Raw genomic sequence first — 121,896 nt, 5'->3', positions numbered from 1 at the left:
TTGGACAGGCCAGGTTTCCACCTCAGGGCTCACCAGCCAAACAGGCCACAGCGAGGACCAGATCACATAAAGCTCGGTGTGGGTTTGCTCCACCAGCGGCAGGCTGTATCCATGGGAACACCTGTCCCCAGGGACCCTCCTGAGTGCCCTGCTCCCCAAGTTCCCAGTGGGACAGATGCTGGGGATGAAGGCGTGGGGGACTGCACTGCTGGGGCTCTGCCTGCTTCTCCTTCCTGCAAGACCAGACTTCGGGCAAAGTTTTTTGGGGCCCCCACCCATCTCTCATTGGCCAAGCCTTATTCCTCTTCAACTTGTTTCCTGTAGAAACACAACTGCGGCCGGCACGCAGTTTTAGACAAAAAGCACTTTATTTAACCAAAAAATGGGGGTGGGGGGGGTGGGGGGGAGGTGAGAGTTAGGAGAGCACAATGCGCCTGCAGAAAACTATCGTCTCTTAGAATTGTTCTTTTTTTAAAATAAAAAAAAAATAAAGGAAAAAACCCAATACAACACAAAGCTTATAATTTCCAATCACCATTATCAGGCTTTTACAACATCTATAAAGAACAAACATCTGCTTCAAAACTCTATGGGGCGGGGGGGGCGGGGGGGGAGGTGGAGAGAGAGAGAGACAGAGAGAGAGAGAGACGGCACCCGGCAGACTTGGGGAGGTTTTGTTACCATTTATTTGTGAAGTTAAAAACGAGCGATAAAAAGTAAAAACTGCCATACAATTTTTTGTTTTGTTCTCAATTGTTTTCAGTTTCCATGTCCTCTTGAACAGATGAAACACAACAGACCAGTCCTGGGGGCAGGGGGCAGGGGGCAGCGCAGCGGGGGGGAGGGGAGGAGAGCGGAGCTGGGTGAAGAGGAGCGAGAGGAGGAGCAGACAGGCTGAGGGAGGGGCTGCCTGGCACGGGGTGAGGATGGGCTTTCCTAAACATTAATACCTGGTCCAAGGAATGTTCCAGCTCTAACTAAAAAGAAATAGCAAGAGTGACTTTGTTTCCTTTTTTAAAAGTTTATTTTAAAAACATGAAGAGGGCCAAGGGTGGTCGCAGGGAGTGAATTGCTTTCTCCTGAAAGAGGCAGTTTCAGGAAGGCTGGGGCGGGGTGGGGGACGATAGAGATTTTTTTATATATATATATATAATTTTATAAGTTTTGTTTTGCTTTTTAGTTTTTAACTTTTTTTTTGCAGAGATTTAGTTCTCGCTATCTTCTCTGGCTGGCTCAAGATGAGGGATCCCAATTTTGAAAGAAAAAAAGCGCATGAGACACACAGAATGAGCAAGAGAGCGAGAGCCTGGCACTGCCTGTGCCACGACCCCCAAGCCACTCACAGGGAGGGCTCCCCCAGCACCCCCCTTGGCAGCCATCGCTCTCTCGACAAACAAACGGAAAAAAACAAACGAAAAAAAGCCCCCAAACAGAACAAAATGGAAAAAAAATAATAAAAGATTTTCACAGATGAAGAAGTTCACATTCATTCGATTCATTGAGCCTGCGGAGAGGGAAGAGATAGGAATTGGTCACTACGGGGCGGGGAGGGGGACGGGGCGGGAGACTGGGGGGAAAGTGGCGAGGAGGGGGCCAGGAAGCCCCTCTCCCGAGCCTGTGGCAAGCGCAGGCTGGAAGGATGTGTTTGTAGCTGTCTAGTCAGTGCTCTGGGACTGGCTGCAGTCAGACTGGCTCTGAGATGGAGAAGAGTGACACAGGAAGGAGAAGGAGGGGCCGCACAGAGAGAGCGAGAGAGCAAGAGAGAAGCGCTCAGGGCTGGGGGGGGCGGGGGGCGGGCGGGAGAGGGGTGCCCTGCGTCTTCAGGAAGGCAGGCGGGCGGGCAGCTCCCGGCGCATCACGACATGACAACCAGAGATCACGGTGTCCCCACAACACCCCTGTGAGGTAGGTTGGAAGGTGGCAGCGATCGTCATGCCCACTTCACAGACAAGACCGGGACACGAGGCGGGCGCAGGCGCGAGAGCAGAGGCCGAGCCTGGGCGTGGCGGGCGGGCCCAGCGTGCGGGCCCAGCAGCTGGGCCCCTTGGCGCCGCCCCCGGCCCCCAGAGCTGTGGCCGGGCCCCACGGGGCAGCTGGCAGCACACACAGTCACTTGGACACGCGGGGAGAGATCGTGGGTTTAAAAATAAAATAATCAAAAGAACAAAAACCATGAGAGTAATGCAGAGAGGGGCAAAAATATCCGTTTTCTTCCCAAGTGGCCAGATTGTGAGTGAGCGAGTCAGCAGCCGGGACGGCGACCTCCGGCTGAGCGGATGGCCTGCCCCCCACCCCCAGGACTACCCACCAGTTCAACAGTTCCTCCTTTTATCTGCTGCGCGCTCTCCCCCAGCATCACGACAGCGTTACACAGGAACAAGCAGGCCGGCGGAGAGGCCTCTTCTTTAACCTCTGGACCCAGCGCACACTTCCCCCAGCTCGTGGGGGCTCCCGGAGACCTCTGGCCACACGGCCCCCGCTGCAGGCATCAAGGACACACCCCGCAGGGGAAGGGGTTTCCGGCGCTACCCACTAAGGCAGGATGGACGGTGGCCGGGGGTTGGAAGGAGAAAGGAGGAGGAGGAGGGTGGCAATTCCCACTTGCCTGCTGCTGTCCCTGCTGTGTGGGTGGAGGCTGGGGGCCGCCGGGACCTGGAGTCTGTCCGTAGTAAGCGGCTTGCTGTCTGTAATATTCAGCCCAGGCAGCACTGTAGTCTGGCTGGGAACCCGGGGGTGCTCCTGGACCCCCTCCGGTGGCCACTTGAGCTGTGGGGGAGCAGAGGGTGGGTGAGCGGACCAGGAGGCCAGCACACCTGGTCCCACCCCTGTGGCCCGCCGGCTCACCCTGCTTCTTGTAGTACTCTTCCCAGGCCTTCGTGTAGTCCTGCTGCGGGGGCGCTCCAGGCTGCTGGGGCTGCTGGCCTGTGGGGGCAGGCCCCGAGGTCAGAGGACAGGCGGGGATGTGGCCACCTACTCGCCCACCCCTCCCTGGCTGACTGGAGCTCCTGCGGTGGCTCACGCACTCACCGATCTTTTTGTAATACTCTTCCCAGGCCTTAGTGTAGTCCGACTGACCAGCAGGTGGAGGCTGAGGGGGCTCACCCTGGGTGGGTGGGGCCGCGGGGGCTGGTGCCGGGCCGGGCACAGGGCCTGGGGGCTGCTGGTAGTAGTGTGAGTAGTAGGCGGCCCAGGCGGCGTTGGGGTCGGCTGCGGCGGCTGCGGCTTTATCTGTAGGCAGAGGGTGTGCAGGCTAAGCATTGACCAAGAAATCGGCCCCTCCCCTCTGCCCTGCTCAGATCCTTATACTCACTCGGGTCATGAGGAGCAGGCGGCTGCCACTGAGGGTAGGTGTTGCCCCAGCCCTGGGGTGGGTACTGGTGAGGAGGGGGGCCTCCAGCACTGAGGGCGAAAACGAGGGACACATGAGCCAGGTTACCCCAAGGTCCTTGCAGAGGACGGCCATAGCCTGGAAGGGGGCCCAGAGCACCGCTTACGTGGAACTGCTGATTTCTGGCCCAGGGAAAGGCGTCAGACAACTGACGCAAGGGACACAAGCCATGTGGACTCAAGGATGTGCCAACCCCCCACTACACCACAGGATTACAGGATCTACATGTGGAGTGGAGACCAAGGGCAACACCCACAGCATCTTTTAAAAATGGTGTCTCTAAAACAAGGGTTGGCCAGAGTTGTGTTTGGCACCTCTGCAAGGTGGAATGGCCTTCTCGGAGGTGAGGACCATGGACACAGGGCCTGCGGGCTGGGCCTCCTTGCCAAAACTGTGACCCCCACATCCCAGGAGTCCGCAGGAATACTCACTGAGGGGGAGCCCCAGGTGGGCCCTGATTGAAGGGCCCGGGGTTGAAGGGCCCCATGGGGCCGGCAGGGCCTGGTCCCCCCGGGCCTGGTCCGACTGGGCAGAGGGGACCCTGGAGGAATGAAAAGTGGACGAGATCAGTGGAACAGGAGGAAGAACTGGGCCCAGGTACCCAGAACCCCTCTTGAGCTGAGCCCACCTCGATCTTCTCTTCAATGAGCTGCTTGGCATGGTCGATCTGCTGGGGCGAGCCCCGGATGATGAACAGCTTGAAGTTGGGGTCTCCATTGGGTGGCAGCTGCCGAGATATCTCTACAAAAGCGCCTGTCTGCTGGTTTATGGCTTTCACGTTCTCGCCGCCTGCAGAAGCCATGGGCAGTGAGCAGAGGGCAGGAGGAAAGTGGGGGGACGGGTGGGGCCTGTGGAGAAGCCACTTACCTCGGCCAATGACCAGCCCACACTTGTGGGTGGGGATGGAGAAGGTCATCTCCCCACCTGGAGGGCCCCAGTTGCCTTGGCCCCGGCCTCGACCTCGGCCTCCTGGGGGCATGCCAGGACCCCCTGGAGGACCTGGGGGACCGCTCTGCAGGGCAGGGAAGAGATGGGACAGTTAATGCAGGCAGCCAGCCTGCCCTCCCACTCGAGCCCACCCACTCAGCACACCTGACATCACCCACCCTGAGGCTCTGGAGGAGATCGTTGATAATCCGCGCGGCGTGCTCACACCGGTCTGGGGGTCCCATGATGTGTGCTATCTTCTCAGGACCCGTCCCATCGTCTGAGGCAGCACAGGAGAGCAAAAAACAGTTACAAGAGACGCACAACTCCGAACCCCCAACATTGCTGCTTCATGGCGGTCGCCAGCCCGAGCCATGTTTGGAACATGTCAAAGTGCCACTGGCCGCCTTTCACGTGTTCAGGAGCAGATGAGGATCCCTCCTGCACTTGGTGCCCCCAGAACTAGCAGATGCACTTGGCAGAACCAAGAACTGACAACAAATCTCTCAAAAAGCACGGGGGAGTCTGTCCTCCCCCCAAAACCACTGGGACTGGACAGAAGCCCATGGCTGGGGCCTCAAGAGCTAACCTCACCCAGGGGCCCAGGTGGCCTGTCAGGAGAGCCCATGAGAGGACAGCTTGACAAGAGAGGAACACACACCTCTCTTCAACCAGGGAAGCCTGCCTGTCATTCACTTTCTTACAGGGCTGCTCCAGAGCAGGGAACAGGCATGTTCTGCAGGTCTAGGAGTAATGAGGCACTGCAGATGCTAACTCCATTGCCAAGCTGCCCACCTTGGACCCCAACAGTGCGTCTCAGCAGATCCCAGCTAGCCCCTGACCTTGTTTAAACTGTATCCGAACACCAGCGTCATTCTGGATCTTCTTGATCATCTCCCCACTCCGGCCGATGACCACACCCACAGAATGCCTGGGCACTGGCACCTGAGGGCGGACAGGACAAAGGAGGATCAGCTGGGTTTTGTCACTGTCTGCAGTCCCCCTGCTGCCCACAAGCCAGCCACCACCCCTGCCACTCCATCCACCCAAGAGGCCTGCACTCACGTCGATGCCCCCGCCGATCCGGGACCCATACTCGTTCCGGTCTCCAAAGCCACCCTGGTCACGCTCCCGCAGGATGTCCATCACCATTTCGCAGGCTTGCTGCGAACATACAAAGTGTGGTGCTCGCACGAACACTGCTGCCCCACTGCATGCCCCACGGTCACAGGCCAGAGCTAAGGACCAACGCAAGGCTGCCCGGATCTTTACCCGCTGCCCTAAGAGGTGGACATGGTGAGCACCCCAGCTTTCTGGACTGAGGCCAGTTGAGGCCACCTGCTCATGTACAGACGGCTGGGAGGGAACTCAACAGAGAATGAGTCCAGGGCTGACCTCAGAGCCAGTGCTCTAAAAAATCTCTCCACTTACATCCAAATCTCCAGCCTACCCGCTGCCCTCTCTATACTCCCCAGAACCACCCCCTCGGCCCTGGGGCACCCACCTGCACTTTGTAAGGGTCTCCGATGATCCGCAGCGGTTTGTCCACATTCGTGTTCTGGGAGCCATCCTGGATTAAAATCATCTTCACTCCAGCCCGTTCCTGTACAACCAAGGTGGCGTTAGAGCTGACCCCTCCAAGAACTTCCTGGGGCATGGGGGGACGGGTCACTCCTGGTCCAAAAGGACGAAGGGCTCTGGCTCGGTGGCGGGGGGCAGTGGCGTGCACAGGCACAGCCGCGGGAAGGAGGCTGTCCCGGGACAGGAGGAGCCTGCACCCTCACCTGCAGCTGCTTGATGGTCTCCCCGCCCTTGCCAATGACCAGGCCAGCCTTGCCCGCGGGGATCATGATCTCCTGCACTGTGCCGTTCTGGCCCCCGTTGGCGTTGTCGTGGAACTGGCCCGGGGGCCCCCCACGGCCCCGGGAGACAATGTCGTCCAGCATCATCTTCGCTTTCCTGGAAAGGGAAAAAACAGGTACTCTCTGAATGCTTGCCTGGAGGCTCAGCCCTGCTCCCAGGAAAGGGGGTTCCAACCCCCTTTCTGGGTCTGACAGAGGGCCCATCCCCAGAGCTGGGGCTATTCTGGGCCAGGTTCCCCAGATCTCAGGAGATTCACTGTGTCAGGCAGCCCCCCAGTGCAGGCACGGCATGAGAAACATGGTGTGGGAGTCACTCTAAACTTCAAAGGGATCCAGAGGGCTTCGCCCACCCACTTTGTCATGACAGGCCCAGCCAGAGACTTACTGCACAGATTCCGGGGCTCCTGTCAAGGACACACTGCGTTCAGGTAGGCCACCGCTGTCTGGAGAGAGGAGTGGAGAGAGGATCAGCGCTTTTTTGAGTCAATGCCTTGGGCAGACAACCAGGAGGACCTTCCATGGAGATGAGATTTCTAGGAACAATCGACAGCTACTTCTGCCACTGTACAGCACCCTGACAAATCAATTTACTTCCCCAAACACTTGAGAGGGTGCTTTATGCACAGCCAAGATTAAGAAGCCTGAAGTCTAGCAAAGGAAGCAAAACTTTTAGTGAAAAGATAATATGGAAGGAGAGGCAGATTCCAGAAGATCCCAACTGGGCCCCTTCCATCACCACCCATGTGAACACCTTCCAGTCAATGTACTGCGTGTCAGGCAGGGCGAGCACTCAGAAACCCCTGCAAATCAGGTACCTGCCAAGGCGCAGGCAGGACTGGACTTAAGCCCAGGCCTGACCTCAAGCCTGTCCTTCCTAAGGAGCTCCCCTGCCTTACACTTTCCAACAAGGTGTTGTAGCTCAGGTGGCAACACAGTCAGAGCGGGATCTGGGGTGCGGCTCCCTATACTGGATTCTAGCCCTCTGCGCTCATGGAGAGCAGAGGGAGACAAGAGTTGCAGCTACACCTTAACGCACTGTGCAAAGGCGGCACACAGAACAAGCGCAGTAACACCAGCCCGCTTCACCTCCATCCCATCAGGGCGGCCAGGGGTCATGAGAGAACGCGCCAAGAGCCCCAGCAGAGGCACCCATCCCCATCCAGCTCTAGCGCTCCTACCTGGAGAGATTTGGACTTTGCAGCCTGAGTCCTGCTGGATTTTGTTAATCTGTTCACCTCCTCTGCCGATGACTGGGTGGAGAAAAAGAAGAAGAGCAGAGATGGATGGGAGGAGGCTGGCGCTGAGCCCCCCTGCCCAGAGAATGAATGAGAGAGTAAGCACAAAACAGCTCCTTCAAAATAAAAGAAAAAAATAACAAAAACGAAAAACAAACAAAAATTGCAAAACACATCAGGCTCCTTCAGTGCTCCTGTGGCCTCTATGTTTCTGCACAGCCCCTTCTGGTGCCCCTCACCAGATCTCTGAGCTGGGTTGGGGGGCTGTCCAGGCAATCACTCCCCATTCCACTCACCCTTTCCTGCACCTGCCCCAGAGCCTGGGCCTGGGTCAGAGGGGCAGCGGGGGGGAGGAGGCATCAGCAGGAAAAAAAAATATGAACAGACTCATCTTTGGGATTTCCAACCACAAAAGAAACTACATACATAAATATGTATTTCCACCATATGTAATGAGGGGAAAAAATAATCTGGCTCCTTCAGACCACAGGTCCCAGGGTTGGCAGGCGCTCTCCTGAGAGACTGCCCTGGGGGCACGGGGCAGGGGTTAATGGGCACCACAGGACCACAGTGGTTCACACTCACTTAGTCCCACCATGCCGTCTGGAACTCGGTACTCTTCTGTCATTGAAGTCCTACAAAGAGAAACAATGAGAGTCAGCCTCAAGTCAGGAAGCAGCAGAGGGGATGGAAGAGCCAGAGGGCCTCCTGGAAAAAAGACCCTCAAAACAGAAGTCCTGCCTCCTGCAACATGGGGACCAAGCTCCCACAGGCCTAAGCAGAGTCTGACAAGGGCATGGGGGTTCCCTCACCCCACAGCAGACCACCCAACCTCTCGGGGCCCCCGTTTCCCACTCTGGGCCACAAGAGGCTTAGCCTGCTGGACCAGTGCTGCCCACCGACTCAGGGCAAGAGTGAGAACCTGGGACACTTTCACAGCAATCTGAAAGCGTCATCCTATACCTATAGATTCTAACTTAAAAATTGGTTTTGTATCTTTTTCACTTCATTCTTCTAGTGAGTTGCTTTTACTGCATTTCACAAAATTTTAGCTAATAGTGAAAAAAAAAAAAAAAAGAACGTGGTCCTTCAGAAAGAATGCTCTAGAGTAAAAAGGTAGGAAAGGAACACACCCCCACCCCAGCTCTCAGGGAACAAGAATCCGCAGAAGCAGGTGAGAAGTCAGGGCCAGTCCCCAGCCTTTTCCAGGAGGAAGGATGGCAGGGCTTCTAAGTATCCCCATCCAACAAAGGAAGCAAAGGGGCGCAAAGAACCCCTTCCCGATTACAGCTAACAGCCACAGCCCTATGCTCCATATGGTCCCACAGACAATAAGTATGGACAAACGAAGCTCCTTCTGCCTTTCTGTCTTCTCCCTGGTTGACAGAAAGTAAGACAAAGTCCTGTACAACCAGGCTCCCAGACAGAGTGCTCCCTCCAGTCAGCAAGAAAGGCCAGAGACAACGAGGAAACAACCTGCTCTCCAACCCACCACTTACCTGGGGGGAGGATGAATGGGTCCGAGTTGAGAACTCATGGCTGCAAAGAGAAAACCCAAAGGACAGATTGGCCCAGCTCCTCTCTGGGACCCCAAACACCATGCCCTGGGCACACCTGCCATGCAAGGGGCCACAAGCTATATCCCAGTGCCTCTGAGCCTCCCTGAGTGAGCACAACAGGGCCACCTAACAACAGCCATGCTTGGAGGTGGCTGCTTCACAATCCAGGCTCTGGGGTCTCATGGGCCCTGGAGGGACACCAAGAGCCTCCATAAAGGAGAGGTGCTGTCTGCTCAGTACTTCCAGCTCCTGTCTGGAGAGTACTTCCTGCTAAAACCTCTTAAGATCCTGAAGCAGCCTCTGCCAGTGTCACCCAATGGACTTACAGTCTCCCTGGGAAGCCAGCTTCTTGCTCTCTGGTTGGTCTGTGAAAAGAAAGAGGATGTCAGATGCAATGCCTACCCACCCACAGCTGCCTCAAATCTGATGCTGGTGCCACATGTCCTGGCAAACAAGCCTCCTGCCCCCAACTCTCAACATCAGATGCAAGACAAGAGAATAAGAGACCTAATCTCACCACCAGCACTCAGGGATAAAGAGCTCTTTATAACAGGGGGAAAATGATGGTGACCCTAGTCCTTCCAGCTTAGGCCCAAATCTGCCTTGGGGAAGTTGGGCTGATCAGTGAGTTGATAGTTTAGGCTGTGTGCCTCTGGGTCAGCCACACTGCACTGACATGGGGCCTTAAGAGAACCCTAGCTTAGCAGAGGAGGAGGAACAATCTTGAAAACTTACGACCTGGACCTGGTCACAGTCAATCTGCTCTCCTCAGCCACCTGATACTTCAGGACGGCAGCCCAGACAAAAAGAACGAACAAAGCTGGGATTGCTAAGGTTTTAAAACACCAAATGGCAGTGGGCTCCCCCCACTCTGAACCACATTCCAACAAAAGCACTTCACTCTCTACCCCCAGCCCTTCCAGCAAGGCAGGTAGTTACCTCCATCTTCTAACTGCCTCTTTTGGCCCCCAAAACCAAAATCAGGAGTGCTGTTATTCACTGTGGTAGCTGCGTCGCCTCCAATCTTGGCTGCGATCTAGAAGTGAAGTTGCGAGCAGAGAAGAATTACCACCCAAAGCCAGCCTCTGTGGTGCTCAGGTCAACCTTTCACCTCTTTGGTTCATGAATACCCAACAGGTCTTGCTGTCTGGCCTGGGAGTGGCATTCCCTGGATTTAGGGACGAGCCTGTTGGTTAAGGCTTCACTGATGGCTCAGGTGGTAAAGAATCCATCTGCAATGTGGGAGACCTGGGTTCGATCTCGGGGTTGGGAAGATCCCCTGGAGAAGGGAACGGCTACCCACTCCAGTATCCTGGCCTGGAGAATTCCACGGACTCTACAGTCCATGGGGTTGCAAAGAGTCGGACACGACTGGGCGACTTTCACTGTTGGTTAAAACATTTCTAGGAATTCCAAAGTTATTCAGGAATTTCAAAGAAGCTCCCTTTCTCTATCAAATTTGTGCCTAAACTGTTCATGGCCAGAGGATAACCCGCACTGACTTTTCTAGGGATGAAAGGAGGAAAAGTTCAGGTGCCCTCCACCAGGGAGAACTTCCAGACACTTCCTTGCCCAAGCACCTGGGCCTCTGGGATGCTCAAGAGCACACCCTCAAAATCTTTCCATTTGTTGAACAGATCTTAGGGAAGTCTGCCTCTGAAACCCTCATCTAGACCAAAACAAAAGGCCCTTTTCCGAACACGTGTTACATTTCAGACACAAAAACAACGTTGAATAAACCCCAACCCAATAAATTTAAAACCAGAGTATGCTGATAGGATTACTACAAGTTTTCCAAAGAGACACAAACCATGAGCTGAGAATCTATATTTTAACCTCTCTAAAACTTACATAAAAAAACAAAACAAAACAAAACAAAACTTGAAGCCTAAACTCTTGGGATGCCCAGTTGGGGTCTTATCCCAAGCAAACAGAAAGCACCACCTCCCCTTGTTTTAGCTGCCTCTCAATTAAGCCAGTAAGGGTCGGGGAGTGAGGGTCAATCATATCAACTGCACCAAAGAACTCTATCGCATGCCAAGGGTGAAAGCCACAGACCACATTGGGAGGGCAACAGGGCGTTCCCCTAATGGGACCTCCCTGTGCTGGAGGATTTGGGGGCAATTCTGACTGAGAAAGCACTCAATGGCCTGAGCCCGGTCAGTTTCCTTTTGAAAGGGCGGCAAAGTCCTCGCTTTCTGTGGGCCTCTTCCCCTCAGGCCGTGGAGTGCCGGGGAGGTCACACATCAGAATGTGAAACCTCCATGTAGTCATCACGCCCCAGAACACAGCGGTGGGACCCTTCCCTTCTTTCCCCAAAAGAGAAACAGGGTGCTTGCAAATGACCTGAAGCATCACAGTCAGTCCCTAGGCCTACCCTCCCCATTTCAACGAAACGCTTGGCCACTGCCTGGCAGCCACAGGGTCCCCTTTCTACTTTGCAGGTTCAAGAGGAAGAACTTTTCTAATCCCCTAAAGTCCCTCCTTCCTGGGGACCAGGCAGAAAAGGGACCAAGTTAGTGGGAGCAGAGAAAGACCTTCCCAGGAAGGCGGAACCCCTGCTTCTACGAGTAGAGAGTGTCCTAAAGGGTGGAAACCCCAAAGTGAGTCCCCGCGCTGCAGGGGACCCTGCACACTCTGGGGCCGCTTTTGGGTCACCCCTCCCAGACGACCCTTCCCCCTTGTAGGGGGTCACCCCCGGGGGGAGTGCCCCACTCCAGGCTCCTGGGGAGGCCCAGGCCCCCGCCTACCGCCCCACGTGACCCCGTGGCGGCCCCGGCCCCGGCCCCCCCCTTTGCGACCCCGCGCGCGCGCACGTGACCCCGCCCCCTCCCCCGCCCGCCCGCGCGCCCCTCGGGCCCGCGGCCTCCTCACCTGGCGGGCCCGCTGCACGGCGTCTGCGAAGGCGTCCTTGCGGATTCCCGGGCCGCCCCCGCCGGGTGGCTGCGAGGGGCCACCGGCCGACCCTCCGCCCGGGCCGCCGCCGCCGGGACCGCCGCCGCCCCGGTCCCCCGCGCCCGGCGGGCCCGGTGGCGGGCCTCCCCCGGCGCCCCCGGCTCCTCCGGACCCCCCGCCCCCGCCGGCGGGTGGCGGCGGCCCGGGCGGGGGTCCTCCCGTGCTGTAGTCCGACATGGCGCGGCGGGGCCGGGCCTGACGCGGAGGCTGAAGCTGAGGAGGAGGCGGCGGCAGCGGCGGCTCAACGCGGGAACAAGGCCTCGCTCCACACGGCCGCGGAGCACTCTGGGAAGCCAGCGGCTGGGAAGACGATGCCGGGGGCGGGGGTTGGGGGGCGGAGAGGGACGCCCCCTCCGGTCGCCGGCTTGACGGACGGCGCCGCCGCGCCAATGGGAGGTGGTCGCCCCTCCCGGGACACCAATCACAGGCTCTGGAGGCGAGCGGCCAATCGGAGTGCCGCGAGAGGCAGTGGGCGGGAGGTACCGCGAGATCGACAGCTCTGGGAAGCAATGGGCTGCGGGCTGACGGCTTTGGGCGGGCAAATTGAGGCGATCGGAGGAGGCCGAAGGCCCAATGAAGCAGGAGTTCCAGAATCGCGGGGCGGCTTCTGAACCGGATTGACGGCTCCTAAGAGTCAAGCGGACAGGAAGGAGGAGTCTGGCGAAAGACTTCTCTGAACGGGCTGGGTGGGCGTCCAGTGAGATCGTCGTGTACGCAAGCCAATGGGTACACATGGAAGGCGGTCTTTACAGAGATTGGCAATTAATTTAAGCCAATCTGGCGAGGTCAGTGTGATACGCTTGCGTTTGGACTGAGTTACTTTAGCGTTAACCAGAATCCTTTTCTAGTCCCGTCGTCTAAGCCAATGGCTGAGTGGCGGGGGAGGGTGTAAGGTGACTGACCTCACCCTAGGCAAATGACAATGAAGGAAATGGAGGTGCCCCGTTTTGGTGGGAGCTAGTGGAAGCGCCGCTGCATTGGGGCGGAGCCAGCCACCAGAAGCCGGGAGGCGATTAGCCGGAACCGGATTGAATGGCAGCCGACGTGGGCATTGGCCACCGGCTGCAGGAATTCAAGCCTGACGTCTGGGTTAGAGTCCCCGGAGGCCGGCCGGGTAAGCCAGGCACGTGGCCTGCTTGAGGCCTTGGAGACGGGTGCTTCCGGGGGTGGGTTGGCCCCAAAGCAAGAGGAAACTCAGGGATCCTCTCATACCCTCTCCTCTTTCCATCCAGGGATCTAGAGTCCTTACTTCTCTTCCAGAAATGGAACCAGCTCTCCTACCAACTCAAGGGTCTAGATTTCCTCCCAGGACCGAGGGATCCTAGACTCTTAATTCGAAACCCTACACCAGCTTCACATAAGGTCCCTGGATCCGAGCTCTAAGCTCTGATCTAGGCCCTCAGTTTATCTTCTGGACCCAGGCATCTTCCAGGCTTCCAATTCCTGTTCAAGACTAAGAGGCCCAAGGTACTCCCGCCCGCCCTCCCCCCCGCTCCCCGCCCCCCCCCCCCCGCCCCTCACAGGACCCAGGTATCCAGATCCCCAGCTGCCCTCCTGAACCCAGATATTCCAGACATGGCCAGCAGAAACCATCTGTTTATTCCTCGTTGTCTCCATGTTCACCCTTTTGCTCTGGAATCAGGACAAGTCGCAGCAAACCAAACTGGAGTCCAGACTCCACTGGGGAGGAGGCACCAGGAATCTTCTGACCCAGGCAACCAGTCTGCTTCTCTTGACAAGTCTGCCCTTGGTCCCGAGGCTGGAAGGCCCTTTGGGGCCAGGAGACACTGGATCTTCCCCTCCATTTCTGCCCAGGGTATGTCACCTAGTTCACTACTTATACTCCCAGGGTCTTCTTCATGGCTTCATACACCACGTAGCTGATGCCGCCTGCAGGCAGCACCTTCAGTAATGTGGGGGTCATGCCTCGGTACAGCCCTGGCCAGCCCTGCTGGGCCAGGATCCTCCGGAAGACTCCACACATGGTGGGGTTTGAACCCTCCACAGTGTCTGTGGGGACAGAGGCAAGCTCAGGGCCTGGGCCAGAGATGACTTGGCATCAAGGGGCGTGGGTGGAGAGTGGGGAGCTGGAATGTTGGGAGATGGGGACTGAAGTGAGGAGCACAGGGTCTGGGGTGTTACCTGAAAAGAAGCTTGGAAGCCTTTTAGAGGAAGTTGGTCAGTTTATGGAGAGTGAGAAATTTTCAGGATTTGTTTTAGGGAACATCTTAGAAAACATTGCAACTTCAATATTCATTGGAAGGACTGATGCTAAAGCTGAAGCTCCAGTACTTTGACCAACTCGTTGGAAAAAACGCTGATGCTGGGAAAGATTGAGGGCGGGAGGAGGAGGAGGCAACAGAGGCTGAGATGGTTGGATGGCATCACCAACTCAACAGACATGAGTTTGAGCAAACTCCAGGAGATAGTGAAGGACAGGGAATCCTGGCAGGCTGCAGTCCATGGGGTCACAAAGAGTCGGACACAACTTACCGACTGAACAACAACAAAGATCTGCTAGAGCTTTGCAGTGTGCTAAGGGGGAGTTTGGGGACATTTTCAAGATTAAGGTGGTGAGCTAAAAACCTATTTGGGTATTTGAGGATTTGTTTAGGGGTTTGAGAGCCCATTTGTGGGAGGCACATTTGGGGAGTTCCCAGGATGTTGGGGAGGTGGTTATGAGTTTGGGAATGTCTAGGTGTCAGTTTTCGAAAATTTAGGAACCATTTGCCTTTTGGCACCAGGTGAGGCCTGAGTCTGATTTGGACAAGTTGGGGGGTCATTGGGGACTATATGTCTTGAGATCAATATGGAGGCCTGAGTCACATTCAAGGAGGTTTGTGGGAGTCCTTTGGGAGCTGGGTGTTCATTTTAGTGATATGTAGGGTTAATTGAAGGGACTGGGATCAGGTTTGGGGGTGAGTGTAAATTTGGGTGGGTTCAGGAGTCAGCAGAAATGGGCAAGATCAGATATGGAGAGTCTGGGAGTCAGTTTGTGTGTGTTTCGGGGGGTCATGAGAAAGTTCAGAGAGTAGAGGCAAGGGATCATGGTATGCGAGGTTGCTAAAAGGGCCAAGCTGACCTTGGGCTTGCATCCTGGTGCGCACCAAAGTCAGCGGGTAACTGGCCATCTGTCCACAGGTGGTGGACAGTGTCACAGACGACAGACTGACCAAGCCACTAGGGTCCTTCATGTCCCTGCCTGATTTCAGCCAGAGACAGTTGAGCATCTAGGAGAGAAGAAGGCCAGGAGGAAGCTCTCCACGGGCCTGGGTTCACACCGCCCCTGCCAACCCCTCTGTGAGACCCCCACCTCATAGACGGCCAGGTCGGTGCAGGCATACGGGATGATGCCAAGCATGTTGGGGAGGTACCCACGGTAAAGGGCGCGGGTGCCCTCCTGCTCCAGGATCTGCCTGGCGCAGTCCAGCAGCCCCTTGTACTGGCCGGTCCGCCGCAGGGTCAGCCGCGTCTTCAGCACCTGGGGAGGATGAGGAGTAAGGCAGCTTATTTGAGCTAATCGCCTCAATGACCCTCCAGCACAGGAGGCAGCTGCTCAAGAATGCACATAGCTGGGTTTCAAACCCAGCTGCCTTGGCCTGTAAGTGCTCTCAACCCAAAGGGTGAGGGAGGGACTTCCTCGGCAGTTCAGTGGTTAAGAGTCCATGCTTCCACTGCAGGGGGCACAGGTTTGACTTCTGGTTGGGGAACTAAGGGGGCTTCCCAGGTGGCGCTAGTGGTAAAGAACCTGGCTGCCAACACAGGAGACATAAGAGATGCAGGTTCAATCCCTGGGTCAGGAAGATCTCCTGGAGAAGGAAATGGCAACCTGCTTCAGTATTCTTGCCTGGAGAATCCCATGGACATAAGAGCCGGGTAGACTACAATCCATGGGGTCGAATAGAGTCAGATACAACTGAAGCGACTTAACATGCACACACGGGGAACTAAGATCCTGCGTGATGTAAGATACAGCCAAGAAAATAAAACTAAAAAAAAAAAAAAAAGGATGAGAGAAGTGATGTGAGCTGGGTGGGGACTGCAGCAGCCCTAACCCAGCCAAACTCGCCCTACCTGGACCCCAGGTAGGCAGATCTGCCAGTTTTCCCAAAGAAGCCAGAAACTGAAGTTTTTATGAAATGCCCAACATCAAAATGTTGGCAACTCAACAGCTGTGCAAAAGACAGCACACCGTTTGTGGTAGGCAAAATTCTCAGGTGGTCCCCATGATTCCTGTCCCCATTATACACTTGCTCTGTTTAATGGCCTCCTTTGCCCTTGAAAATGGTCTACACCTGTGAGCATGATGGACTGTGACTCTCTTGGATCAGGGTACACAAAGGACAAAGGCAGAGAGATTCTGCAGATATAATAAAGCCCCTAACCAGTTAACTTTATTTATTTTTTAGATTTTTTTAATTGGCATGTAATTGCTTTACAATGTTGCCTTAGTTTCTGCTGTACAGTGAAGTGAATCAGCTTTACATGTACATATATTCCCTCCCTCTTGGATCTCCCTCCCACCTGCCCCCCATCCCATCCATCTCGGTCATCACAGAGGTGAGCTTCCTGTGTCACCAGTTGACTTAAGTTAATCAAGAGAAATCATCCTGAGTGGGTCTGACTCAATCAGGTGAGCCCTTTAAAAGAGTCTGAAAGAAGAGATAGAAGGATCAGAAACACTCCTGGATTGGTTTTTTATATCTTGGCCATACTTCTCGGCTCACAGGATCTTAGTTCCCCAACCAGAGACTGAACTCAGGTCCATGGCAGTGAAAAAAGTGTGGAATCCTAACCATTACACCGCCAGGGAGTTCCCTAGGGTTGGTCTCAAACAAACTGTTACGGAGAGGACCGCAGGGCAGGGAACAGTGGGTGGCCTCCAGGAGTTGAGGACTCAGTCTACAGCCGTAAGAAGCTGAATGCTGGTAACAACCAGGGAGTTTGGCAGAGGACACCCACGCCTCAGATGGGTCCATTGGTAGCCCCACCGACTGACACCTTGATTTCCATCTGATCAAATCCTGAACTGAGGACCCGACTAGTCAGTGCCCAGACATGACCCACGGAAACAATGAGATAATAAATCTGTATCATTTTAAAAGCTCTTGAGTGTGGTGATTTGTTATGTAACCATCAAAATAAAAATACTTCACAGGTGCAAACTAATATATAGAAAGGTAAAGAAGGTTCTACTTCTACTGTATAGCACAAGGAACTATATTCAATATCCTTTAATAAATCTTAATGGAAAAGGTATATTTTTTTCATTAATATATTTATTAAAGATTGTATATGTATGACTGAATCACCTTGCCATACAGGAGAAATTAACACAACACTATAAATCAGCTATATTTCAGAAGTAAAAATATGAAGAAACTCAACCAGACAAGGGCAAGAATTATATGAAGAAAGCTTTAAAAGACCGTTTAGGGGATGAAAAAGGAGACTTGACCAAATAAATGGATGTATTCTTGGATATGTAGACCCAATATTGTATAGAAAGTGAAAATGAAAATGTTAGTCGCTCAGTCATGTCTGACTCTTTGCAACCCCATGGACTGTAGTCCGCCAGGCTCTTCTGTCCATGAAATTCTCCAGGCAAGAATACTGAAGTGGGTTGCCATTGCTTCCTCCAGGGGATCTTCCCAACCCAGGGATCAAACTTGGATCTCCCGTACTGCAGGCAGATTCTTTACTATCTGAGCCACCAGATGGCAATAATATCTAAACTCATTTGAGTTTAGAGTCAGTGAGTAAAAAACAAATACCAGTGTGTGATTTTGTTTTCTGAACAAGGCAGATTACTTCTAACATTTTAAAAGGAAAAAGAAATCAATGGAGAATAGCCTGAAAAACCAGTAAGAGAAGGAATGGGGAATAATAAGACATAATATCAAGCCTCAAAAATGAAAGACTGGGCTGGGACTTCCCTGGGCGTCCAGTGGTTAAGACCCTAAGCCAATGCAGGGGGCAAGGGTTTAATACCTTGTTGAACATATGCCAACGGGGTGCCGCCAAAAGAAAAAAAAGGGGCAAAACTACATAGACAGTAACGTGATCAGTGGTTGTTAGGGACTGGAGGAAAGAGGGAGAGGTGAATACGTGTAGTACAATGACTTATTAGGGCAGTGGAATTTTTCTGTGTGACGCTATTATGGTGGCTGCGTGTCATACGTTTGTCAAAACCCATAGCAAGTCACAACGCCAAGAGTGAACCCTGATGTCAACCATGGGCTTTAGTTAATAACAATGTATCAATATTGGTTCATCAGTTGTAACCAATGTACCACCCAAATTCAAGTTGTTAATGATAGTGGAAACTTCGTATGTAAGCCAAGATATATATGGGAATGCTCTTGCCCTTTTTACCTAATTTTCCTGTAAACTTAAAACTGTGCTACAAAATAAAGTCTACTCATTAAAAAAAAATTAGAAGATCATTTAAAATTAAAAAAAAAATTAGAAGTGCATGAAGAGAACCCAAGTGACAAGAAGAGAAAAAGTGAAAGTGTTAGTTGCTCAGTCATGTCCAACTCTTTGCGACCTAATGGGCTGTAGCCCACCAGGTTTCTCTGTCCAGGGGGATTCTCCAGGCAAGAATACTGGAGTGGGTTTTCATTCCCTTCTCCAGGGGAACTTCCTGACTTAGGGATTGAACCCAAGAAGAGAAAGGTCAGAAGTAAACCCAGGGACGTCCCTGGCGGTCCAGTGGTCCAGCTTCCACTGCAGGGGGCACAGGTTCCATCTCTGGTGAGGAAACTAAAGATCCCTTGTGTCCAGTGATATGGCAACAAAACAAACGAACCCCACCAAAACAAACATACCAACACATATAGGAATTTGGGGCTTCCCCAGTGGCTCAGCAGCAGAGAATCCGCCTGCAGTGCAGAAGCTGCAGGTTCAATCCCTGGGTCGGGAAGATCCCTTGGAGGGGGATCTACCCCTGCGAAGTATTCCTGCCTGGAGAATCCCCACGGACAGAGGATCCTGGCAGGCTACAGTCCTCGGGGTCGAAAGGAGTCGGACACGACTGAAGCAACTGAGCATGCGTGCATATAGGAATTTAGTAAATTATAGTGGTGGCATCTTGGGTCATTGGTGATGGAGAGGAGAGGACCCATTCAGTAAATAGTGTTGAGATGACTGGGTAAGCCATCTGGAATACAACTTTGATATGTCTTACATAAAGAGGAGGAGGGGGCAGGGAAGGAGGAAGCCATAGCAGCTGCCACCCAATCATCTTGTTTCATCTTCTATGGGGCAGATACTCTTACCTCCATAGGGTTGATGAGCGTCTGGGAAGTGGCCACAGCCAGAGAGCCAGCAAGGAGACGTTCCTGAAAGGGTGGGGACTCGTGCACTCCACAGAAGTAGTTTTTACACTGGAATGGGAAAGAGGAATGTGAGAATTAGCCTCCTTTCCTTCCTGAAACTCACCCAGGGGAAGAGGTGTGGGACCTGGAGTATTAAAATATGTCTTGGGGGCTTCTCTGGTGGCTCAGTGGTAAAGAATTTGCCTGCCAGTGCAGGAGATGGCGGTTGATCCCTGATGCGGGAAGATCCCACATGCCTCGGGGCAACTAAGCCCAGGCACCACAACTACTGAGCCTGTGCTCACGAGCCCCGAGGAGCCTGGGAGCCGCAACTACTGAGGCCCCATGCCCTAGATGGGGCTTACTCTGCAACAAGAGCCCCAGAGCCCTTACTCTGCGATAAGAGAAGCCACCAAAATGAGCAGTCTGCTCACCACAACTAGAGAAGGCAAAGAGGAGCCTCCACTCACCGCTACTAGAGAAAGCCCATGCACAGCAATGAAGACCCAGCCCAACCAAAAATACGTAAAATTTTTTTTTACGTATGTTTTGGATAAAAATCTGGGCTTTAGGGGGCCGTGGGTACCAGAGAGGTGACGGCTTGAGGGTGGGGCTGGGGAAGTAGATATCCCCTCACCCCCACCTGTTCGAAGACAGAGAACTTGATGGCGTACTCCGGGGCAATTTTGAGCACATTGATACCGTTGCCCCTCCAGAGTGAACGGATGCCCCCTTCCTGGATCAGGCTCCGGAGACCTCCCAGCAGATTCATGAAATTCTTCTTGGAGGAGTAGACCTGGAAATATGGAGCCCCTGTCAGCCCTCTGAGGAGCCCTTCACCTCATCTCCGCTCAGCCCCATCTTTTTTTTTTTTTTTGGTATATGGGACCTTCATTCCCTGCTAAGTCGCTTCAGTCGTGTCTGACTCTTTACAACCCTGTGGCTTATAGCCCGCCAGCTGTCCATGGGATTCTCCAGGCAAGAATACTGAAGCAGGTTGCCACTTCCTTCTCCTAGGGATCTTCCCAACCCAGGGACTGAACCACTTCTCTTATGTCTCCTGCATTGGCAGGTGGGTACTTTACCACTAGCGCCAGCTGGGAAGCCCTGACCAGGGATCAAACCTGTGCCTCCTGCAGTGGGAGCACGGAGTCCTAACCACTGTCAGACTAGGGGAAGTCCTGCCCCCTTCTAACTCCAACTCTGCTCCCAACCCCACCCTTGTCCCTCTTTCTGATTTACATACTCACCCCCCCCCTGAACTCCATCAGCTCCACTTCCATCCATCCCCACCCCAATGGCCCCAGCGCCATGGTCCCCACACACCTGCATGTACACCTTGGCACGGTCCAGAGGGGCCGTGCCTGTGCGAGACACTGCCCCAGCCATGGCTCCCGAGAGGAGGAACTTCCACAAGGCTCCCTCATTATCCACTTCCAGGACATCCACGGGGACCATCAGCTGCTCCCCTGTGTCCAGCACCTGCAGGACAGACCCAGCTCCCACCCACACTCATCCAGGCTGGAGGTCTTTTTCCTGACACATCTCTAGAACCTCCCCTCCCCCTCGGCTCCAGTCCAAGGCTTGCCCTGGTCCCCACAGCTTCCAGGTGGCAGTCCACCCAGGCTGGCCTGGAGGGGAGCGGGGCATACAGAGTGGGCGGGCAGGGTGACCTTCTCCCTCTGCAGTTCCAGCTGCAGGTTCTTCAGGGCCTGTGGTTTGCCAAACTCACCTGCTGCGATGGGGAATGCTCCGGTTCTCTTTCCCCCAGGTGCCCAAACACGTACCCATACACGTGGGTACAGCCCAGATTCCGGGAGGGGGCTGGGGGTGGGGGTGGGGGACCAGTTTTGGTGAAGAAGGCCTTGACCCTCTTAAACAGGGTCTGGACCCGCGAGCTGGGCTTCTGAGTTTGCTCTGGTTGGGCTCCCATCATAGCTGGAGGGTCAGGACACTCGGGTTCAAATCTCTGGCCAGAGGTTGGCCCATCCAGCAACTGTGTGGGAGGGGTGCTTTGTAAATTTGGGCCCCAGGGGATGATGAGGTCACAGTGGTCCTTGTGACCTCACTGCATATGGTAGACAGAGTGAGTGTCTCCTCCCCACCCCTACCAGAGGTCCAGATCCCAATCGCTGTAAACCCACGAACATGTTATGTCACGTGGCAATATAAGGGAGAGGGAGTGGATTAAATTTGCAGATAGAATTCAGATTATTAATCAGTTGATGAGGAGATGGAAAGATGACTCTGGATTCACCACAGGGGCTCAATGTAATCTCGCAAGTTCTTCAACAGGGAAAAGGGAGGCAGAAGGGTCAGCGTTAGAGGGATTGGAGGTGAGAAAGACTCCACAGGCTGTTGCTGACTTTGAGGATGGAGGAAGAAGGCCACGAGCCATGGAATGCAGGTGGTCTTTTTAGAAGCTGGAAAAGGCCAGTCAGCAGATTCTCCCCTGGAGCTTCCAGAAGAGGCCAGCCTTGCTGACAGCTTAATTTTAGCCCAGTGAGCTCCATGTCAGGCTTCTGACCTCCACAACAATGTATTGTTTTAAGCCACTAAGTTCGTGGTCTTTTGTTACAGCAGCCACAGGAAACTGACACACTGCCTTTCATCCTCACGTCAACAGGAGATGGAAGTGGGGGAGAAGGGGAAGTCTTTAGAGTTCCAAGAGAGAGGCACACCGTCAGTCCCTGAAGTGACACTGGCACAGGTTTGGAGTCAGATGGCCCCGAGTTTGGATTCCATCTCAGACTCTTCTTGCTGTGTGACCTTGGGGTACCTGCTTTACTTCTCTGAGCTGCAGTTTCCCCATCTGGAGATTGGAATTCATGATTGACTCTACCACACAGCGTTGTCAATAGGATCCAGTGAGAGTCTCTGTTGGGAGCATCTCCATTGTCCAAATTGATCAAAACCCCCAATATCATCCTTGATTCCTCCTTTTCTCTCTTGCGCCGTCTGTCACTACATCCTGTGGGCTTAATCTCCAAAGTATATCGAGAATCCGACTGCTTCTTATCATGTACATGGCTACCACCTTGGTCCAGCCCATTGTCACTTACCTGGACTAGGGCAGTGGCCTGCACCCCTGTTCCCCCAGCTCCAGACCTAACGGTTTAAAGTCTGTCCTCCCTGCAGCAGCCACCAGAGGGCGCGCACCCTTCCTCTGCGCATAGCCCTCCAGGGCTTCCACCTACCCGCCCAAGTCCTCCCCACAGCCCACAAAGTCCTGCTCTACTTGCCCCATCCCCTCCCAGCCCTCCCCTTCTCCCTCTCTCCCACTTGCTCACTCTGCTGCAAACAGGTCTCCTCGCTGTTCCTCCAACACACCAGGCATGATGCTGCCCAGGGACCTTTGCACCTGCTGTGCCCTCTGCCTGGGATGCTGTTTCCCTAGGCATCCCCATGGCTCCCTTCCTCACCATTTAAAACTCTTTATTCAAACATTACCATCTTCTCGACTACGCTTGCTGTTGTCATTGTTTAATCGCTAAGTGGTGCCCTACACTTTTGCGACCCCATGGACTGTAGCCGGCCAGGCTCCTCTGTCCGTGGGATTTCCCAGGCAACAATACTAGAGTGGGTTGCCATCTCCTTCTTCAGGGGATCTTCCTGACCCAGGGATAGAACCTGCGTCTCCTGCATTGGCAGGTGGATTCTTTACCACTGAGCCACTAGGGAAGCCCTAAAATAGAATATTACTCAGCCTTAAGAAGGAAGGAGATTCTAACACCTGCTACAACACGGATGAACCTTGAGGACATGATGCCCAGTGAAATAAACCAGACAGAAAAGGGCAAATAATTGCATGATTCCAGTTCTAGGAGGTCCCAGAGGAGTCAAATCTGGAGACAGGAAGTAGATGGTGGGCCCAGGGGCTGGGGGAGGGGATGGGGAGTGAGTGTTTAATGGGGACAGAGTTTCAGTTTGGGAAGATGAGAAAGTCCTCGAGACGGATGGTGGGGATGGTTGCGTGACAATATAATGTACTTAATGTCATAAAACTGTACACTTAAAATTGGTTAAAAGGGTAAATTTTATGTAACATGTATTGTACCACAATAGAAAAATATTTAATTTTCTTGTTGTTTTAAGCCCCTTGTTTTTGATAACTTTTTACAGCAGCCCAAGGAAAAGGACACACTTGTGTAATTAGAAAAACATACAGGACAAATTAGGAGGGCTCTTGAATGTGGACTTGCCCCTGCACCCACTTTACAGATGTGGAAACTGAGGCTCATAGAGTCATTTCCTGGTCTCCGTGAATGATGGATGACAACCCATGTGTCTTCCCTGTGAGTAGTTAGAGGTGCTCCCACATGCACCCACCCCCTTTCAGTAAAAACCACAATGAAAGAGCTTAGAAAATGTATTCCTTTGTTCTTTTCCTTTGAAATCACACACACAGGCAGGGCACAGGCAGGGAGGTGGGGCGCAGTGTAGCTGGAGGAGGTGGAAGCGTTGGGGGAGCGGGTCCTCCCATCCCCCAAACATCCCAGTTCCTCTTTCACAGTCCTTGAATGGGGTTCCCCAAGGACTTGGAAGGAATGGAGAGAGGGGGTTCCCCAATGATACTAAGCTCAGCATCCAAATATAAAGTGCAGAATGTACAGGGTGGGGGGCTGGGGTAAGTAGGGGGGATGGGTTGTCAACTCCTCTCTGGTACAAAAATAGACCTGGAGTGAATTTGGGGGCTTAGGGGGTTGGGGCTTTGTTTTGCATCCTTGGTTTGTTGCTCCTGGTTTCCAACTCTGAAGCCCGGGGAGGGGCCGGCAGTGCTGGGGTGTGTGTGCATATGGGGTCCCCTTCATGTGTTCCCAGCTTCAGATTGCCTGCTTGCCGGCCCTAAGAGAGAGGGAGCCAGGCTCTGGGGGTTGTGATCAGCCTATAGGTGGGAAGAGGGTGTGAGACCAACAGAGTGCTGGAGGAGCATTTGAGCGCACCTTTCGCCCAACCCTGCCCCTGCCCCAGGCCTAGGGGCATGTCCATGCTAGGGGGCTGGGGGTCCAGCATCTGTGCAGGGCCTGGGAGGGATATCTCCTCCCCTTGCCAGCATCAGCTGTGTCAGGACTGTGGGCACATCCTGTAGGTTGTCAAGCCGGGAGCCTGGAACCTGGGCTTCCTGCAGGCTCCATAGACTGTGGGGTTTGTGCCATGGGGGAAGGGCTCTGGTGTGTGTCTGGAACAGGGGCGTGTGGGATCCAGGGTGCTGACTGGCCTAGTGGGAGCTAGCTGGGGGCTCTGAGCTTTCAAGGTCCAGTGCCTGGGAGGGTTCAGGTCAGAGGTCAGGGGTTAAGGGGTTGGCATCCAGTGCCTAGAGGTGGCAGGGTCTGCCTCTTATGGGTGGAGTTTCAATGTCCAGTGCCTGCGGTCTGGGGTCCTACAGTCGTAGTCACCTGGAACCGCTCCTCTGCCATTGGGTTCTCGAGGTTGTGGTTTGAGGAGTGAGGATCTGGCAGATCAGGGCTTGGGAATCTGGTGTCCATGGTTGGGGGTGTCGAGGGAATGATGCTTGAAATGTGGGGATCGGGGAGTTGAAGCAGCGGGATCTGGGACCCTGTGTTGAGGTAAAGGGATTCAGGAATCCAGTGGTTGGAGGGAGAGGATTCAGGATCCAGTGGATGGGGTCCCAGGATCTAGGCCTCGCATTGTCAGGATACCGTGGCTGAGGTTTCTTGAGATCCAGAGTCCAGTGGTTGAGCTTGGAGATCCAGGACTCGAAGCAGAGGATCTAGGATCCACCAGTTTAGGGCTGGGGATCTAGGATCCAGCAATGCCTGAGGACACTGGATCCGGTGCCTGAGGCAGCTGGTTGGGGGGTGCGGTTAGATACTGGGTCGGTGCTGCTGTGGTTGGGGTGTCAGGATCCATTAGCTGGCTTGTGGGGGATCCAGTGGTTAAGACATGAAGGTCCAGCACTCAGGACGGGGGTGAGAGGACAGGGAAACGTGGGATCCAGTGGCTGGAGTGTGGGGACGCAGGACCCAGTGGATGAAGTACGGGGATCCTGTGGTTTGAATGGTAGGGTGGGGGGAGGACCTGGGATCCACTGGCTGGCTTGTCGGTCTCCAGTGGCCCAGGTGTGGGGGGACATCATGATTGAGGTGAGGGATCTGGGGGTGGAGGGTGGGTTCTGGGTCCCTCACCTGGACGTGACCCCCAGGGCCTGCTTCATGTTCTCGTAGACCACATAGGAGATGCTCACAGCAGGGATAACCTTCATGAAGTTGGGGGCAATGCCCCGGTAAAGGCCCCGCACGCCCTCCTGGGATAGGATGTGACGGAGGAGACCCAGCATGGAGAGCTGGGGGGCTCCCTCAATGGAGGCTGGGGAGGGGTGGGGAGGTCAGGTAAGGCCAGAGGTCCCCCTCTCACTTCCCCCTCTTTCCCCACCACCCCCACCAGGGCTGGGCCAGGTAGTCATTGCAGTAAGAGGGACTAACAGTGGAACCTACGACTCCAAGTTGGGGCTTCTACTGGCCTTGGACTTGGCTGCTCAACGTTTCACCCCAATCTGGAGGGCCCCATTTGGGGATGATGAGAAGCAGAGCAGATATGTGTGGAGGGGGAGGTGGGAGAGGACACAGAAGTGTCCTCCTCCTGGAGCTCCATCCCTTCCTTCTTCTCTCAGCTAAACTCTGACTCATCCTTCCATTCTCCATCCCAAACCAGCTCTTCAGGGGAACCCTCCTTGGTGCCCCAAGTCCGAGTCTGACTTTTTCCCCTCCCCTTCATTCAACCCTAAATCCATACTTAATTTTGGGATGATTTATTCAGCACCTTCCTCTCCAGCCTGGAAGCCCTTTGAGGGTTGGGAGACTACATATGTGTTATGTGCGGATAACCCCTGGCAAAAATCCCAACACACAAATGCTAAAATCCCCGTAGAAATTCTCAAAAAAAAAAAAAAAAAAAAAAGATTGAGGGATAGTAGGGGGGAGAAAAAAGAAAAATAACCTCAAAAAAACAATCCAGAGAAACAGAATAGAACAACTGTAGCCTGTAGCCTGGCGCTGTTGCTCCCTGGCCTGGCTGTAACCCAGCCTTGCAAATTAGAACTCAAAGAACCAGCCCAGAAAGCTTGCCTCCCAACTGAGATCGCTGGGATGCTCACCCAGTACTGACCGTGTCTGTTCTCCTGCTTAGGATAAAGGGCTCCCGTTCCAGCGTCACAAAAGGGTAAACTGAGGCCCAGAGAAAAGTCAGGGCTTGAGTCAAGGCCAATCCAAATTCCAGGAGGATCCCAGCCTGGGACTCTGCCTTCTCAGGAGGAGGAGCTGGGGGATGGGGAGATGGGCCCGAGTTGTGAGACCTTTCATGTCTCCTTGTCCCACCCAGGCCTCACCTTGGGCCTGCATGCGGGTCCGGACCAGGGCCAGTGGGTAGCTGGCTATCTGGCCGCACGTGCTGGAGATGGTGCCACAGGCCAGGAGGACGAGGATGCCCGGGTCAGCTGAATCGTGGCTATACTGCTGGAGCCACCGGTTCTTCAGGGTCTGGGAGGAGTGGAGAAGGAAGGAGGGTGGGTTGGAGCTAGGTGAAACCAGAACCCTGCTGGCTGGCTTCTGTATCCTGTGACAGCTGGTCTTAGCCAAGCAGGCTCTTGCTTAGACTTCACCTAAAGGGGACTTCCCTGGTGGTCTGGTGGTTAAGACTGAGCACTTCTAATGTAGGGGGCCTGGATTCCATCCCTAGTGGGGGAACTAAGATCCCACATTCCTGCTGCACCATGGGGACAAAAAACAAACAAAAAACCTTACCTAGACTCTTTCTGGGCTTCCCTGATGACTCAGATGGTAAAGGATCTGCCTGCAATATGGGAGACCTGAGTTTGATCCCTGGGTGGGGAAGATTCCGGGGAGAAGGGAATGGCTACCCATTCCAGTACTCTTGCCTGGAAAATCCCATGGACAGAGGAGCCTGGTGGCCTACAGTCCATGGGGTCGCAAAGAGTCAGATGCAACTGTGCACACTCACACAGACCCTTTCTGGTATGTGGAATAATGGCCCCCTATTGTTCCTCCCCTAATCCCTGGAATCTGTGAATAGGATACCTTCCTTGGCAAGAGGGACTTTGCAAATAGGATTAAGTTAAAGATCTGGAGGTGGGAGATTATGCTAGAGCTTTCAAGTGGGCCTGATGTCATCACAAGTCTCCTTCTAAAAGTCAGAGAAGGAGAAGTGATGACAGAAACAGACATGAGAGAGAGACACGAGGTGGGGGAAGAGGCCATGTTGCTGACCTTCAATATGGAGAAGGGGCCATGAGCCAATGAACGTGGACCATCAGAAACTGGAAAATCTAAGAAAATGGATTCTCTCCTAGAGCCTCCTAAAGGAAAGAAGCCTTGCTGACACCTTGATTTTAGCCCAATTAGACCTATTTTATGGGTTTCTCTGGTGGCTCAGTAAAGAATCCCCCTGCCAATCAGGAAATGTGGGTTTGATCCCTGGGTCGGGAAGGTCCCCGGAAAAAGAAATGGCAATCCACTGCAGTATTCTTGCCTGGGAAATTCCATGGACAGAGAACCTGGCAGGCTACATCCGTAGAGTTGCAAAGAGTCAGACATGACTGATGACTAAATAACAATTACTATCCCCATTTCACTGATGAGAAACTGAGGCTCAAGGGAAGTTACTTGCCCAAAGCCACAAGATAAAGGTGACAATCAGCATTCAGAGTCACCCCCAAGTCCAGAGCTATGCTCTTGGCCAATCCTTTCTGAAGCCTTCTGTGAGGCCTCTGTAAGTCCAGGATCTTTTTTCTGACCTTGGGACTGGAAAGGCTCATAAATTGCATTTCCTGAGTCAGTCTTAATCCATTGCTAATGGCTTCCCAGAACTGTGTTGAGAGAGACTCAAGTGTGGTAATGGATTGGTGATGTCTGGTCTGGGTGTGGAAGGGGCAAATGAGAAGTGTTTACTATACTGACTTTGGGGCTAGAGCTGCATTAGCCAACTAGGTGTTTAATGAGTTTTTAAGAGCAGTTCTGTTAAAAAGAGGTTTTGATACCTGGATAAGAATGGCCAACACTGCACTTAAAAAAGAGTAAATCTAACTAAGGAAAATGAGATAAAATAATTAAAAATTTTAGATGTTAAAATCAGAGGCTTAGAATTTCAAAGATATATTAATAACTGTGAATAAAGTTAAAGTATAAAAAAGGAAATAAAACATGTTTTAAAGTGAAAAAAAAAAAAGTAAATCATGTTTCTACAGGACTTCTCAGAGTCTTTAAGAGACTAATTAAGATCTTGAAATGTCAAGAGGGCACAGGGCTTCTCAAACTACTTAGACCTCTGAAATCACTTTTGGGGTGAAGAATGAATGAAATAAGGTTGTGTCTTATTTCTGCTCAGGAGTCTTAATGGCTTCCTATCACCTTTGGGAGAAACCCAAACTCGTGATCTTTGAGTCCTTGCTGATGTCAGCTCCATCCGGCCACTCAGGACTGCCACTCTTCAACAGCAAAACAACCAACCAATCTAATCAAAAAATGGGCAGACCTAAAAAGACATTTCTCCAAAGAAGACATTTAGAAGGCCCATGGGAACGTGAAAAGATGCTCAATGTTGCTAATTATTGGAGAAATGTAAATCAAAACTACAGGGAGGTATCACCTCACACTGGTCAGACTGGCCATCATTAAAGAGTCTACAAATAATAAATGCTGGAGAGGGTGTGGAGAAAAGGGAACCCTCCTACACTTTTGGAGGGAATATAAATTGGTACAGCTACTGTGGAAAACAGTATGGAGGTTCCTTAAAAAATAGAGATGCCCTTTGATCCAGCAATCCCACTCCTGGGCATATATCTGGACACAACTAAGATATATGCACCACTATTCACAATAGTTGAGACAGGGCAACAACTTAAATGTCCATTGACCATATAAGTGCTTACTTAAATAAGTACCATATAAGATGTGGTACTTACATGCAATGGACTACTAGTCAGCCATAAAAAAGGATGCCATAATGCCATTTCCAGCATCATGGATGGACCTAGAGATGATCATACTAAGTGAAGTAAGTCAGGGAAAGACAAATACCATATGATATCACTTGTATGTGGAATCTAAAATACTATACAAATGAACTTATCTGTGAAACAGAAACAAGGCTCCAGACACAGAAAAAACACTCATGGTTACCAAAAGGGAAAAGTGAGGCGGGAGGGATAATTTTGGAGCTTGGAATTAGCATATACAAGCTGTTTGTGTGTGTCAGTAGCTCAGTTGTGTCTGACTTTTTGCAACCCCATGGACTGTAGCCCACCAGGCTCCTCTGTCTGTGGAATTCTCCAGGCAAGAATACTGGAGCGGGTTGCCATTTCCTTCTCCAAGGGATCTTCCTGATCCAGGGATCAAACGTAGGTCTCCTGCAATGCAGGCAGATTCTTTACCATCTGAGCTACAGGGAAGTCCCATAGACACAAACTACAGTATATAAAATAAACAAGTTTCTACTGTATAGCACAGGGAACTACATTCTATATATTGTAATAAGCTGTAATAGAAAAAAGAGAGACTTTCACTCCTCCAAGAGACCAAATTCATTCCTGTGTCTGGCCCTTGGCATTGCTGTGCCCTCTGCTTTGTTCACACTCTTTTGATATATATTCAGCCCATCACTCCATCACCACCTCTCAGAGGCATTCCCAGCAATGCCCCCCTCCTGCCCACAGCTACTTTTGATTACACATTCTCTTTGTTGTCTTCTGAGAACTTTTCAGGATCTGAAACTATTTATTTGCTGGTTTACTGCCTTCTTTGTTCACTGGAGGGGTGTCCCAGGAGGACAAGAATTATGTTGTACTCTTTGAATGCATGCATCGGAAGGACTGGTGCTGAAGCTCCAATACTTTGGTCACCTGATGCAAAGAGCTGATTCACTGGAAAAGACCCTGATGCTGGGAAAGATGGAGGGCAAGAGGAGAAGGGGGCGACAGAGGATGAGATGGTTGGATGGCATCACTGACTCAATGGACGTGAGTTTGAGCAAGCTCAGGGAGATAGTGAAGGACAGGGAAGCCTGGTGTGCTGCAGCCCATGGGGTCACAGAGAGTTGGACGCGATTTGGCAACTGAACAACCACCTCGGATGCAGCAGCCAGCACAGTGCCAGGCACTTATGGATGCTTAGGAGACAGTAGCTAAACCAACACATGAATGAGCGAATGAGTGAAGCTTTATCTCATTTGGCTATTTATGTAGATGCTGGGTGCTGGTCCGGCAGGTAGGGTTGGCATGTATGGGGGATCTCAGATCAGACCAGTTATGTCATTTGTGGGACCCAGTGTGAAATAAAAATAAGGGAGGACCCCTGTTCAAAGATTACTGAAAATTTTAAGATGGGACTTTCCTGGGGGTCCAGAGGTTAAGAGCCCACCTGCCAGTGCAAAGGACATGAGTTTGATCCCTGGTCCGGGAAGATCCCACCTGTCACAGGGCAACTAAGCCCGTGAGCCACAACTACTGAGCCTGAGATCTAGAGCCCAAGTGCCATAACCCCCGAAGCCCACGCCCCCTAGAGCCTGTGCTCTGCAACAAGAGAAGCCACGGCAGTGAGAAACCTGTACACCGCAACTAGAGAGTAGCCCTCGCATGCCACAACTAGAGAAGGCCTGAGTGCAGCGATGGAGACCCAGTGCAGCCAAAAACAAATAAGTAAATAAAAAGAAAAAAAAATTCAAGATGGCAACAGCAAAGCATTCAACCAAGCCCAGGGCCCTTTTGAGTTGGCAACTGGACAGGCTGCCCACCTAGGGAACTGGGCTGGATACAAACACTGGGGCAGGGATGCCTGGGGACTTCTGTGGTAATTGGGAGAACCTGGTGATCCTGCCAGGAGAAGGGAGAAGCAATGGATGAGGCCTCTGGAAGAGAAACAGCAAAAACTCCTGGCTCCTTCCTCTCCTGATAAAGGTCCCAAGATGCTGACCATGGGTGTGGATTTTATAGTGGCGATGGACACCGAAAGGGGCAGGCCTTAAAGAAAACATTGGCTTGGAGGTAGAGGCGTGTTAGTTCATCTTTGCCTGCTCCCTTGATTCTCTGAGCTGGAGTGGTCCCCAACTTTCACATGTCCTGAGACCTGGGAAGACCAAACTACAGATGGAAGGTTCTTATCGTAGGAAGTGGAAGAGTGGCAGGCGATGGGGGTGCAATGCCTGGAAAGGTTCCCCAGGATCCCATGGCCCATGGTGCTTTGCTTCTCCACCTGTAGCTATGGAGGTCAACTGATTCAGACCCCCAGGGAGAGCAGACCCCAGAGAAGGGAGTGCCACAGACCTCGTAGACGGCCAGATCGATGCCCGCGTAGGGGATGATGCCCAGAACGTTGGGCAGGTAGCCACGGTAGAAGGCACGGGGCCCTTCTCTCTCCAGGATCTGCCACGCGCAGTCCAGCAGTCCCTTGTACTGGCCCGTCCGGCGAAGGGTCAGCCGTGTCTTCAGCACCTAGGGAGAACCCGGTTATCCCTGGAAAAGCTGCCTTTGGAATCACAACATCCAGGAATGAAGACAGCTGGGTGGAGACACCCTGAGAATAACTGAATTAAAAGAATCATTTCCTCTAGAATCTATCTTCTGCCTCCAAACTCTATACCCACAAACTGTTACATCTATCAGGGTTGCATGTGGCACCCACTGCTAACTGTCTCCCAATATCTTGTTATCTTCTCTCTTAGCAATAGAATCTGTTATTTTCAGCAAGTACACAGCTTCTAGAAATATAGACTACATTTCTCAGCTTCCCTAGGTGTGTGGCCATGTGACTGAGTCCTAGCTGATGAAGGTGAAGAAGGATGCCAGGCTGTCAGAAAGCATCCTTAAGGTCACGGAGGTGTTCCTTCCTTTGTTTTTCCTTCTTGGCTGGAATGTGGTTGCTGTAACTGGAGCACAAGCAGCCATTTTGGTCCATAAGGAGGATGCTACATGCTGCGGTGGTAGAACAAGATAGAGTCTTGTTCTCCAACACTCTGAAGCCACTATACCATCCCTGAACTGCTCACCTCTGGACTTCATTTATGTGATTTAGGTTTTCTATCACTCACAATCCTAACTGATGCCTGGTACAACCTGAAACTTGAAATGATTTCTCCAAAAACGGTTTCACTTGGAAATGATTCCCTTGGGGACAAGCATCCTGGAAACCAGGATCCTTAGAGGAGGCATAGCCATCAATGGCTGCCCCCTACAACTGTTATCTAAACAGTTAAACTAACACTGATCAAACCAGCCAATCCTGAAGGAAATCAACCCTGATTATTCATTGGAAGGACTGATGCTGAAGCTCCAGTACTTTGGCCACCTGATGTGAAGAATCAACTCACTGGAAAAGACCCTGATGCTGGGAATGACTGAGCGCAGGAGGAGAAGGGGGCCCTTCTCATCCAGAGGATGACATGGTTGGATGGCATCATTGACTCAATGTACATGAGTTTGAGCAAACTGGAGATAGTGAAGGACAGGGCAGCCTGGTGTGCTTCAGTCCATGGGGTTGCAGTGTCAGATATGACTGAGCTGAGCGACTGAACAACAACAAACCAACAAACCACTACTGTCTCCAGAAATCACATGTCAAACTGTGATATGCAGACCAGCTACACAAGAAACAGCATTGCTGTACTGAGTCTGAATCAGGAAGAGACAAAGTGATCACCCAATGCTTAGTGGATCAGTGTGAAGTGGATCATCCCAACTCCCACAGTGCAACAAGGTCTCTGCCAGGGCTCCTCCTCACCTCCATGGGGTAGATGATGGTTTGGGCTGTGGCACCAGCCAGGGAGCCAGCCACAAAGCGCTCCTGCACATGCAGTGTCTCCTGTTGCCCCCGGATGGCCCGCTTGATCTGAGAAGGAGACACAGAGGTGGCGGGACCTCAGGGCTTAGCCTTCCGTGGGCTTGAAGTTCCCCTCTGCTGTCCTGCTGGGGGCATCCCATAGGGGAACCGATGCCCACTCCCAGGGGCCCGAAGACATTCCCCCACTCCCAGGCCAATCCTGCAGACCCCATGTCTACAGTCCATGCCTCCCCACACCTGCCCCCACCTGCTCATAGGCCATGAACTTGATTGCCGACTCAGGTGCAATCTTGAGCACATTAATCCCGTTGCCACGCCACAGGGAGTGCACGCCCCCCTCTTGGATCATGCTCCGGAGGCCCCCCAGGATGTTCAGCCGGTTGGTCTTAGAGGCGTGGACCTGGGTGGGGGGAGACAAGGTGGCTTTGGGGTCCCTTCCAGGGGTCCAGGCCTGGGAAAGGAGGGGGTGGGTCTCTCCAGGGCCTCTCACCTGCATGAAGACCTTGAGGCGGTCCAGAGGGGCTGTGCCTGTTCGGGACACAGCCCCCGCCACCGCACCCGCCACCAGCTGCTTCCACCACATGCCAGTCAGCTTCTCCTGCTCCGAGAACTCATCCGGGACAGTCAGGCACTCACCAATATCCAGGACCTGGGGATGCAGAGGCTGGGGGTGTCATGACCCACTGGGGCTGGGGAGAGGTGACTCTGCTCTAAACTGGGGTGTCTCCCCCATGAATTCCAGGATACCCAGAGAGTCCACCAATCCAAGAGATCTCTCTCGGATCCCTACCCGACCTAGCCCCACAGTCTCCATGAAAGGTAACGTCCTTCCTGGGGACCTCCACCAAATCCCATCAAAGCCTCCTATTCAAGCCTCTGCTCCATAAAGATCCCTCCAGAGCCAATGAAATCCCTCTGCAGGATTCTACCCAAGGGTCTCTTACATAAGGATTCCAGAAGATTCCTGCAGGGCCACACAAGATCCTACCAGGGGCTTCCCATATCAGGAGCCTAGTGGCTCTCTCCTGGGGTCTCCCCCTGATCCCCAGGGGTGTCCCCCACAAAGATCATCTGTCCTCTAGCATCTCCACTTGTGGACTTCTTAACCAAACCCCTCATAGGTCTCCCAGGGTGGGAATCTCTGGATCTCTCAAGAGATTCTCAGCAGATCCCAAGGATGGATCCCCTCCAGATGCCATCAGATCCTATCAGAAGCATCACTCAGGGATTCCGACCCCAGAAATGACAATCCAGAGCACTTCTTCCCTCAATTTCTAATGGATCTCATCAGACCCTCCAAAAACAGTGGCTTCCTAACTTGTCTTTTCAGCAGCAGAATTCTTTATTGGGCAGAACTAGAAACCAGCAGAAGGAGAGCTGCGTGGGTAGAGGGTGGGAGACCAGATGCCCCATCTGGTGAGCCCTCTCTTGCCTACCTCCCCAAAGCCCAGCAGTAAGTCTGAAGGGCTCCCATCAGTCCCCAGAGTCCCAGATGAAGGAAGCAGAGAGCAGAACCTCACCCTCAGGCTGCTCCCAGTGGTTCCTCCCACTAGAGTGCTGATCCAGCCCCAGCCCCTATGCCCTGGGAAAGAGAGGTCCCAACCACCAGGCTGGGATCGTCACCCCCACCTCACCGTGGAATGCTTCCAGAAATACAGCACATCTTCCACGTTCTCCAGCGAATGCAACAGGAAGTGGTCACGCCACTCCTGCCAGTCAATGGTCATGGTGCCATCACGGTCCATGCTGGTGGGGGGAGGGGCACAGGTGGGACAGAATCAGTGCCTGGGGCTGGGAGGTGAGTTGAGGGAGGTGAGAGATTCTGGTTGGTTTGGGGAGGAGACTGAGCTCCTTGGCACTGCGAGGCCCCCCGTTTTACAGAGGGGCACACTGAGGCTCCGAGCAGGAAAGCAACTAGCCCAAGATCTCAGATTCACTCCCTCCCTGGTATTGGGTCCAGGGTTCAGAGGCTTGAGGTGGCTGAGGGGGTCTCTGGGATCTGAGTTACCTGGGATTGTGGACCCAACCACTCACCTGTGCAGGATTTTCTCTGCCTGTTCCAGTGAGATGGAAATACCTAGGGCTCGGAAACTCTGCTGGATCTCAGAGACGTCAATCTGACCTGGGGAGGGGGGCCGAGGGGGGGACCCTGAGTCAGAGGACCATAATAGCTTGGACTGGGGATGTCTAACAAGACTAGGGCATGCAGAAACCCAAGGTGAGGTGTGTGGCAAGGTTGCAGGGAGGGGCCCTTGACCCACTGGGATCAGAGAGGTGGAATTGGTTCATATTGGGAGGGACTTGCATTTGCTGAATGAAGGATTAAGTCCAGGAGTAATTATTGGGGTCCCCATGCCACAGGGAGTTGAGGCCACACTGGACATCCAGAAAATGTGATGGGGGTGGCTCTGTCTCACAGGGAATCCAGGAGCAATGTGGGGAGGGGAATCTTTGCATCACAAATAATAACACTAATAAATAATAGGGTCCCACCCCATTAGGAAAAGGAGGTGGGATAGGCCAGCTGGGCCCAGAAGCACCTAGCTGAGGGTGAGGAAAGCTCCCGAAATAGCCTGTGAGTCATCAGGGAGAAGCGGCCCTCCCCCCTTCCTCCTGGCACTGCCAGTTCTAACCCCATTGGGGTCTCCAGGGCCCCCACAGCCCCATCCCTGGGCCTTACCATCCTGATTCCGGTCCAGACTGTGGAACAGAAGTAGAAGGCGCTGTTCCCGCTCCTGCAGGTAGAGGATAAACTCCTCCAGGTCAAGGCCGCCATCTGGGTCAGTGTCACCCTCAGGGGAGATGCCCTGGCAGGGGAGAAAGGTCAGAGAGAGCTCCTCTAAACTACTCCCACAATGTGGGGCATGACAAGCTTATGTCCCAGGAGCCTGAGCCCATCACTCTGCCATCAGCTCTCCCCTCAACAAGATGCCCAAGGCCATGGTAGGTCTGTACAGTGGACAGCAGTTGTCCAACTTTCTTGGCGAGCAAAATGAGGCTCGTCAAGGTCAAGTAACTTGTCCAAGGTTACAGAGCTGGGAAGTAGATAGGTGGACCTGGGCTCTTTGTTTCTGCAAGCCTGTCCTTCCAGCTGTCTCTTATAAGAACTTGTCCGCATGGCAGTTTCAAGAGCTCTCACTGGAGACGGCGCTGGGCAACGTGGTAGCAAGGACACAACCACACTGAGCGTCCGCTGGGCCTCTGTTTACCCATCTGTAAAGTGGGAGGGTGATTGGAGGTTTCAGGGTGCTATGGACACAGTCCAGTGGCATCTGGGTCTTCAGGTGTAGAGGGATTGGGGTCAAGTTCCTGCTTGGATAGGAGCATCCCCAGCTGAGGGCAGCCTCAGATAGGATTGGGTCCTTGGCTGGGACAACTTGGGGCATTGAGCCAAGTCCTAGAAAGGACAGGGAAGGGAATGTAAACATAGAGTCTGGGGCAGCTGCCTGGGAGAGTAGTGGGTGCCCAGAGCCGGGTAGGAGGGAAGGGAGGGCATGTTTCCTGTAGGTGGGTGCAGGCCATGTCTCTGGGTTGTGCAAAGAGTTCAGAGGAGGGTGTGTCCTGGGCAGTGGGCAGAAAAGCGCACGTGGCCCCATTCCCGGGCAGACATCCTCCACCCAGAGGGAGGAGGGGGACGGGTTTGGCAGCCTGAACTGCAGGCCTGGGGCCTCGGTTGTCCTGTCTTGAGAGATCCCGTCAGGCCCGGACACGAGCGGGCACAGGCAAAGAGACAGGGACGCTCAAGGTAGGCACGGATCCTGGAGTCCAGCACAGGCTGTCACGGGCGACTCCCGGCGCTCCATTCAGGGGCTCAGATAACCCGGCGCCAGCTGGGCCCAGCGCAGCGCACCAGGAGGAGTATCCCAGCGGGGGTACCTGTTGGGCGCCGCGGTCCGGATCGCCCCCGCCCAGCCGGGCCAGTCCCTGGCGCAACTCGCGGATGTCCACGCGACCATCCTTGTTACTGTCCAGCTCTTCGAAGAGGCGACCCCAGCGCTGACGCCGCTCGGCCTCGCCCGGGCCCCCCCGCATGGCGCCAGCCCGGGGGGGAGGGGAGGCCCGGCAGCGGCGGCCTCAACGGGGGCTTGACGGCTCCCCCTCCCCCCCCGGGGCCCCGCAGGGCCAGCTCCGCGGCCACTGCCACTGCAGCCTGCGCGCTGCCTGCCGTGCTCCGGCACTTGTAGGAGGCGGTGACTGCTAGCCGTCGCCGCCCGCCCCAGAACTTGCTTCTCCTCCCCCGACCTACTTTGGGGGGAGGGGGCTGAGGGCGGAGCTGGAGGGGGGAGGGTCAGGGACGCCCGGGTATTAGCACAACCGAGGATGCACCACCGGAGAAGGCAATGGCACCCCACTCCAGTACTCTTGCCTGGAAAATCCATGCACGGAGGAGCCTGGTAGGCTGCAGTCCATGGGGTCGCTAAGAGTCGGACACGACTTTCACTTTTTACTTTCATGAATTGGAGAAGGAAATGGCAAACCACTCCAGTGTTCTTGCCTGGAGAATCCCAGGGACGGGGAAGCCTGGTGGGCTGCCGTCTATGGGGTCGCACAGAGTCGGACACGACTGAAGCGACTTAGCAGCAGCAGCAGCAACAGCAGGGAACACCACATTCATTCTGGAAATGGAGTGGCCGGAGAGAGCAATATCTCACGTCTGGTTTCGTAGCTCCTTTTCTACGTGCCTCACTTTACCCTCTGCCCAAGGAGGCGAGGTAAGGAGATCTCGAGGACTGGGTTACGTAATCCCTTTCCACTTGACCTCCTGCCTCTACTAATTTTCATCAGGAACTAAAGTTCTCTTTTTTCCTAGACGTTCTCAAGGACCAACTCCGCGCCATCTAGGCCTGCAACAGCCCGCCCGCTCCAATCACATTCCCTACGCGGCCACTGAAGCACAATATCTAGCCGTGCTGTCATCCCGCCCGTGCGCCTCCTTTCTCGGTTCCACTCAGCCTGGGAAACGGAAGATCAACGCGCCGGGCGGCTTCAAAGTCGGTTTCCTATTGGCCAGAGCCGCAAAAGCTGCGCCCGCCCGTCCCGCCTCTCCCACCCACCTAGGCGGGGCCTCCCCACTGACCCAGGGCAGCCTTCGGCCCCGCGGCTCCTGGCTCTCCAGGAAGTCTTAAAGTGGCCCGGACCTGTTCCGGACACCGAGAAAATTGCTCTCTCTGGACCTGCCTGGGGAGGAGTCCCAGGCGCGATTGGGGATAAGGACGCGTAATTGGAGGCGGGGCCCCAGTCTGTCGCTCTCTGTGCACCTGCCGAAGGTCCCTCCCACTAGTTTCGGGCGCAGTTTCTCGATTCACCATTAGGGGGAGGGGCGCCCAGGCCTTTTGACAGCGAATAATAATAATAGCTAACGTTGATTCATTGCGTTGTACAAGCCTGGTCTTTTACTCACTTCTCGCGTCGTCTTCTCTAAAACCCTAAAACGTAGGTGGGACTGGCTTTCGCACTTCACGGATGAGGAAATAGGAGGTTAAGCCGCTCACCCCAGTCCATATGCCCAGGAAGGGGCAAAGCAGAGATTTAACTAGACCTGGGATTCTTACCCATCGTTGATCTATGACCTGGAAGGGATTAATTTTCCCTTAACCATAACTCTTCACTGTAGAGTCCGCAGGATGAGGTCGTCTTATCACCATCGTCCTTTATCCAAAGATACAGCCGAGAGGGCAATATGGCTCCCTGGCAATATGCCCAGATAGGTGTGCTCTAACAGGTGTGTTCCAGACAAAGCCTCTTATAGAGGGTCTCTTCACAGACGTTTTCATTCACAGATGGCCCTTGCAGGTGCCCTGCAACATAGGGGGATACAGATATTTTCCCACGGAGATGTCCCAAACAAACGGTTTCTCACAGGTGCATCCTTGACAGATGGACCTCAGTACACACGAGCCCCCCTCAGATGTGCTTCTGTTAGAGTGCCCCACGCAGGCGTGCTCAGATCTCCCTCTCACATGAGCTCAGTTCTACGCAGCTGTCCCTCCTGCAAGGTTGTTTCCTCCACCTCATAGGTATGTGTCTCAACAGGTATTCCTCCACCCAGGAATGCGTTACACAGCCTCCGCCACCACAGGTGTATTCCATTTAAATATCCATCCATATGAGGCTTTTTCATATAACGGGGTCCCCTACAGGCGCACTTCAATGCAGGTGTGTCTTGTACAGGTGTTTCTAATGTCTTTCCACACGGCAATTCCTCCTGCAAATCTTGTTCATTTCATAGGTGAGCCATGCAGATGCATTCCCAGAACAGATGTGCCCCGCGCCACAGTGCCTCAGCCAGGTGTTTAACATGCAGGTGTGTTCTCTACAGCTGTTTTCCCCACAGGCAGGCTTCCATTCAGCTATACTCCAAATAGATGTGTTTCAAGGCAGATGTGTCCCTCGGCGTTCTTACAGATCCGTGCAGATGTCTTCTTTAAACCTAAGCTCTCATGCAGGTGTGTGCCACATAGGTGTTTTTTCCTTAGAGGCTCCCCATCCCGGTCTGCCCAAGACAGGAGTGCTTCACACACCGATGTTTCCATGCCCTGTGTTTCCACACCTGGACAATTCTACAGGTGTACCTGCAGTGCAGGTGAGAGGCCCCTTTTACACCTGCGCGCTTACACTTCTTTTTATGCCTTCGGATTGTAGGATTGGGTTCCCGTTACAGGTGCGTCCGCGGCGCGGCCCCGCCCCCTCTAGGCCCCGCCCTCTCATCTAGGCTCAGGTGCAGAAGCCGGAAGTGCGCTCCCCTCCCAGGTGAGTGACTAAACTTTCCGGGTCACGTGAGCGGGCGGAGCTGGAACTGTGCGACCCAGCCACTGACCGACGTACCGAGGGTTCGAGCGAAGGACCGGCATCCAGACCCAGAGCGAGGTCGAAGGTGCCCGGACCAGGTAAGGAGGCAGGTCGTGCGGCTGAGCCTGCCGCCCCCTCCCTTCTTCCCTCCTCTTCCCCTTTCCCTAGCCCAGGAACGCGCCGCCCCGAGTTAAGCTTTAATCTCTGACCTCTGGCGGCGGGGCGGGGCGGGACTTGCGGGTGGCCAGCACGGGTCGCCCCTCCCAGGGGCCTGTGCCTGGATCCGGCCCCCTCCCCCACGCCCTGGCCTTTCTCCTTCAGCTCCCAGGTGCGGGGTCGAAGGTACCCCCAGCCGGAGATGCGGTAGGAGCGGCCCCCGCGACAAGCCCCTTCCCTGTGCCACCAGCCTGTCACCCGGCCCATGGCGAGCCCGAGCCTGGAGCCGCTTCTGGCGCTCGGCCTGCCACTGCTGCTGGCCCGCTGGGGCCGGGTCGGGGGGCAAGGTAGGTACCGGTCCGGGACGCTGGGGGTCTGGGCTCTGAAGAGCTATGTCCCTGGAACACGGAGAGGTCAAGAACCCAGGTGCGGGCATGTGATGCCTTGGGAGCCGGAGTCGATAGAGTCAGAGCTGGAGGGTTAGAATTTCTGTGTCCTTCCGAATTGGAAGGTTGGAGTTGGTCTAGGAGAATTCCTGAGTTGGGTGGAATTGTGAGCTGCTGGGAGAGGAGGCCTGCGGGCCGGAGTCTCAGTAAGGTTGAGGACTCTGGGAAATGCGAATCAGGAGGAAGCCTGCCTGGGGCTTCAGGCCCAGGTTGAGCAGACTGGCCTGAGGTCTGGACCCTGCCTTTTTGCCCTCTATTCTAGTTTCGGGTGCCTGGGGGGAGGTGTGTGAGTCAGACACTCCGGGGAAATACGGGATCCGCCCAGCTCCTTAAGGGCTGAGGGAGGGCGGGGGAGGTGGGTTGTCGAGGTGGGGAAGGGTTGGGTTTCCAGACACTATCCATTATAATAGCCCCCAACTCAGTGCAAACTGCAAACTGCTGTTGGTTGATTACTCGCTGCTGGGCTACCAGGGGTGGGGGTCCCCAGAGAAGCAAAATCAGTGAGGCCATCCCCTTCATGGAGGGTACCCACAGAATGAAAGACTCAGAAGGGCAGAGTTCTAGTGAGGGGAAATGCCCAAGGATGATGAAGATGTTTCCAGATGGAAAGGAATAGATGGGGGTTCATTTATCTTCTCTGGAGCTTCCCAGATGGCTCAGCAGGTAAAGAATCCACCTGCCATGAAGGAGCTGTAGGTTCGATCCCTGGGTTCGGGAAGGTCCCATGGAGGAGGAAATGGCAACCCACTCTAGTATTCTTGCCTGAAAAATCCGGTGGACAGAGGAGCCTGGCAGGCTATACAGTCCATGGGGTTGCAAAGAGTTGAACATGACTGAGCAACTTAGCATTGTCTTCTCTACAGATTCCCCAGCAGTTTCTACGACCTGGTCCACAAGTGTGAACACCACCACTACGCCCTCTGGCCCCAGCCCTGGTTCCAATGGAGGCCTGGTGAGTTGAGTGGGGAGGGTGGTGTATAGGGGAGGAGGGCGGAAGGGATTTTATTGAGGAGTCCCTCAGGTAGCAGATGGGAGGGCCTAGACTTTCAGGGATGACTGGTTGGGTTTGGTGGGGGGAGGCATTGGAGAACCCTATGGGAGAGATCAGAAGGCCAACTTGGCAAATGGGGAGACCAAGAATGCCTGGAAGGGAGTGAGCAAGAATACCCTGCCTGGCAAGGTCAGGAGCCCCCTGTGCCTCTCAGGCAGGGGGAAGGGGGAGCTAGAAGCTTAGGTGTGGCAGGCACTTGGAAGGAGGACCCCAGACACAGCAGGTGGAAGAGCCCAGGAGCCCAGGTATGATAGATGGGGATCAGGAACCCTGGGGGAAGGAACCCAGTCACCCAAGGTGGCAGATGTTGGGGGAGGGGATTACCATCCCTAGAGGCTTCTCCGGGTCAGGGGGTGGACAGGATGTCCAGATTCAGGGGTAACTCACACCCATCCCCCCTCCCCCACAGTCACAGGAGGCCACCACCGCCATCATCGTGGTTTTCTCTCTCCTGGCTGCCGTGCTCCTGGCTGTGGGTCTGGCCCTGCTGGTGCGGAAGCTACGGGAGAAGAGGCAAACGGAGGGCACCTACCGGCCCAGCAGTGAGGAGCAGGTGGGTGCCCGAGCTCCACCGCCCCCCAATCTCAAGCTGCCGCCTGAGGAGCGGCTCATCTGAAGGCTGGGGCTGGCCGCAGCCACCAACACTGCTCAGGACTGCCCGGCACTCGCTCTCTCACAGCCACCGAGACACCGGCCTCTGATGGTTCCGGAGGACTTGGGGGGCCGCGGGGCACCTGCCGGGCGGGCTCTGCGAAGCATGCCGCCTCTGCTTGACTCTGCCTGCAGTTGGGGTGCCAGGGCTGGGGACCCACCTCCTCGCTTGCTGCACCATCGGTTATCTGTCCCGCTGCCGCACAGGCCCGACACTCCCCCCCTCTCCTTTCCTTTCAGTTCTCCCACGCAGCTGAGGCCCGGGCTCCCCAGGACTCCAAGGAGACGGTGCGGGGCTGCCTGCCCATCTAGGTCCCCTTCCTCTACCCATCACCCTTCCTGGTTGTGTGACCTTGGGGGAAGGCAGAGCCCTCTCTGGGCAATCAAACCCACCCAGTGCTTAACAATAGACGGGAAGAAGGTGCTTCTAAGACTGTGCCTTTGATGGCAGGGGACACTGAGGCTGCTCATTTTACACATATATCTATATAGTGGTGGTGAGATATTATAAGACCTTCCTGTGGGCTGGTAGGAGTAGGAATTAGCCTAGATGAAGGAGACTCCTACAGGGCACATAGGCTGTTGGAGGGCCCTAGGGGCTGGGAGGGCTTCCTGGAAGGGAGGGGCTTTTAGCTTCACCTAAGAGCCAGCCTGAGGTTGCCTCTGGAGGGGAGGTGGTGAGTGGTGTGGGTTTCTGAGCAAAAGAGGGCTCCCAGATAAACTCGTCAGGAAAATCCAGCTTTGGGCTCTTGAGGCTTTATTAACAAGGGGCCAGAGTCTCTCCCAGATCCTTGGTCCTTAACCTTCAAAACACTTTTTAAGCTCAGCGACTCTGGGCCCGCTCCTGGCCTGGGGCTCCTGCCAGTTGCTTGCAGGTGCAGCTGGGGACCTGGGGGCTTCTGGCTCCTCGAGGGGCTGGAGGTGAACTGCGAGCAGGCCCTCTGAAGGTGAGGCTCCGGGGTTCTCTGAGGAACCCGGATCCGAGACAGAATCAAGGGCTTGGGATGTCCAGGTAACACCCAAGTTGGGCTCAGGTCGGGGGCTTTCTGGAGGGCTGGGCTGGCTGGGTGCTGCCAAGAGCTGGGAGCAGGGGTCCTCCTGGGCTGTGGGATCTTCAGTTGCTTCATGGGGAGGGGAGAAGTGGGGAGGCTGGGGCTCTGTGGGAGAGGATCCAGGGTCCCCTTTGCTGCTGGGGTCTGCAGAAGCTGTCAAAGACTGGGATGGAGACTCAATTTCTGGGCCAGTCTCTGAGGGCAGTTGGCAAGTGGGGTGCTTCCTGGAGCTTGTGGCACCCAAAGGCTGAGGGGTGTGCAGAGGCAGCAAGGACAGGTGCTGGGGCTCTGGCGGTTTGTCATCATCCGCTTGCCAACTCGATCTTCCCGGTATGTCAGGCTGGGTAGGGGTGGGAGATGGGCAGGTTGCTGGCCTTTGGATGAAGCAGGTGCTGGCAGGTTGGATGGACAAATGGGGAAGGACTGGGGGGCCGGGGAGTGGGGCTCTCACCAGGCTGAGGCAGCTGTCCAAGTCCTCTCTGTGGCAGCAGTCTAAACTCTGGCTGGGCCGCAGGCTACCAGTCCGCGTGGCTCTCGTGCTCAGGCTATCCAATATCTCACTTAGCAAATCCAGTTCTTCTCCAGACCCCAGGAAGCTGCCATCCAGCGCTTCCTCTGCCCACGGGTCCTGAGCATCCTCTGGGCTCAGGGAGGGTGTCCTGGGTGAGGATGGACAGCCTCAGGTTCCTGCCCCAGACCAGCTGCCCTGAAGTGTCTGGAGTCTGGGGACCCACTTTCCCATCAGTCTTGGCCCCCACTTCCAACACTACCCACCCCCCCGCCAACCCCCTGCCTTGGAGTCTTACCTCTCTTCCAGGGACTCAGAAGGTTTCTCTTCCAGCCTAAGTCTCCTGCTGGGGCGACTCCTAGGGCGAAGGGGCCGATTCTGCAAAGGACACATTTGGGGGCTGGGGGCAGGGCCTCAGGAGCTACAGAATTGGGGGGCTCTGTGAATGGGGGATGGTGTGGGCACCCCATTTTGGGGTAGTTGAGATGTCTGGTTGGAGGCAGGGAAGGAGAGAAGGATGTGGTGATAATTCCAGGTGTGTGCATTGGCACTAGGTGGGACGGGGCTTACCTGTCCAAAGTGCTGGGTGATAGGCAGGCGCTGCTGCAGGCGATCTGAGCGGCTGGTGAGGGAAGGGGCCCTCAAGGAGCCCCCCCTCTGCAGGCCAGAGTCCCCTTCCTAGGAAGAGGGTGGGTAAGCCAGGAACTGCTTCCCCCCACTGTCCCCTGGCATTGGCCACTGACTTTACCTTGTACATGAGAAGACTCTGCATACCCTTCAAGCCGCTCTTTGCCTATGGAGGAACCGAAAGAGTGATTTGACACCGGCATTTGAGAACCAGGCCCTCCACCCCTGAGGCCAGATTCATCTCCCCATCTGCTCATGGGTGACTCAAAATACATTCAGAATCCCCCTGTACCAGCTAAGGCGTCAATACAAACATGCCTCTTTGACTAATACAAAAGGAATATTCCCTGAGGAGATAACCCCCAAATGAAACAGGCAGCAGCAAAGCCGGAACGCCGTAAAAAGTCCGTGTTCAAAAGCCGAGCAAAGAATAAAAATTCAACAGACGGTTCCAAGCTGCGGGAGCCGGTCCCAGGAAACTTTTGGATTTGGGAGAAAAACAAAACACTAAGCGTGGAAGCAGAAATGTTAGTGTCTAAGAAGGAATACCCCAAGATGTTTGCCAAAGAGTCCTGGTGATCATTTTTAAATAGGAAAGACGATCTGACAACCGTGAAAGAACACAGTCAATGGAAAATAAAAGTAGGAAACATTGCAACTGGTTTAACTGCTGGTTCAGTTCTGATAAATTGTCCTCTAAACGGAAGGTTAAAACATCCTCTGGCTTGGTCACCCTGGTAACTGGTCTGTCCACCCCAGCCTCACCGAGCGGTACATGTTCCTGACAGCTGGTTGGGTCTTGGCCTTGACGGAGTGCAGAAGGGCACCACCACCTTTCTGTGGAGAGAAAGCCAAGGCAGAGAGGCATAGGCATATCCTAGACCCCACCTGCCCACCTGGGCTGTGTGTTGCTGGAAAAACCCTTTTTCCTCTCTGAATCTTCTTTTTTATTAAATTAAAAAACTGAGTTATAATTTACATACCATACAAGTCACTTGCCTTACTTGCGCAACTCAATGATTTTTGGTAGGTTTACAGTAGTTGCATAACTATCACCATAGGCATAGAGGTTTTTTGTTTGTTGTGTGTATTTTGTGTGTGTGTGTGGTATGTCGGATTTTAGTTCTCTGACCAGGGATCAAACTCCCCTGCCCTCTGCATTGGAAGTGCGGAGTCCTAACTGCTGGACTGCCGGGAAAGTCCCTCTCCCTGAGTCTTGATTTTTTTCACCTCTTTCTATAAATGGGCATAGTGAGGATGGCTATGGGTTTAATTTAATCCTGTGATAAACACTAAAAGTGGTATTACTACCTTCAGGTTGTCTGCCCAAAGCTGGTAGGAGCGGAGTGTCCCTGCAGAGAAGAGAGCAGAGAGCATAGCATCTTCAGGGTGGTTGGGCTTAGGTGGGGGTGCTGGTGGGGTGGAGGCTCTGAGGCCAGGTGCAGAGCTTACCTGAGGAAGCCCCACTACAAGTGATCTCCTGTTCGAAGAGGTCTGAGAAGCCTTCACCCGTGTTCAGCTTCTCCAGTCGGCCTTCGATGAACTGGGGGTGTGGGAGAAACAGGAAATCAGGGTGCCCCAAACATTAGAATGCAAGTTCTAGGGATCTACTCCTATCAAGACAAGACATCCTTGGCCCCACCCTTCCCCAACATGAGGCCCCAGGAGTCTGGAGCCCATCTCAGCAAGTCAGAGGTCCACCCCTCCCCACCCCAAGTCAGGATCTGTCTTCAGGGACCAGACTTTGTCGCTCACAGGGTCGGAGAAGTAAGATTGCCACTCCACACATGCCTGCCTCCTCTCAGTGACCCTGGGAAGAGGTCGACTCCACCTCCAGGGACCCTAGAAGCCAGTTCGCCCTGAAGGACACTAAAGTTCATCCAACTTTCTTCCCAGAACCCAAAAGTCCGGTTCCACCTCCCCCTCCCCTCATCCCTGGGGTCCAAAAGGCCGGCCTGCCTCCCCTCCCCGCAAAGGGAGTCTGACATGAACCTCCATCCTCGATCCAGGAGGCCCCCGCGTTAGGACTCAATAATTTGGTTCCAGCCCAATCTCCTCAGGGACCCAGAAGTAAAGCTTATCCCTAGGAACTCAGATCAGGGGGCTTCCATTTTTAGAGACCCAAGAATTCATGTCTCTCCCACCCCGGAGACCCTGGAGTGGGGGATCCGGCAGGGCCAACTCTCTCCCCGCCGGGTGAACCCAGGCGTCCATCCCTCCAGCCCCGGCTCCGCCCTCTGGGATGCGCGCACCAGCGCCCCTAACCCCGCCCCTCCGGCCTCAGCCCCGCCCCCAAGGCTCTGGCCCACCTGTTTGAACAGCTGCAGGTGCACAGCCCGCCGGTGGAAGGCCTGCAGCGGCGCCCCGGGTTTCTGGGCCAAGAAGGCTTCTTCACTGAAGGTGACAGGCTGGCCCTGGAAGAAGGACTCGAATTCTAAGCTCCTCGCGGCTCTCCTGGATCCCTTATTCTGCCTTCCTTATTCTACTGTCCATCTGTGTAGCTAACATTGATGGAGTGCCTCTGTGTGCTTGAACTCCATCAGGACTTCATGGGCAGCAGGGAGGACCTGGGCTTTTACCCGGAGGAGGGTGGCAGATGGGACCTGACTCATGCTCCTAAGTGACCTCTGGCGGTTGCGAGGAGGTCAGACTATGGAGCGCGGGGGTGAGAACCCGGAGAGGGGACTTACAGTGACTCGATGAGAGCGCTGATTCAGGCAACAAACAAACAAGAGGGGCCAGAATGGAGTGGAGACAGAGGAGGAGGAGAAATGGACAGTGTCCGGCTGAGTTCAGGGGCAGAGCTGACTGGAACATCAGATTCTCAAATGATGGAACTCTCTGACAACCTTTTTATAGAACAGTTGTGAGAAACTGTGGGTAGGGGTGAGGAGGGTGTCAGGGTTGAAAGTCAGCAGATCAAAGCCCTGGCTTCAACACCCACCTGCTGTGGGTTTTCTCCAAGCCTTGTTTTTTTCACATGTAAACTGGGACCATAATAGTATCCCTCTCATTGTATTGTTATGAGCATTGAGATAATGACAGCAACTGTAAACCTCGCGTTTATCTATTGCGATGTGCCAAGCACTGTCCGAGCATTTCAGACACACATGACCTTTTTGGGTGGGTACTGTTGTGGTCCCATTTTACAGATGAGCAAACAGAAGCGCTAGAGAAGGAAATGGCAACCCACTCCAGTACTCTTGCCTGGAGAATCCCATGGACAGAAAAGCCTGGAGGGCTATAGTCCATGGAGTGGCAGATAGTCGGACACGACTGAAGCGACTTAGCACGCAAATGGAAGCTCAAAGTAAGCACTCCATAAAAACTGGGTATTATTATCCTGCAGGCACGGGGCTGCTCCCTTCTCATTCCTGCTACTCACCGGGCTGCAGACGAGAGCATCGCGGTACCCTCCGAAGAGCAGGGCCTGGGCTTTGAGGAAGAGACGGGACACCCCTTCCCCAGGGGCCAGAGCGACCTTCCTTAGCCGCAGCCTCAGTAGAGACACCTGGGGGACAAGGGGGCAGCGCTGAGCGGGCAGGTGCTGAGCCTCGCCTACCGGATGTGGCAGGAGGCTGGGGAGCGGGTGACACTGACCACGTCTGGGGGCAGCGCCTGCACATCGTCGAAGGGTGTCTCCAAGGTATTGGAGTCGACGTTCAAAATCACGACGTCCTCCAGGGCTTTCTCCCGCACTCTCTGCATTGGGGAGTCGGAGGGGGTGGCCGTTCAGGGCCCGAGGATCTCGGGCGGGGAAGGGTACACACTCCGCCCGCCCGTGCCTTCCAGGCCCGCTCCCGCTTACCTCAGCGAGACTGGCGTGCACTCCGATGAGGTAGGGCATAGGCGCGCTGTGGACGACCGAGGGGGCCCGGTCACGCAGGCGCCGTCCCCGGGTCCCCAGGACCCCAGGCTTCTTCCCCAAGCCCTGCTCCCTCCCCAGGCCCCGACCCTCACCAGCAGTAGTCCAGTAAATGCGGCGGCAGCGTGGGGATCAGCACGTGCTCCCAGTGCATGGGATACAGGAGAGCGCAGGACGCGTGGACACAGGAGGTCAGCTGGGGACGGGTGGAGGGGACCTTGGAGTCAGAGCCTGGACTCCCAGCTTCAAGGATTCCTCGCTGGGACGGTGGCTCCCCCGACTTCATTTCTCACGTCCTCTGTCTCCTGTCTCCCTCCACCCCTTTCCTCAGCGAATACTGGATAAGAAGTGAAAACTGAAATACTTTCACGTGAAGGCCAATAATTCTGCAAATTACAGTGTTGGGGGCTGGTGGTGCCAGGACTCGGCACGTGCTAGTCTCTTTCTCTCTAGGGGGCGAAGCTAATATTCAGCTCTCCGGATCACTCTCTTTAGGGGTAGGACAGCGACCCAGCCCACCAACCCCATCCTGAAAGAATTAGAACTAGGATTGAGCTGGACCTGGTCTCGCCTCTAGGGGTGGAGCAACGGTTAGCCTCACTGACCCCACCCCTAAAGAGGTGGAGCTAGAATTCAGTCCCTCCCTGGTCCCGCCCCTAGCGGTGGGGCCAGCATGCAGCCTCCATTTCCCCTGTCCTTCCTCTCTAGGGGCGGAGCTAGAATTTAGGCCTCCCTGCGCTCACCCTTTGGGGGGCGGAACCAGTCTTGTTCCGGCCCGTAGTGGGTGGAGCCTGGACTCAGCGCACCAAAGCCAGACTATACAGCATCCCCCTCGGATTTCCCCCAAGAAGGTGGAACCAGGGTTCAACGCAACCATGACCTTCAAAGGCGCAGAGCCAGGACTTTGTCCTCGGGTCTCGCCTAGTGGGGTTAGAGCTAGGAATCCGCCCCGGTTGTCCCGCCCCGAGAGGCCAAGCGAAGCCTCTGTCCCTCCCTGGCCCGGCGACCCCCGCCTCACTGTGCTCAGTTTGCTAGACGTGAGCAGGACCCTTCGCTCTGCTAGGAGGGCGGCGAACAGTCCCACGATGTTCTCGTCGGTCACCGCCACCACCAGCTCCGTTAGGTTCCTCTGAAGAACAGAGAGAGACGCTGGACACGAGGGACCACAGGATCTCACAGCCCCCTCCTGGTTTCTGGACCTCTACCCTCCCCCAGAGCTCCCTCCCGGGGTCTCCACTCACGTTCTCAGGAATGGATGGCAGGCGGCTGGAGTCGGGAGCCACGAAGCAGGAAAGCTGGCGGGGGATTGGGGGAATGGGGAGAGGGAGAGGACCGATCAGTCAGTGGATTGTCCTCACGGGGATCCCAACCTTCCAGGGTTCCCCATCTCTGCTCACCGACATGTTCTTCCCAGGGACAGGGGACTGCAGGCCTTCTGCACTGGCAATCCTCACTCCACTGCCCTGGGGGAGAGATGTACGGTGTACTCCTCAGGGCCTGGGTGCAGCCTATCCTGCCACCGGAGGTCCGCCGCCTCCGAGGGTACTCACCAACTCCAGACCTACTGAGGCCTGGGTCCCAGGAAGGGGCTGCTGCAGCAGATTTAGAAGAAGTTCGTCCACCTCTGAGACCTGAGTGGGGGTGGGATATCTGAGCCAGGACGTGGGTTGGGGACTCTGAGGGTCTTGACTCAGGCTGGATGGTCTGAGAGGAGTCAAGGGGCCCAGGTCAGGCTTGGGAGGCTAAGGGCTTGGGTGGTGGTGGGGCAGGGGGCTGGGACTCCTGCAGAAATGACGGAGGGTTGGTCTCACTTGGTCTTGAGCCAGGAGGTCCCCCACTGTGTTCAGCAGCTTGTAGAACACCTCAAACCAAGGCAGGTGGCTATGGAGAGTGGACACAATTTCCATGGAGTGCCCCTGGGCAGAGTCCCCAACCCCCACCCCCAGACCCCCAGCTCCCACACCTGAGGATACAGAGACAGCTGAGAGCACCAGCCCGCAGGCGGCAGAAACCAAACCTGCGGGTGCCGGTCAGATCTGTGAGCACGAAGGTGAAATGCTGTACAGCGGTGCTGGGGGTCTCCCTGGGAGCAGGAAAGGCTCTCAGAGACCTGGGCATCCCACCCCTGTGAACCCCCCTCCCCTCCATGCCCCTGGCAACGCTCCTCATACTGTGTCCATCAGTCTGGAGCCCTGGGCATATAGGTCCCTAGTTGACAGGGTCCTTGATTCTCTGAGTCCCTGGGTTCCTCTGTCCCTGGTTCTCTGAGTCCCTGGATCCCTCAAGTTCCTGGTTCTCTGAGTCCCTGGATCCCAAAGCCCCTGAATCTCCAAGCCTCTGGGTCCCTGAGCCCCTGGGTCCCTCAGTCCCTGGATCCCCTCAGTCCTTGGATCCCTAAGGCCCTGGGTCCCTGAGCTCCTGGGTCTCTGAATCCCTGAGTCCGTGGTTCCCTGAGTCCCTGGATCCCTGAGCCCCTGGGTCCCCGTGTCCCTGGATCTCTCAGCCCGAGGCCCTGGGTCCCTGAGGCCCTGGGTTCCTGGACCCTTGGATCCCTGGGCCCCTGGATCCCTGGGCCCCTGAATCCCTGGGCCTTTGGAACCCTGAGTCCCTGGGTAAATGAGTCCCTTTGTGTATAGGTCACTATTTGTCAAATTCCCTGGGTGTCTGAGTCCCTAGGCCCCTGAATCTCAGACCCCTGGGCATATGAGCTCTGCTATCTGAGTCTCTGGGTGTTTGAGTACTGAGGGTCCATGAGAGGTCTGGATCCCTGGGTCCTCGGGTGTCTGCTTCCTTCCATACCTTTCCACATCAAAAGGGAAGCAGAATTTAGGCACCATCTGCATAGACTCCTGGGGATGGAGAGAAGCACACACTGCTTGGCCACTCAGCTTGGGCCCCACCACAGAGCTCCCGGCGGTGGTCTGTGGTCCCAGACATTGGGGCCCCTCCCCCAGGGGAACAGGCCCTGGCCCCGGGAGAAGAAAGGAGCCAGCCTGCATACCTGGTCCTGGAAGTCTGGGGGGAACTGCCGCAGGATGGGGGGATCTGCACGGAAAATGAGCCACTAAGTTCAGGGTCCCAGGCCCACCCTCCGTCTCCCTTCCCCCAGCAATGGCCCCTGACTCACCTTCCTGCAGGGAGGCAGGGTAGGCTGCTTCGAAGAACCAATCAAACAGGGCAGGGGGACCCCCTCTGTGGGACAGAAAAGGGTTTAGTGGGTCCAGGGACTTGCTTGTGTGTGTGCCTGCACATGTGCGTGACTGTGTGTGTGTGTGTGTGTATGTGTGTGTGTGCGCGATTCTATACTGTGTCTGCCTGAAAAGATCTGACTCTCCAGGTAAGACTGTGTGTGTGTGTGGCCGAGCCAGTATACCCCCCTCTTCTTGCATAGCCAGTCGGGTCACTGGGCATATGTGCGAGGCCCTGCCCCAAGACTTCATGGGGCCCTGGGGACTGATCCCAGGTTTCCTATCCAAGGAAAGAGGGCAGTGTGCCCTGATCCTCCTGGGAAGCCTGCAGTCTCTGCCTTCCTCCCCTGGCCCTCTCCCCACACCCACCGTGCAGAGGCTTAGGGGACAGAGAAAGAGGATGGGAGGGAGTGCAGACACACTGTCCCAAACATGGGGACCTCCTCACGCTGAGCTTCATCCTCACACTGACATAAATCCCACACAATTAGTCACACACACACATGGACACACAGAGTCCCCCTTCCCCCACTGCTGGCCGCGGAAGCCAGACTCCCCATCACTGAGATGTAGCAAAAGGCACACGCTCAGAGCAACAAACTTAATCATACAGAGGGAGAGGGAGAGAGAGACAGGGGAAAGTCCCAGATTGGCCTGAGTGTGCCTGAGAGCAGAGTCCATACTGTAGGCCAGCTGAGTCCTACTCTGATTCCAGCCACCTGCCCCTGTGACTCACGGTCCCTCCCCGGCTTGCCCCAGCCTTGCTCCCCTCAGCCCCAGCCCAGGCCTGGTCTGGGAATCTTGGTCCAGAGGATGGGAGAGGGGGCAGCTCTTACTCGGCTGTGGATCCCATGGTCCCTGGAGGGCTGGCCCAGCAGGACCCTTTCCCCAGGGGTCCTGGGGGCCTGTGCTTTCTTGGGGCTGGGCCCTGAGCCGCCTCAGCTTCCTGTGTGGCTGAGAGAGGAAGTTTAACGGGTGACGTCCCCAGAGGAAGGCTCCTGCCCCCACCCACTGTGAGAGACCCAGGCGTCTTGCCTTCTAGCCTTCCGCAGGATGGGTGGGCAAGAGGTCTGTAGGCTCAGTGGCCAGATCCCCTGCCAGGCCTGCCAGGATGGGCCACGTGTGGACCCCACCATTACATCCAAGCCTTCCCTTCTCTGTAGCAGCCCAGGACTCACAGTTTGCCTAAAATGCTTCCTCTTCTCTTAACTCTTTTCCCTTTGGTCCATCTGCACTGGCCATTCCTCATGGGACCGCCAGAGGGAGCCAGGATGGAGAGTGGACACGGGGGTGGGGGGCACAAGGAAGGTGGATGGACAGCAGACAGAACACAGGCACCAACAGGCAACACACAATGGCCAGGAAGTGACCAACACAAACAGGCCAGAACAGTCCTAGACCGCAGGCAGACACAGAGATACCCAGTTGTAAAGGCAGCACATAGTCACAGACACAAAGTGACAAGCACAGAGGGACAACACATACATAAAGAAGTCCTTGTCCATCCAGACGACAGGCGCAGGGGGATAACACACAGGTTGCACCCAGCAAACAGTTCCAGACAGAGACAGCAGACACACACACAGAGACCACAGTTGTCAAGACAAATGGAATATCAGAGAAACAGAGCCAGACAAGAGACCGAAATGCACAGGGCACAGATGCAGAGCAGTAACAAAGGGACAGACACGGTCAGGGCTCAACCTCAAGTCAGATTCATAGCCGGACATAGTCACACACACAGAGAGACACACAGCAGTGTTGTGTGTCAGAGACACACCCAAGCAGTGTTGCAGACTGAAAAACAGACAGACACCTGGGACAGTTGTCATGTTGAAAAACAAAAATCAGTAGACACACTTGAAAGCACCAAGGCAGGAGACATTTATGGTCATGCACATACATGCAAAATCCCACAGACAGGGACTTCCCTGGTGGTCCAGTGGCTAAGAATCCACCCTCCCAAATGCAGAAGGCTTGGGTTCAATCCCTGGTCAAGGAACTAGATCCCACATACCGCAACTAAGAGTTTGCATGCCACAATGAAATGCAGTGCAGCCAAATGAAATGAATATAAATATTTTTTAAAAAATTCCACAGAGTCAAAATGCTGCAGAGTTTTCAAGACTCCTCGGCTCCCTGCAAGATGTTGAGAATGTCTGTGTGGATGGAGGCGTGCATTTCCACGAGTCCACATGTGACCTGGTGTGGCTTGGGGTATCTGGGGTTGAACACGGTGTCCGTGTGCCTGTAGAATTTGTGTCTACTCCATCAGGCTGCGTGAGAATGTGGATGACTGGGGATTTTCCTTCTGTGCCTGTCCACATGACTGTGGGTACAAGGGTATTTCCACTCTGGGTGGTGGGGGATAAGTTAGTGCATAAGCGTATGAACACACACAGAGATATATACATACAGACACAGCCCTCCAAGGCTTCCAGCCAAGATGTATATGGATGAGGCTGATCACAGCTCGGTCCCCTCTTTCTCTCCAAGGGGAGCTGGGTCCCAGCCAGGGCTGGGGATCAGGGGTACAAAATACTCGGGCCATCCCTCTCTGCTTCACCCTTTGGGGCCTTGCTATAGATTGCATATTTATGGGGCTCCTTGAATTTATATTGTGAATCTCTCTTTTTTTTTTTTTTTTGGTGTGAGGAACCAGGCTTGATGGATCCTAGTTCCCTGACCGGGCACTGAACCCAGGGCCATGGCAGTGAAAGCTTGGAGTCCTGACCACTGGACAACCAGGGAACTCTCAATGCTAAATCTTAACCCCTAGGGTGGTGGTATTAGGAGGTGGGGAGTGGGTCTTTCTTTGGAAAAATAATTACATCATGAGGGTGAATCCCATGAATTGGATTAGTCTCCTCTTAACCCTGAATATTCATTAGAAAGACTGAAGCTGAAAGCTCCAATATTTTGGCCACCAGATGTGAAAAGCCGACTCTCCGGAAAAGACCCTGATGCAGGGAAAGGTTGAGGGCAGGAAGAGAAGGGGGCAACAGAAGATGAGTTGGTTAGATAGCATCACTGACTTGATGGACATGAATTTGCCCAAACTCTGGGAGATAGTGAAGGACAGAGAAACCTGGTGCACTGTAGTTCACGGGGTCACAAAGAATCAGAAACGACTTAGCAGCTGAACATCACCACCACCAACAAACTCATAAAGGAGATGCCAGAGAGATCCATTACCCCTGCCACCATGTCAGGACATGGCAAGAAGACTGCCATCAGCGAACCAGGAAGCAGGCTCTCATCATAACTTCTGGCACCTTGATCTTGGACTTCCAGTTTCCAGAACCATGAGAAAGAAATGTTTGTTATTGATAAGCCACCCAGTCCATGGTGTTCTGTTAACAGCTGGAATGAACTAAGGCATAGCCTTTGCAGAGATATTTCAAATCCTTCTTCATTTCTGGAATTCAGTCCCATGGGCAGATCCATTGGGAGTGGGAATGAGAGAGGAGCGCATGCTCCTTTGCGAAAGTGGGACCCCATCTGTCCTTGTTTCTGCATCTTTTTTTGGCTGTGCTGTGCAGCATGCATGATCTTAGTTCCCCGACCAGGGACTGAATCCGTGCCCTGTGCAGTGGAAGCATGGAGTTTTAACTTCTGAACCACCAGAGAATTCCCCTGTTTCTGCATTTGTATCATAAGCAAACATGGTGCTTGTTTCAGAGATCCCACGAAGGTTCAGTGAGAGATTTCACGTGATATATTTAGTACAAAGTCACGCCTGAATCAAGCTTTTGGTGTGTTCTGTCCATGATTAGGGGAGATGGGTCAGGGAATTGGTTAAGAGAATAATTTTGGAGTTAGAGATACTTGGGTTCTCTAACATCTAACATCTCTGTGACCTTAGGCCAGTCATTTGACCTCTCTGTATTAGTTTTGTCTGGCTATGTAATCTATCACCCTATAGTTTGTGGCTTAAAAGAACACACATTTAGGGACTTCCCTGGTGGTCCAGTGGCTAAGACTCTGCACTCACAGTGCAGGGGGCCCGGGTTCAATCCCTGGTCGGGGAACTGGATCCTACATACCGCAACTAAGCAGTCCCATGCCACTGCTGAAGACCCCATGTGCCGCAGGGAATGTGCTACAAAGATCCTGACCTGACACAGCCAAATAAATAATAAATATTAAAAAAGCACACATTTATTATCTGAAAATTTCTATGGGGGCCAGGGCTCTGGACACAGCTGAGTTGGGTCCTGTACTGCGGGGTCTCTCTGCTGTAATAAGGTATCAGTTGGGCTGTGGTCCCTTCTGATGCCTCAACCGAAAAAGGATCTGCCTCCAAACTCACGGTGGCTGTTGGCAGGAGTCAGTTTATTGTGGACGGAGAACCCCAGTTCCTTGCTTGGCTGTTGACCAGAGGTTACCCTCAGGTTTTGTTTTGTTTTTTTGCCATGGGGACCTTCCCAACCTGCTTCTTGCTTCCCCACAACAAGCAAGTTGAAAAGGCAATAGAGAACTCATCAAGGCAGAAGTCACAGGCTTTCGTAAACCAGTCTCAGAAGGAGCATCCCATCGCCTTTGTCATATCCTGTTGAGCAGAAGAAATCTCCGGGTCCAGCCTGTGCTCAGTGGGAGGGGAGAACACAAGGGCGTGAACAGGGAGACAGGCATCATCGAGGGTCATCTTAGAAGCCACCTTCCACCTTCCCTGTGTCTTTGTTTTCTTGCTTTATCTTTAAAATAATTAAAAAAAAAAAAAAATTAGGGACTTCCCTGGTGGTCCAGTGGTTAAGAATCCATCTTGCAATGCAGGGGATGAAGGTTCCATCCTTGGTCAGGGAACTAAGATCCCACCTGCCTCAGAGCAACTAAATCCCCACACCACAACTACTGAGCCTGAGAGCCACATCTAGAGAGTCTATGCACCGCAGTGAAAATCCCATGTGCCACAGCTAGGATTCAACACAGCCAAATAAATATTTTAAAAATTAAAAAAAAAATTTTTTTTTGGTCACCACGTGGTTGGTGGGATTTTAGTTCCCCGCTCAGGGATTGAATTTCTGCCCAGGAGGCAAAGTTCAGGTCCAGGGACTGAACCTCACCCCTGCCGTAAAATCAGAGTCCCAGTGACTGGACCACCAGGGACATCCCTGTCTCCTTTCTTTGAAAGTGAGAAAACATGGGAATTCTCTGGCATTCCAGTGGTTAGAGCTCTGTGCTTTCACTGTGGAGGGCCGGGGTTCAAACCCTGGTCAGGGACTAAGATCCCACAAGCCACGTGGTGCAGCCAATAAATAAAGGAATACACTTTATTTATCATACATCTTTATTATTTATTTTTCGCTATGCCGGGTCTTCGTTGCTGTTTCTCGAGTTGTGGTGAGCAGGAGCCACTGTCTAGTTGCCATAGTTGTGGCTCCCGGGCTCTAGAGCACAGGCTCAGTAGTTATGGCTTATGGGCTTAGGTGCTCTGTGGCATGTGGGATCGTCTTGGACCAGGGATCGAACCCATGTCTCCTGCATTGGCAAGCAGATTCTTTACCACTAAGCCACCAGCGAAGCCCCATACATCTTTAATTTTTTTTTAAAGGAAGAAAAGAATACACCTCATAGTGTTGTTGTGGTCTCATTGATTCGCTTGCTCCTTCGTTCAGCTAATAATTACTGAATGTCTGTGTTGCATAAGCTGGTCTATACATGTGGTGAGCAATGTAGACAAGGTTCCTTGAAGCTTACCTTTCAGTGGGGTGGGAAGGGGACAGACAAAAGAAACTAGAAATAGACAAGATAATTTGCGTTAGTGATAGGTGCTATCAGGGAAACACCTGAAAGGAGAAAATGGAGGGAGAGTGACTAGGTATAATTTAGAGTCGCCAGGGCGAGGCTGCTCTAAGCAGGTGTCCTTTGACCTGAAACCGGCGGAGAAGGAGGAGCCAGCCATGTGCACACCTTGGGGAAGAAGGAGCAGGAACTGCATGTGAAAAGGCGCTGAAGCTGCGCTGAGCTGAGCACATAGAGGCCACTGTAGTTTCATCTTTAGGAGGGAGGGGGAAGGTGATGAAGTTGTCATCATCAGAGTAGAGACCAAGGTGAGAAGTCTAGGTTTCAGTCTGAGTAAGAGGGGAGTCGTGGGTGGGAGGGTTATTATTTGCATACAAAGGCTCCTATGAGTCCTGTGGGAGGAGGTCTTTGCACACTGGGGGAGGGGGAGGGGGAGGGGGCGGAGGTGGGGGTGGGGGTGGGGTGGCAGGCAGCGGAGAGCCCAGGGAAGTGATGAAGGGGATTGACTGGGTGAACAACAATGACGGCTTAGACCGGAGTGTAGATGGGAGGAGTGAACTCGCTCAGTCATGTCTGACTTTTTGTGACCGCATGGAGCCTGTCAGGCTCCTCCATCCATGGGATTCTCCAGGCAAGAATACTGGAGTGGGTTGGGGAGGAGAGGAGGGGTCAAATTCAGGACACATTTTGGAGACAGAGACAACTGGATTCAGCAAAAGATCTGAAGAATGTTTTGGGTCTAGAAAACAATGAATCAAGGCTGACTTCTTTTTTTAATCTTTTACTTTAAAAAAATTTATTTTTAATTGGAAGATAATTGCTTTACAAGAGCTTCCCTGGTGGCTCAGTGGTAACGAATCCACCTGCAATGAGGGAGACTTGGGAGATGTGGGTTTGATCCATGGCTCGGGAAGATCCCCTGGAGGAGGGCATGACAACCCACTCCAGTATTCTTGCCTGGGAAATGCCATGGACAGAGGAGCCTGGTGAGCTACAGTCCACAAGGATGCAAAGAGTTGGACATGACTTGGTGCCTAGACAACAATAATAGGGAGTTTTTCTGTGGCCATGTTATATCTAGGATAATAAAGACAGTCAAGCTTGCTGCCTAGTTCATCAGCTTTCTGGTCCACCATCCAGTGATGTGCTGAGCCTGCTGAGATGGGGGTGGCTGCAGGCTGGATTTCCCAGGCTGTCTTCCTCCTGGCTGTAGTGGGACGCAGGGAGGGGGCTGGGGCCCCATCCGGAGCTGGTGGTCCAGTGGAAGAGCTGGGTGGGAAAAGTTGGTTGGCTTTCAGCATCCCTCGCTTTCTCTCTGTCTCTCTCCCTCCTAGTTTGCCTTCGGGTGTACCAGAAGCTGGGGGGAAAACTACATTGCCCAGAGTTCTTTGCAGCTCTGGTTCTGGATGCTGATTAGGTTCTACCCTTGAGTAATGCTCCTGAGAGATCTGGAATGTAGAAGTGAGACAGAACAGTGTGTGTGTGTGTTTAATTATTTAAAAATAGTTTTAAGTTCATTTTAATTAATTTTGTTCAGTGTCCTAGTGGACCTATCTCTGTGGCTTTGTGAGTGTTGGGGTGGCGTTTTTTAACTCAGTTATTTCCGGTGGCAGCCCTCTGATTCTCCAGTCTGCAGAGGAAGCAGCTCCCAGGGTGGTGTTCCAACCTATTCTAGGGCTACACCAAAGAGGGCCTCATAGGCAGCAATATCAGCATCACTTGGGAGCTTGTTAAAAATGCAGTTTCTCCCCTTCCCCCTGCCCCTTACTGAATCAGAGATTATAAGGTGGAACTCAGGAAGCTGTGTTCATGCAAACCTTTCCTGCTGACTCTGTGCTGTGCTGTGCTGAGTCACTCATTGTCATGTCCGACTATGCGATCTTGTGGACTGTAGTCCATCAGGCTCCTCTGTCCATGGAATTCTCCAGGCAAGAATACTGGAGTGAGTTGCCATTGCCCTCCTCCAGAGGATCTTCCGGACCCTGGCATCAAACCCACTTCTTTTATGTCTCCTGCAGGTTCTTTACCACTAGCGCCACCTGGGAAGTCCCCTCGTGACTCTGCTGTACATCAAATTTAAGCAGCATTGGCTTACAACCCTCTCTCTCAGCCCCTCCAGAGATGCTGTAAGCCCCTAAATCCTCACTCTAAATGACTCCCACAGCTGCCAAGTGGATGCCTGGGGGCTCAGCAGGGCCCTCCTGCTGAGTATCCAATCCCTTTCTGCTTAATATGCCTAGAGTCTCCCACACTGAACACTGGCTGATAAAGTGCAATCAGAGTTCTTGACCTAAACTATTAGTTTGAATCCCAGGTCACCACTTCATAACCAAGGGATCATGGGCAAGAAACTTTGTGCTGCAAATTGGAATTTCTAAAGATGGTCATAGTTGTAGCTTCTGTTCCACATGCTCTTCTACAACCTATCCTCTGGAACCTGGACAGGCCTTTGTGAACACTTTAATTAGGAGTCCTCAGGACAGCAAGTGACCTCTAAAGCTGTTAGAAAAATGGGATGTTTGCTGTTGGAGGAACCCAGCCCAGGCAGATCATGGAGAAGTCCCAACACCCTCCTTCTACCCGCCCCTGCTGAGCCCCCAGAAATCTATTTGGTGGCTATGTGAGTGGGTCAGTCACCTTGAAAGGAGACCCCTCAGCCTCAAAGAAGATTCTGTAGCTGATGCCACAGGGAGCACCAATAAGCTACCTTTCCAAGCCCTGCCCAAATTGCAGATTTGGGAGCAAAATAAAAAATTGCTGTTGTTTTAAGCCCCTAAATTCTGGGGGGGTTAGTTTGTATGCAGCAAAGGCTAACTGATAACACTGTCTAAAAGCTCAGATCTTTTTTTTTTTTTTTTTTGGCCATGCCATGCAGCTTGTGGGATCTTAGTTCCCCAATCAGGGGAACCAGGTTCATTGTGCTATCTGTGCTTAGTCACTCAGTCATGTCTGACTCTTTGGGACCCCGTGGACTGTAGCCCACCAGGCTCTTTTGTCCATGGGGAGTTTCCAGGCAATACTGGAGTGGGTTGCCATGCCCTCCTCCAGGGGATCTTCCTGACCCAGGAATTGAACCGGGGTCTCCTGCACAGCAGGCAGATTTTTTTTACCAGCTGAGCTACCAGGGAAGCCTGACTAGGTTCATTGGTAGAAACTCCATCCAGAACCAGGGAATTTTCTAAAAGCTCAGATCTTACAGGGTTGGTGTGAGGGTTATAAGACATGTATCAGGCCCATCAAAGTGTTTCACAGTGTTAGTGACCATCTCCCTGGCAGGACTGCCCCTGAGGCACTACCCATGGCTGCCATTTCCCCGGCACCCTTTCCTAGAGGTTCCCCCTGCAATGTTCCATACTTGCAAGATGCCCCACAGAGAGTGGTGGCACCTCCATCACTCAGCACCCACCCAGTACCAGGTACTGTGCCCTGAGTCCTTACAAAAATCCTTGAGGTGTGGCATGGGGGGAAAACATGAGCCCATTTTACAGGTGAGGCAATCAAGGCTCAGAGTGGGCAAGCATCTTGCTCAACACTGTAGGGTGAGTTGGTAGCATAACCCGGTCTGACTCTGAAATCACTGTCCACCCTCAGATTAAAAGTCCCTTCAGCTCCCAACTCCATCCCACAGGGAGAGGAGGGGTGACGAAAAACACACTTGGCAGAAACATGGCAGGACAACAATTAATTTATTGAGAGTGAGGCAGTGGGGAAGGTCAGGGAACAGCCTCTCTTGTCCACATGCTCCAGGGCTTCTTTCTCCCCAGCAGCACCCTTGAAAAGCCAAGGTTTGCAGGAGCTGAGAGGAGTGAATTTAGAGAAGTGGGCTCAGGGGATCCAGAGAGAAGGAGGGATTAGAGGCTGGGTGGGGCTTGTGGGGTAAAAGATGAGACACATTGGGAGAAGAGGAGAGGCTCAGAGGGAGGGGGCAAATAAGTCAGGGTTTATAGGTCTGTGGGTGTAAAGGGGGGTGGAGGGGCTTAAGGGGAGGTCAAAGGTGGAGAGGTCAGGGGTGAAGGAGGGATCACGGAATTAAAGGTGGGACTTGTGGGGTCGGAAGTGAAAAGCAGGGCTCATGAGGGGGGGTGTGTTCAACGTGGGGAGCTCAAGGGCGGGGATAAAGTGGGGCTCAAAGGTCAACGGTTGGCCCAGGGAAGAGGTGCAAGGTTGTAGGGTCAGAGGTGAGTCAGGCTGGGAGGTGAAGCAGGGATTCTTGGTGGTCAAAGGTTAGCCTCCTAGTAGGGTGCGGAAGTGAAGTGATGGAGGCGCCCTAGGCCACCTCCTCCTCGGCCTCCTCCTCAAACTCGCCCTCCTCGGCTGTGGCGTCCTGGTACTGCTGGTACTCGGACACCAGGTCGTTCATGTTGCTCTCGGCCTCTGTGAACTCCATCTCGTCCATGCCCTCGCCCGTGTACCAGTGCAGGAAGGCCTTGCGCCGGAACATGGCTGTGAACTGCTCTGAGATGCGCTTGAACAGCTCCTGGATGGCCGTGCTGTTGCCGATGAAGGTGGCGGCCATCTTCAGGCCGCGGGGCGGGATGTCGCACACGGCCGTCTTCACGTTGTTGGGGATCCACTCCACGAAGTAGCTGCTGTTCTTGCTCTGCACGCTCAGCATCTGCTCATCCACCTCCTTCATGGACATGCGGCCCCGGAAGACGGCGGCCACGGTCAGATAGCGGCCGTGGCGTGGGTCGCACGCGGCCATCATGTTCTTGGCATCGAACATCTGCTGGGTCAGCTCAGGGACGGTCAGTGCCCTGTACTGCTGGCTGCCCCGGCTGGTCAGTGGGGCGAAGCCGGGCATGAAGAAGTGCAGGCGTGGGAAGGGCACCATGTTCACGGCCAGCTTGCGCAGGTCGGCATTGAGCTGGCCCGGGAAGCGCAGGCAGGTGGTGACCCCGCTCATGGTGGCCGACACCAGGTGGTTGAGGTCCCCGTAGGTGGGGGTGGTCAGTTTCAGGGTGCGGAAGCAGATGTCATACAGCGCTTCATTGTCGATGCAGTAGGTTTCGTCTGTGTTCTCCACCAGCTGGTGCACGGACAGGGTGGCGTTGTAGGGCTCCACGACCGTGTCTGACACCTTGGGTGAGGGCACCACACTGAAGGTGTTCATGATGCGGTCGGGGAACTCCTCGCGGATCTTGCTGATGAGGAGAGTCCCCATTCCAGACCCTGTACCCCCGCCCAGCGAGTGGGTCAGCTGGAAGCCCTGCAGGCAGTCACAGCTCTCAGCCTCTTTCCGAACCACATCCAGGACGGCGTCCACCAGTTCAGCGCCCTCTGTGTAGTGGCCTTTGGCCCAGTTGTTGCCGGCTCCAGACTGGCCTGAAGAAGCAAAGGGAGGGGACACCCAGGCTGATATGGGGAAATCCCACGCTCCACCCCACCCCCAGTCATCTAGTAGTTAAATCGTAATAAGAAAATTATTATTATTACTATCTATTATGAATTGTTCTTTTGAGTTCCATCCTTGCTTCCCTTCACCCAGCAGCTAGAAGGATATTTTTTCTGGAAAGAATTATTTTTATTTATTTGGCTGCACAGTCTGTTTCAGCATGTGGGATCTCAGTTTCCTGACCAGGGATTGAACTTGGGCCCTCTGCATTGGGAGCATGGAGTCTTAGCCATTGGACCACCAGGGAAATCCTGGCTAGAAGGATTCTGATGAAACTTAAATCATGTTCCACCTTAGCTCAAAACCACCCCCACTTCCTCTCTTTTTCAGTAAAAGCTCCAGTCCTCCCTGAGTCCCACAAGGTCCTGTATGACCTCTGTGGTCCACTGACCCTCCCAATACCCTCCCCTCCTCCCTCTCTCCCCCTCGCTCATTCCGCTCTAGACACAGGCTTCCTGGCTGTTCCTCCAACACACTGAGCCTGGTCCTGCCAAGGGCTTTGGCATGGGCTGTACACTCTGCCTGGAGTGCTGTTCCCTCAGATACATACATGGCTCCTCCCTCTTTCCCTCCTTTAGGACTTGGAGGCTCTGCCTGACCAATCTATACAACTGCAAATCCTCCCCATTTCTAATTCCTCTTCCATACTTGATTTTTCTCCATAGCACTGATAAAGTTGTTCTTTTTTTTTAATTATTAATTATGCTTATTGTCTGTAATCTTGCAGGGGAATGCAAGCTCCAGAGGACAAGGATTAGGATTAGACTGTCAGCTGTTATTTTTGTGAACCGGTAATATTTCTTCTTGCCCCCTTCTCTGCTTCCAACCTGGTCCAGTCCCCTTATCACCCATCTGGATCAGAACAGTGGCTTCTGCACTGGTTCAAGATCTTTCTGTGTTGTTGGGTGTTGTCATTATAGACATGCCTGAACGGGCTAAATCTGCTCCTGCCCCTAAAAAGGGCTCTAAAAAAGCTGTGACCAAGGCCCAGAAGAAGGATGGCAAGAAGCTCAAGCACAGCCGCAAGGAGAGCTACTCCGTGTACATGTACAAGGTGCTGAAGCAAGTCCATCCGGACACCGGCATCTCGTCCAAGGCCATGGGAATCATGAACTCCTTCGTCAACGACATTTTCGAGTGTACGGCTGGCGAGGCATCGCGCCTGGCGCATTACAACAAGCGCTTGACTATCACATCCAGGGAGATCCAGACCGCCGTGCACTTGCTGCTACCTGGGGAGCTGGCCAAGCATGCCGTGTCCGAGAGCACTAAGGCTGTCACCAAGTACACCAGCTCCAAGTAAATATAATATGCCTAGCCACTGTTAACGGAGAAGGCAATGGCACCCCACTCCAGTACTCTTGCCTGGAAAATCCCACGGACGGAGGGCCTGGTGGGCTGTAGTCCATGGGGTCGCTAACAGTCGGACACGACTGAGCGACTTCACTTTGACTTTCCCCCAGCAGCAGTTTACAACCTCTCCACAATCTGTTCTCCTTGATGCCACTAGAGGGCGCCTGTGAAAACCCACGTCAGGTGCCACGCCTCCTCCGCCCGCTGCCCCTCCAGGGCTCCCATCTCCCTGGGATAAAAACCAGTCTCCCCAGCAACGCACAAGGTCCTACACAACCTGCGCCATCCCCTCCCTGTCCTCCCCTCCTCCCTGCTCCAGTCACAGAGGCCTCCTCACTGTTCCTGCCCCAGGGCCATTGCACGTGCTGATGCTGTTGCCAATGCCTGGAATGCTCTCCTTCTCAGGTATTCCCATGACTGAAACTCTCTTCAGGTCTCTGTCCAATGTCACCTCCTCCAAAAGAAAAGGATTTGAAGAGGTGGTCTGGCTCCTGCGTCCACACTTTTACCACCACCTCCCCCTACCTTATCTCTCAGAGGCCACAGAATCTTTTGGCCCGACTGGAGCCACCCTTGATCATCCAAGAATCCCTCACATCCTTTGGCCAATCTCATGCAGTCTCTCCATAGCCATTTCCTGAGGACTTATTGTGAGCCCTACCCACACAGAATCATCTTTATCTTCCTGAATCTTTCTCAAATCAGAGAGGGGAAGTCACTTGTCCAAGGTCACACAGCTTGTCCTGTCAATCCCTAGACTCCAGATTAAACTACTGTGTACTAAGGAGGAGAGGTGCTGGGGGGAGGGAGAGCCTGGGCTCTGAAGTCATGTGGGCATGTGCATTTAGCTTGACCTAGTACATGTGCTAAATTGCCTCAGTCATGTCTGGCTCTTTGCAACCCTATGGACTGTAGCCTGCCAGGCTCCTCTGTCCATGGGATTCTCCAGGCAAGAATACTGGAGTGGGTTGCCATGCCCTCTTCCAGGGGATCTTCTCGACCCAGGGATTGAACCCAGGTCTCTCGTGTCTCCTGCATTGGCAGGTGGGTTCTTTACCCCTAGCGCCACCTGGGAAGTCCCTGGGAAGCTTGACTGAGAAGTATGAGGAAAGCTTTCCTAGAAGGTTGTTCAGTGTGTGCATGCCCTTGAACTTGAGGGCTGCAAATGTGTCCATTGTTTTTGCCTATGCTGTTCCCTCTGTCTTGCACACCTTTCCTCTTTTCATTGCCCTTTGGTCAGCCCAAGTCCCACTTATCTTTTAGGCTGAAGACATCATTAAGAGTGATACAGATAATAAAACCTACAACAAAACATCAAATGCTTATGTATTTTTTCCTCTGTGCTATGCATTGTTCTGAGTTCCTTATACATATTAGTGGCTTTAAGCCTCACAGTCTTGAAAAGTAAGTCTCTGTATTAACCCTGTTTTAAGGATCAAGAGACTGAGGCACAGGAAGATTGTAGGGCCTGTCCAAAATCACCCAGTGGATTCAATCAGTGATTGAGTTTGGCTTTTTTTTCCTTCTCTTCCCATTTATTTATCTTCCCAGCTCCCTTCAGTAGGATGTCAGCTGCAGGGGTGGACAGAGCTTTGTTTGTTTTGCTCTTGGCTATATTCCCAGGGTGGGTACAGTGGGGCCTGGGGTATGCAGTAGGTGCTTAATAAGTATTTGTCGACTGCATGAAGTGGCAGAGCTGGGATCTGAACGCTGCAGTCTGGCTCAGGTCCATCGGTTAAATTAAAATGCCACCTCCTCTGGGAAGCCTTCTCTACCCTGCACTTCGCCTGTTGTGTCAGAGGCCTCCCCTGGATTCCCACAGTGGCCTGTGTATCCACTTTCCCCACTGGCCTCTGAGTTCCTCAGTCCAGATGCTCGGTGGAAAATTTTCACCAAGCATGTGGAAGTGAAAGAATTGGGGGGAGGGGGACGCTTCCCTGCCTGTGCCTCATGGTGACTCACCAAACACAAAATTGTCAGGACGAAAGATCTGGCCGAAGGGGCCAGAGCGGACAGAGTCCATGGTGCCTGGCTCAAGGTCCACCAGGACAGCTCTGGGCACGTAATTTCCTCCTGCAGAGAAGCAGATGGACAGCAGCTTGGTCAACTCCAGGAACCAGCACCCAGTCCCCTCCCAGGCCCTCTCCACCCCCACTCTGGCCAGGTGCCTCTGCCCCCTTACCAGTGGCCTCATTGTAGTATACGTTGATTCTCTCCAGCTGGAGGTCACTGTCCCCGTGGTATGTGCCCGTGGGATCAATGCCATGCTCATCACTGATTACCTCCCAAAACTAGAAAGGGGGAGGTGGAAAGGACCAAGAAGGGGGAGTCAATGGCCAGGCCTTCCCCCACCTCCGTCTCCTGAGCTCAGGATCCCCAATCACCTCCCTGGCTGCCACCTGTCCCCCAGCAAGGTGAGTGGGGGACCGGGTCGCAGGGTGGGCAGGCGAGGATGAGGCAGCAAGTAGGGAGAGGTGGGGGCGGGGTGAAGCAGATTCAACACCCCAGCCAAGACGGCCGGTGGGGGCAGCTTTCCCTGGCTGCTGCCGTGGGCAGGGGCGGGGTCTCTTTGTGCCTGTGGAGGGGCCAGCGGGCCAGCTGTGAAGCCAGCTGTGGCGAGCGGACAGAAGGCCGGGCCCCACCCCCATCAGTTCTTTGTTTCCCAGCTTGGCCCTGCCCTTCGCGCCCCTCCCCCACCGACCCTGGGGTGCTGGCTTCCTGGGGGACCTGGCCCCCCACAGTGGAGGAGTGCTGCGGGGCTCAGTGGACTGCGCTCGGCGTCCTTCCAGGGCCCGGTCCCCCCGCGCACCTTGGCTCCGATCTGGTTGCCGCACTGGCCGGCCTGCAGGTGCACAATCTCCCGCATGGCTGTGGCGCTGATGCTGGACTCGGCGGCGCTGGCGCTGGTGCTGATGCTGCGAACTGCGGCGGCGAAGGCGGCGGCGAAGCACAGTCTCTGCGCCCCCGGGGCGCCTCTATATGAGCAGGCGGGGCTCGCGTCACGGCCCGGTCACTGGCCCGCTCCGCCCCCTGGTCCCGCCCCGGGACGGAGGGTGCAGGGAGGGAAGGATATCCCTCCCCTGCCTCCTAGAGACCTTCCGGGAGTGGGGATGCTCTGGACCCCCTTTTACCCCCAAATCCGGGCAGTGGGGGCGAGGCCTCTCAGGCGCCCTCAGTACCCTCTCCCTCCGTCCCACCCCTCCCGCCGCCAGCCCGGCCTGGCAATCTGGGATTTGCCGGGATTGGGTGGGGAGGTGGGTGGGGTGACCGAGAGGGAGGGAGAGAGCCCGGTAAACATGCAGCGGGGAGATTCAGCCTCTCCCCGCTCCCGCCCCCGCCGCGAAAGACCCTGCCTCAGTTTCTCCGGCCCAAGCCTCCCTTCCCATCCCGTTTCGTTGTCATTCTCCAGAAACGCTCGCCTTAACCACGAGGGCTCGTGGTGGGGGCCGAACTGGCCGCTCCAGAGGAGCCGGCTGTTTGGGGAGGTGGGAGGCGGTAGGTTCCTGCTGGACTTCTCTTGAAGCTGCGTAGTAAGTAAAACCACGATATGCCTTCCATATTCGACTGCGGATGCTTCTGGAAGCCGACGGAGGTATGTGTGTGTGTGTTGGGCGGGGGGTGGGGGGACTGTGCACTCCCCCTGGACACCTCTTTTGGGCTCTGAGTCTGTCGCAGGTGGGGTCATCCTCAGCGTCGCCTGGGGTCGAACATCAGTGATTAAGACGTATAGCTGGATTACAGATTGCAGGGGAATAGAGGGCCCCTCCGAGGTGGGGGGCTGCCTTGCTCCCCCCAGCTCGGCACCCTCCTGTTCCATTGTTACAAGTTATTACAAGTCATCGCCCTGCCTTTGCATTGGTAATTAGTACATGACCTTGCACAGGCCACTTGGCCTCCCCCTGCTGAATTTCCTCCAAGATGGAGCCGTCAGGAATGCCTGCCCACTAGGCAGTTGGGAGGGTCTGAAAGCCCACCCCCCGGCAGAGTGATCAATAAGTTGTAGCTATTGGTATTACAATTATTATTGTGACACTGGGCTAGACTTCCTGTGCTGCCCCTCTTGGGGTCGGCTTCTGCTGGCAGCCTCCCGCTCTGACATCCCAGGAAGCCTCCACGTCCTCTGTGGCTTCTGGCTACTTCAGGGTAGGGGTGGGTTTGGCCAGGCCCTTGGAAGGGCTGGGGCCTCACAGTTCTCACCAGTGGCTTCCGATTTTGTGGTTCTCCACAGGGCAGGGACACTTGGCAATGTCCTAGTTATGCCTAAATGTTGTGTGTGTGTGTGTGTGCTACTGACACCTGGTAAGTGGGTGTTGCTGAGCATTCTAAGGTGCACAGGCAGGACAGTCTCCCTTCACTATAAGAATTATCTGGTCCAAATATCAATAGGGCTCAAGGCCAGGGATCAATTCCCAACCCCCAGGGTCTAATGCCTGATGATCTGAGGTGGAGCTGATGTAATAGAAATAAAGTGGACAAGAAATGTAACGTGCTTGAATGGTCCCCAAACCTTCCCCCGACCCGCCCTGGTCCATGGAAAAATTGTCTTCTACGAAACCAGTCCCTGATGCCAAAAAGGTTGGGGACTGCTGTTCAAGGCTAAGAAATCCTGTGTTAATTATTTGAGAAAAAACAAAATTGAGTTGGATCTTTAGGTTCACACTAGACACCAGAGCACTGCAGGAGACCTGGGTTTGATCTCTGGTTAGGGAAGATCCCCTGGAGAAGGAAAGGACAAGCCACTCCAGTATTCTTGCCTGGAAAATTCCAGGCAAGGAATTTTCAAAGGAGCAGAGGAGCCTGGCAGGCTACAGTACATGGGGTCGCAAAGAATCGGTCGTGACTGAACGACTAACACGATAACAAGAAGACATCAAAATAAATTCCGGATGGATCAGATCATACAAATAAGGGTGACCCCTGCCCCCACCCCAGGATCAGTGAATTACTTCCTCTGTTATTTAAATGTGTGTAGCATCCTTCAGTAGGTCAGATAATTATGGAGCACAGTCTCTTGGGATGGCTCCACAGAATCCCCTAACCCAGAAATTCTCAGCTGGAGGTTACCCCCCTCCATTACAACCTGGGGTTGTGATTGGCACCCAGTGGGTGGAGTCTATGGAGGCTGCTCACTGGCCTCCAGTGCACTGAAATGGCCCCTGCAGCAAAGAATTATCTGGCCCTGAAAACCAACAGCAATAACCAAAGTCAAGAAACCTGACTGAGACTTTCGAGATTATCAGACGTTGTTATAATTGATCCCTGGGATGTGGTTCCCGGATTGATATACAAAGTCTATCAATCCATGTTAATGTCTCTCAAGAATTCATAAACCTGGTGTTGGCATTTCACTCTTTAATATAGCAAGAAAACATAAAAACATAAAGTGGAAGTGGCCCTGCTGGGAGGGGCTAATTTGGGGTTCAGCCCCAGGAAAATGGGACTTCCTGTGTCACCCCTCCAGGGCAGGGCTGATCTGGGGTCAGGACTGAGCTCCAAACAGATGGGGCTTCCTGGACTAGCCCACCTGGGGGAGGGACAGCCCCACTGGGGAGCACAGGCCCTGGAAAGCAGAGTGTGCCCTCTGTCTATCTCTGCATCAGGGCATGCCTTGGGTTCCCTGAGGGTCCTCAGGGGAGGAATACAGAGAGGGGAAGTGGGGAGGAATGTGGCACACAGAGCATAGGTGGCTCTGGGACTTGGCATTGCCTGCGATGTAGAAAACCTGCAGGGATGAAGCCAAGAGAGGTTGTGGTGGGCTGACATCACCTTCACTCCATGGCCATTCTCCCACTCCAGTCTGGCCTCTCCTGCACTCCCGTCCTGGGAGGTGAGGAGTGCCGGGCATACCCAAGGGCTCCCAGACAAGCAGACCCTCCCTGTACCCAGGTGTCCCACGGCATCACTTACCACCCAGAAAGCCGTCAAAGCTCCCTGCAAGAAGCCGAAGAAAGCATCGTAGGGGTGGTGCCAGTGGTCCAAGACCCGGATGTAGCCAGTCAGCAGAGCCAGGGACAAGAAAAGGAGCTGGATGGTGGGCCCTAAGAGCCAGATTTTCTGTCCCCAGGAACCGGCCTGTATGTAGAGCTGGAAGGCGGGTGGCAGTGCCTTGAAACCCTGGGAGAGGGTAATCAGAGGGACTACACCCCAGGGCTGCATTTTTGTGCCCACCCGTGTTTTCTATCTGAACCTGCCAGTTTTGTATGGAAATGTATTTCAGCTTCTCAAGAGGGTAGGGGCTGTGTCCATCACTGTAACAGAGCTATGTGCTCTTAGCTACATGCTAGCGTTGGGAGAGTTGTTAGTTGGTGAATGATTTCCTAAGAGTCAGGTGAGACCCTCCGGGTAGGCTCATGCTGTGAGTGGGCACTGCCACTTCCTGCATCAGGTCTCCAATCGGAGCAGGTTGGCCTCATTGGCAAACCTTCAAGGAGCCGAGTTTGGGTTCTTGATTTTGAAATGGAAAACAGAAAAAAAAAAAAAAAATCCCATCAGGTGAAATTTACTTCCTTGAGATGAGCAAGAACAGGACAGTGGTGCTTGTGTGTTTCAGGGAGAGATCAACTGTGGGCACTTGAGGGACGCTTAAGAGGTGGGGGAATTCCCCGAGATCCAGAATATTCTGTTCACAAAGTTGTCCACTCCATCCAAAAATCAGACCACGGCCGGCCTCTGAGTTGTGTGTGGTCTGCCTGTGCACGTTGGCATGTTGGCGTGTACCCAGTCCCCCAACCACCGCCCCATCCCGGGAACGAAGGCAGTCTGTTTTGCTTGTTATTAATGATTAATAGTGACCTTTAGGCCAGATCCTGTTCTGAGTCCTTTGAGGGTATCAGTTCATCTATGTGTTAACTCATGAAACCACAACCCTAGGAGGCAAGTGCTGTTTCCATACAGATGAGGAAACCGAGGTTCAAGGTCTCACGTAGTGTCACACAAAGTTGAGGCTGGAAACGGAGCGGGTACATTCCACCTCCAAAACCCTGCGCTTTTATCACTACAGGAAGCTGTAATTACTTTGTCTTAAAATACAAAGGGGCAGGGATGGTTTGGGGGAGGTGGCCGCTGAACCCACTGTCTTTCAGGGAGAAAACATTGGTGGTGTAAAGGCAGCTGTGTGACCGTCATGTGCCCCGGTGGCTGGAGCTTCTGTGTCGTTGTGTCTGCCCACCACCAAGCTTGGGTGCTTTGGGCTGGCTCTAATCTGCTTCTGCCATCCAAGCCTATGCCCCTGGGTTGTTGGCTCCTTCCCAGAGGCAACTCCCCCTGCCCCCCCCCACTTCCCTTCCTGCCATTTTATTACCTAAATCTTAGATCTTCACCTCAGCTGGGTCTTGGGTGATTTCCCTTCCTGCTGTCCTTGGTGGAGCCCAGTCCTGGGCACAGACCCAGCCTGGCATGAGCCCTCTCCAGCTGCAGGGGCAGGGGCCGGGGGGACAGAGGGTTCTGCAAGTTGCTATTCTGGGACCAGGACGCTGAATGAATCTTAAGAGGAGATGGGCCCACCCCACTCTTGCCCTCCTGACTCTGGGGGAACACACAAGCTCTGTGGGAGCTGTGCCTGGCACTGTGGGCACCAACCATGGGATGGTGGGGGTGGGGGGAACAATGGAGCATTTTCTGGCCTTGCTGTGTGTGCAGCTCACCTCCCACCAACACTCACCACCAGATACACCATGCAGTACATCCCCAAGGAGGCGTTCTCAGAATAGAAGGACATCCTGGGGGATGGGCAGGGGTAGCATGGATATCAGCTGGGGGTGGAGTGGGGTGGGGTGGGGTGGGGACACCTCCTGGGTTCCCCTCTCTGCCCACCCACTCGCCTGGCATCGAGGACATCTTCAGGATGCCCTGTGCAGCTGTAGTTGGTGATGTAGCCATTCTCACAGTTGAAGGAGGTTGGATCCGGCAGGCATGTGGCCAGGAAGTGGGGCCGCAGTTGACCTGTGGTCATCTTGGCGATACTGGTCAGGGAGAAGCTGGCCAGGCCGCCAAAGATGAAGGCACGCAGCTGCTTGTAGATCATGGCCATGTAAGCGCTGCTCATGAAGGCTGGCGAGCTTAGCTGCAGGCCCCTGACCCGAATCAGCTCTCCCAGGCTGATCTGTGGGGCCAAAGTGGATGGGTGAGGGGGTCACTGCTGAGGGCAGGGGGTGCAAGGAGGGAAGGAAATCCTCCACGCTTTATCGCATATGGAAGGGAGGCTGTTGTTTCCCACTAAACCAGCCGAAAGTGTGGGTCTTCTCATTCCATCACACACACACACACAAATGGGTGATTTCTCCCACCCCTGTGTCTGAAATGGGAAGACTCCTAAGCCAAGGAATATGGCTTCCCATTACCACCAGGGAAAGGGCGGGGGTCCCATATCTGAAAGGGGTAGGATTTCGATATATCAGGAAAAGAGGCAGGGCATGGCTCTAGCTTATGTCAGACATAGGTAGGATTTCCTGTCCTATAGCTAAAAGGAGTGGGACTTCCTGTTACACCAGGAGAAGAGGTGGGACATCTCCCTAGTTTATGTCAGACATAGGCAGGATTTTCTGTCCCATATCTAAAAAGGGCAGGACTTCCTGTTATACCAGGAAATGAGGATAGGCTTCCACCCAAATGCTGGAAAATTGTGGAACATCCCCTGTCACCAAGGAGGAAGAAGCAGGATGTTCCATGTTTGAGAGGAGGAGGTTTCCCACCTTCCCAGGGGGCAGGGCTGCTTCCTGCCTTCTGCATAAAGGGTTGGGGCTTCCCAGTCTACTGGGGGGAGGTGGGGCTGAACTTCCTGTTCCATGCCTAAGGCAGAGAGGGGGTTCTTTCCCCTATACTAAGTCAAAAGTGGGGGCTTACTTTGTCCTCAAGGAAAGGGGTTTTATGCCATTGAGCAGTGAAATGTCCCATTTCAGTAGGAAAAAGAGGTGGTATTTACTTCTGCTTTAGATCTATAATCCTGGGGGGTTCCCATTTTGCCAGAAAAAGGGGTGAACTCGCTCATAGCGTGTCACCACAGCCTGAGGTGAAGTGGCCAGCCTCTTACCGTGAAGATGGAGATGAAGAAGCCCATCTTTATGAGTGCCGAGTCTTCGATGATGTAATGGGCCATCCGGGGGTATTGGATGGTGGTGTCATTGCAAAAGAAGCCCTGGATGTGGGGTTCCAGCAAACCGGTCTCACTCAGCACAATGGGGAGGCTGACTGCAGGGGGTGGAGATGACCCCACTCATAGACGGGTCACCTGAGGTTGACTCTCCTTAGGCCTTCTGGCCAGTCTGTCCTCCCAGCATCTCCACAGCCTGGACATGGGGACATGGGTGGGGAGGACAGTCTGGCCAGGAGGCCAGAGCCCCAGGGACCCATTCACAGCTGGGGTCTTGGGAATGAGGTGGGTAAGGGGTAAGGATAATGATGGAAGGGCTCACTCTTTCCATATGTGTGTGTGTCCTCTTGTGTGCAGGTACACGTGTATGACTGTGGCTCCGCATGTGTTTGTGTACGAATGTGTATGTGTGCTGATGGATAGCTATGTCTATGTCATGTGTATGTGGTGTGAATAGGTGTTTGTGGTGCTCATGAGTACATGTCTGTGAGAGAGAGAAAAAAAAAAAGACATTATACATTGTATCCACGGATGTGTGGGTTGTCTTGGTGTGTGTGGTATCTATGTGTGTTTCATGCCTATGTGGATGGTTCTGTGGCTGATCGAGCTGGGAGAAAATGGTAGCAAAGTTGTGTGTGAGCAGCCTCTGGGGCCCCTCACCTGACACTACTATCCTGAAGGCAGGCAGACCAGGGGGCCTGTCTCCAGCCGGTGTAGGCCTGCTCATTCTACAAGCCTATACCAGGCCTCCCTCCCCGTCTTGACTCTCATCCGCTGAAGCCTAGTGGCAGCTGGAACCCAATCTCTCACCATCCCCAGCTCCCTCGCTGGGCTGGAAGGGCCAAGCTAGTGTCCCAGCCTGGCCTCCGCATCCCAGCAAAGGAGCTTTGGTCACTAGTTCTACCCACTGGGGAGTTGAGGGTATTGGTCTATGCCAGCCACACATCTGGACCCCAAGCAAGCTCAGGCCACATGGGTACCCACACACCCAGAATCTGACACACACAATTAGACAACCACACAGTCTGACCCAGACACCCAGATTCCGATGTACATACATAGACATATAACAGTATACCCACAATACACATAGGCCCATATAGACCCAGACACAAAGCTGGCTACACAAATACCATTGGATGGACCACCACCCCAGATGCATAGTCACGGGCTCCCATAGATGAAGTGCATGCAAAAAAGTCACCCACAATGAACCGCCCCCCGCCCACCAAGCCAATACAGCAGGCAACACAATACAATATGCAACTCGGGGACCCAAAGGGACACACGCATACACGCTCACATGTGCACACACACACAGAATTATACATTCACATGGATATGAGTGCAACACAGACCAGCCCCAGACATACAGATAGACCCAGGGGCTTGCACACAACATACCCCTAGTCAAAACGTACACAGAGATATATATAGTAAAACATACCTCCTACCACAGACACATAGACAGACCCAGATACACAACTCAAGGAGACTTACAGCACATAAAGTCATATGCAAGACTGAAACAAAAAGATGAGCAGCTGGACGCTGACCCCAGCATCCAGATCCAGGATGACAGGTAAGCACACAAAATCCATTCTTGTGGAGAGTCCCCTTCTGCTCCCTTCACGCAGAGTCTCATTGACCCAGACATCCCAGAAATATGCTGATGACACGCATGTCCCAAGTACACACATTAGGGCAGGCAGCCAGCCCCAGGCCTAGCAAACCTCAGATAAAGACACACAGGAAGACAAACTCCCTCCAAGGCTTCTTGGGTGTCCACGTAGGGCAGGGGCTCAAGGACGGTAGGGAGGGGGCTCACCCAGCATCAGACAGATTAAGTCCAAAGCCACCAACAGCTTGGCAGTCCAGGAGTGTGGCAGCGGATGGAACAGGGGTGTCCTGCGCGGGTCTCCAGGCCACAGGCACTGGTATCGGACCACCAACTCAGGCAAGGCCAAGATGGTATGTGGTAAGTTGATTGCCTGTGGGGAACGAAGGGGTTGGCATGCCCACCCGGACTGGAATTAGAGCTCAAGAGGCGATCTGGTCATAGTGGGGGAGAGGCTGGTTTGAATGGTGAAGATCAAGGTGGGCAGGGAGGGGTCCCATTGCAGGCCAGTAATTAGATGGCCAAGGAGGCGGGGCAACCCCCAGAATGGCCAAGGAGGTGGCACCTTCCTGAGGATGGCCTAAGGGTCGGAGGAAACTGAGGCCTCCCTGACTCCATTAGTTGGGAGCCCCATCCCATTCAGGGACTTGACTGATTTTGGGGTAAGGTCTTGAAATTTTGAGTGGGGTCTGGAAGAAGGTGGAGAGGAACAAAGTGGGTGGGGTTTAAGTGCTCAGACAAAATGCTCAGAGACCAGAGGACTCCAGGAAAGTTAGACTAGGACTGGGAATGGGGCAGAGAGTTCTGGAAAAGTGTTGCTGCTGCTGCTAAGTCGCTTCAGTCGTGTCCGACTCTGTGCGACCCTATAGACAGAAGCCCACCAGGCTCCCCCATCCTTGGGATTCTCCAGGCAAGAACACTGGAGTGGGTTGCCATTTCCTTCTCTAATGCATGAAAGTGAAAAGTGAAAGTGAAGTCGCTCAATCATGTCTGACTCTTAGCGACCCCATGGACTGCAGCCTACCAGGCTCCTCCATCCATGGGATTTTCCAGGTAAGAGTACTGGAGTGGGTGCCATTGCCCAGGACAAAATACTCAAGAGACTGGAGTCTCCAGGAAAGTCAGGCTAGGGAGACAATAAAAGGGCGGAGCCTGGGGAGAGGCAGTCCTAGCCCGAGAAAAGTAGAAAAGTGAATGGGCCAGGAGAGTGGGCAAGGCCTCAGAAGTTGGTCTGAAATGTGGGCGGAGCTTACGGGAAAGTGGGCAGACTGGAGGCTGGGCAGGGCTTGGGACAATAGTGGCTAGGAAGTGGGCGGGGCCTAGGGAGAATGACAGGGAAGTGGGAGGGGCTTATGAGTGGGCAGGGCTTGGGATACCGAGGGCGGGAGAGTGGGCGGGGCCTGGGAGAAAGGGAAGTGGAAAGGGCTTACGGAGTATGACGGGGTAGTGGTGGGGTTTGGGATTGGGCAGGGCTTGGGAGACTGGGGCAGCTCTGCGAGGGGCAAGCCCACCTTTCTCAGGGTCCCGCGGGTAAAAGGCATATCGGAGTTGACGAGAGTCCTCCTGGGAGAAACGTCTCCGTGCTGGCGATTGCAGACGTTGGGCGATTCCCTGGTGGTCATTCTCCGGCTGAGAGCCTGTTTGGGCAGGCAGGACCCTTCCATCTCTATCAACGGCTGCCCTGTCCCTCTTCGCCACGCCGGGAGTCCTCGCCGCTCCTCATTGGTCCGCCGCGGACCAATGGGAATTCGCCTCCGGGCTTACCCTGTCTTTACTGTCCCTGGAGCACCGTCCTCGCGGGGACCCGGGGTTGCACCGAGTGGGGATGGGTGAGGGTCTTCAGTCCCACTCCTGCTTCTTACGCCCTGTTCCCGCGTCCAAGACCCTGTCTGGTCCCGTTCCAGCCGGGCTCCGGTGTCTCCCTTTCCCTGTTGCCACGCTCCTTTCTCCGAGTGTTTCAGTAGACGCCGAAGCATCTTTTCATCCTTTCAGCCTAGACACCCTCCTCCCACCCGCCCATTCCGTGAAGCCCTGGACCGAGGCGCCGGGTCCACCAGGGGTCGCCCGCGGCCCACACTGCCAAGGAAAGGGACCCAGAGTTTCCTTAAGGGAGGGAGTGAGTGATACGCCCCCAGAAGGAGAGCCTGGGGGGTGGATCTTTGGTGGCTCAAAGACCCTGGATCTTCCCTGGGGGCGGGACCTGGGTTTCCTTGGTTGTTCTCCCTTGTATTTGTGTCTTTTCCAGTCTTTCCAGGTCAGCCTGTGTCAGTCAGTGTGTGACTTAAGTGCCTTTGGTGGTCTTTGGGCATCTGATACTGTGTGTCTTTGAATGCATATCTCAGAGCCTTCAAGACTCTTTCAGGCTGTATGTTAGTGGGTATGCGTGACTCTGGGCATGAATCTGTCCTTTTGTGCTCTTGTGGCTAGCTTGGGCAGCTGTGTGTCTAGTATTGTGTGTCTGGGCATGTCTTAGTGTGTGACTGTGTGTATGCCTGTATGGTGTATCCCCACCACTGTTTTGGTATGCATGTGATTGTGATATTGTGTGTTCTTATATTCTGGGGTGTTTATGCTCTGAATATGTATCCGTTGTGTGTCTCTGTGCGTCTGTGGCTAGCTTTGGGGGCTACTCTTGTGTATCTGTGATTACGTGTCTCAGTGTGTGTATGTGTGGTGTGTTTGTGTCTCTGCCTTTGTTTGTAATTGTGTACTGCCTGAATCGGGATGTCTTTTGTACACAAGTGTCTGTCTGGTGGCTGCCTTTCTGGGCCAGTTGGAGAGTCCCTTCCAGGTGTTAGCCGTGCTGGGGCCTCCTTCCTGAGACCAGGCTGGCTTGCTTCCCAGCAGAGTGAGCTGGCTTCTCAGGGACCGGGCCCTCTGAGGGGTACCCCGGGCCTGCCCTGGTATGCTTGGGTCTTCCCCATCCCTGTGTTCGTCCACTGCCATTAGCAGGGAAACACCATTTCCTACCTTTGATGTCACTGGTGTGAAAATTTTCCCTTCCTCCAAATAGCTCGGGTCTTTCTTTTTTATTTTTTCTCTTAAAATTTGTGTGTGTGTGGCCTGTGTGTGGCCACTGGTTTCTTTCTCTATGTACTCATACTTGACCACGATTCTGTATGTAACACACACACACAAACCAAGACAAAGCAAATGTGGAAAATGTAAGTGGGCAGAAGCTTATACAGTGGAAGGTTCATGATCTCTTTTTCAGATAATTCTCCTGAATACCTCCGCTTCCTTCCTTTTTTTTTTTTTTTTTTTTTTAATTTACTTATTTATTGGGCCACCCTGGGTATTAGTTGCAGCATGTGGGATCTAGTTTCCTGACCAGGGATCGAATCCAGGCCCCCTGCATTAGGAGTGCGGAGTCTTAACAGGGAAGCCCCCCACTGAGCTTCTTATAAACCTTCTAGATATGTGCTATGCAAATGTGTCTTTGCTCTGAAACCAAATCCGCATTCTTTGTTTTCTTAGCCCTTAGAGATCTCTATCGAGCCCCAAATAGATGACTCAACCTCCCCCATGGCTTATTACTGAACTGATTCTATGAGTGATAATCTGACCATTTCGATGACACTTTTGACTATTTCCATTCTGAATTCTTCCTGCCTCTCTTTTGGCCCAGACATCTGCACTCGTTTCTGGACTCTGCTGCTTCATCTACAGGATCAAATCCCCACCTACAAGTTACAGAGGCACCAGACCATCAGCCTCAATCGTGCCGGAGAGCACTTGCTGAATGCCAGGTGCCATTCTGGCTTCTGATTCGGGACAGTAATCCCAGGAGGTGGTCCCTGTATTAGCTATACTTCCCTGATGGGAACCTTGAGGCAGAGAGGTGAAGGCATTTGCTTTGAGACAGAACTGGGATTTAAAGCTAGCTATGCGTTGAGACCTTCTCTTATTCCCATTTCAGTTCAGTTCAGTTCAATCGCTCAGTCGTGTCCGACTCTTTGCGACACCATGGACTGCAGCACACCAGGCTCCCTGTCCATCACCAACTCCTGGAGCTGGTGTGAAAAGCAAGGCTCAGAGATGGGATCATGTGCCATTGTTGTTCCTCAACTAGAAACACACTTTTAGGTACATCCCCTCACTCCCACTTTCCTTATCCTGAACACTCATTACGTTGGAAACACAACACAGTTCAACAGTAGCTGGGTAAGGGCACCCCAACTCCACAAAGTCTAATGGCACCATCATGCCTTGTCATGTTTACACAATATGGCAAGTGCATTCACATGCCGGATCTGTGTTTCCCCGGCTTCCCCAGGGCCAAGGAGACTCGGACCCAGCTTTTCCAGAGACTTAATCTGGAGAACGTGATTCTTCTCTCAGTTTCAATTTCCTCCTTCAACACGTGTGGACACTCCCTCAGCTCAAAACCAATCTCACTCAATTATTTTCTTCTCATTTTTCTTCTTTTCTTGGTTTACAGCCCCCTACTGGGTCCCATGCTCTCTCACTGTGCACTTACCCAGTAATCACTAAAGATCTCTTTCAGGCTTTGCCTGTGGGGACACGAAGGATCCAGGCCAATGGACTTCATTCAGGGTGGCGGGCAGGCAGGAACTCATAAGGAGGTGAGTTTGGCTAGGAAAAATCAAGGCATACTTCCTGGAGGAGGTGCCTGTTTGCTGGGCCTCTGAGAGGGGAGAGGGGTTCTCCCCCCTCCAACTACTTCCTGCCCAGTCCCTCCCTTGAGCCCTGGAATGGCAATGGTGAGAGAATTCAGGTCCTTCCCCTAGAGGGGAGGGAAACCAGGGCCCACTCTCTCCTGGGGAGACAGTTGAGCACAGAGGTGTGACTACTGAACCATGTGGTGCTAGGCAACTGATGCTGAGAGCTCCATGGTGGGCGGGGCTGTTTATATCAGATGTGCCGACCACAACAATGCGTCATGGCGTTCCCTGGCTGCGGCCTGCGCCTTCCCCAGGCTGCCAGGCCTTGTTCCCCGACCCTGGAGGGGGTGTACAGAATTCTGCTAAGTCCCTTAATTCAGAAGTCACTGGAAGTCCTTGACTGTGACTTTGACTTTTGGAGTTTCAGTTTTTTTTTTACTCCAGCCATCGGAATTGTAGAAAACTCAGTGATCCAGCTCACCTGGAATGAGCCTTTGCCATGGGCCTGCCACTGCTCACAGCAAGTTCTCAGCTACCCTTTGAGATTTACTCTTATTCCCATTTAGCGGATGTGGAAAGTGAGGCTCAGAGAGCTGAAACAGCTTGCCCCAGACCACACAGCAAGAAACCGGAGGGCTGAAATGCAAGAATGTTAGAGCGGGGGCAGCAAATTTTCCACTGAGAGACCAGAGAGAGTAAACATTCGGGGCTTCATGGGCCAAACAATCTCTGTTGTAACTACCCCATTTGGCTGGAACATTGCAAAAGTCACCACAGACTGTATGGAAACGAATGAGCGTGGCTGTGTGCTGATACAATTTTATTTGTGGACACTGAAATTTGAATTTCACACGTGATTTGCACCTGTCAGGAGTCTTCTTTTGACTTTTCCCAGCTGCCTCAAAATGAAAACACACAAAATGTCAGTGGACTGAGGTTTTTCCACCTCTAGAATCCATGCTGGTAACTATTATACTTCATTCATTCCTTTATTCAATAAATACTATCAAGGCCTATAATTTTCTAGGTACTGGAGGTAGCATGGAAACCAGGCAGGTGAAGATATTCCTCTTTGGGACTTAACAGTTTCTTGGGGGGAAACAACCACGAGCAAGTAAACAAACGAACAAGAATATCTCACGTGGTGGAAACTGCTAGTAAGGAAATTTCAAGGGGTGATGTAACTGGGGCCCGAGAGAGAGACACTTTCGTTTGGGTTGTCCGAGATGGTGCCTGGGAGTTCTCTGAATTCCTCTTTTTCGTCAGCTCGGGCAAACCTTGTCTGTGAGCTGCCTTGGGGTGGGGTTTAATAATAAACAGAATGGCCAGTGGCCTGTGAGCTTCTTGGCAGAGCGATGGTATCTGGTGAAGCCTCTTTGTCCTCAGAATCTTTGTATCTATCTTCCTGGCTGGTCAGATTCCTCGGAGAAAAGATCCCACCATCCCCATCTTTCAGGTCCTGGCTGCTGGGTCGAGGGGGCGAGGGTCAAGGTGGGACAGTTTCAACTCTTGCATTCAAGTTCACACATTTGATTCACACATGATCCTAGCATGATTTTTCTATTATCAACTGCATTCCTCCCACCAGAAATGTTGAGATTTCCGTGGTCTAGAGGGGAAAAAAAAAAAAGCAACAAAAAAATGGCTGTGTTTCCACCCTACTGGGGAGCAGAGCTGGTATCTCTTTTGGGAATTTACTTTCAACCAATGCTTCTACTTTAGCTGCCACCCACCACATCTCTTTTGGAGTTGGCAGGAGGTCACCAATAACTGAGGCGTGAGACACGGTGGTTGATGGTGGTATTTTGCTAGGGAATGTGTATTTGGCATTCCACCCCATGGCTGACAAGTTTTGGTTTAGGTTTTAAAACAGTCCCTTAACTATGGCTGCAGTGAGATTTTGGGAGACAGTAAAAGTAGGCGCCGGACCTTAATTCTTCTGCTTTACTCAGAAGGACAGCTGACCTCAGATCTGGGGGAAAGAACATTCCAGGCATAGGGGACAGAAGGTGCGAAGGAACAATCTTGGTACAACGCAGTGGGTTCTTCAACTTGGGCAAGTGTCAGAATGTTCTTGAAGGCTCCTTCAGACACTGACTGCAGGGCTTCAGTTCCCAGAACGTCAATAGGTCTGGCTGAGGTGCTAGAATTTGCAGAGCTAGCAGGTCCCCCAGGTGATGCTGGTTTGGGCACAGAAATTTTTTATAAACCGCTAGTATTAAAACGGAAGCTTTTTACACCTAGGTGTCAACAAGAGCCAGTATCATTACTGTTTTCTCCTTTTAATTCCTCAGAGAGGCTTAATACAAGGTTGAATACAGGGTCGGTATCCGATCTTTGTTCAGTTGAACCAAAACACCCCTCCCCCCATTTCCTGGGCCGCTGGTGGACGGGTGAGATCAATTCCCGAGTCCATTCTCCCTTGCGCTATAGGGGAAGTGAGACCTGAAGAAGGATGGCGAGGTCCACCCTGCTGGTCTGGGGAGAGCCGGGCTTCTCTGGGAGCCCAGGGCTTTTCTAGGGCTGGCCATCTGTCAATCCACGATTGCTTCCTCTTTTGAGGCAGAGTTCTGGTCGCATCTCCGCTCCTCCTCCCGCCCCCGCGGACACCACCAGAGCGCGAACGGGAAATTTGAGTTTCCTCCGCCTCACTCAAGGTTGTCCCTTTCCTACAAGGGGAATTTCTCCACCTGGACTCTCCAGCCTTTTGCTTGTGGGGTCCAGGGAGCCCCAGACGGGAAGCGTCTAGGTGGGTGGGTGGGGGCAGGCCAGGGAAGGTCCGGGGTCCCGGGAAAAGAGAGGGAAGTAGAGAGAGGACTGAGCAGGGCACTCGGGGTTCCATTGGGAGGACTTATGCTCCAGAGGACAAGCGGGCTGAGGCCTGGCTGTTCTTTGATTCCTCCGAAGAAGTGCTGAGTTTAGGGGAGCCCTGGAGGAGCCCCAATGCTGGGGGGAGGAGCGCTAGGGAGGGATAAGAAATCCGGAAAAGAGACAAGAGAGAGAAGCAGAGAGGCTAAGAGATAACCAGGGAGATGCAAGAGAGAGAACTGGGGGTCAAGAGGATTTGATGGAGCAGAGCGTGGAGAGCTAGAGAGAAAAGGAGACGGAGATTCAGGGAAGAGAAAGTTGGGGAAAGTTTGGACCGAAGGTGGAGGGGGCGGGGCGGGGCCGAACGGGGCGGGGCGGGCGGGAACCAACCTACCCAGCGGGTCGCTGGGATCCCCACGGGCCACTCCCCGGAAAGCGGGACTTAGCTATAAAGGGCCGTGCGCTGGACCCGGCTCGCAGCCGCCCGCAGCCGGCCATGCACTCCAGCAACCTCGCCACCCCGGACCCCGAGGCCCAGCGGTCGCCCGCGCCCCCGGGTCGCGTCTGCAACCCGCTGCCCTGGGCTCTGAGCGCCGCGCTGCTGCTGCTTGCCGCTGCCTGCGCCACCTGCGTGGTGCGGGTCTGGGGCGTCCCCGGGACCCCTGCCTCGCCGGTTTCCAGTCCAGCGCCCAGCTCGATTCTCCCCGTGGGCCTGGAGCAGACTTCCGACCCCCACGCCCGCCTCCCCAACTCTCCGCAGGTGAGATACTGCCCGATCTGGACTCCGAGAGAGACCCGTACCCAGCCCCGGGACCCCTTCTCCATCCGCGTCCCCGCCTCCCGCAAGGTCTTTTCTGCGTCCCAGCCCGAGGGTGGAGAGACCCACCCCCCGTCCTTCTTGGATTTCTGAGGGCACCAATTCTTTATCCAGGTCTCCAAGGGGGCGCCATTCTAATCCTAACCCCCCGTGAGACCCCATCTGCACCCCGGGCTTCAGATGGGGACCGTTTCACCAACGCGCACCCCGAGGGACACTGCAATCGTCGTGGGGTTCCCCTTTTCTTTCGTAACTCGGGGAGAACCTCGGTTTTTTCCCGGACCCTTAGGGTACCCTCCTTTCCCTCTCAAGACTCTGCAGTGTCAAGCCCCCTGGAGGGACTGTCTCATTTCCCTCCTAAGTCCTCGGGGTCCTCTCCTTGCAGACAGCCAGGGCTGGGGCAGCGTGTGTGTGTGTGTGTGTGTGTGTGTGTGTGCGCGCGCGCGGAGTGGTTCTTTTGGAACGCGAAGGGAAGGGACCATAAAGACTGTAGGCTCAAGGCCTGCGCAGATCCCGGGGACCCCACTTTCCAGGGGGCTGCGAGTTGCGAGTAGGAGGACCTTTAATCACTTTGCGTTTGTCCTTTATCTCAGCAGGGCGTGTTCGCGCAGCTGGTGGTGGCCGATGGTGGTGAGTGACTCCCTAAAGACCCGGGGGAGCTGGGGGGGAGGGTGCACTAAGTGGGAGAGCTCCGGGAGAGGGAAGCCCCCTCCCCCCTCTGACCCAACCTGATCCTCTTTCCCTCCCTTCTCTGAAAAGCTTCCCCTACCCTCTTAGAACCTCGGCTGTCCCTCTCCGGGTCTCCTTCTCTGACCTCCATCTGTGTCCACCTCAGACCCCCGCCCCCTTAAGGCTGGGCCTGGATCCGCGCAAATCTCAGCCGGGTCGGCTCCCTCTACTGGACTCAGGGAGATCCGGACCCCTCCTCCGCAGCCGTTTCCCCTCCCTCACTTCTGGAAGCCCTATTTCCCACTCACTTCCCTTCCCCGCTTTCAGGGACCCTCCTCCTCCTCCTCCTCCTCTCTCTTAGGGAGACTCTTTCCCTGTTCCCTCTGCCCCTCCCTCTCCCAGACTCTCCTCCTCACCCTCCCTCAGTAGACCGTCCCCCTTTCCTCTCCCTCTTTTGGGGACTCTTCCCCCAAGCCCTTTCCCTCCCCCTTCCGGACTCTCCTGCAACCTCCTCGCATCTCTTTTAAGAAGACCTTCACCCCATCCTCTCTCTCTTTGAAATTCCCTCCTTCTTCACCCTCCACCCCTTTCTCTCTCCCGTTAGCTTTCCTCTAGGATCTTCGCTCCTTCCTGACAAGCTTCCCTTCCCCGCCCTCTCCCTCTCGTCCTGCCTCCTTCTCCGAGTCCCTCCATTCTATCTCGTCTCTGCCTGCCCCCTCTCTCTCCAAACCCCTTCCTCCCATCCCTAGGAGCTCCCTTTCCCCTCCATCATCCTTTCTGGCATTACATGTCCTCCTCCTCCCTGGTTTCTGGAAGTCTCTCTCCCTCCACCAACACCCCCTCTCTCCCCTCCGCTTCCTCAATCTCCACCTGAGTCTCTTCCCCCTCCCCCCGAATTTTCCTCCCTTCTTAGCCCCTCTTTCCCCTCCTCAAGCCCTACTTCCCTCCGAGACGCTTTTCCTTCCCTGAGCTCCCTTATCTTTCTCACACACTCCTCCCCACTTTTGCCTCTCCCTTAGAGCCGCTCCCCCCGTTTCCCAGGGCTATGCTCCCCGCCCACCAGCTATGCACACCTGCTCAGTGTACCCCACCTTCTCCTCCCACAGCACAGCTGACCGAAGGGCCGGTGCAGTGGCGTAGCGAGCAGGGGTTGACAGGTGTGACTCTGGCGCCAGGCGTGCACTACGACAAGCGCACCCAAGAGCTGGTGGTCCCCGAGGCCGGGGTCTACTATGTTTTCTTGCACTTGACCCTGAAGCGCGTGATGGCGGGCAACCGCAACGGCTCCGACTCCATCTCCGTGGCCCTGGACCTGCAGCCTTACCAAGCCGGGGCCGCCCTAACCCTGACCTTGGACTTGCCACCCCCACCCTTGGGGAACTCAGCAGCTGGTTTCCGGAGCAGCTTGCTGCACCTGGATGCGGGGCAGCGCTTGAGCGTCCACTTGCGCCCCAGGATCCGGGAGCCTCTCTCCTGGCAGCTCTCAGCCGAAGCCACGGTCTGGGGCCTCTTCCGCGTGGCCACCCAAGTTCCCAGTGGACTTCCCTTGTCAAAGCTCACGTGACCCCAGGCCTAGGTGTCACCTCCTGGAACAAGACTGCATCTTCCCTTCTTTCGTTGGGGCCCCAGGTGATGGGACCCAGCTCCTCTACCTCACTGGGCTGGCCAGGGGTCAGTGCTGCTGACCCCCTTCCTCTAGGATCCTCTGGGTCCCTCGGTATTTATTCTGAGCTGAGCTCAGACACTGTACATTATATTAATCCATTCAACTGATATTTATTGAGCTTCTGCTCCATGCCAGGCACTGTACAGGGCTAGAGAAATAGGAGCAAATAAAATAGACCCTCTCCCCATCCTTATTTATGTTAATATGTGTGAAATAGAGACTCATTTCCAATCCCTCTCCTTCCCACTCCATGGGATTCACGGGGCTAACTTGTGGGAGAGGGTCCAAGTATGTATGCTGCGTGAGCTTTATTCACTCATGCAAAATTTATCAGGCACTGTTTTAGGTGTTGGGGATCCAGCCAGGAACAAGATAAGACAAAACCTCCAGCTTTTGCCAAGCTGATGGTCTAATATGCTGGCTTTACAATATGACTGTGTGTGACCGTGTGTAACAGGGACATACGGGAGGGTGTGAGGTGGTACCTGATGCTGGATAATAAAATATTTTTATATATTATGACTGCTATGTACTGTACATTTACTAGACATTGTGAGTTATCTTGAGGCTTCAAACTGCCCTGTGCCTTAGGCATGGGATTTTTGTTATTTTCGTGATATTATTTCTATGCCCTTGAGATAGTTCACCTCTACTGTATCTGGCATTGGAAATATTGTGTAATTCCGTTTCTCAGGACATTGCTTGCCAGCTCTGTGTTCAGTGTCACCACACTAGTAACTTAAAATGGACCATGGTGATGGTATTTACACTAGGGGAAGCAGCAAAGCTTACAAGTCTGATTTGATGTATTGTTTGTTGATTGCCTACACTCAAAAGTGCTGGGAAAACATGTTCGCCATGTAGATGACATTTATGTGGGTTTTGCCTGTAACTGTTAATATTGTCACTAGCACACAAAAAAATCGAGGGCTGTTAAACCATTATCTGATTTAGCAAAGAAGTTCCAAGCATCATCAAAAAGCAAGTGAAGTGTGAACACACATCTTGATTGTTTCGTTCCATCTCCGTGTCTAGAGGAAAATATCAACCTCCATTTGCTTGTTTCTCACCTGCAAGCATAGATTGGCTTTGGGTTACAAAAGTGGAAAAAAAAAAAACCAAAAAACGAGAAAGGCAGTCTGTGACACTCAGTTTTGGCTGTATGGAATTTGCAGTGGGGAGTATCTTATTTTATTGCTGGAGGTTGCCTGCTAAACATTTATGCCAATAAAATTTATAATAAATACAGATTCAATTCTCTCCTTTTTAAAAATTTTAATTTTGTTTATTCATTTTGCTGCATTGGGACTTAGTTGCAGCACTTGAAGATCTTTTGATCTTTCTTTGAGCATGCGAGATCTTTGTGGCATGTGGAATCTAGTTTCTTGATGAGGGATTGAACCTGGGCCCGCTGCATTGGGAGCATGGAGTTTTAGCCACTGGACCACTAGGGAAGTTCCTCAACTTTCTACTTCATGAGAGCTGGTTGTTAAACATTTGCCAGCACACCACTGTCCTGACCAGTTCTCCCACCCCCCCCTAGTTTTCCCATCATGAAAATCTGCCCCTTGGCCCATTTAAACCAGATGGACCTTGGCTCCTGGGGCTGGGGTGGACAGGGAGGTTTCCATAGAGCAGATGACCTTGATGGGGACTTAAAAGGAGGGGTGGAGGTAAGGAGGAAGGGGAAGAGCTTTGCCTGTGCTAGACAGCCAGGAGGGTGTGTGATGGGCAGTGAAGATGAATTTCATTGCCTGACCCAGCTCTACACCTTCTCAAAGAGTTCCTTCCATTCCCCACATCCCTTCTGAGTGAGCAGAACTGACATTGAACTGACAACCATGAATACAGGCATGAAAGTGAAAATGTTAGTTGCTCAGTCATGCTTGACTCTCTGTGACCTCATGGACTGTAGCCTCTGTCCATAGAATTCTCCAGGCAAGAATTCTAGACTGGTTTTCCATTCCCTTCTCCAGATCTTCCCAACCCAGGAACTGAACCCAGGTCTCTCACATTGTAGGCAGATTCTTTACCTTCTGAGCCATCAAAGTGAAGTGAAGTCGCTCAATCGTGTCTGACTCTTTGCGACCCCATGGACTGTAGCCTACCACGCTCCTCCATCCATGGGATTTTCCAGGCAAGAGTACTGGAGTGGGAGGCCATTTCCTTCTCCAGAGGATATTCCCAACCCAGGGATTGAACCTGGGTCTCCCGCATTGTAGGCAGACGCTTTGCCATCTGAGCTATCAGGGAAGTCTCAAATATTTGTAGCTCAGTCAGTAAAGAATCTGCCTGCAGTGCAGGAGACCTGGATTCGATCCCTGGGTTGGGAATATCCCCTGGAGAAGGAAATGGCAACCCACTCCAGTATCCTTGCCTGGAAAATTTCATGCACAGAGGAGCCTGGTGGGCTGCAGTCCATGGAGTCACAAAGAGTTGGACAGGACTGAGTGACAAACACACACACACATCCTTAAATTATTAAACTAGCTCTATAGTGAAAGTGAAGCCGCTCAGTCGTGTCCGACTCTTCTCAACCCCATGGACTGTAGCCTACCAGGCTCCTCAGTCCATGGAATTTTCCAGGCAAGAGTACTGGAGTGGGTTGTCATTTCCTTCTCCAGGGGATCTTCCCAACCCAGGGATCGAACCCAGGTCTCCCGCACTGCAGGCAGACGCTTTACTTTCTGAGCCACCAGGGAAGCCTAGCTTTCTGGAAACTAGCTCTATGCTAATTGGCAAATATCTATTACTCCCCACCCCCTTTTGTTGGAAGCTTCCTCTGGACCCTAGGATGGCCCTGATAACCCAGGATCCAAAGTGTTAACACTGAGTTCGCCCCTGGGATTGGTGGGGGAAGGGTGTATAGTCCAGGGGCCAACTTCAAATCTGATTGGTCAATCTCTGGCTACACTGAAGTGAGTGAGTGAAGTCTCTAGTCGCGTCTGACTCTTTGGGGCCCCTTGGACTGTAGCCTATCAGGCTCCTCTGTCCATGGAATTTTCCAGGCAAGAGTACTGGAGTGGGTTGCCATTTCCTTCTGGCTACACCCGCTGTTTCCAATTTTAGTGATCACCCCTGGTGCCATGTGGTGCCACTTCTCTGGCACAGTTGATTGGTCAGTGTGGATACATGACTCAAGGTGGGCCAATCAGATCTCCTTGGAAGGAATGCAGTGTGCCTGGCCCCTTGCTGATCTTATTAGTCATGAATTGGAAGCTGTATGGGAGAGAGAGGCATGGAAGGGCAGAGCAAGATGGGTGGGGATGTGTGGATGAGAGCATAAAACCCTGGTGTCACAGAGGAGCCACCGAGGTTTCCAGTTTGTGCGTGCTCAGTCCGTCAGTCTTGTCCTACTCTTTTATGACCTCATGGACTATAGCCCACCAGGTTCCTCAGTCCTTGGAATCTTCTAGACAAGAATACTGGAGTGGGTAGCTATTCCCTTCTCCAGGGGATCTTCCCCATCCAGGGACTGAACCCATGTCTCCTGCATTGAAGGTGGATTTTTTACCAACTGAGCTTGATATCAGGGAAGGCATTGCGTCGGTGATGGCATCCAACAGAGAGAGTTAATTCTCAGGTAGGTTGATAAGAAGTCCGGGATCCCCGAGGAGGAGAAAGGGGTCTGGGGCTCTTGAGGAAGAGAAAAGGACAAATTTTTTTTTCCTACATTCCTTAGTCTGTCACATAAGATGTTATTTTCTTTAAGCCCAAAGCTGATGATTACACAAGAAACAACTCATCTTAAGCTCCATACTAAGGATTATATAACGACAATGTATCTTGCTCAAGGACATATTTCTCCTTTTTAACAAGAACCTTTTGGCTAATCTTGTTATTTTACATGGGAGTGGTTCTGGTAAGACCTTTCTATTGTTAATTCTAATCTTTTTAATTTAAGATGTATGTTGTGGGAGTTTGTCTGGTAAAAGTATATATTGATAAGACTAGCAAGGGGGCACTCTCCATCCCCCTTCTGATGTCAATGTCAGAAGCTTTCTCTGTCCTTTTTATACTTTAATAAAACTCTTCTACACAAAAGCTCTTGAGTGATCAAGCCTGGTCCCTGATCCCAAAGCTAAATCTTTTTCTTTGGAGATCACGAATCTAACATCGTTCACCATAAGCTATCACAGCCATCTCATCCTCTGTTGCCCTCTTCTCCTTTTGCCTTCTCCCAGCATCAGGGTCTTTTCCTTGCCTTTCAGCTTAGGCTGCTCACAGGAAGCACGTGAATTCTGGGGGGACACTATTCAATGTCTAGTGTGTTCTCTTGTGGGTGGGGCATGAGAAACTTGAGTGTGCTCCCAGGAATTTCCTTCTGGGGTGTGTTCTGTTCTGCCAAATGACCTTGAAGACAGCGTCTCCAAGGATGCAGTCCACCAAGGCTCTATCCTTCCTAGTGGCTTTGGGATTCCAGTGTTATATTGTTATGTTGAGGATGAGTCTGAGATCCCTAAGTAGAGACCCATAGCCCCTCCCACCAAAGCAGGAGGGAGGAGACATGTCCCACCAGGGCATGTCTCCAGTGATGGAGAAGGCAGAGTGGAGAAGCCCAATGCCTTGCATCAGCTTTGCGTGTTGAGTGTATGTGTTTTGGGAGAAGTACAGTGAGGCAGGAGCAGGGATGGGTCTGCAAAGCATGTTTTATTTTTATTATTTAAAAATTTTTTTGGCTGTGCCACTCAGCCTGTGGGATCTTATTTCCCCAACCAGGGGTTGAACTCATGGCTCCTGCAGTAGGAGGAGGATTCTTAACCACTGGAACCACCAGGGAAGCTCCGAGCATTCTTTCTTAAAAAAAAAAAGAAAGAAATTGTGTTAAGATTACAGCATAAGATCTACCCTCAACAAAAGTTTAAGTGCACAACAGAGTATTATTAACTATAGGTGTAATATTGTACAGCAGATCTCCAAAACAAATTCAATTTGAGTAACTGAAACTTAATACCCATTGAACAACAACACCCCATTTCCCCCTCTTGCTAGTCTCTGGCAAACATCATTCTACTTTCTGTTTCTATAAATTGACTGTTAGGTTTCTCATAGAAGTGGAATCATGCAGCACGTGTCCCCTCTTGGTCTGGCTTATTTCACTGAGCATAAGGTCCTTTGGGTTCAAACATGTTGTGACATACAGCGGAATTTCCTTTCTTTTTAAGGCTGAATTATCTGCCATTGTATGAATGGGCCTCATTTTCTTTATCCGTCTGACCATGAACACTTAGGTTGCTTCCTTTTTTTGGCTATTGTGAATAATGCTACAGTGAGACTGAAAGTACAAATTATTTCTTTGGGATTCTGATTTTAATCTTTTTGGATCTGTAGCCAGAAGTGGGATTGCTGGGTTCACACAGAACATGCATTTTAGTGTCACACAGAGCTGAGTTCAAGCAGTGCTAGCTAAGCTGTGCATCCTTGGGCAAGTTCCTTCACCTCTCTGGGCTCAGTGTCTTCATGGAAAAAGTTTTGTATCTCATGGGCTCCTAGGAGTATTAAGTCAGTTAATGGGTTTAATGGCATGATGCCTGGTATTTGACTCAATATGTAGAAGCTGTTGTGATTATCACATCAGTTGGGTCATGGAGAGATAAAGTGTCTCAGGTGAAGTGAATTCCTGGTAGGAAGAACAGCACGTATAAAAGGTCAAAAGTAGGAGATCGGCTAGAATGGTGTGAGATGGGGTTGAGGGGGTCAGATCATCCAAGCTTGTGGATGACAACAGCCCAAAGCTTTATCCTGTGGGCAAAGGATTATGAAGACAGAGGTCAGATCCTGGAAAAGACCCTGATATTGGATAAGATTGAGGGCAGGAGGAGGAGGAGGAAAGAGAGCACGAAATGGTTGGATGGCCTCACCCACTCAGTGGCCATGAATTTGAGCAAACTCCAGGAGACAGTGAAGGAAAGGGTAGCCTGTCGTGCTGCAGTCCACGGGATGGCAAAGAGTTGGACATGACTTAGCAACTGAACAACAGCAGCAATAGCTCGGATTAGCTGGTTAGATTCTGCAACCAAGCAGGACTCTGTGGGGCTCCTGGGCACAGAAGCCCTTCTGTGTCCCCCATTTCTTTCTTTTTTAATTAAAAATTTTTATTGATTTTTGACTGCACGGGACCTTTGTTGCTACGCACGGGCTTTCTCTAGTTGTGAGGAGTGAGGGCTATGCTTTGTTGTGGTGCACGGGCTTCTCATTGCAGTGGCTTCTCTTGTGGAAGAGCACGGGCTCTTTCAGAAAGAAAAGTAAAGACGTGGCAGGGAAGAAGATCTAAGATTGAAGGCTGAGACTTCCCTGGTGGTCCAGTAGTTAAGAATCTACCTTGCAATGCTGGAGATGTGGGTTTGATCCCCGGTTGGACTGCAAGGAGATCCAACCAGTCAATCCTAAAGGAAATCAGTCCTGAATATTCATTGGAAGGACTGATGCTGAAGCTGAAACTCCAATACTTTGGCCACCTGATGCGAGGAACTGACTCATTGGAAAAGACCTGATGCTGGGAAAGATTGAAGACAGGAGGAGAAGGGGACAACAGAGGATGAGATGGTTGGATGGCATCACCTACTTGATGGACATGAGTTTGAATAAGCTTCGGGAGTTGGTGACAGACAGGGAAGCCTGGTTTGCTGCAGTCCATGGGGTCGCAAAGAGTCGGCAAGACTGAGTGACTAAACTGAACTCAACTCAACTGGGGAACTAAGATCCCACATGGCCGCAAGACAACCGAGTCCACGTACCACAACTACTGAGCCCGCTCGTCGCAAGAAAAGATCCCTTATGACATAACTAAGGCACAGTGCAGCCAAATAAATAAGTAAACAAACAAATATTTACAGTCAAGGGCTGAGGAACCCTATTATCCAATAGATAATCTGGTTCAGTTGGAAGCCAGGTTGCACAGAAACCTGAAAAGGAGCAGCCAAAGAGGAGAGAGGAAAGTGAGGATTCCAAGGAATCTCTTTCTAGAAGGAAGTAGTGGTCAGTGCTGTTTGATACTGCTGACTGAGAACTGAAAATGTTTACCAGCTTTTGAATCATCAGATTCATGGGTGGCTATATTTAGGGGTGTGATCGAATCAAGTTTCATCAGAGTGGCTTGAAATTAGTTAACAAGTGAAGAATTTGAGATTGTCTCGAGAGATACTGTCTTGAAAAAATTTAGTATTTGGAAATAATTTCAGATTTAAAGAAAATAACGAAAGGACCAAGATTACCTTTACCCAGATTCACTCACTGTTCACATTTGGCCCCTTTTGCTTTGTCGTTTGCTTTCTCTCCTCGCTTCCCCCTGCCATGTTGTGAATGTAAGTTGGATGTATTCATTTAAGATGAGTCAGACGAGATCAGGATTATTAAGAAACAGAACTGGTGGAAACCACATCCTCAGAGGTTGGGGCAGTTCTAGGAATTTCCCAAAGGTAGTGTGTGGACTTAAGAAATGGGAGGAAGTTTGGGGGCATTTATCAAGGTGATCACACAGAAAGAAACATGGGTAAAGCTACATTAGCTGTACTCATTCTTTGGCCCATGTTCTAAGTGTGCTTCCCAGGTGGTTCAGTGGTAGAGAATCCGCCAGCCAATGCAGGAGATGTGTGTTTAATCCCTGGACTGGGAAGATACCCTAGAGAAGGAAATGACAACCCACTCCAATATTCTTACCTGTAGAACCCCATAGACAGAGGACCCAGGAGGGCTACAGTCCACAGGGTTGCAAAGAGTCGAACTAAACAACAGTAACAACATGTTCTAAACAGATCCAACTGATATAATTTATCCCTTGGCTAAATCAGTGAAGAAAATATATCCAATATGTTACAACTTGACTCCTTTTCTAAGTCAAGTTATAACAAATAGAACAGGCAGTGGAAAAAAATTACTTAATTAAAAAAAACATTTTGTTGTTGTTGAGTCCATAAGTCATGTCTGGCTTTTTGCGACCCCATGGACTGCAGCATGCCAGGCTCCTCTTTCTTCCACTGTCTCCCAGAGTTTGCTCAAATTTATGGCCATTGAGTTGGTGGTGCTATCTCATCCTCTGCCATTCCCTTCTCCTTTTGCCTTCAGTCTTTCCCAGCATTTTATTCATTTCTTTATTTTACTTTTGGCTGTGCTTGGTCTTTGTTGCTGCACTCGGGCTTTGTCTAGTGGTCGTGCGTAGGGGCTATTCTGTTGTGGAGTACTGGCTTCTCATTGTGGTGTCTTTTCCTGTTGTAGAGCATGGGCTCTAGATACATTGAGATTCAGTGGTTGCAGCACGTGGAATCTTCCCAGACCAGGGATCAAACCCATGTTCCCTGTATTGGCAGTTGGATTCTTTACTACTGGACCGCCAGGGAAGTCCCTGAAATTGTCAAACAAAAGATGAGCAGACAACTAAGAATCACCAGGCATATGACCAAGATCAACATTGTGAAAGAAACATTTTAAACTCTGCAAATCAGAAAAGAATCGACACCTGAAGAAATAGAGCTAATAGAACAAGTAAGACTCCAGACAAGCTAAAGTCATTTCCCTAGAAATATTTTTTCAGATTAAATGACATTTAAATACTCCAATATTAAAATCTATAAGGATATGCCCTCAAATTTGAGTCAAGCTTCCAGAGAGATGAAAGTTTAAAGATTAAATGCTGTTGTCTTTGAAGTTCAAAGATACTAAACTGAAAAGGGATTGACCTACCAAAGTGAGATTAAAGAATACTTTTTCATTCTCTCATTTGTTTGTTCAACAAATATTTACTGAAAGTTTTTAATGTACTAGCAATTTTCCTAGGTGCTAAGGATTCCTGGGGAAAGAAAACAGACATGGGTTCTCTCTCAGGTAGCTTATGTTCTAGGTCAATCATTAACTATTTTTGTAAGTGAAGTTTCCTTTTTTGCAATATATATGTATATAAATTCAAAGTGAATCGACAGGAATCCACCATAAATTATTATTTTGACACTCACCAAAATAGTCACCTGGAAAACCTGCTTTTTGTTGCAAAATGCAGAAGGTCTGATTACATTTAAATCACTGAGAACTTGAGAGAAGTATATCACAAACCATATTGCATCCATAAAGATTTTCTCGGTCCTTACTGTAACACTGCACAGTGCAGTTGTGACATGGCAAACTAGTACAGCACAGAAGCAAAAGCAAAACCCAACAAACCAAAGAAAGAAAGCCACAAGTCTAAAATTGCTGAACAGTGAACAGATCAAACTTAGTAATCAAATCTATATCATTGGATGCTTTAAAACAAGTCTTCCTACACCTTGCAGTGTATGATTTAATTTTTACTTAACACAAATCAACTTTAAAATTAGTAGTAGAGATTTTTTAAATGAAGAAGTTTTGCTACTGCAGTAATATAGTTAGACATCCTGAAGGAAAAGAAACAAAATGTCAGGATATTTGATTGAAAAACAATTTGTAAATTAAAGTAGTATGCAATTTTTCTTTCATTAAAAAAATTTTTTTTAATGAAAAAAAAAAGAAACATGAATATTTTTAGTGATAAAAGATATAATTCACAAAGAAGATAGACACCATAAACGATTAGATGCCTAACAACAAAGAAACGAAGATACATAAAGCAAAAATCAGAATAAATATAAAGGAAAAGAAAAAAGTGTATAGTCATAGTGAGACATGTTAACATTTCTCAGAATATTTTATCAAGTACAGAAAAAAAAAAGAATAGGAGCATCTTGAATGGTGTCATTAATAATTTAAATATAATAGATTTTATTTATATTAATTTACATTAATCTTATATCCTACACAAATATATTTAAAATTTTGTATCTCATACATGCAAATTTTCAGCTAGGAATTCATGCAGTGGTTTATTTTCAAAAAAATTAAAATGAAGGGAAACTGGTGAAAATGGTTATAAAGAGGGTATAAATCCAGATTCTTTTGACAATAGGCTAAATTTAGACTTCTGCAGATTCTTGGATTTTGTTTTTCCTCTTTAAAAACCCACGATTAGAATCAGTTAAGAGCAGTGTACTTAACTCAGGTACGCCTTTATAAAAAAGGACTGTTATATTATGAAAACAGTGAATTCTATCATTCACTGTCAATTTAACAAGACATCTCAGTCTTGGAACTGAAATACAGAAAATATGATGTTCCAGGGTAGTAGACACAGCCCTGAACAAAAAGAAAACTGTGCCAGTTTTGTACCTGGTACAAACATCAGTCAATCTTTTGCACTTGGGATTTCTGAAACATCCACTGCCAGCCCTGATTCTTCTGCAACAAGTGAGCAGATTCCAGTAAACTGCTGGACCAGATAAATAAAATTAGAAAGCTGTGTACGGCAGTTCAGTTCAGTTCAGTTCAGTCGCTCAGTCGTGTCCGACTCTTTGCGACCCCATGAATCGCAGCACGCCAGGCCTCCCTGTCCATCACCAACTCCCGGAGTTCACCCAGACTCACGTCCATCGAGTCAGTGATGCTATCCAGCCATCTCATCCTCTGTTGTCCCCTTCTCCTCCTGCCCCAATCCCTCCCAGCATCAGAGTCTTTTCCAATGAGTCAACTCTTTGCATGAGGTGGCCAAAGTACTGGAGTTTCAGCTTTAGCGTCATTCCTTCCAAAGAAATCCTAGAGCTGATCTCCTTCAGAATGGACTGGTTGGATCTCCTTGCAGTCCAAGGGACTCTCAAGAGTCTTCTCCAACACCACAGTTCAAAAGCATCAATTCTTCGGCGCTGAGCCTTCTTCACAGTCCAACTCTCACATCCATACATGACCACAGGAAAAACCATAGCCCTGACTAGACGGACCTTTGTTGGCAAAGTAATGTCTCTGCTTTTGAATATGCTATCTAGGTTGGTCATAACTTTCCTTCGAATAAAGGAAGGGCAGTAAGTGTAGGGCAGTAAGTTTATTTAAATAGTGACTCAATCACTTTTCCATCTGTAAATAATCTTTTAAGTTAATCTCAGGCAACTCTTTTTATGTGTGAAAGTGAAAGTGTTAGTCACTCAGTCATAGCCGACTCTTTGCAACCTCCTCTGTCCATGAGGATTCTCCAGGTGAGAATACTGGAATGGGTTGCCATGACCTCCTCCAGGGGATCTACCCGACCCAGAGACAAACTCATATCTCCTGCGTCTCCTGCATTGCAGGCAGATTCTTTACCCACTGAACCACCTGAGAAGCTGTTTTTATGTGTAATATATATATATATATTTCTATTTATATAAAATGCATAGAATTGACTACTAAAAACACTGAAACGTGTGGAAAATTAAGTCCTTCATGTTCAGCATAACTAAAAATTGTGCTGCTGGTTTTTATGTTATAATTTATCACTGTAATTATTAAAATGAATATCAGGTACATTTATTTCATTGATGATTATTAAATAAACCACTCTTGTATTAACGGAATAAAGAAAAGTTTATCCACGATTAACTTACCGTTAGAGCTATACTAGATCAAATTGCCAACATCCGCTGGATCATGGAAAAAGCAAGAGAGTTCCAGAAAAACATCTATTTCTGCTTTATCGACTATGCCAAAGCCTTTGACTGTGTGGATCACAATAAACTGTGGAAAATTCTGAAAGAGAGGGGAATACCAGGCCACCTGACCTGCCTCTTGAGAAACCTGTATGCAGGTCAGGAAGCAACAGTTAGAACTGGACATGGAACAACAGACTGGTTCCAAATAGGAAAAGGAGTACGTCAAGACTATATTGTTGCGGAGAAGGCAATGGCACCCCACTCCAGTACTCTTGCCTGGAAAATCCCATGGACAGAGGGGCCTGGTGGGCTGCAGTCCATGGGGTCGCTAGGAGTCGCACACAACTGAGCAACTTCACTTTCACTTTTCACTTTCATTCATTGGAGAAGGAAATGGCAACCCACTCCAGTTTCTTGCCTGGAGAATCCCAGGGACAGGGGAGCCTGGTGGGCTGCCGTCTATGGGGTCTCACAGAGTCGACACGACTGAAGCGACTTAGCAGCAGCAGCAGCAGCAGCAGCAGCGGACGTTGGCAATTTGATCTCTGGTTCCTCTGCCTTTTCTAAAACCAGCTTGAACATCAGGCACTTCATGGTTCACGTATTGCTGAAGCCTGGCTTGGAGAATTTTGACCATTACTTTACTAGCATGTGAGATGAGTGCAATTGTGAGGTAGTTTGAGCATTCTTTGGCATTGCCTTTCTTTGGGATTGGAATGAAAACTAAGATTAATAGAGATAAAACACTGATGCAAAAACACACCCCAAAATAACATATGCTACTATTTTCCATCACTTACAATACAGTAGTTACAGTGACACTCCAAATAGAAAAGCAAAGTAAAAAAATCAGAACCCCAGTGAAGTTTTTTTAATTAATTAATTTATTTGGCTGCACCAGGTCTTAGTTGGGACATGTGGGATCTAGTTACCTGACCAGAAATCGAACCTGGGACCCCTGCATTCGGAGCCTGGAGTCTTAGCCATTGGACCACCAGGAAAGTGAAATTTTTATTGGAACATGGCCACGATCATTTTTTATGTATTGTTTTTAGTTGATTTCATGCTTCAAAGTAGAGTTGAGTAGCTGTGACAGAAATTGTATGGCCTGTGAAGCCTAAAATACTTAGTAAGGAAGTGTTAGTCAATCGTGTCTGATTCCTTGTGACCTCATGGACTGTAAACCTCCAGGCTCTCTGTTCACGCAATTCTTTAGGCAAGAGTACTGGAGTGAATTGCCATTCCCTTCTCCTGGGGATCTTCCTGACCCAGGGATTGAATCCAGGTCTCTTGCATCGCAGGCAGATTCTTTACCATCTGAACTACCAGGGAGCTGGACCTTTACAGAAAAGGTTGCTGATCTGTGTTCTAGATAACCCCCAATACAATAATTTTATATTGTATGAATGCATATTAATGAGTTCTCCAGAGAGCCAGCAAGATATGTATGAGTATAGAGATTTATTTTAAGGAAATGACTTATACTACTATGGAATTTTGCAAGTCTGAAATTTACTGGGCAAGCCAGCAGGGTGGAGAGCCAGGGAAGAACTGAGGTAGTCTCAAATCCAAGGGAAGTCTGGAGGCAGAATTACTTCTTCCTTAGGGGGACCTCAGTCTGGTTCTCTTAAGGCTTTCAACTGATTGAACAAGGCCCACCTACATTATGGAGAGTAATCTGCTTTATTCAAAGTCTAATTATTTAAATATTATTGCATATAAAAAACACCTTCCCAGAAACATTTAGATTGATATTTGACCAAGTATCTTCATACTGTGGCCTAGCCAAGTTGACATAAAATTAGCTATCACAAATGTTATGAAAAAAACATATAGGGGATGTTTCAGAGAATGAAGGAGGTTTACTTTCAAATGATGGCCAGGGGTATTTTTAAAAAATATTATTTATTTAATTGGCTGCACGGGGTCTCAGTTGCAGCAAGTGGGATCTTCGATCTTCATTGCAGGCATTAGTTAGTTTAGCGCTCAGTCGCTCAGTCATGTCCAACTCTTTGTAGCTCCATGAACTGTAGACCCCCAGGCCCTTCTGCCCATGGAATTTTCCAGAAAGAATACTGCAGTGGGGTGCCACGTCCTACTCTAGGGGATCTTTCCTACCCAAGGATTGAATCCACATCTCTTGCATCTCTGCATTGGCAGGCAATTCTTTACCACTAGCGCCACCTGGGCAGCCCTCATTGTGGCATACAGTTTCTTTAACTGTGGGATGTGTGATCTTCAGTTGCAGCATGCAGGATTAGTTGCAGCCTATCAGATCTTTTAGGGGCAACATATGAATTTTTAGTTTCAGCATGTGGGATCTAGTTCCCTGACTAGGGATCAATCCCAGGCCCCCTCCATCCAGAGCACAGAGTCAGCCACTGGATCACCAGGGCCTCTAGAAGGTAACAGATGAGCTGGGGTTCAAGTGGTGGGAATTCAAGACATGGGAATATCTGAGGAAAAACATTCCAGGTAGAGGGGACAGCAAGTGCATGCATCCTAGAAATAAGTCAGGTATATTTGAGGTCCAGAAAGACCAATGTGGTGAACAGTAGTGGGGAAAGAGGATGCTGGTGATATTATGAGGGCCTCATGTGTAGCTTTAAGGATTTGGCACAAAACAGCAACCATTTTCTTATGCTCATGAATTCAGTGGGTCAGGAATCAGGGCAGGGTACACTGGGAACAACTTATTTTCTTCTCTACAGTGCCTAGTGTCCAGCTGGGAAAACTCAAAGGGTTCGAGGTGGAGGTAACGTGAATGACTAGAAGTTGGAACCATCTGGAAGCTTGTTCACTCATAGGTGCTTCACCTGAGATGGATGGTGGGAAAGTTCAGCTCAGTCAGCACTATCAAATGACGTACCTGCCCTTGTCTTCTCTGTGTTGCTGGGCTTCTCATGGCATGGCAAGCTCACAGATGGATGCCAAAAGGCAGGAAGCAGAGGCTTCCAGGATGGTTCAACACTATACCTGAGAGTCACTTTGTCACCTACAATTGGGCTAATCTTCCTGAGGGTACACCCAGGTCCAAAGAGGTAGAAAAATTGACTTTGGAGGGGCAAGTCCCACTTGCAGAAAGGCCCACTGGGATGGGAGTTGCTATGGCAGTCATCTTTGAAACATACCATCTGCCATTACCTTGAGGGTTTGTGGGGGAGGCTTTAATAATATGAAGCATTTTAAGTACCTAGGAAGACTTGTAGTTCCAGGGAAGGGGGAGAATGAAGTATGTAGGATGAAGTACAGACCAGAAGGACCCACTTTTTAAAAAAGTACATTTTATTATTATGTTTTAAAATTTATTTGGCTGCCCTAGGTCTTATTTGTGGTACTTGGGGTCTTAGCTGTGGCAGGCAGGATCTAGTTCCCTAACCAGGGGTTGAACCAGGTCCCCTGTATTGGGAGTGTGGAGTTTTAACTGATGGATCACCAGGGAAGTCCCAAGACCAACTCTTATTAAATTTACTTATTTATTTAATTTTAAATGAAACAAAGATGAATGTTTTTCAGATAAAAGGTACTATTCACACAGAAGACAGACATCATAAGCCATGAGGTGCCTAACAACAAAGGAACAAAGATACATAAAGCAAAAATCAAAAGAAATATAAGGGAAAAGAAGAAATATATAATCATAATAAGACATATTAACATTTTTCTGAGAATATTTTATCAAGGGCATAAAAAGTAAGAATAGGAGCATCTTGAATGATGTCATTAATAATTTAAATATAATAGATTTTTATTAATCTTTATACCCTACACAAATATATTTAAAATTTTGTATCTCATACATTTTTATTAGATGTCCACAGGGCATTTAGAAAAACTGGCAAAAAAATAAACATTACTAAATTTCAAAAAGTGGAATTCTTTTTTTGTAATTCATTTATACATACACACATACATTACTTTTGAAATTATTTTCCATTATAGAAAATTACAAGATATTGACTATAGCTCCCTGGGCTATACAATAACCTTTGTTGAATATCAGTTTCTTTTAAATTAGAAATATAGCATTCTGTTTATTCTAAGCCAAACAAGTGGAATCAAAATGCCAAGACTGACTCTTGACCTGCTAGATGCTAAGCTCCACGAAGGCAAGAGTTTCTGTTCATTGAAGTTCACTGATGAATCCCGGGCCTCAACGACAGGGCTCAATATTGAGTAGGTTTTCAATAAATATCGGGAATAAGGAGAAAGCACACAAACTCGGGCATTTCAGGGAACCACTCTAGGGCTTCCCAGGGGGAGCTAGTGGTAAAGAACTTGCCTGCCAATGTAGGAGATGTAAGAGATGCGGGTTCAATCTCTGGGTTAGAAAGATCCCCTGGAGGAGGGCATGGCAACTCACTCCAGTATTCTTACCTGGGGATCCTATGGACAGAGAAACCTGGTGGACCACAGTCCATGGGGTCGAAAACAGTTGGACACCTCTTAGCCTCTTAGTACACATACACCCGAGGGAAAGCAGATGAGAGGATTTCAGTTCTTAGCCTAGCTTTGCAGGATTAAGAGAAGTTATCCAGTCCTTGGAAGGAAAGCTACGACCAACCTATGGGTCATATTACAAAGCATATTAAAAATAGAGACATCACTTTGCCAATAAAGGTCCATCTATTCAAAAGTATGGTTTTTCCAGTAGGCATGTACGGATGTGAGAGTTGGACCATAAAGAAGGCTTAACAGCGAAGAACTGATGCTTTTGAACTGTGCTGGAGAGGACACTTGAGAGTCCCTTGGACTGCAAGGAAATCAAACCTGTCAATCCTAAAGGAAACCAACCCTGAATATTCATTGGAAGGACTGACCCTGAAGGTGAAAAACTCCAATACTTTGGCCACCTAATGTCAACAGCTGACTTGTTGGAAAAGACCTTGATACTGAGAAAGATTGAGGGCAGGAGGAGCAGGGGACAACAGAAGACTAGATGATTAAATAGCATCACCAACTCAATGGACATGAGCAAACTCTGGAAAATAGTGGTGGACAGAGGAGCCTGCAGTGCTGCAGTTCATGGGGTGGCAAAGAATCAGACTTAGCGAATGAACAACAAACAATCCAATCTTAAGAATCCCCCACAAGAGGGAACAATGAGTGTGAAGTGAGTGCATTCATGGAAAAGGTCTGAGACAGCTCCAGAACCCTGCCTGGGCTGGCTGGTGAAGGTTTTTCTCTCTCAATAGTGTGTGTTAAGGTGCTTCAGTCATGTCCGACTCTTTTGGACCCAGTGGATTGTATCCTGCCATGCTCCTCCGTCCGTGGGATTCTCAGGCAAGAATACTGGAGTGGGTTGCCATTTCCTTCTCCAGGGGATCTTCCCGACCCACGGATCGAACCTGCATCTTTACATCTCCTGCATTGGCAGGCGGGTTCTTTACCACTAGCACCACCTAGGAAGCCCTTTCCCTCCCAAAGCCAGGAAGTAAAGACTGGAGGAAGTGACTTCTTCAAATGTGAAGACAGCAATGCAAGATTTCAAGGAACATGAACATTGAAGACAACTAAGCACCACTAACCTGGAGAAGGGCATGGCAGCCCACTCCAGTATTCATGCCTGGGAAATCCCATGGACAGAGGAGCCTGGCGGGCTACAGTCCATGGGGTCGCATAGAGACGGACACAACTGAGACTAACACACAGACACCACTAAAGGGATACAATAATTTTTCAGCAATTGATCCGAAGGAGATCTACAAATTGCCTAGCAAATAATTTTTAACAACATTTATTTATGTATTTATTTTTGGCTGTTCTGGGTCTTTGTTGCTGCTCACAGTTGTTCTCTAGTGGTGGTGAGAGGGAGATACTCTCTTTTATGGTGCACAGGTTTCTCATTAAAGTAGCTTCTTTTGTTGTGGAGTGTGGCTCTAGGGCATGCGGGCTGAGTTGTAGCTCCCGGGTTCTATAGCACAGGCAAAATAGTTGTGGTGAACGGGCTTAATTGCTCCACAGTATGCGGGATCTTCGTGGATCAGGGATTGAACCTGCGTCTCCTGTGTTGGCAGGTGGATTCTTTACCACTGAGCCACCAGGGAAGCCCCCACATTCCTTTTGTTATTGAACTGGTTGCCAGGACCAGTGCCAGGTCTTAGCCTGAATTCCTTCCTGGTCCTCATATGGGCTTTTCAGATTGTCATGCAATTGTCAACTGTCATAATTCTAGTGAGTGTGTCATTTGCATGCTAATGTATTACAATGAGTGTATAGTGAGGCTCAAGTTCTACTGGAAGTCAAATATTTTTTAAAAAAATATTTTTATTGGAGTATAATTGCTTTACAATGTTGTGTTGGTTTCTGCTGCACAACGAAGTGAATCAGCTATACATATACTTATATCGCCTCCCTCTTGGACATCCCTCCACCCCACTCTCCATCCCACTCATCTAGGTCATCACAGAGACCCAAGCTGAGCTCCCTGTGCTATACGGCAAGTTACCACTAGCTATCTATTATAATTCATATAAATTACAATATTATAATTTATAGCAAACCTAATTTCCCAATTCATCCCACCCCTCTTTCCCTTCTTGTGTCCATAGGTCTGTTCTCTTTGTCTGTGTCTCTATTTCTGACCTGAAACTAGATTCATCAATACCATTTTTCTAGATTCCATGCTGCTGCTGCTAAGTCGGGTCAGTCATGTCCGACTGACTACCATTGCCATTGCCTACATGCGTTAATATATGACATTGATTTTTCTCTTTCTAACTTATTTCACTCTGTATGACAGGCTCTAGTCCATCCACATTGCTACAAATGACCCATTTTTCATTTCTTGTTATACCTGAGTAGTATTTCATTGCGAAGGCAATGGCACCGCACTCCAGTACTCTTGCCTGGAAAATCTCAGACGGAGGAGCCTGGTGGGCCGCAGTCCGTGGGGTCACTAAGAGTTGGACACGACTGAGCGACTTCACTTTCATTTTCACTTTCATGCATTGGAGAAGGAAATGGCAACCTACTCCAGTGTTCTTGCCTGGAGAATCCCAGGAACGGGGGAGCCTGGTGGGCCGCTGTCTATGGGGTCACACAGAGTCGGACACGACTGAAGTGGTTTAGCAGCAGCAGCAGCATTCCATTGTATATGTGTACCACATCTTCTTTATCCATTCATCTGTTGATGGACACTTAAGTTGTTTCCATATCCTGGTTATGGTAGATAGTGCTGCAATGAACATAAGGGGTACATGTGTCTTTTTGAATTATGGTTTTCGCAGGGTATAAGCTCAGTAGTTGAATTGCTAGGTGAGATGTTAGCTCTATTTCTGGTTTTTTAAGGAACCTCCATACTGTTCTCCATGCTGGCTGTATCAATTTACACTCCCACCAACAGAACAAGAGGGTTCCTTTCCTCTCCATCATTTATTGTTTGTAGATTTTTTGGTGATGGCCATTCTGAACCATGTGAGGTGATACCTCATTGTAGTTTTGCATTTCTCCAACAATTAGTGTTTCATGTATTTCTATCTGTGTGTCTTCTTTGGAGAAATATATATTTATTTCTTCTGCCTATTTTCAGATTGGGTTGTTTATTTTTTGATATTAAGCTACATGAGCTGCTTGTATATTTTGGAGATTAATCCTTCGTCTGTTGCATCATTTGCAAATATTTTCTCCCATTCTGAGTGTTGTCTTTTCATTTTTGTTATGGTTTCCTCTGCTGTGCAAAAGCTTTTAAGTTTAATTAGGTCTCATTTTTTTGTTTGTTTTTATTTTCATTACTCCAGGAGGTGGGTCATAAAAGATCTTGTTGTGATTTTTGTCAGAGAGTGTTCTGCCTATGTTTTCCTTAAGAGCTTTATACTGTCTAGTCTTACATTTAGGTCTCTAATCCATTTTTGTTTATTTTTGTGTATGGTATGAAAAGGAACTAAAGAGCCTCTTGATGAAAGTGTAAGTAAGAGGAGAGTGAAAAAGCTGGCTTAAAACTCAACATTCAAAAACCTAAGATCATGGCATCCATTCCCATCACTTCATGGCAAAGAGATGGGGAAAAAATGGAAACAGTGATAAGCTTTATTTTCTTAGACTCCAAAACTACTGTGGACAGTGACTGCAGCCATGAAATTAAGACTCTTGCTCCTTGGAAGAAAAGCTATAACAAAGCTGCTGCTGCTGCTGCTAAGCCACTTCAGTTGTGTCCGACTCTGTGCGATCCCACCAGGCTCAGCCGTCCCTGAGATTTTCCAGGCAAGAACAGTGGAGTGGGTTGCCATTTCCTTCTCCAATGCATGAAAGTGAAAAGTGAAAGTGAAGTCGCTCAGTCACGTCCGACTCTTAGCGACCCTGTGGACTGCAGCCTACCAGGCTCCTCCGTCCATGGGATTTTCCAGGCAAGAGTACTGGAGTGGGGTGCCATTACCTTCTCCGATAACAAAGCTAGACAGCATATTAAAAAGCAGAGACATCATTTTGTTGACAACAGTCCATATAGTCAAGGCTATGGTTTTTTCCAGTAGTCTCGTATGGATGTGAGAGTTGGACCATAAAGAAGGTTGAGCTCCAAGGAATTGATGCTTTTGAACTGTGGTGCTGGAGAAGACTCTTGAGAGTCTCACAGACAGCAAGGAGTTCAAACCAGTCAATCTTAAAGGAAATCAACCCTGAATATTCATGGGAAGGATTGATGCTGAAGTGGCCACCTGGTACGAAGAGCCGACTCACTGGAAAAGACTCTGATACTGGGAAAGATTGAGTACAGGAGGAGAAGGGAGTGACAGAGGATGAGATGGTTGCATGGCATCACTGACTCAATGGACATGAGTTTGAGCAAACTCCAGGAGATAGTGAAGGACAGGGCAACCTGGCATGCTGCAGTCCCTGGGGTCAAAAAGAGTCAGACACGACTGAGTGACTGAACAACAGCAACATGATGCTAAATAGTGTCCTGCTGCTGCTAAGTCGCTTCAGTCGTGTCCGACTCTGTGCGACCCCACAGACGGCAGCCCACCAGGCTCCCCCGTCCCTGGGATTCTCCAGGCAAGAGCATTGGAGTGGGTTTCCATTTCCTCCTCCAATAGTGTCCTAGTTTCATTCTTTTACATGTAGTTGTCCAGTTTTTCTAGCACCATTTATTGAAGAGACTGTCTTTTCCTCATTGTATAATCTTGCCTCCTTTGTCATAGATTAGGTGAACCTAGGTACATGGTTTTACCTCTGGGCTTTCTGTCCTGTAGCATCCTGACATCTGGGGCCTAGCTGGTTCTAACTAGTTGTTGGTTTTCTCTTTGTGGCTGCCTCCTGAAACCTATATAAGAGCAATTGGTTTCTGTTGGAGAAGGGGCAGGTGTATAGTTCTGGGTCACTATTCTGAGTCACTTTCACCATTTTGATTATTTTCATCAGCCCAGAAATTCCATTATGTGCCTCTCCCAAGTCAATATCGCCAGTTGTAATCAACATTCTAACATCTATTACAATTCATTGTTGTTGTTGTTTAGTCAGTAAGTCATGTCCAGCTCTTTTGCCATTCCATGGTCTATATAGCCTGCCAGGCTCCTCTCTCCATGGGATTTCCCAGGCAAGAGTACTGGAATGGTTGCCATATCCTCCTCTAGGGGATCTTCCTAACCCAGGGATCGAACCCCTGGGTCTCTGGCGTTCCTGCATTGCAGGAGGATCCTTTACCACTGAGTCACCTGGGAAGCTATTACAATGCATAACATTTGTCTATTCTTTTTTGGGGGATGGAAATCTTAGTTCCTCAACCAGTGATCAGACATGGGCTACCTGCAGTGGAAGCATAGAGTCCTAACCACTGGATCACCAGGGAAGTCCCAAAATTGTCTGATAAGTGGGGGTATATAATATGCATTCTTTTTTTGTCTGATATGAATTTATGATTCATATCAGAATATCTGATTCATATCATTGAATTTCTGATATGTGGAGCTATATAATATGCATTCTTTTTTTGTCTGGAGTATGCCACTGAAAATTATGTTTCTGAGGTTTATCCAGGTTCTGTGTAGCTATAGTCCATTCTTTCTTGTTATTGTCAAATAGCATTTCATTATATGAATGGAGCACCGCTTGTTTATCCATCCGCCAGCTGATGGACATTTGGGTTGTTTCCCATGTTTGCGTTTTGTGAATAAAGCCGCTACAAAAATTGTTGAGCAAATGTGTGTGAACATGTGTGCATTTCTTTCAGGGAAATACCTAGAAGTGGAATGAGCTGTTATAGGGTTAAGGCAAGACCAAAACAGAAACAGAAACTTGAAAGCACAGACATACATTTACCCATAAGTTAAAAAAAAAAAAATGTGGCCCCCATATGGTACCAGTTTTAGGCAACCACGTGATAATTTGTGACGTCTCTTCTCATTTAAGAAAAAAAGTTCTATTCCAGTAAAATACACATAAAATTTACTGTCTTAACCATTTTCAAGTTAAGTTAATTCATCTTGCTGTATGACCATCGTTATTGCTGTTTAGTCGGGAGTTGTGTCCCACTCTTTGAAATCCCATGGACTGTATAGCCACCAGGCTTTTCTGTCCATGGGATTTCCCAGGCAAGGATACTGGAGTGGGAGGGATCTTCCCAACTGAGGGATTGAACCCACATCTCCTTCGTTGGCAGGTGGATTCTTTATCACAGAGTCACCTGGGAAGCCCCTTCCATCACCCATCTCAAGGACTGTTTTCATTTCCTATCCTTCCTGTTTTGCATTCACATTTCCTCTTTTCCCAGGTAGCCTGAACTTTCTGGGGGGTGACTTAGAAACTTTAAAAGTCTAAAAATTCCTTGAAACTACTGTTTTTCTTTTTTGAGTATATTCTTGCAACTCTCTCTTTTTCCTTTTGAGTGTTTTTTTGTTTTTTTTTTTTTAGTAACTCCCTCTCATAATATATTCTGTTTTTTTTTTCTTATTACCTTATTTTCTCATATTACCTTTTGCTCCATCCCCTGATTCAGATCTTCAGCTAAAAATTGAACACATGTGACAATTATTCCAGGTTTAGGAGTTATAAACACGAGGGAGTTTCTATGCCTGGCTACCTACAAAAATAATCTGGAGAGCTTTGTTTTATTTTACTTTAAAAATATTTATTTATTTATTTGGCTGTGCTGGGTCTTAGTTGCAGCACGTGGGATCTTTGATCTTTCTTGTAGCACGTAGAATCTTTAGTTGAGGTATGCAAACACTTGGTTGCAGCATATGGGATTTTGTTTCCTGACCAGGAATAGAAACCGGGCCCCCTGCATCGGGCGCACGAATCTTAGCCGCTGTACCAACCGGGAAGAGCTTTAAATAATACAGAGACTTGGGGGCCACCCGAGACCTGACCTACTGATTTGGCATTTCTGGGTGAGAGAACCCGGGAACATGTATTTCAATACTTTACTGAATGTGATAGGCTGAAATTAAAGACCACCCCAAATGACCCCGGCTTTTGTATAATTCCAGGTGATATGTTGAGATAGTACTCCCATGATTATCAGTTCAGTATATTATGGGGTAAAAGGGACTTTGCAGATTTTGTTTCATTGACTTGAGTTAATCAAAAGAGAGGTCATCCAAGAGGGCCTGAACTAATCACCCAAGCTGTCTCTCTTTTTAAAAACTTTTATTTCGTATTGTGGTATAGCTGATGAATACAAACTTGGGCAAACTCCTAGAGATGGTGAAGGATAGGGAGGCCTGGCGTGCTGCAGTCCCTGGGGTCGCAGAGAGTCGGGCACGACTGGGCAACTGAACAACGATAGCTGATTAACAAACAATCTTATGATAGTTTCAGATGAACAGCGAAGAGACTCAGCCATACATATACCCATATCCATTCTCCCCCAAACCCTGCTCCCATCCAGGCTTCCACATAACATTGAGCAGAGTTCCATGTACTATACAATAGGTCCTTGTTGGATAACCATTTTAAGTATAGCAATGTGTACATGCCTATCCCCAACTACCTAACTATCCTTTTCCCCCATCTTCCCCCGCTCCCCTCAGCAACCATAAAAATAAGAATATTTATTTATATTTATTTACTGTTTATTTGGCTGTGCCGGGTCTTCAACAAGGCACTTGGGATTTTTACCTGCAGCATATGAACTCTTAGTTGTGGCATGTGGGATCCAGTTCCCTGATCAGGGATTGAACCCAGTTCCCCTGCATTGGGAGTGTGGAGTCTTAGCCACTGAATTACTAGGGAAGTCCCCGTGCAAGCACTGTAAGCCTAGATCTAGAAGTTAGAAATGGAGAAAGTCAAAAGCCAGAGAGACTCAGCACTTGAGAAGGATCCAATCTGTCCTGGTTGGCTTTGAAGATGAAGGGGATCATGTGGACAAAACCTGAGAATATCTTCAAGCTGAGAGTGACACCTGGCCAACAATGAGATTACTGTGGGCTGAGCATCTAGTTCTCTCTCTGCCAGGCCACCATGGGGTAAGAAAAATTGATCTAAAATCTGAGGAAGAGGAGATGGACGGCTGTCTGTCCTCTCAGTGTCACTGCTTCACACATGTGTCGGTGTAGTTCTCTAGGAAGCAGATGCTAGGAGTCAGGATCATTACCGAGAGAGAACGACTCATACGCCTAAGTGAGAAGGAAGCTGGATGGGGCAGAAAGAACCTCAGACTCAACCCAGATCTGACCAGGCTCCAGCCAGGGCGGTGTGGAACTTGGAAGTGAAGATGAGTCACTAAGGAATCCCGCATTAGTCAGAAGACCTAGTGCCCTTAGCTGTGTCATCAAGTCTGGGCAGCAGAGGAAGAATGAGATCTGGGACAGATCCTGAAGGTGTGGACAGCTGGAGGCTCTTGGGGAAACTGCATTTCTTGCAGCTGAATGACAGATTCTCTAGGGAGGTCTCAGGGATAAGTCTCCACGGGCTTATTCAAAATTTATTTTCTCATCAAGAAAAACGCATCTTTAAAAAGAGTCATGGGGAGACTTCCCTAATGGCCCAGTGGTTAAGACTCTGAGCTCCCAATACAAGGGGCCAGGGTTCAATCCCTGGTCAGGGAACCAGATCCCACATACATACCAGACCTGAAAGAGACAGATGTACACGTGTTAGTCTCTCAGTCGTGTCTGACTCTTTGCGACCCCATGGACTGTATATAGTCTGCCAGGCTCCTCTGTCCATAGAATTCTCCAGCCAAGAATACTGGAGTGGGTTGCCATTTCCTTCTCCAGGAGATCTTCCTGACCCAGGGATCAAACCTGGGTCTCCTGCATTGCAGGCAGATGCTTTACTGTCTGAGCTACTAGGGAAGCCCTACTCTATATAAATTAAAGTTCAATCCATGCCTTTTAAAAATACTTAATATTTATTTATTTGACTATTAGAAAAAAAATGTCATGGTGGTCTAGTGGCTACTCATGGTGGTCTAGTGCAAGGGTCCCCGATTGGATACCCGGTCAGGGAACTAGACTTCACATGCTGCAACTAAGACCCAGCACAGTCAAGTAAATATTTTAAAAAGGCATGGATTGAGCTTTGATTTATATAGAGTAGGGCTTCCCTAGTAGCTGAGCGACCATCACTTTCACTTTTCAATATTCCATTTTATTTATGTACCACATCTTTATCCATTCATCCATTGACAGACATTTAGGCTGTTTCCATGTCCTGGCTATTACAAATAGTGCTGCAATGAACATTGGGGTGCACATATCTTTTTGAATTGGGTTCTTCTCCAGATATATGCCCAGGAGTGGGATTGCTGGGTCATATGATTAACTATTTTTAGTGTTGTTTTTTTTTTAAAGAAACCTCCATACTGTTCTTCATAGTGGCCATACCAATTTATATTCCTACCTTAAAAAAAAAAAAAAGACTTTATTTTTTTAGAGCAGTTCTAGGTTCACAGCAAAACTGAGCAGAAAATAGGGGGTTTCCATAAATTCCTGGTTCCCACACAGGCACAGCCTCCTCCACTGATGACATCCCCCAAGTTGAACTCCAGTGTTGCACGAATGATGTATAATGACACATACCCACCATTACAGTATCATGTAGAATAGTTTCAGTTCCCTAAAAATCCTGAGCTTCACCTATGCATTCTTTCCTCCCCCTCGGTAATTGTAATACACCCAATACATAGTTGTATAACTACTACCACCGTCAGCGTAGGCAGACCCTTGGTCCTAGACCCCAGTTATACTTTAAAGTCTAGTCTTCAGTAGCTAAATTCCTGGACCCTTAGGCTCTCAGGTATTTTCCAAGCTCTTTGTTCTGCTTTGCTTAACATATTGGTTCTTTTTCCTAGATTAAAGGAAGTGGGGGAGGGAATACAGAAATGAAGGAAGAGCAATCAAGCAACAATCGTGCAGGGACTTTCCCGGTGATCCAGGGGCTAAGACTTCGAGCTCCCAATGCAGGGGCCCAGGGTTCAATCCCTAGTAGGGGAACTAGATCCCACATGCGGCAACTCAGAGTCTGCATGCTGCTCCTGAAGATCTGGCATGCTCCACACTGTTCTCCATAGTAGCTGTATTCAGTTACATTCCCACCAACAGTGCAAAAGGGTTCCCTTTTCTCCACACCCTCTCGAGCGTTTATTGTTTGTAGATTTTTTGATGCTGGCCATTCTGACCAGTGTGAGGTAATATCTCATTTAGTTTTGATTTCCATTTCTCTAATAATGAACAATGTTGAGCATCTTTTCATGTGTTTGTTGGCCGTCTGTATGTCTTCTTTGGAGAAATGTCTGTTTAGGTCTTTTGCTCACTTTTTCATTGTGTTGTTTGTTTTCTGATATTGAGCCACTTGTATATCTTGGAGATTAATCCTTTGTCAGTTATTTCATTTGCTATTATTGTCTCCCATGCTGAGGGTTGTTTTTTTCACCTTGAGGGGTGAGATGGGGTGGAGGGTGGCAGGGAGGTTCAGGAGGGAGGGGACATATGTATACTTACAGCTGCTTCACACTGTTGTATGGCAGAAACCAACACAATACTGTGAAACATTTATTTTTCAGTTAAAAATAAATTTTTAAAAAATTAGAAGAAAAAAATGTCCTGCATGCTGCAATGAAGATTGAAGATCCTTAGTGTCACACTAAGGGTCAGCACAGCCAAATAAATAAATATTTTTTAAAGATTAAAAGAAAGAGAGAAACAATAGTGCAGCGTCCTGGTTCCTCCTGAAAGGATATGCATAACAATATCGTTGAGCTCTTCTGCAGAAACCCCGGGGAAGATGGTAAACGTCAGGTTCAACACAAAATTCCTGGAACACCGCTCTGTTACGTCACCACTAACCAATCAGAAGAAAGCTTGCACCCAGTGGAAGATATAGAAGACACTCACTCCCTCCCCCCGTGATTAATTTCGATTAACTTCCCCTTTCTCCCGTAAAAAAAAGAAAAAAAATTTTCATGTTTCAGCAGAAACTTTGAAGCTGGTTCTTGGACATGAGTCTGCCTTCTTCCTAGGTTGCTAGTCTGAATGAAGCAAACTTTCCTCTCCAATCAGCACTGTCTCTCAAGTATTGACTTTCGAGCTGTAAGCAGCCAAGTACCGTCAAGACTCGGGATATTTCCACCACGCCACAAAATTCCTCCAGGTCTTTGTCTGAAGTCCTCCCCTGCCCCTGACAGCTACTGTCAGCCACTGTCTGATTTTCATCCCTTTAGCTTGGTGTTTTTCATAATGTCATATAAATAGTAAATGCACCTGTGTTTGAATGAACTGCTTTCTACTTCATTATAAGCCAGGCATGGGAAAATTCCGCGTGAACTTGCAGATTCTTCAGGAGAAAAGACAAAAGTTATAGGGTGACCTTTTTTGACCCTCTAGGACATTATTAACTGGCTTCTTTTTTGGTGGGGAGGAGAAACACAATTCGATGGAGATAAAATTTCACATACACATCCCATTAACGTATGGAACTCAGCTTCTTTCAGTATGTTCACAGAGTTGTGCAACCATCATCACAATCAATTTTTCAAATTATCCATCACCTCGCCATAGAAAACCCTGTGACTTCTCCCCATTCTCTCTTCCCCCTCAGCCCCTGGTAACCATAAATCTACTTTTTGTTTATATAGACTTGCCTATTCTGGACATTTCATATAAATGATCACCTACAATGTACGGTCTTTTGTGTCTGGCTTCTCTCACTGAGCATCACGTTTTCAAGGTTCATCCACGTTGTAAGGTGTCGTGTTTCATTCCTTTTTATGCCTGAATAATATCTCCTTGGGTATGGCTGTAGCATATTTGTTCCCTGTTTCATCCATTAATGGACATTTGGGTTGTTTCCACTTTTGGCTATTATGAATAATACTGCTACAGATTCTCATGTACAACCATTAATCACTTTTGTTCCTATTGGCAAATTCATTTTAGGATTTCTTTGACTCACTATAAAAAGTATGTTCCTTGAACTTGAACCTGCCTTATCATTTTACCAGTTCCTTTATGAACGAATGAATGGAACAAAATCTTTCATTGTATATGGTCTTCACTTGTTGAAAATCACACTTTGAAAATATCCTCACTTAAGGCCACAGGTCCTCTCCTGTAGCCCTTTGCTAGAGCAATATTGAGTTCTAGTAATTGCTTCTTCCTCTGGCTCTAGGGATTCATTCCATTTCTGGAGGATTCCCTTAACACTGTCCACAGTGTTTAACAGGATCCCTTTTCTGAACACGGTGAGTGTGCTATTTGCTTCCTGACTGGATCTGACTGATAGTGATATTGCAGGGAACATTATGGGATATGGTTCACATGGTAGCCTTAGAAGATACATAGTAATACACAGCAGGTTCTCATTAAACATTTTGTAGAATGAATAAATCAAAGGGCATAATGAGGCATACAGTTTGAATGTTCTTTTTTTTAAAAAGGTTTCTCCATCTATTTATTTATTTTTGGCTTCGCTGGATCTTTGTTGCTGCCTGTGGACTTTCTCCAGTTGCAGCAAGCGGCGGCTACTCTCTAGTTGTGGCACTTGGGCTTCTCATGGCGATGGCTCCTCTTGTTGCAGAGCACAGGCTCTAGGCTCGTGGGCTTCAGTAGCTGTGGCTCAAGGACTCTAGAGGGCTGGCTCAATAGTTGCGGTGCACCGGCTTAGCTGCCTTGAGGCATGTGGGATCTTCCCAGACCAGGGATGGAACTCTTGTCCCCTGCATTGGCAGGTGGATTCTTAACCACTGGAACAGCAGGGAAGTCCAATTTGAAGGTTCTTAAAGGTTCCTTAATTATTCACTGCTATGAGCTGGCAGGATTGAATTTTATCTGAAAGTTAGAAAATCCCCTTACCCTTTGTGTTATGAAAAAGTCCCTACTGCAAGGACCACCATCCTTCTTCATATGAGTAAGATATGACCCAAAGATCCCCCTCCCCCAAATTATCTGTAACAAAGCCAGACAAGGACTCTTCAATTCCCATTCTTTGCCTCATAAGTGATTAGCTGAATTGCATGGCCCCATGTTAACGAGTCCAAACTCACTCTGCTCATCGCACGTCAGACCAATGAAGATGAAGAGGTGAGGTATTGAAGCAAGGAATACAACTTTATTCAGAAATTCAGCAGACGGACAAGATTGCAGACTAATATCTAAAAATAACCATCTTCTCAGGGTCTGGATGCCAGGATCTTCTGTGGAATGCAAGGCTGGGGGGAGGTGAGGAAGTAAAGTAAAAAGATTGTTAACTTTTCTTTTTTCAAATTATTAAATTATGATAATACATTTATAGGAGACTTGGGAAATACAGAACAAAGTTATGTATTAGAATTATTTTTTTAAGTAGAAAAATTAAGATTTTTACTTGGAGTTTCAATGTCAAACACTAAAAATTAAAGAAATGAATCGACAGAAAAGTAGAAGGATATGGTAGACCTGAAAAACCCAATTCAACATAATTAAGATTCGCACAATTTTCCCAGAACAGTAGATACAAATTCTATTCACGTTCCCATAGACTATAAACCAGGAGACACTGGAACATACCCAGGGACATAAAACAAGGTGCAAAACTTTCATGGTCTAAAAGTATTGAAATCATACAGTCTGTTATCTCTTATCACTGTGGAATTATGTTAGAAATCAATATAAAAATATTTGAAAATAACCCACATATTTTCAAGGGAAATATGATATTTGCCAATACAGATCTTTGACTTAGCCACTGAAAGCCTCAATAAAGTTAAAAAGATTGAAAAAAAAAAAAAAATACCACAGAGGAGGATTGCAGAAAAGAAAGCAAAAGATCATTAAACTTGCAATTATCTCCAGGACTGGCCAGTCTTGGGGAGGGAATGTGTTAATTTCTTCCTTCCTGTAGTTACCCATAGTTTAACAGGGTCCTGAACAAAGGCATTTTGGTTTAACATTCAGGCAGAGTGGTGGGGTTTCCTGAGGCAGTGAACAAAATGTTCACTAAAAGGAACATAGTGAACAAAATGTTCCTTTTAGTGATTAGTGAACAAAAGCAATGGGAAGCAAAGGTTAAAGTAAAAGAAACAGATCCAACATGGAGTAAAATTTTGTTCTTCTCTGTCATACCCATTGATCAGTTGAAAAAAGTTGCTCTTAAATCAAATTTTGATTAAATTTCTTTCCTTCCTCCTAGGCCCTGTAAAGGAAAGGTACATGGCTCAAAATAGCCTGGAATTAAAACTCCCCTCCAGGTCCTCCCCACCATTCTATGCAAAACGCATAACTCTCTCACCAGAAGAAGAAAATGGACATTAAGGTTGATTAAGCCCAGCTCCCAGCTGGTCCAGCCTCTGGCTGATCTCCAGAATTCCTTGCCCCAGCCCTTTAAGAGGTAACTACTCCAAACAACCTTGGAGAAAAACAGGTCCCCTTAAGACAGTAGCTTTCCACTTATATGCCTAATATATACTTATTCTTTTCTTGGGTTAACATTAATCTGACTGCTGCCCCTTCTCGCCTCATTAAAGGTGATCTGTTCCTGTAAAGTGCCAGCCTCATTCTTTTTCCAAACCTCGCCTTCTCTAACTCTCTTACCCTACACTCTGAACTTTGGCCCCAGCCTCACCTGAGCCAGCAGACAGCATCTCTTGAGAACAGGAAAACTTCTGAGCTGCTGTCTCATTACAACATCCTTTCATCCCTTTCCCCCAATTCTAGAAAGCTCAATTCTTTCTAGTATTCCATTTGTCAGGAGAGCGTATGCTCCTCGGTTCTGTCTCACCACAACAAAGATTTGGAGTGATGGACATTAGAGCCCTTGGTGTGTCACAGCTCTCGGGTCTTGGACAGATGGTGTTACAGCTCTCAGGTCTCAAACGGACCGTGTTATAGCTCTAAGACAAATCAGTGCTACAGCTCTATTTTATTTAGATGATAGCAGGAAAATCCATCCTCGAGGCGTAAGGGCATGTCAACCCAAATACGCAAAGTGATCACCCCAGGGCGCGGGAGAGAGAGAACGCTTTGGCTCCTTTTTTTAGTAAGTTTTTTTCCCTCCCCCTGGGGCTGCCCTATGTAAATTGGACTAGCCAGGCGTGCTGTTTGTTCTACCTGAAGTCCAAACTCCGGTCCTCGGACCTTCCTTTGACCTTCCTTTGTTCTATTTTTGCAGGCTTTTCCCTTCCTTGTCTTTTAGCCACCGCCATTTTGGACTCCTGTTTCCTACTTTAACCACCTAACACTATAAAAGAAAATTTTTGGAACAAAAATCTTGAAATGCTTATCAGAGTGTTCTCCTGCCCTATTTCAATATCTTCCCCTTCTCCCTTGAAGAATCCTTCTGAATAAAGTCTCTTAAGTCTGGGTTTGTTTTCTATTTGACAGAGTAATGATCCATGTGCCTAGCCTGACATATATGGTGTAGGGGAGAAAAAAATTCTGTACCCTCTTTGGGGTATTATTTTTAGTAGTTTTAATTATGTATATTAATTTAAAATTTTAATTCTTAGAAACCTTAATTTTTAGTGAAGCAAGAAACTTCTTCACTAAAGGAAGTGAACTAAGAAGAAAGCAATTGTTAACCGTTACATACCAATCATTCTGTAGATCAACAAATTTGTGAATATACTATTTCATATTTCCAGAAGCATACACTTCTTTAGAGTACAATTTTTCATTGTGGCACAAGACATGTTTACTGAAAGACCTTTAAAATCTTTGTGTTAGGTAGGTAGAATAGGGAAAAGGAGTCCAAAATGGCGGTGGCTAAAAGACAAGGAAGGTCAAAGGAAGGTCCAAGGACCAGAGTGAAGACTTCAGGCAGAACAAACAGCACACCTGGCTAAGCCCAATTTGCATAGGGCAGGCCCAGGTGGAGGAAAAAACATATAAAAGGAGGAGCCAAAGTGCTTTCTCACGGACTCTGTCTCCCGCGTGTGTGCGCTGTTTTCTTTCTCTCTCTCTCACTCTCCTGCTATCTTCTAAATAAAATAGAGCTGTAATACTGATTTGCCTAGAGAGAGCTGTAGCATGGTTTGTCCAAGACCCGAGAGCTGTGACGCGCCGAGGGCTTTAATGTCCGTTGCTCCAAATCTTTGTTGTGACGACACAAAGAACCGAGGAACATACACTCGCGTGACATCTAGTTCAAATAGGAAGCCCAAAGCAGGTAAACTAAGATTTAGCAATTAATGTTTCAGTACTCTATCTTACTGTTTTTTTTTTAAATTTTAATTTAATGTAATTTAATTTTTTGGCTGCTCCACAAGTCTTACAGGATCTTAGTTCCCCAACCAGGGATGGAACCTGTGCCTCCAGCAATGAAAATGCCCAAGTCCTAACTACTGGATCTCCAGGGAATCCCCACATTATCTTATATTCAGTTAAGCCATCATTTGACTTAACTGAGTAGAACTTCAAATTTACCAGAAAAGATTTTGGAAACTATTTTAAAGTAGACATATTTTATAAAACATCATCCTTGTTGAAAACTTTTGTAAGTTTCATCTCCCATTTATTTAACTTGCTTGTTGTTAACCATTATGCTGAGATTACTTTAAAAATTTCATGAAATATTAAAGTCATCAAATTTTTCTTGCTGACAAATTTTCTAATATATGTGTATACCAGGCAAACATCCAATCCTATAGTGCTGGGGAAACTCCCAGGACCTTCTGAAGGTCTGTTTGCATGTGAAGAGGGAATGTGCAAGTTTTCTTACTGTTTTCAGCCTGTATGTGAGCCTGAGAGTTCTGAGGGCTTTTAGATCTAAAGAAAGCTCGGGCAAGTCTGGACTTGTCTTGGGGGCCCAACCTTTCTGGGTCTATTTGCATAACGATAACGAACAGTTCTTACAGTACAGACTTAATTGCAAGGAAGAAAAGAGCCTTGTAACTGTAATATTCTTATGGGAAACACGCTGACTGAAACCGCTCACCCTGGCCAGTCACCATAGTAACCATTTATTTATGAGTTATTTTAGAACAGGAGGTCATGGTAAGGAACACAGAACTAACATGTCACCACCTTTCAGGAAAGGTCAAAAGGAGACGCTGCATGTCCTACCACCTCCCAGAATCATCCTCACTGGATGAGTTTTGCATCCATTTTCACTGAGCAATGCCTGCGCCTCCAGGAAGTTCCCTGAGTCAGAATGATTGGCCAAAGACAACCTGGAAATTAACCCAATTAGCATAAACCCAAGACCACAGGGCAGAGCATTTCTCCTGGGTTCCCTCATCCTGATGTTCTCTGCCCAGGCACCCCTTCCCAACAAAGTCTCTTGCTGTGTCAGCACATGTGTCTCCTCAGACAATTCATTTCTGAGTATTAGACAAGAGCCCCTTTTCAGGACCTGGAACAGGTTTCCCCTTCCTGCAATAGTATCATCTTGTGATAAGATGAGAGACAAGAAAGAGAGTCTGCCTCAGATACATCAGGATGGACTTTAGCTTTCTCTGGGTCTTATGTGACTCCCAGATAGACTATGAGGAAGAATTCTCAGATCAGTTTTTCTGAGAAGGAACAACCTTGTCAACCTCTCTTACAATGCCTTGTTGGGGAAAATCTCAATGTCCGGGAGCTTTAATTTAAAGCTTCTCCAGTACTGTGCCTGTGGGCATTTATTTTCATGCATTTTAAAACCCACTACAATACATAGAATTAAGTCTAGACTGTGACTATTTCAAAGGAACTATAAGCATGAAAGTTAATGAGCCAAATCCAAGCCTTTTCCCATTGGATCATGTCAACTGCAAATTGACACTTACCATGGGTGCTTGCCATCTACCTCTACAAGGATTAAACCGTGTACTGCAGCAGAAGCTGACCTTCAAAACCTCCTGAAAGGATTTCAGGGTGGAGAGCAGAAATGAGTCACTGTTTGGGGGAAAAATTGATAGGACAGGTCTTAAGATAGATAGTCTCAGGGGCTGGTTTTATGAGCCCAATTCTTGTATCTCTTCATCTCTAGAAAAGCACTAAAATCCATCATAGTGATGACTATTTCTTGTGACTTAAAGAAAGCTTCACGGAGATCAGCAGAGAGTTTCTGGAAAAATATGTGCTTGATTGCACATGCTCCCCCTTCATCAAAATCACATCTTTACTGACCTTCCTGCCTGCCTCTTTGGAGCAGTCTCTCAGAGCTATCCGAGGTGCTGTCTCCCGGGCTGCAGTCCTCATTCTACCCCCCAATAAAACTTAACTTATAACTCTCATGTTGTGGATTTTTTTTAGCTTAACATCATGTTAGGGAATTTCACAAATTTTTATTTGGCCCTTCAGTTCAGTTCAGTCGCTCAGTCGTGTCCGACTCTTTGTGACCCCATGAATCGCAGCACGCCAGGCCTCCCTGTCCATCACCAATTCCCGGAGTTCACTCAGACTCATGTCCATCAAGTCAGTGATGCCATCCAGCCATCTCATCCTCTGTCGTCCCCTTCTCCTCCTGCCCCCAATCCCTCCCAGCATCAGAGTCTTTTCCAATGAGTCAACTCTTCGCATGAGGTGGCCAAAGTACTGGAGTTTCAGCTTTAGCATCTTTCCTTCCAAAGAAATCCCAGGGCGGGGTTGTCAAAAAAGCTTTGGGAAGAGATCTTTACAATCTTATCTCCTGAGTCATTTTAAAAGTCTCCTGAGACTTTTATTTAGCATTTACCACCTGTTAAAATAACTTGAGGAAGTAATTTAGATAATTTTCTCTCCAAAGTATATATCTATAGCTTTTTAAGAAATCTACCATGCTGCAATGATAAAGTGCAGTTGTTTTTAAGAGAACTTTGCTTTCCAGTATCAGCTGAATATCTTTTTTTTTTTTTTAAACTTGATGAATGTTTTCCTAGCAAAGACAGTGTAACACTGATGATGTGTATTTCATGGATTTTTATTGCACTAAAATATTTATTTTTCTGATTAGATTTCAAAGTTAGAATTGAGATGTTTTATTCAAATTTAGCTTTACTGTTCCTTTGTGACTCCTCATAAACGTAATTGATAACATTCAGTTACACATAATAAAGACATTTAAAAAACTTATTATGGGTTCACCAAAGAAGTGACCTTGCTTATAGGTACATCCCCTACATGTTCAGAGAAATGAAGTGTGTGGTGACTGTCTGGGGTCTTGCATCATACTGGGGGCTGTGGTTATCTCATTGGGGAAATTTGAGCTATTTTTCTTCAAACGATTTCACTTTGTTCCTAGGGCTGGAGAGGTTGATCAGAAATGCAGTTTATATACCTACGCCAACATGGTCTTTTGAGTCAGTATAAATGGCAACCCACTCCAGTATTCTTGCCGGGAGAATCCCCATGGACAAAGGAGCCTGGCGGGCTACAGTCCACGGGGTCGCCAAAGACTGAGCGACTAACACACAAACACATGCACAGTGAATTTTAAAGAGATAATATGCTTTCTTCTTCAGCTTAACATACTTTCAGGCTTTTATCGTCATCAAAAAGAACATACAGAGAATGTTAAAATCGTGAACCCAGGAGTCAGATAATTTACATTCAAATCCCGACACTGTCGATTATTAGCTGGTTACTGTGGACAAGTCTTAAAACCTCACCAAACCTGCTTCCTTGTCTGTAAAATGGGAAAATAATGGTACCGGAATAATGCAGTTGCTATAAGGAGTGGGATATGGGCAGTGGAACCAGACAGCTTGAATTTGAATCCCAGTTCTGCCTTTTGTTAGCTGTGTGATTTTTGGTAAGTGACTTAACCTCTCTGTCCCACAGTTTGTTATCTGCAAAATGGCAGGGACAATACAAGTACATAAACCACTGGATTGTTGTAGGAGTTAATGAGGGTAATGTACATAAAATGTCAAACTCTAGTATAATGCCATCTAAGTTTTGCTGTTATTATCATAAGGCAAGTAACAATTTTTACACAGTAGTACTTATGCAAATGTTTGAGCCAGGCTAAGGGACAGGCTGAAAGGGCAAGATCTGAGAGAGAAAAGGGAAATGGGACAGGTGGGTTATGATATTATTTTAGGAGAAAGGTGGGCAGAGGCGTCAATCACAGGACAACTTTCAGAAGTTTTGGAGTTTCATGAGAATTTCAGGCTGGGCACCATTTCCCTCAGGGTCCTAAGTTCTAAATCTGTCTATAGAGAGATATTCTGCCCATTGCATTTTTTGTTAGTTTTTCCCCTCAAAAAAGGTTTTAGGGATTTCCCTGGTTGCCCAGTTTAGATTCTGCACTTCCAGTGCAAGGGGCTCAGGTTCGATTTCTGGTTAGAGAACTAAGAACCCATAGGCCGCAGGGTATGGCCAAAGAGAAAATAGTTTATTCTGTGGTTATATCTTGTGGTTTGTGAGAGCTGAGTCGTGTTCATCTCTTTGCGACCCCGTGGGCTATAGCCCGCCAGACTCCTCTGTCCATGGGGTTCTCTAGGCAAAAATACTGGAATGGGTAGCCATTCCCTTCTCCAGGGGATCTTCCCAACCCAGGGATCAAACCCACATCTCACGTGTCTCCTGCATTGGCAGGTGGATTCTTTACAACTGCGTCACCAGGGAAGCCCCCTGTTTATCTTCATGGGGAATTAATAGCTGACAACAATATCTAATTAATACTATGTATAATGAGCAAGTTTTAGTTAAGAAGTTCTCCTTAGCTTTGAAATTTTAACTGAATTTTGGTTGAACCTCAAGAAATGTTAACTATAAATGTATAATAACTGCTCCTCTACTTGGACTTCCCTGGTGGCTCAGAGGATAAAGAATCTGCCTGCAATTCAGGAGACTTGGGTTCAATCCCTCGGTTGGGAAGATTCCCCTGGAGAAGGGAATGGCTACCCACTCCAGTATTCTTGCCTGGGCAGAGGAGCCTGGCGGCCTACAGTACATGGGATTACAAAGGGTCAGACACGACTTAGCAACTAACACTTTCACTTTCCCCTCCA

At 50.4% G+C, this 121,896-nt stretch overlaps 9 protein-coding genes, 1 long non-coding RNA gene and 1 other non-coding gene across 28 annotated transcripts; 5 read left to right on the top strand and 6 right to left on the bottom strand.

Annotated features, from left to right (window-relative positions):
* Nucleotides 1-668: 668 nt before the first annotated feature.
* Nucleotides 669-12,213, bottom strand: KHSRP (KH-type splicing regulatory protein). Of its 2 annotated transcripts, XM_024994946.2 has the most exons (20): nt 11,846-12,213; nt 9,911-10,007; nt 9,298-9,336; nt 8,912-8,951; nt 7,998-8,047; nt 7,356-7,427; nt 6,563-6,620; nt 6,100-6,274; nt 5,820-5,918; nt 5,381-5,479; nt 5,158-5,260; nt 4,495-4,595; nt 4,256-4,400; nt 4,017-4,177; nt 3,820-3,929; nt 3,311-3,399; nt 3,028-3,228; nt 2,845-2,922; nt 2,606-2,766; nt 669-1,504 (listed from the first exon to the last, which is right to left on the bottom strand). In XM_024994946.2, the coding sequence occupies exons 1-20, from the start codon at nt 12,101-12,103 to the stop codon at nt 1,496-1,498; spliced, it is 2,145 nt and encodes a 714-aa protein (XP_024850714.1). In that variant the 5' UTR covers nt 12,104-12,213; the 3' UTR covers nt 669-1,495. The 2 variants fall into 2 exon arrangements, with proteins under 2 accessions (XP_024850714.1, XP_003586314.3); XM_003586266.4 differs by having other exon boundaries at nt 669-2,766.
* Nucleotides 12,214-12,297: 84 nt separating this feature from the next.
* Nucleotides 12,298-17,033, top strand: LOC112447359 (uncharacterized). Its single transcript, XR_003035512.2, has 3 exons — nt 12,298-13,040; nt 13,159-13,393; nt 13,569-17,033. It is a non-coding gene; the product is annotated as an uncharacterized lncRNA (long non-coding RNA).
* Nucleotides 13,507-23,272, bottom strand: SLC25A41 (solute carrier family 25 member 41). Of its 2 annotated transcripts, XM_024994270.2 has the most exons (7): nt 20,978-23,272; nt 20,572-20,727; nt 19,889-20,041; nt 19,207-19,314; nt 15,240-15,407; nt 15,009-15,156; nt 13,507-13,936 (listed from the first exon to the last, which is right to left on the bottom strand). In XM_024994270.2, the coding sequence occupies exons 1-7, from the start codon at nt 21,179-21,181 to the stop codon at nt 13,764-13,766; spliced, it is 1,110 nt and encodes a 369-aa protein (XP_024850038.1). In that variant the 5' UTR covers nt 21,182-23,272; the 3' UTR covers nt 13,507-13,763. The 2 variants fall into 2 exon arrangements, with proteins under 2 accessions (XP_024850038.1, NP_001069309.1); NM_001075841.3 differs by lacking the exon at nt 13,507-13,936 and having other exon boundaries at nt 14,416-15,156; nt 20,978-21,245.
* Nucleotides 23,273-23,601: 329 nt separating this feature from the next.
* On the bottom strand, nt 23,602-37,249 carry SLC25A23 (solute carrier family 25 member 23). 7 transcript variants are annotated; one of them, XR_003035511.2, is made up of 12 exons: nt 36,927-37,249; nt 35,731-35,857; nt 35,085-35,172; nt 34,685-34,796; nt 33,541-33,699; nt 33,298-33,450; nt 32,991-33,098; nt 31,538-31,705; nt 26,591-26,741; nt 26,371-26,429; nt 25,392-25,572; nt 23,602-24,090 (listed from the first exon to the last, which is right to left on the bottom strand). XR_003035511.2 is itself a non-coding variant. In XM_024994947.2 (11 exons), exons 1-11 carry the CDS (start codon nt 37,080-37,082, stop codon nt 24,069-24,071), a joined length of 1,425 nt encoding a protein of 474 aa, XP_024850715.1. In that variant the 5' UTR covers nt 37,083-37,249; the 3' UTR covers nt 23,602-24,068. The 7 variants fall into 7 exon arrangements, 6 of the variants coding, with proteins under 6 accessions (XP_024850715.1, XP_024850721.1, XP_024850717.1 ...); XM_024994947.2 differs by lacking the exon at nt 26,371-26,429; XM_024994949.2 differs by lacking the exon at nt 23,602-24,090 and having other exon boundaries at nt 25,373-25,572.
* A 2,575-nt stretch (nt 37,250-39,824) lies between these two features.
* On the top strand, nt 39,825-45,308 carry CRB3 (crumbs cell polarity complex component 3). 2 transcript variants are annotated; one of them, XM_024994706.2, is made up of 5 exons: nt 39,825-39,937; nt 40,161-40,342; nt 41,305-41,393; nt 41,902-42,045; nt 42,384-45,308. In XM_024994706.2, the coding sequence occupies exons 2-5, from the start codon at nt 40,261-40,263 to the stop codon at nt 42,453-42,455; spliced, it is 387 nt and encodes a 128-aa protein (XP_024850474.1). In that variant the 5' UTR covers nt 39,825-39,937; nt 40,161-40,260; the 3' UTR covers nt 42,456-45,308. The 2 variants fall into 2 exon arrangements, with proteins under 2 accessions (XP_024850474.1, NP_001192384.2); NM_001205455.2 differs by lacking the exon at nt 39,825-39,937 and adding an exon at nt 41,781-41,789 and having other exon boundaries at nt 40,261-40,342; nt 41,317-41,393; nt 41,911-42,045; nt 42,384-42,455.
* Nucleotides 42,942-52,307, bottom strand: DENND1C (DENN domain containing 1C). The gene is made up of 23 exons (NM_001193164.1): nt 52,220-52,307; nt 51,323-51,387; nt 51,197-51,240; nt 50,995-51,044; nt 50,159-50,278; nt 50,007-50,076; nt 49,746-49,826; nt 49,593-49,658; nt 49,437-49,490; nt 49,214-49,324; nt 48,291-48,391; nt 48,139-48,184; nt 47,931-48,032; nt 47,716-47,841; nt 46,640-46,744; nt 45,783-45,873; nt 45,642-45,682; nt 45,096-45,167; nt 44,452-44,496; nt 44,274-44,381; nt 44,002-44,081; nt 43,647-43,854; nt 42,942-43,535 (listed from the first exon to the last, which is right to left on the bottom strand). Exons 1-23 carry the CDS (start codon nt 52,234-52,236, stop codon nt 42,942-42,944), a joined length of 2,397 nt encoding a protein of 798 aa, NP_001180093.1. The 5' UTR covers nt 52,237-52,307.
* Nucleotides 52,308-55,341: 3,034 nt separating this feature from the next.
* TRNAV-CAC (transfer RNA valine (anticodon CAC)) lies at nt 55,342-55,414 on the top strand. Its single transcript has one exon. It is a non-coding gene; the product is annotated as a tRNA-Val (tRNA).
* Nucleotides 55,415-60,795: 5,381 nt separating this feature from the next.
* On the bottom strand, nt 60,796-66,827 carry TUBB4A (tubulin beta 4A class IVa). The gene is given in 4 exon segments (NM_001034697.2): nt 60,796-62,453; nt 65,839-65,949; nt 66,059-66,167; nt 66,686-66,827. Coding segments are annotated over 4 exon segments (1,335 nt in total). The 5' UTR covers nt 66,743-66,827; the 3' UTR covers nt 60,796-61,395.
* On the top strand, nt 62,448-65,252 carry LOC132345710 (histone H2B type 1-C/E/F/G/I-like). Its single transcript, XM_059888628.1, has one exon. It carries the CDS (start codon nt 63,446-63,448, stop codon nt 63,824-63,826), a length of 381 nt encoding a protein of 126 aa, XP_059744611.1. The 5' UTR covers nt 62,448-63,445; the 3' UTR covers nt 63,827-65,252.
* A 2,386-nt stretch (nt 66,828-69,213) lies between the features above and the next one.
* LOC101905992 (phospholipid phosphatase 3) lies at nt 69,214-81,838 on the bottom strand. Of its 8 annotated transcripts, none has more exons than XM_059888622.1 (8): nt 79,063-81,838; nt 76,094-76,219; nt 74,793-74,955; nt 72,905-73,062; nt 71,697-71,977; nt 71,537-71,594; nt 69,784-69,960; nt 69,375-69,598 (listed from the first exon to the last, which is right to left on the bottom strand). In XM_059888622.1, the coding sequence occupies exons 1-8, from the start codon at nt 79,132-79,134 to the stop codon at nt 69,473-69,475; spliced, it is 1,161 nt and encodes a 386-aa protein (XP_059744605.1). In that variant the 5' UTR covers nt 79,135-81,838; the 3' UTR covers nt 69,375-69,472. The 8 variants fall into 8 exon arrangements, with proteins under 8 accessions (XP_059744607.1, XP_059744608.1, XP_024850713.1 ...); XM_059888627.1 differs by lacking the exon at nt 69,375-69,598 and adding an exon at nt 71,196-71,286 and having other exon boundaries at nt 69,877-69,960; XM_059888626.1 differs by lacking the exon at nt 69,375-69,598 and adding an exon at nt 71,177-71,286 and having other exon boundaries at nt 69,879-69,960.
* A 653-nt stretch (nt 81,839-82,491) lies between these two features.
* On the top strand, nt 82,492-86,417 carry TNFSF9 (TNF superfamily member 9). Of its 2 annotated transcripts, none has more exons than XM_005208903.5 (3): nt 82,492-82,775; nt 83,429-83,462; nt 84,608-86,417. In XM_005208903.5, exons 1-3 carry the CDS (start codon nt 82,512-82,514, stop codon nt 85,063-85,065), a joined length of 756 nt encoding a protein of 251 aa, XP_005208960.1. In that variant the 5' UTR covers nt 82,492-82,511; the 3' UTR covers nt 85,066-86,417. The 2 variants fall into 2 exon arrangements, with proteins under 2 accessions (XP_005208960.1, NP_001306831.1); NM_001319902.1 differs by having other exon boundaries at nt 82,512-82,775; nt 83,426-83,462; nt 84,608-85,065.
* The last annotated feature ends 35,479 nt before the right edge of the window (nt 86,418-121,896 follow it).

This window comes from Bos taurus, chromosome 7 (genome assembly GCF_002263795.3).
Source record: "Bos taurus isolate L1 Dominette 01449 registration number 42190680 breed Hereford chromosome 7, ARS-UCD2.0, whole genome shotgun sequence".
Classification (NCBI taxonomy): Eukaryota; Metazoa; Chordata; class Mammalia; order Artiodactyla; family Bovidae; genus Bos; species Bos taurus.
The sequence above is the reverse complement of the archived record's forward strand: the minus strand, read 5'-3'. Positions and strand labels throughout refer to the sequence as shown.

Excerpts from the sequence above, each read along its gene's own strand:
- CRB3 (XM_024994706.2), top strand. The coding sequence starts at position 40,261 with ATGGCGAGCCCGAGCCTGGAGCCGCTTCTGGCGCTCGGCCTGCCACTG. Across the intron at positions 40,343-41,304 it reads GGGCCGGGTCGGGGGGCAAG|ATTCCCCAGCAGTTTCTACG; the intron begins GTAGGTACCGGT and ends TCTTCTCTACAG. Across the intron at positions 41,394-41,901 it reads CTGGTTCCAATGGAGGCCTG|TCACAGGAGGCCACCACCGC; the intron begins GTGAGTTGAGTG and ends CCTCCCCCACAG.
- DENND1C (NM_001193164.1), bottom strand. Across the intron at positions 48,392-49,213 it reads CGTCTAGCAAACTGAGCACA|CTGACCTCCTGTGTCCACGC; the intron begins GTGAGGCGGGGG and ends ACCCGTCCCCAG. Across the intron at positions 44,382-44,451 it reads AGAGTCTTCTCATGTACAAG|GAAGGGGACTCTGGCCTGCA; the intron begins GTAAAGTCAGTG and ends CCCTCTTCCTAG.
- TNFSF9 (NM_001319902.1), top strand. The coding sequence starts at position 82,512 with ATGCACTCCAGCAACCTCGCCACCCCGGACCCCGAGGCCCAGCGGTCG. Across the intron at positions 82,776-83,425 it reads GCCTCCCCAACTCTCCGCAG|CAGGGCGTGTTCGCGCAGCT; the intron begins GTGAGATACTGC and ends CCTTTATCTCAG. Across the intron at positions 83,463-84,607 it reads GCTGGTGGTGGCCGATGGTG|CACAGCTGACCGAAGGGCCG; the intron begins GTGAGTGACTCC and ends CTCCTCCCACAG.
- SLC25A23 (XM_024994947.2), bottom strand. The coding sequence starts at position 37,082 with ATGCGGGGGGGCCCGGGCGAGGCCGAGCGGCGTCAGCGCTGGGGTCGC. Across the intron at positions 31,706-32,990 it reads CCATCATCTACCCCATGGAG|GTGCTGAAGACACGGCTGAC; the intron begins GTGAGGAGGAGC and ends GGTTCTCCCTAG. Across the intron at positions 24,091-25,391 it reads GCCCTGGGGGTCACGTCCAG|GGCCGGCAAGCAGGCAATCT; the intron begins GTGAGGGACCCA and ends CCTCTCTCTTAG.
- KHSRP (XM_003586266.4), bottom strand. The coding sequence starts at position 12,103 with ATGTCGGACTACAGCACGGGAGGACCCCCGCCCGGGCCGCCGCCACCC. Across the intron at positions 5,261-5,380 it reads GGATCGGCGGGGGCATCGAC|GTGCCAGTGCCCAGGCATTC; the intron begins GTGAGTGCAGGC and ends GTCCGCCCTCAG. Across the intron at positions 3,400-3,819 it reads CCACCTGGGGCTCCCCCTCA|TGCTGGAGGCCCCCCTCCTC; the intron begins GTGAGTATTCCT and ends TTTCGCCCTCAG.
- SLC25A41 (XM_024994270.2), bottom strand. The coding sequence starts at position 21,181 with ATGATGGGAGCCCAACCAGAGCAAACTCAGAAGCCCAGCTCGCGGGTC. Across the intron at positions 20,728-20,977 it reads AGCATTCCCCATCGCAGCAG|GTGCTGGACACAGGGGAGCA; the intron begins GTGAGTTTGGCA and ends TCTGTCCTGCAG. Across the intron at positions 20,042-20,571 it reads GTGCCAAGGTGTACATGCAG|GTCTACTCCTCCAAGAAGAA; the intron begins GTGTGTGGGGAC and ends CCATATTTCCAG.
- LOC101905992 (XM_024994945.2), bottom strand. The coding sequence starts at position 79,134 with ATGAAGTCCATTGGCCTGGATCCTTCGTGTCCCCACAGGCAAAGCCTG. Across the intron at positions 76,220-79,062 it reads AGATCTTTAGTGATTACTGG|GCTCTCAGCCGGAGAATGAC; the intron begins GTAAGTGCACAG and ends CTGCCCAAACAG. Across the intron at positions 74,956-76,093 it reads CCCGCGGGACCCTGAGAAAG|GCAATCAACTTACCACATAC; the intron begins GTGGGCTTGCCC and ends CGTTCCCCACAG.
- LOC132345710 (XM_059888628.1), top strand. The coding sequence starts at position 63,446 with ATGCCTGAACGGGCTAAATCTGCTCCTGCCCCTAAAAAGGGCTCTAAA.